The sequence below is a fragment of the Thamnophis elegans genome, chromosome 7, assembly GCF_009769535.1.
Source record: "Thamnophis elegans isolate rThaEle1 chromosome 7, rThaEle1.pri, whole genome shotgun sequence".
Classification (NCBI taxonomy): domain Eukaryota; kingdom Metazoa; phylum Chordata; class Lepidosauria; order Squamata; family Colubridae; genus Thamnophis; species Thamnophis elegans.
Genome location: NC_045547.1, coordinates 77331738 through 77458639, shown reverse-complemented (window position 1 = coordinate 77458639; position 126902 = coordinate 77331738). Strand labels below are relative to the sequence as shown.

General features: G+C 45.0%; 4 protein-coding genes across 5 annotated transcripts; 1 reads left to right on the top strand and 3 right to left on the bottom strand.

The window, feature by feature from the left end:
* Window positions 1–12181: 12181 nt before the first annotated feature.
* Window positions 12182–42129, bottom strand: LOC116511712 (NADH dehydrogenase [ubiquinone] 1 alpha subcomplex subunit 9, mitochondrial-like). Its single transcript, XM_032221881.1, is given in 14 exon segments — window positions 12182–12730; window positions 17713–17724; window positions 20336–20431; window positions 27151–27227; window positions 27709–27725; window positions 27728–27775; window positions 30495–30597; window positions 31562–31703; window positions 33616–33691; window positions 33694–33706; window positions 35092–35115; window positions 35117–35190; window positions 38987–39151; window positions 42016–42129. Coding segments are annotated over 14 exon segments (1077 nt in total). The 5' UTR covers window positions 42071–42129; the 3' UTR covers window positions 12182–12555.
* Window positions 42130–47319: 5190 nt separating this feature from the next.
* Window positions 47320–53780, top strand: AKAP3 (A-kinase anchoring protein 3). Its single transcript, XM_032221973.1, has 3 exons — window positions 47320–47427; window positions 50124–52226; window positions 53625–53780. The coding sequence occupies exons 1-3, from the start codon at window positions 47320–47322 to the stop codon at window positions 53778–53780; spliced, it is 2367 nt and encodes a 788-aa protein (XP_032077864.1).
* A 5703-nt stretch (window positions 53781–59483) lies between these two features.
* DYRK4 (dual specificity tyrosine phosphorylation regulated kinase 4) lies at window positions 59484–96456 on the bottom strand. The gene is made up of 19 exons (XM_032221880.1): window positions 96167–96456; window positions 90303–90405; window positions 88724–88808; window positions 87914–87976; window positions 86963–86967; window positions 85792–85914; window positions 85018–85092; window positions 83873–84022; window positions 81755–81878; window positions 80117–80280; window positions 77184–77320; window positions 75583–75723; window positions 74138–74276; window positions 71787–71874; window positions 69453–69625; window positions 66763–66823; window positions 64203–64332; window positions 61803–61984; window positions 59484–59824 (listed from the first exon to the last, which is right to left on the bottom strand). Exons 1-19 carry the CDS (start codon window positions 96454–96456, stop codon window positions 59565–59567), a joined length of 2493 nt encoding a protein of 830 aa, XP_032077771.1. The 3' UTR covers window positions 59484–59564.
* Window positions 96457–101420: 4964 nt separating this feature from the next.
* Window positions 101421–108679, bottom strand: RAD51AP1 (RAD51 associated protein 1). Of its 2 annotated transcripts, none has more exons than XM_032222079.1 (7): window positions 108628–108679; window positions 108455–108510; window positions 108284–108332; window positions 106908–107008; window positions 103498–103593; window positions 102046–102162; window positions 101421–101609 (listed from the first exon to the last, which is right to left on the bottom strand). In XM_032222079.1, exons 1-7 carry the CDS (start codon window positions 108636–108638, stop codon window positions 101482–101484), a joined length of 558 nt encoding a protein of 185 aa, XP_032077970.1. In that variant the 5' UTR covers window positions 108639–108679; the 3' UTR covers window positions 101421–101481. The 2 variants fall into 2 exon arrangements, with proteins under 2 accessions (XP_032077970.1, XP_032077971.1); XM_032222080.1 differs by having other exon boundaries at window positions 106998–107008.
* Between the last annotated feature and the right edge of the window lie 18223 nt (window positions 108680–126902).

Here is a 126902-nt window from a genome sequence, read left to right as displayed (position 1 = left end):
TATTCCATTTGATATATTCTATTCTATTCTATTCTAATCCATTCCATTCGATCTATTCTATTCTTATTCTTATTCTATTCTAGCCTTTGCCTTTTTATTGCATCTACCATTGCTCTTTGAGGTTCTCTTTAAGGTGCCGGGCTCTTACCTGGGAAGATGGTGACAGAATTATGTAGGAGAAATTGTGACAGGATAACTAGGCCTTTTGCAGATCAAAGCAATCGCATTTTCTGAGAACTGGAAGCCAGCTGGGACAAGTCCAAGGGAAAGGATACGATGTCTTCCGACTGAGGCTATCATCTGGGACATGTTTGAGCACTGGGGGAGCACTTGGAGAAGGTGGCCTTTGTGACTCACCTCTGCCGCAGGTGAGCTTCACACAGCCCCAACCTGGCCAGCATCAGGGGTTGGGTTACTGCCGGCATTACTGCCGGTTCGGCGCGCAAAAAAAACTTTGCCTGTCCGAAGGTTGCAAAAGGGGGGTCACATGTCCTCCCCCCACCCAGGATGCTGCAACCATCATAAATGTGAGTCAGTGGTCAAATGTAAATCACATGACATGCAGGATGCTGCCAATGATCCTGAGTGTGAGAATTGGTCACAAGTGACTTTTTTTCAGTTCTGTTGTCATTTCAAGTGCTCACTAAACAAAGTACAGGTCATTCTTGACTTACAACGGGTGGTTTAGTGAGCGTTCAAAGTCACAACGGCACGAATAAAGTGACTTAGGACCGGTTTTCAGTGACAGCCACTGCGGCGTACCTATGCTCATGTGTTCAGCATTCAGATGCTTGGCCACTGGTTCGTATGATAAACCATCGCTGTGTCTCAATGTCACGTCATCACTTCTGGGACCTCCTGTCAAGCGATGTCAATGGGGACGCCAGATTATTTAACCACATGGTTGGGGTTAGGGTTGGTTATACAATAGCAGAATTGGAAGGGACCTTGGAGGTTTTCTAGTCCAACTCCCTGCCTAGGCAGGAAACCCTATACAGAAGAATGGCTAGCCAACATCTTCTTAAGACTTCCAGTGTTGGGGGCATTCACAACCTCTGGAGGCAACTTCTGTTCCACTGATTAATTGTTCTAACTGTCAGGAATTTTTCTCCTCAGTTCTAAGTTGCTTCTCTCCTTGATTAGTTTCCACCCATTGCTTCTTATACAATACAATAGCAGAGTTGGAAGGGGACCTTGGAGGTCTTCTAGTCCAACCCTATACCGTTCCAGACAATGGCTATCTAACATCTTGTTAAGGACTTCCAGTGTTGGGGCATTCACAACTTCTGGAGGCAAGTTGTTCCACTGATTAATTGTTTCAACTGTCAGGAAATTTCTCCTCAGTTCTAAGTTGCTTCTCTCCTTGATTAGTTTCCACCCATTGCTTCTTGTTCTAGCCTCAGATGCCTTAGAGAATAGGCTGACTCCCTCTCTTTGTGGCAGCCTCTGAGATATTGGAAGACTGCTATCATGTCTCCCCTGGTCCTTCTTTTCATTAAACTAGACATACCCAATTCCTGCAACCATTCTAACTGCTCATTTATCAACTGCAATGATTCAATTAACAACTGTGGCAAGAATGGTCGTAAAATGGGGCGAATGTTTCATTTAACAACAGAGGTTTTGGACTCAGTTATGATCATAAGTTGAGGACTACCTGTAGTTAGAACAATTGATTCCGTAGAACGACTTGCCTCCAGTTGTGGGAGCTCCATCACTGAGTTTTTAAAGAAGACATTAGAGAACCATTTGTCTGAAATGGTATACCTCCTGCTTGAGCAGAGGGTTGGACTAGAAGACCTCCAACATCCCTTCTGACTCTTATTCCTCAATTATGCTTCGTCTGCAGTAACATGTCACGCAGCTCCATCCTCCATTGCTGCTCCTATTAGTAGTCTTGGTGTTAACAATACACCTTCTTAATCTGCTTGAAGTAATGCAAGAGTTAGGATCTTCTACATCAGGGGTCAGCAACCTGTGGCTCTGGAGCCGCATGTGGCTCTTTCATCCCTCTGCTGTGGCTCCGTCGCTGGTGGGCTCCACAATTGATAGGGCTTTCAGATAGAGGAAAAAAGGACGCTGCGCGAGAAGGAGACTCTATGGTGGAGGAACCGGACTTCCGGACCGGCTCCAGAATTGAACGGGGGGCTTCCGGTTAGGACCTTTGTGGCTCTTTTGAGTGTTTAAGGTTGCTGACCCCTGTTCTATATCAATGCACAGTATGTTCAAATCTTGCTTTGGTGTACCTTGGGCCAGAGGTCTTGCAGAGACCCAATAACTTTTCCCACTTCTGTGACATCCACATATGGGGGATGACATCCACATATGAGGACACAGAATCTGTGGGAAACTATCGAGAATCAGGAAGATGACGCCGACAAAATAGGAAGAAACTGTTTGTCCTTCGGACAAAAGGCGTTGAAATGTTTTCTTAATCTGGAACCCCGAGTTTACAAACAGAAACGCTCAAGCAGATCATCTCTTAAATCCACCGGAGTATAAGAAAAAGCAGAATGAGGTATAATACAATCAGATTTGCAGGTTTCTTTTATTAAGTTGGAGCCGATAGGGAAGGACTTTCATCTTTTGTCCTCGCTTCATAGACCTCTTTGCTTTTTAGCATCTGCGGTGCTTACTCATTTCCATGTCAGAGCCACAAGCTCCTCTGGGAATGTAAATCATAGGTTTTATTTGTTCTTTAATGTGGCACGACTCTGGCAGTTCCCCTGTGTTCCTGGTGACAGTTTGTCTTAGCTCTGAATCAAACATGCCAAATGTTCAAATAGTTGTTTTGACAAGATGTATTACTGTTGACTGAAAACAGGAACTTTCATGTTGACTTTGATTGGGAACCGCCCGGAATTTAGCATAAGATGGGCAGCTACATGCAAATGTTTAAACGAGTAAGACAATTTTATACCATTTAACTTTTCAATATCCTTCAGGCATTCTTTAGTTACGTCCATGTTTTTTTTTCTGCTAACCAATTCTTGATACAGGAGTGGCAAACATTCTCTTGACATATCTATCTATCTATCTATCTATCTATCTATCTATCTATCTATCTATCTACCTATCTATATCCATCCATCCATCCATCAATCCCCCTCTCTCTATCTCTGCCTACCTACCTACCTACCCCCTATCTATCTATCTATCTATCTATCTATCTATCTATCATCTATCTATCTATCTATCTTCTTTCTACCTACCTACCTACCTACCTACCTACCTATCATCTACCTACCTACCTACCCCCTATCTATCTATCTATCTATCTATCTATCTATCTATCTATCTACTTACCTACCTACCCTCTATCTATCTTATCTATCTATCTATCTATCTATCTATCTAGTCTATCTATCTATCTATCATCTATCTATCCTATCTATCTATCTACCTACCTACCTACCTACCTACCTACCACCTACCCTATCTATCTATCTATCTTCTACTCTATCTATCTATCTATCTATCTATCTATCTATCTATCTATCATCTATCTATCTATCTATCTATCTATCTATCTATCTATCTATCTATCATCACTATCTATCAAAGCCAAATAACACTCACTCATCACAAAATCTCTAGAACTGTAAGCCTACAAAGTTGAAATTTGGCACGTATGTCCCTCTTGGCTTCTAGGTGCTTGCTAAGAAAGGATTTTTTAAAATGAAGATCAGATCATTAGTATTTCTTATACAGTAATTACCTGCTCTGATGCTAGGAGTTCTACTCCCCCTCCCCACCTGAAAAGAACTCTGTTCCAACTGCCAGTTGCCTCACATTCCGTTACCTCAAGTTCAAACTGGCAGACGTTCCACTCCTTCACTCAGGAGCGGTCTGGGGATCCTTACAGTACTAACGTCGGTACCCGTCACCAAATGTCTACTCCTTCCACCTATGGAACTGCTTCTGGACTCAAGGCGGTGGCAGCGATATTCCCTTATGTGTTTTAATTACCCCACCACCACTGAGACAACCGATTGTGAATCAAATTTTCTCCTGCATAGCTCGATCACATAGTTTCAATCGTGAAGCATGGGTATCCAGCTAGTATGAATATTTAGAGTTAGGGTACGTCATTAGGAATGTAAAGAAAGGGCATAGCCATTAGCCCTGGCCAAATAATACTAATACTAACTAATAAGTCAACTGGATTATCATTTGGAGCACAATATGACAGCTATCATGATTGTAGATGGCCGAAGTGTGCAGTTTATTGATATCGCTGTTCCTGGAGATGCCAGAGTCGAAGAAAACGAACTAGAAAAATAATGAAATATCGTGTCCTGGCCATCGAAACTACACAGCTGTGGATGAAGCATGTAACATGATACCCATTGTCATCGGGGCACTTGGCACCAGTCAAGAATTTTACAAGATACATCCACAAATTGCAGCTTCCTGCAATAACACCAGTGGAACTGCAAAAAACTGCACTACCCGAACATCTTATATTTTAGGTTCCACCACAAAACCGCGGACGACAAAATCGCGGTCGACGAAAGTGCGCATTTGACGTCATCACAGCACGACGAAAACATCGCGCTGTGATCGAAAAATGTAAAAATAAAGCGAAAACCTTACCCGAACCCCCCCAAACCTAACCCTAAACTAACCCTTAACCTAACCCTAAAACCTAACCCTTAACCTAACGCTAACCTTTAACGTAACGCTAAACGTAACCCTAACGCTCTAACCCTAACCCTAACCCTTAACCTAACCCTAACCCTAACCCTTACCTTATGTGAATCGGCTTGCTTTAATTTATTTTATTTCAAATTTTTAATTTTTTTCGTCGCGCTGTGATGACGTCAAATGCGCGCATTTCGTCGTCGCGCTTTGTGACCGCGGTTTTGACTGGTCAGCAATATTTAAGAGTTCCTTGGTTGATACCTGGACGCTGGCAGCAAACCGTATCAACCATTAGCACCAGTCACTGGTATTGTAATGCATTTTTGATGCTCAGTTGGCTGAGTTTCATGTTTAATGAATAAAGTATAATAATAGTATAAGAAGGATCAAAGTGTACAGTTCATTGACACTGCTGTACCAGGAAATTCCAGCCAAAGAAAAAGAACTAGAAAAAATAATGAAATATCGAAACTGAACGGCTATGGATGAAGCATGTAACAGTGATACCCATTGTCATCGGGGCACTTGGCACCATGTCCAAGAATTTTACAAGATTCATCCACAAATTGCAGCTTCCTGCAATAACACCAGAACTGCAAAAACTGCACTACTCGGAACATCGTATATTTGAAGAAGGTCCGTGGTTGATACCTAGGACGCTGGCAGCAAACCGTATCAACCATTAGCACCAGTCAATAGTATTTGTAGTGCATTTTTGAATGTTCAATTGGCTGAGTTCCATGTTTAATGAATAAAGAATATAATAACAGAAATATATTTTATGAAGAATATGTATGTGCGAGAGATAGAAACAGTGCGTATAGAGATTCTCGGTCATCCAGGTTGTCCCCAAGGTGCTTTTTTCAGGAGGCAACTGGACTGTTCTTTCTCTGAAGAGGTTTCACTTCTCACCCAAGAAGCTTCTTCAGCTCTGACTGGATGGTGGGGAATGGAAGGATTTATATTCCTTGCAGACAGCTGGTCCTTTCCATCCTTTTAGTGGGCCGTTGAGGCCACTTGGAGATTTACCTGTGTCCTCAGGGTCATCTGAATGGTGCAAATGGTTCCTGTAGTCTGTATTTTTTTCCCTCTGGAAATCCATTCCTTCTCCCCCACCATTCCAGTTCAGTTCAGTTCAGTTCAGTTGTGTTTATTTATAGGCCGCCCTTTTCCCTGAGGGGACTCAGGGCGGCTAACAACTCATATAGGAGGGGAAGACGTACAATAACAAAAAAAACACAATGTATAATAAAAACAAGCAACATTCACTCAACATTCGGGTGGGGGCGGACTATGGTCTTTGCCCCCAGGCCTGGCGGGATAGCCAGATCTTGAGGGCTGTGCGGAAGGTCTGAAGGGTGGTGAGGGTACGAATCTCCAGGGGAGATCGTTCCGAGGGTCGGGGCTGCTACTGAAAAGGCCCTCCTCCGTGTAGTTGCCAGCCGGCACTGGCTGGCAGATGGCACTCGGAGGAGGCCTAATCTGTGAGATCTTATGGGTCGAGAGGAGGTGATTGGCAGGAGGCGGTCTCCCAAGTACGCAGATCCACTACCATGAAGGGCTTTGTAGGTAGTAAGAAGCACCTTGAAGCGCACACGAGAGCAACAGGTAGCCAGTGCAGCTCGCGGAGGATAGGTGTTATGTGGGTGAACCGAGGTGCCACCCACAATCACTCGCGTGGCCGCATTCTGGACTAGCGGAAGCCGCCGGATGCTCTTCAAGGGCAGCCCCATGTAGAGCATGTTGCAGTATTCCAGCCTAGAGGTCACGAGGGCGAGGGTGACTGTTGTGAGAGCCTCCCGATTCAGGTAGGGTCGCAACTGGCGCACCAGGCGAACCTGGGCAAATGCCCCCCTGGTCACGCCGACAGGTGGTAATCAAAGGTCAGCTGTGGATCCAGGAGGACTCCAAGTTGCGAACCCTGTCTGAGGGGTGTAAAATAAAAAGAGTCTTCATCCCAAATTGTATAGCTAAAAGTCTGTAGAGATTCTCAGTCTTCCAGGTCATGGTTGTCCTCAAAGATGCTTTTTTTCAGGAGGCAAGTGGGCTTTCTTGTTTTTTTTTTCCCTTTTCTTTTGAAGACTGTCAAGAGTTGAAGAAGCTTCTTGGAGAGAAGTGAAACATCTTCCAAAACACCCACAAGGAAAATCCAGTTGCCTCCTGAAAAAAGGACCTTTGGACGGAACAGAGATCAATCAATGGAATAGCTTGTCTCCCATCGTTGTGGGTGTGCCAATCACTGAAGGTTTTGAAGAAAAGGTTTAAGACCGAATAACCATGCGAGAGGGCCTGGATTTTGATCGTGTGAATGCGGCAACGGTGGTGAAGTGTAGAAAAATGTCACGAGTGCTCTTGTAACTTACAACAATCCTGAAACAAATAAGATGTGGGTTGAAGACAACCTATAAAGACAAATGAGGCAAGCATTTACGCGGGAGCGGCTTAAAAACACATACAGGTTAGTGACTCGCGCCCATTTTTTCAGGCGCGTGAAAAAGCATCCCCGTAATCCTGTGATTTACATCAGAGACTTTGACCCACGGACTCATATTTATGACGGTTGTAGGGTTCAGGAGTCGTTTTGGCAACTTTCTGACTGGCAAAGTCACATGGGAAGCCAGATCCACTTAACAACAAGTGTTATTAATTTGACCGCTGCGGCGAGTCGCTTAACACAGGTGGCCAAGAAAAGCCGTAAAGCAGGGCAAAACTCGCTGAACCGATGTCTCCCTTAACAACATACATGTTGGGGGGGGTCAATAGTGGCCATGAGTTGAGGACCACCTGGAACGTAATTTCAGAAGGCAGACCACTTTCTGATCATTGTTGCTGCTATTTTTCCCCAGGCTTCTGTCTTTGGGAAGTTTTTCGTTTTTTTTTCCATCACATCATTAAACTCACAGTGTGTTATCTGGGCAGAGTCTTTGTGTCATCATATTTAACAGTTGCATCATTTAAATCTATTTTTAATCTTGCCTTTACATTTACATTTCAATTTACCTTTTAATTCAGCTCCTCCCCTATAATTCTATGTTTCCACCCACCCCCAAATTATTCAACGTTCTATTTCTTTCGGTCTATATTCATTTTCTATCCAGTGATTAAAAACATCCCCATGTCTTATAATACTCTGATTCTTCCTTCTCTTTGATTGCCAACGTTAATCTGTTCATTTCTGCACAGTCTAATGTTTTTTTAACGACCTCGTCCCTCGGAGGGAAAATTTTTTCCCTTTTCCCAATTTTGTGCAACTACAATTCTAGCTGCAGTTATTACAGGAATAATTAAATATACATTTTCTTTACTATATTTCTCTGGTAAAATACCCGACAAAAACAGTTCCGGCTTTAAATCGATATGCTGCTGTATCATCCTTTCCAACCACATGCAAATTTTTGCCCAATATGTTTTTGCCTCTGCGCATGTTCACCACATATGATAATAGGATCCTGGCATCTGGTGACACTTCCAACACTTGGTTGATTTTATCTTTAAACATTTTTGCCAATCTTTCCGGTGACATATGCCACGTCGCAAATCCTCTTTATATGCTGTTGTCTTTGGGGAGTTTTGAGCGCCCACTCCCCATTCCCACGCAGAGCAGGATAAATTCAGATTTTAATAAGGCAGCCTGAAGTCGAATGAGATTTAGCAATCTTGGAAAGTGTAAGGTGATGGTAAGATAACAGTGGAGAGTAAGAAAGTTATTTCTCATCAAATGCCTGCCAACTAGGTGGAGTAAAGCAAATATACTTGTCAGTTGCAGGCTAACAAACTTTTGGATTAATCCATGCACAGAAGTTCAGAGTAGCTACGTCTCCTTGTCTGGATCCTTCTCTGGGCACTCCGAAGGCCGCCCCACCCATACCGGACATCCTGGCTGATGTAACCATTCAGCTGATGTTCTTCACCACAATCCCATCGTCCCCTCATCAGCTTTAGTAAGTGTCAAAGGTGTGGGAGGGGGGACACCACTCAAATGCTACCTCAGTTTTTGAGAGGAGCAGGTTAAAACAGTACAGGAGGTTCTCGAAGTACGACCGCAATCGAGCCCAACATTTCTGTGGTTAAGGGAGACATTTGTTAATCCCCCCCTCCCGTTTCACGACCTTTCTTGCGAAGTGAATCACTGCGGTCGCTGAGTTAGGGCCACGGTCGTTAAATGAACCTGGTTTTCCCAATGACTTGGCTTGCCACAAGGCACATCACCTGGCAGTATAATAAGAGTTGGAAGGGACCTTGGAGGTCTTCTAGTCCAACTGCCTGCTCAAGCAGGAGACCCTACAACCTTTCAGACATTCCCGTCTCTCTTTAAAAAACTTCCAGAGTTGGAGCTCCCACAACTTCTGAGGCAAGCCGTTTCCACTGATTTAATTGGTCTGTCAGGAAATTCCTCCTTAGTTCTAGGTTGCTTCTCTCCCTGATTAGAATAGACTAGACTAGAATAACAAGGTGGGAAGGGACCTTGGAGGTCTTCTAGTCCAACCCCCTGCCTAGACAGATACCCTACACCACTTCAGACAAATGGTTACCCAACATCTTCTTAAAGACTTCCAGTTTTGGAGCATTCACAACTTCTGAAGACAAATTGTTCCGCTGGTTAAATTATTCTGTCAGGAAATTTCTCCTCAGTTCTAAGTTGCTTCTCTCCTTGATTAGTTTCCACCAATTGCTTCTTGTCCTGCGTTCAGGTCCCTTGGAGAATAGCTTGATTCCTTCTTCTTTGTGGCAGCCCCTGAGATATGGGAATACTGCTATCATGTCATCCTGAGTCCTTCTTTTCATTAAACTAGACATACCCAGTTCCTGCAACCGTTCTTCATAAGTTTTAGCCTCTAGCCCCCTAATCCTCTTCGTTGCTCTTTCTAGAATCTCCACAACTTTTTTACATCGTGGTGAGCAAAACTGAATGCCGTATTCCAAGTGTGGCCTTACCAGGCCTTATAAGTGGTATTAACACTTCTCGGTGATTTTGATTCTATCCCTCTGTTATGCAGCCTAGAACTGCGTTGGCTTTTTTGGCAGCTGGCTTTCCTTCCATGAATTACTTTCCACCCATTGCTTCTTGTTCTGCCCTCAGGTGCTTTGGAGAATAGTTTGACTCCCTCTTCTTTGGGGCAGCCCCTGAGATTGGAAGATTACTATCATGTCACTCCTAGTTATTTTTCATTAAACTAGACCTACACAATCCAAGTGATTGGTTTCCCTCATTCTTGTCTCTTGCTGACAAAAAGCCACCAAGGGATTTTCAGAGTCACGACTGATGTGTCCCTTTGATCTTTTTGGAAAAGCATCCAGCCGGTGTGAGTGCCAGCTGGCAATCTGATCCAGTCTGGTGATGAATATTCTGAGCACAGACCGTTCTATCGGGAAATGCTGAGTCTTAGGAGAATCTTAAGATTCTCCAATCGCAGTATTCAAAGTGTTACGTTTAAGAGTTTAAAATACGTAATTTCCTCAAAGGGTTAACTGAAGGCTGTTGATCAGGTGGGAAGTGACACAATGATTAAAAAAACACCCAGTGTATGCACAATAATTCATAAGCTACGCAAGTCTGTTAAATTAAGAGAAAAGTTCAAAGGGAGGGAGGGAGATGAAAGGAAGGGGAGAGAAGAGGAAGAGAGGAGGAAGAGGAGTGGAGAGTAGGGGAGGAAGGCAGAGGAGTGGAGAGGAGGAAGAGAGAGGAGGGAGGGAAGAGGAGAGAAGGCAGAGAAGAGGAGTGGAGAGAAGAGAGGAGAGGGGAGAGAAGGAAGAGGAGAGGAAGACAAGAGAGGGGATAGAAGACAGAGGAGAGCAAAAGGAGGGGAGGGAAAGGGGAAGGGAGAGGAGTAGAAGAGAATAGAAAAGAGAAGGGAGAGGAGAGGGGAGTGGAAAGGAGAGGAGGGAAGGGAAGGGGAGAGAAGAGAAGGAAGAGAGAGAGGAGGGGAGAAGGAAGAGGAGAGAGAGGAAGAGAGGAGGAAGAGGAATGGAGAATAGGGGAGGAAGGCAGAGAAGAGGAGTGGAGAGGAGGAAGAGAGGGGAGGGAGGGAAGAGGAGAGAAGGCAGAGAAGAGGAAAGGAAGAAGAGGAGAGGAAGAGGAGAGGAGAGAGAAGGAAGAGGAGAGCAAAAGGAGGCGGGGAGGGGAAGGGAGAGGAATAGAAGAGAATAGAAAAGAGAAGGAAGAGGAGAGGGGAGTGGAAAGGAGAAGGAGGGAAGGGGAGAGAGAGAAAATTGGAACCAAATGTGGCTCTCTTCAATGGTCTGAGCAAACTTGAATCTTTTCTCTATAAACCCAGGCCGTGCTGGACTTTCACAAGTTATTTTTTATTTTTATGCTCTGCGTCAGTCTAACAGGCTTTGGCGGTTGCAATTCCCCATCCCTCGAGTCTACCTTGGTGCCTCGTAAAACTTAATTCTTAAGACCAAGCCTGGGAAGATAAGAGACAACGGAATGTTTCTGTAAAATAAATATTGATGTAATCAACTGATTTTAACCTCAAAAGGGGGGGAGGGAGAGTGTAAGGCAGGTCAAGGAGCAGAGCCCGGAGGAATAATGCAGATTATAGTGCATCATACATCTTGTTCTAAAATGTTCGACACCAGCAAACAAATGGGCCAAGCCAAGCAGGAATCAACGAGTCAAAAGGAGGCACCAGGAAATCAGCCCCAGGAAATCAGCCCCAGGAAAAAAACCAGAGGCAACACTACAAATCGTTCCAAAGTCGGGTGAATCTAGGACAAAACTAGGCCATGGGTTAGACCAGGGATCAGCAACCTGTGGCTCTGGAGCTGCATGTGGCTCTTTCATCCCTCTGCTGCGGCTCCCTGTTGGTAAAAGGAAAAAAGGGACGCCGTGCTCGGAGGAAATTCTATGGTGGGGGAACCAAACTTCCGGTCGGTAAAAGGAAGCTGTGATAGGAGGAGACTCTATGGTGGGGGAACTGGACTTCCCGGTCGGGTAAAAGGAAGCTGTGCTAGGAGGAAACTCTATGGTGGGGGAACTGAACATCCAGTCGGTAAAGGAAGCTGTGCTAGGAGGAGACTCTATGGTGGGGGAACCAAACTTCTGGTCGGTAAAAGGAAGTTATGCTAGGAGACTCTATAGTGGGGGAATTGAACATCCGGTCGGTATAAGGAAGCTATGCTAGGAGGAGACTCTATGGTAGGAGAACTGGACTTCTGGCCGGTAAAAGGAAGCTATGCTAGGAGGATACTCTATAGTGGGGGAACTGAACATCCAGTCAGTAAAAGGAAGCTATGCTAGGAGGAACTCTATAGTGGGGGAACTGAACATCCGGTCGGTAAAAGGAAGCTGTGCTAGGAGGAGACTCTATGGTGGAGGAACTGAACTTCCGGTTGGTAAAAGGAAGCTGTGCTAGGAGGAGACTCTATGGTGGGGGAACTGGCTTCCGTCGGCTCCAGAATTAAACGGCGGATTTCCGGTTAGGACCTTTGTGGCTCTTTGAGTGTTTAGGGTTGCTGACCAGAGGTGGGTTCCTACCGGTTCGGCCGAGTAGGTAGTAACTCGGCTGGCCCACACCCCTGAACTGATTTCTATTGCTGGCGTCATATTTTCTAAGGTCTTTAGAGTTACTTCCTCCCCCTCCAGATCTTTGTATTATCCCCGTGCTCTACTCGAGGGGAGACCTGGTGTTGGAGCTACTCAGCTTCTGAGCTCCTTCAGTTGGTAACGTAACCTCCTCCCTAGGCCCTATTTTGTTTGGCCAAGAACTCCTCCCCCCCTGGCACATATTAAATAACCACCATACATGAAAGTAACAAGTGTGATGGCCTCTCGTGATCACGAAACAAAGAGGATAGGAAAACAACCTGGATGTGGTTATCTAAGAGTTTAACCTGCTTTGTACAGAATTCTTCAAGCCGAGGAAGCCAAGGTCATTTCAGCCCGGAAGTCTTAAAGAGATCCCTGTGTTACATGTGAGTGACTGGAGTGGCCGGTTTTGCATTTTCAAGTTCTGTATCCACCCAGAAGGATTGGCGATGGCGTCGTAGAACTTCGATGGCCTTCATTTCTAGCGGAGTTGGGTTGATACCCAAGTCCTCCAAGCCAGGGAGATCAGGAAAACCTCTTGTCGGAGATGTGAAGCTTTGAAAAGATAAGAAAAGACATTGATCTTCCAACTACAGTTAGGCATTTTCACTCTGCAATCAATCAATCTGCCTACCTACCTACTTATCATCCACTCATCCATTGTCTGTCTGTCTGTCTGTCTGTCTGTCTGTCTGTCTGTCTGTCTGTCTGTCTGTCTATCTATCTATCTATCTATCTATCTATCTATCTATCTATCTATCTATCTATCTATGTATCATCTACCTACCTACCTACCTACCTACCTACCTACCTACCTACCTACCACCCATCCATTATCTATCTATTTATCTATCTACCTGTGACCCGACAAATGCGCGCACGACAATAGCACGCCGACAAAACCGCGGTGAGAAAACCGCGATGTCATAAACGCGCCCACAACAATGCGCTGACAAAAGCGCGCCCACAAAAGCGCGATTTAAGTTAAGGTAAGGGTTAGGGTTATGTTTATTACGTTATTTTTGTTGTTTTTTGATGGCGTGCTTTCATCGGCGCGCATTCGTCGGCGCAATTTCGACCTCGCGGTTTTCTTGCCGTGGTTTTGTTGGTGCTCATGTCGGTGAACCCTATCTACCTACCTACCTATCTTCCATCCATTATCTATCTATCTATCTATCTATCTATCTATCTATCTATCTATCTATCTATCTATCTATCTATCTATCTATCTATCTATCTATCTATCTATCTATCTATCTATCTATCTATCTATCTATCTATCTATCTATCTATCTATCTATCATCCATCTATCCATCCATCCATCCATCCATCTATCACCCATCTAGCTATCTTCCATCCATTATCCATCAATCCATCTATCATCCATACCTACCTACCTACCTACCTACCTACCTACCTACCTACCTACGAAAACCACTCACAGCGGATCACAAAATCTCCAGAAACGTAAAGCCCACAAACTTGAAATGTGGCACATATGTACCTCTTCGCTTCCAGATGCTCGCTTAGATAGGATTTTTCGAAATGATCATCAGAGCATTAGTATTCGTTATATTATTATTAACATACTCTGATGCTAAGGAATTCTACTCCCCCTCCCCATCTAAAAAGATTTCTGTTCAAACTGCCACTTTTGGGCGTGGCTAGCGTGTGACTCATCTGGCCTGCTGGCTGGGAGCTTGGAGAGGAGCCTGAGGTAGAGAAGGAGTTAAGATAGGAGAGGTCTCTCTGGGGCAAACTACGGCCCGCGGGCCAGATATGGCCCGCCATTGCAAAGTATCCAGCCTGTGGAGTGGTGTGATTCAGCCCCGCCCCCTCGCCTCCCCCTCCCCCTCATCGTCGGCCTTATCATCCAGTGAGCATCCACTCCAGCTGCACTTCTGGTTAGTTATTTCACTGGTTGAGCTGCACTTCTGATCACACCGTTGCTGCCAAAGGTAAGGCCGAAAGGTGCTGGGGAGGACCAGCTAACTGAGGAGTGATCTCGCCAGTGCCGGTGTGTGAGTAGCGGAGGGGCTACTGATCCAGGGCCGGTGTGTGAGTAGGGGAGGGGGCTGCTGCTGGATCGAAAAGTAGTGCTTAAAAAGTCTTTAAAAACAGCCTTCCAGGATGTTTTTCACAGCCATATATGACCCAGGGCCGGTGGGGTGAGTAGGGAGGGGCAAGTAGAGCAAGGACAAAGGCAAAATGGGCTGCTAAATTGGCCACACCCACCCAGTCACATGACCGCCTAGCCACGAGTACCCAGCCGGTCCGGCTCCCCCCAACAGTCTGAGGACCACGAATCGGCCCCGTTTAAAAAGTTGAGGAGCCCTGCTCTAAGTACGTGGTTTTATACCACCTTCCTCTTTCAAGTTTGATCTTGGGTAGTAGCCTTATGGGCTTTTGTGTGCTTCGCTTTTGTGCACCTGATTGTATTTCTTATCTAATGGTTTAATGCGTCAATCTTTCTTTCATTCCTGCCTCCTGAGGATAATCTCTACACGGAAGAGGAAAGTGAATGCTAATATGCTTTAGTGAGTCAATATGTGTTTAAGTAATGATTTATAATTAAGTCTTAGGAATTTGCCTTTAGCTAATCAATCTGTGTGTTGACTTTTGTAACTGCCCGGAATTTCCTGAATTCTTGTAACTGTTCTCAATGGGCTTTTCATATCCTTATAGCTATTCTAATGGTTTTCTTTTACTAATGGCCTGGGGCTAAAGATGCGCTGCCCCTATCTCGAATGGTAGGATTGTTGCGCTTTTTAACTATGTATTGTTCTGTGTTGTTGTTAAATTGTCTGTATCCCCCCCTTCCCTTTTTGAGTTGTGAGCCGCCCTGAGTCCCCTTAGGGAAAAGGGCGGCATACAAATGAAATAAAACTCTAAAACTCTAACTCTAATGTGCCCAGAGTTTCAATTTCTCCAGCTTGGGATATTTGTAGGGTAAATTTGTATTGTAGTTTATATTATTCCAGAGCCGTGAGGGCGAACCGATGGCATGCGTGGCAGAGCCATTCTGAGGGCACGCAAGGTTGCCTTGCCAGGTGATTTTGGGCCGTTTTCTCGCCCCTCCGGAAGCTTCCCTGAACGGACTTCCGGTTTGAGCGTTGGGCTGTTTTTTTCGCCCTCCAGAGGCTTCAGGAAAGGCTTCTGAAGCCTCCAGAGGGAGAAAACCGGACTCAACGGACAAACCGGAAGTCCGTTCCCGAACTTCCGGTTTGCGTATTGGGCCGTTTTTCAGCCTCCCCAGGCTCCTAGAAAGCCTCTGGAGCCTGGGGAGGGTGAAAAACAGACCTAGCGGGATCACCGGAAGTCGGAAAACAGGCCATTTTGTGCCTCCGGAAGGCCCCCTGGAGGGGGGTGGGGAAAGCCGTTTTCGCCCTCCCCAGGATCCAAGAAAGCCATGGGTGCGTGCACAGGGGCAGCAGGGTATGTATGTCACGCACGCATGCGCAGGGGGCAAGGCGCGGGGGGAGCATTAAATTATGCGAGTGCAAAGTACACACATGCGTGCTTTTGACACTTAAGGTGAAAAAGGTTCGCCATCACTGTTCTAGAAGTTTCTGGTCTGGCTCTTGTGGCAACACTGTTTCAGTGTAGTTAAGAGATTTCTGACCTGGCTTTTTGCAAAGCTGTCTCTGTTTTCCCTCCCCCACATCCAGCAAAGAGGGCTGGGAGAGAACGGCGGGGGAGGATCTAGCAGGGTGGGGGCCATCCCCCAAGCCTGGCCTTCCTCCTCCCTTGTTGGCGGGGCAAGAGAAGAAGGGGGACGGTGTGAGGGAACGCGCTCTCGTACCCAGCTGAGCGCCGAGCACAACAGCCCAATGGGAGGGGGCGATGGCCCAGCAGAAGCGCCCCCATTGGCGAGGTGGATGGCGGAGAGGCGTGGCCTGGTCTCGCAGCAGGCTGTTTCAGCCCCTCCAGACGCGAGCTGCTGCCTTTTAAAATGCGCCGCTTTCTGTTTCCTGTGCCTTCCCATCTCAGGGCTGGGCTGCTCCCCCCCCCTTCAGCTAGCTGGACCTCGAGGAATGTGGAGAGTTTCAGGCAAGCGCCGGAGGATCAGAAGATACACTCCAACGTTGCCCCAACACGCGTTCCTTTGTCCCAAAGTAGGATTGAAGGAGCGGGGGGAAGGGTTAGGAGAAGCCCGGAGGCTTTCCTTTGCCTGGGGCTGGGGGAAAGCGTGGCACGACAAAACCGCGCTCGTCAAAATTGCGGTGATAAAATCGCGGCGCTAAAGCCGCGACGTCATCACCGCCGCGACAACAGCGCGGCAACAGAAGGGCGCTTTAAAACGGCGCTGTGGCAGAAAGCCGATTTCAATTAAGGTAAGTGTTAGGATTAGGTTTAGGGGTTTGTTTTAGGGTTTGTTTTAGGGTTTGTTTTAGGGTTAGGTTTAGGGTTAGGTTTAGGGTTAGGTTTAGGGTACTGAGTGCTTGGGAATGCGCGGATTTGCCCTCTGCGATTATGTCATCGCGGTAGGGTCGCGTTTTTCCTTAGCGCTTAGAACGGCGCGAATTAGTCTTCGCGCTTATGTCTCCACGGATAAGGGCTTCGCGGATTTGTGGTGGAACCGGGGGAAAGACCCAATGCCCGCTTCATGGCCTGCCCGCTGCTCTCGCAGTGCCTCGTACAGCACAGCGAAAGTGTGCTTCACAACGGGGGGAGACTGGATCCCCTCCTCCTCCTGGAGCACATTTAACTGATGCACAAAGCGCTGTGCGCAGCAGTTAGATTTAGCACGCTCTTCCCAATGGGGGAGATGGTGTCCCCTCCTCCTCCTGGAGCCCATTGCAACACGGAACATCAGCCGCAGCTGGGCCAGAGTCTCGGGACGGAGAGCAAGTCACACATCCACTTGTGCGACTGAGGCGCGGGTAAGACTTAAGAAGCGCCAGAAGAAGCCTCCGCGAGATGAGAGGAAAAGTACAGGGGCGTTTGGAGAGAGTCTCCATTCCCGCCATCACCCTTGCCTCCTAGCTTCATTATCCAGGAACCTGAAATGACTCTTAATTTTAAATCATATTTTAAAATATGATAAAAAGCACCCAAAGAAGAAGAAAGAACATCTGGGAAAAAAAAACCCAACCCTGGCCCGTTTTTGGAAATGGTTCAAGAGGGAGCACACAACACACGAGGAGGGTGGGAGAGAGAAGGAGGGGAAAAAACTGGGGGAAGAAAGAGAGAGACCGCTGTTCCTATAGTATTTCAAAATGACGGTGATTTATTGCAAACCTAGGGAAGTGCCACATCCTGATGTGGGACATACCATAATAACCTTGTGTAAATGTTGCTAGAAAATAAACATTTCTTTTCTGGCCCTTAAAATAAACAAATCCGCCCAATTATCCTATTCTGTATTTTGATAAATCTTTTGCTGTATCATTATTGTGATATCTGTCTGTGCTAAGGGGAAAACGCCCTATGAAGAAAATGAAACTGGAAAAGTAGAAATGATTGTAGGTGCTGCACTCACCCGATCAACTTTGTCTCTTGTTATCGACGGCTCAAACGGATTCATCTCAAAAATCTCGCAATAAAGCTGCAATTAAGAGGAAGAACAACATCAAAATAAATTCAAGTTGTTTATTTGGATGCCTGGACTATTTAAATAAAAAAAATCTTTGGTTCTAACCACTGCGCCCCATGGGTTTATAACAATAGCAATAGGACTAAGACTTATATACCGCCTCACAGTGCTTTACAGTCCTCTCTAAGTGGTTTACAGAGTCATCCTATTGCCTTCAACAATCTGGGTCCTCATTTTATCCACCTCGGAAGGATGGAAAGCCGACTTTGAGCCGGTCAGGAACGGGGCAGAGTCTGCCTGCAATGCTGCGTTGTATAACCACTGAGCATCGGGGCTTCTAGACTCTTCTCTCTGTTTACTCGTCCAAGCCATCCCCACTGCAGCCACACCAGTCCACTCAAAAACATACGCCGCGTATCTTCCTTTTTGGAAAGTGGGGAAATCTGCCCTTCTCTACTCCGCTAGAAAGACTCTTTGGATCTACTGCGATCTTGCTCTCTTAGCCAAGCTGATTTCACAACAGAGGTCCAGATCAATGGGGGCACCAGGGACCGGTTCCGTGGACAGACATTTTCCATAGACCGCAAGGGGCATGGTTTCACGTGCTGCCTGTATCCCACAGATGGGGCTTTGCTTGTTGGCGTGGCCCTGTTTCTGGCATGCTGCGGTGTGGTGGTGTCCACAGACTGTGGGTTGGGGACCCCTAGTCTAGATATGTCTTGCATATTACTGTATTCCAACCTTAAATCTGTAGGTAAAATAATAATGCCACTATAAAGCCATCTAAGTTTGAGGTGTCAAACTCAAGGCTCATGGGCGGATTCGGCCTGCAGGGTGCTTAGATCTGACCCGGGGGGGGGGACGACGGCGGTCTGAAACAGTGAAGGACTGGTACACGGTGCCTCTGCCAGAGAAAACGGAGCTTGGGGGGGGTCAAGTGTGGCCTCCTGAGCTTCGGTTTCACTGGTAGAGGGTTGCAGGAGGCAGTCGCAGCCGAAAACGGAGCTTGAGAGCCCGTTTTCAGTGGCAGAGCGCTCGGGCCACCACAGGTGTCCCTGATTCGAGTGACATCGAGTTGGCCACGCCCACCCTGGCCACACAGCCCAAGGTCAAACAGAACCCTGATTTGGCCCTCAATGAATCGAGTTTGACACTCCTGATCGCAGTGATAAACTGCCGTCAAATATAATCGGAGAAGAAATGAGGGTTAAAGTATGCAACTGAAACTAGGGTTGGGAATAAGGAGGGGAATTAAAAATGATTGCCACAACGAAGACCAGCTATTGAAGCAATGATATAAAAACCGTGCTTGGTTTATTAGAGGAAACACCTATGCAATACACAGTCATATAAAACACACCCTCTTTGATGGCTTTATGTATCAGGACACAGTAAAAATCATCCAATCCTTTGAACGGGACCTCAGAGGAACAATAGCAGCAGATGAAATATAACTTCGTGTGTGATAAATATGACGCCTGTAATCTACGCACACACACACAGGCAACTCACAAAGGTTTTGAGACCTGGCAACTCACTCGTTCTTCCAATGTCAAGGGGGCACTGTACATGACATCTTGAGAGGAGCTAACTGTCAAGGTTCCAAGTGATACCCATAACACACAGAACTCTGAGGTAGGGAGATCCCTCGAAGAACAGTTTTATTGGACGTATCATATTGGCACAGACGGGTGAAAACCGACTCTGAGGGTTCCCACAGTTTTCACCTAATTAAATGTCAAAGAAAATTCCCCCCTTTCCCAAACAATCCATAGCATGGTCCAATCGAGATGCTGTCCAGTTGCTTGGAAACTTCACTCCTCCTCTCTTCCGTCACCCGTGGGAAGGCCCTTGGTTCCCAGGGAAAACTATTTAGCTTGGCTACAAAACTCCAACTATCTCTATTCCCCCCTCCCTTACCTAGCACCGTTGTGGCGACACTGAAGTCTCCAAGAGGCCTCAGTCCAGCCAGTTTCAGGGTGGAAGGAAGGAAGGAAGGAAGGAAGGAAGGAAGGAAGGAAGGAAGGAAGGAAGGAAGGTTGGTTCCCGTAGTTTTCTAATTAAACGTAAAAGCTTTCTCCCCCTCTACCGAAACAGTCGCATGGTCCCATCAGAGTGACTGTCCAGGTTGCTGTGTAACATCATTTCCGCTCTCCTCTTTCAGCAACATGTCTGCTTTGCTTTCTTTCGCTTCCTTTCTTTTTCTTTCTTCTTTCATCTCTTTCTTTTTCTTTCTTCCTTCCTCCTTCCTTCTTTCTTTCTTTCTTTCTTTTTTCTTCCTTCCTTCTTTATTCCCCCCCCATTTCTCACTCTCTCTCGCATACACACGAGTGATTCAACCAAGGTGGCGCAGTGGTTAAATGCAGCACTGCAGGCTACTGCTAGATCAGCAGGTCAGCGGTTCAAATCTCACCGGCTCAGGGTTGACTCAGCCTTCCATCCTTCCGAGGTGGGTAAAATGAGGACCCAGATTGTTGGGGGCAATATGCTGACTCTCTGTAAACCGCTTAGAGAGGCCTGAAAGGCCTATGAAGCGGTATATAAGTCTACTGCTATTGCTATTGCTCCTTAAGGTTCAGCCTATGATGGAACCCACCACCAACCAAGAAACCATCGGACTTACTGGTAGATGGGGCTAGGCAGAGGGTACAACAAGAAAGGCCTGTGCATGACCGAGTACAGGTACTTGACCATATCATACAGGATGTATCTGTGAGGGCTGCAAAAGAGAGAAAAAAAAAGAATTTATAATAGACATGAGAATCTTGCAATATTAACAATGGCTTCCGATCTTTTGAACAGGACAAGTAGTCCTCGAGTTACAAACGGTTTCGTTTAGTGACCCTTCAAAGTTGCAACGGCACTGAAAAAGTGACCGAGGACCGTTTTTCATTTGACAGCTGTTCCAGCTATCAAGGTCAGATGATCAAAATTCGGACGTTAGCAGCTGACTTATATTTACGACGGCTGCCACGCCACGGGATCACCGTTGGCGACTTTCTGCACGCAAAGTCAAGGGGGAAGCCAGATTCACTTAAGACCGTGTGCCTAACTTAACAGCTGCGGGGATTCACTCAGCAACGGTGGCACGGAAGGTCATAACACGGAGCAAAGGTCACTTACAGCGGTTTTCACTGAGCGACGTGATTTGGGGGCTCAATTGTGGTCATAAGTCGAGGGCCGCCTGTGTTTTGCATCTAAACTGGGATGTATGATTAGTGCATACAAAGCCAGCTACTTTGTCTCCCAGCTACAAAGTACCATCTTATGTCTGTGGAGGTTCTCACCCTCATCTAGGTGAGAACCCTAACCCTAACAGATGAAGCTCTTGGATGAGAACTTCTCACTCCCTCCTCCTCTTCCTCCTCATTTCTCCTTCTTCTCTTCCTCCTCTCCTCTTCCTCCTCCCCCTCCTCTTCTTCTTCTCACCCAAGGTCCTTATTGAGACCTCATTGTCCCCAAGGACCGTGCCCTCGTCAAGGCATCAACCAGCGCTATTGATTTGTAACGTTGTAAGTGCCATAGATGGAATAAATTTCCCTTCAACCAGGATGTCCTGACAACGCGGAAGCTGGAAATAATAGTAATAATAATAAAAAAAAGGAGGAGAAACCAGGTGGCTGTTATCTCCTATCCGTCAGCCGTACGGCAACTATTGCAAACCAATGTCTTATCAGTTGAACATCTTCTGCGATATGTCCAAGTCAGACCTGCGGAGGACCTATTAAGTCAATCAAGTCATCTCCCAACTAGGGAGGAGATCAGTTCCAGATAACCGAGCAGATCTTAGATTAATGTTCCGGTGATAGGTGCGTAGTGGGGGGGGGAGGGAGTCCTTACAGATCCTATCAATGAACTACACCCCCCACCATATTGGTTTGGGGATCCAGCAGGATATTTGTTTCATGTCGATCTTCTTAGATCCACTTCAGGGTCCTTGTTTTCTCTGGTGTCTGTTTTTGTCAAACCGGCAGACCGCTCCTAGATTGTTTGAGAAGCAAAGGCAATACGACCTCTCGTACTTTCCCACATTCAAATGTCTGCGGGAGGAGGAAGGAATCCCGGGGGAAAGAAAGAGGAATTGACATTTGTCAGGCTGGGATTTATTTTTATTTTTTTTGTAAAAAGTACAGTGGAAATCTTATGTCTGTGAGTTCTCACCTCATCTAGTGAGAACCCTAACCCCACGATGAAGCTTCTTGGATGAGACGATCTTCTTCTTCTTTTTTCTTCTTCTTCCTTCTTCTTCTTCCTCTCCTCCTCTTTTCTTCTTCTTCTGTTGGATAAACCAATTTGTCTTGAACGATCCTATCCTATCCGGCCTCCTCTTCCTTCTTCCTCCTCCTCTTCCTCGTTTCTCCACCTCCAGAAACTCTCCAAGCTGGACTTTTCAAAAACCACCTTTGAGACTACCAAACTTGTGCTATCTTATGATTTTTTCACTATTAACCTGTGAGAAATTCTACAAATCCTTCACAGCTGTTTGACCGGACATTGATACATCAATGTGCTAATGATGAGATGGAATGTTTATAACAAACAAATACTGATGGCCTGGCCACTGCTGCTGATCCAACCCTTAGCACAACCACCTACATGTCTGTGTGGTGTGTGTATGTGTGTGTGTGTGTGTGGTATATATATATATTTGTTATATAGATTTGGTGTATATATATATACACACAAATATAATATATTTGTGTGTATATAATATACACACAAATATATATAAATATATATAAATATATAATATATATATATATATATATATATATACCCACACACACACACACACACACACACACACACACACACACACAGGGCTTGCTATCGCCTGCTTCCTAGGGCTGAGGGAGAGGGGTTGGCACGAAGACACCCAGCAGGCTGTTTGCTCAAGGTGAGGGGTTGAATTCTCTTGTCTCCCAGCCTGGTACCTTATATTTGGCTGGCAATAAAGCCTTTCAGTTATGGATAAGGGAAGGTGATTTTTAATGGGAGTTGTGAGCCATCCCAGAATGATAGGGTATGAAAGTCCCACGTTTATGGAAAGGGAAAGCAAAATGGAGTGTTGAAATTTAACCTTTATTATGTTCTTTCCTGCGCCCGACTCGTAAAACTCAAACTGCCCCAAGGAGCTGCTGATTCTGTTCTACAGAGGAATCATTGAGTCCGTACATCTGCCCTCCATAACTGTCTGGTTTGGCTCTGCAACCCCAAAAGACAGACACGGACTTCGGAGGATAATCAGACTGCTGAAAAACAGTGGCTACCAATCTGCCTTCCATCGGGTACCTGTACACTGCATGAGTCAAAAAGAGGGCTGTGAAAATATCTACAGACCCTTTGAATCCTGGACATCAGTTGTTTCACTCCTACCCTCAATTGAGGCTGTAGGGCTGTGATGGCAAACTTATGGCACGCGTGCCACAGATGGCACACAGAGCTCTCTCTGTGGGCATGCAAACTGTTTCGCCCCAGCTCAGTTACACCGTGTATGTGTGCATGCCTCCTACCAGTCAGGGTTCCAACACAAACCGCGCTCTCGACTAACCGCGTCCGACTAAACCCGCGTCGCTGACGTCATCAACAATGGCGACATCGCGGAGACAGAAGCACCTGTAAACGCTAAAACACTAAAATTAACCCCTAAACCTAAACCTAACCCCCCCTAAACTAATCCTAAACCTAACCCTAAATCTAACCCTAATCCTAACCCTTAACCTAACCCTAAACCTAATCCTAACCCTTAAATCTAACCCTAAACCTAACCCTAACCCTTAACCTAACCCTAAGCTAACCCTAAAGCTAACCCTTACCGTTAAGTTGAATCGGCTTGCTTTCAAGCGCTATTTAAAGCTACCTTCTTTTCTCCGCCGCTGGCTGTTGTCACACCTGTTGATGACGTCAGCGACGCGGTTTTAATTGGGCGCGGTTTAGTCGAGCGCGGTTTTGACGGGTCACGATCAGTCAGATGCTTTTTTGGTATGCACGGGCATGCATAGGGGGAAGGGGAGGGGGATGTGTGTGCATGTGGGACGGGGAGTCACGTGGGCATGTGCAAGGGACAGCAGTGGAGGGGGGTGTACCCCCCCCCCAAAGGCCTTTGTTTTGTGTCCAGGAGGCTGCAGGGAGGCCCTGCTGGGCCCAAAATGGGGCGCAGGGGGTGGTTGCCGCGCGCAGTGCACAGGGGTCAAGCGTGCATTCCTGGGGGCAGGGAGCATTGGGGGGGGGAGTCAAGCGTGCATATGCAGGGGGGCAGGCGATGGGGGTGTTGCATGCGCATTGCATTGTGCACACAACAATAAAAGGTTAGCCATCACGGCTATAGGGCACACTGCACACCAGGACAACTAGAGACAAGGACAGTTTTCCCCCTAATGCCATCTCTCGGACTCATTCCCACAACACTGTCAATAATTTACCAAGATTGCATTACTATTCTTCTTCTTCTTCTCCTTCCTAGTACCGCTCTCTCCCCGTTTATGACTATATAACCAGGTTGCTTGTACCTTTATAATTTATAATGTTTTTATAGTTTCCTGGCACGATTTGACAAGCTTATTAGTAACCTTGGCAGATGCGCCGAAGACAAATTCCTTGCGTTGGCCAATAAAGGATTCTAATCTATTCTATGCACGACCACAAAGGACCTTTGATTTAGGATGAGGAAGCACGTGAAATAGTGAGTTCACAGAAAATTGTGACATGAGATTTCTGGGCCAGGGGAAAAACCGGGACTCTTTTAGTTCAAACCAAGCCAGGTTGAGGTTTCTGCTGAAGATGGAAGAGGTAAAAACCAGAAAACACAACTGTACATTTTTAGCAGCAAACTGCAGGGAAGTGGTTTGCCATTTATCTGTGTCTGGAGGCCTCTTTGTGTGTGTGTGTGTGTGTGTGTGTGTGTGTTGTGTGTGTGTTGTGGTCGCAGCTCCTTCTTCCTCGTGGGTTTCTACTACAAGGACTCATCTCCGCCTCCTGCCTTTTTATCCCCAGAGCTAGGCTGGGGCTTCTTTAGTCAAGCTCCCAAGGACCGGCCCGTAGATTTCCACTGCTCTCCTCTCCTCTGCACATCCATGTGTCAGGCGCTGTTCCCTTCTCTTCCTCATCAGCCATCTCCACACCTGGGGCTGTTGACTCTCCATCTGAGGCTGACGGACGGCCCAGGGTCCACCTCTGCCCCCCCCCCCTCTCTCTCTCTGACAGCTCCATTCTCTCTTTCCCCCTCGGAGCTCCCAGGTTGCCTTGATGCTGACCCTGACATCCTATGGCCTCCTCTTCCTCATTCAATTGCTGGAGGGGCCAGTGACCGACAGGCCACAACAGGGATCTTCAGCTCTCCTCCCCACCTGCTCTGTTGCTTGATGGTTGTCATGGGCTACTTCTACCCTCCCATCTTGATGGACAGGTAAGAAGGCCAGGTCGGTCTCTGGATGGGAGGACCAGGGGAGAGTCAGAGCAGGCGGTATATGACCGAAATGCACATGAGGGCTCCAATTTATTCTTTTATAATTTATTTTACACTTTTTTTTTCGTTTCCTTTATTTCATTTGCTGTACTAATTACTAAACCGAATACAGGCAGTCCTCCGCTTACGAGCACAATTAAGCCCAAAGGTTCTGATGCTAAGGGAGACAGTTAAGTGAGTTTGCCCCATTTTACAACTTGCCTTGCCACAGTTGCTAAGTGATCGGGATTTTGCAGTAACTTTCCCCTGGATTTGGGGGGGGGGGGGGGGTGGGAAATTGAGATTTACAGTACCCTCCCCTGCCACCAAGCACGCCCATCAAGCCATGCCACACCCACAGAACTGGTAGTAAAAAAAATTGAACCTCACCACTGACACATACGTACATAGATATATAAACAAAAGAAATAACACCTGCTATCCCAAAGATGTTTTTTTCAAACGGCAACTGGATTTTTTTCTTTTCTTTTTTTCTTTGAAAACATTTTCAAAGCTTCTTTGGTTCATGAAAAAGCAAACCAGCTTTTTGGAGGGCTCGGGATGCCTTCAGTCAAGATAAAGAAAACGGGAGAGCCAAGGCAATAGCCGAAGCTGACCTTTTAAGACTTGAATCCAACAAGTCAAAATTACCATATTTTTCAGAGTATAAGATGCAATTTCCTCCCCGAAAAAGTGGGTAGAAATGTCTGTGCGTCTTATACTCCGAATATTGCGGTGGGAGAGGGGATTGCTGTGGCACTGATCAACTGTTGTAGAATGGGCTGCGCAGTGGGGAAGGGGCCACCGTGGCGACAAACAGGCGGTGGCGAACAGGCGGTGGTGAAGGCAAGTGGACTATGGTGAACGGGCTGCACCAAACGGGTGGCGGCAAATGGCCATGCCGAATGAGCGAATGGGCCGCGGCAAATAAGCCAGATGAATACCGGATGGATGCTGGGAGGCAGAGGCAGATTTCCACCCATCCCATTGTTTCCACCCAAAAGCTAGGTGCGTCTTATAGTCTGGAGTGTATTATAATCTGAAAAATACGGTAACCCTTTATTTTATTTAAAATAACTTTTAAGGTCACAGGGATGATTAAGTGCAAGAGAGTTACCATTTTTCGGAGTATAAGACACACCTTTTTCCCTGAAAAAAGAGGCTGAAAGTCTGGGTACGTCATATACACTGAATACAGCATTTTTTGCCTCCTGAAACCCCCTATCACCAAAATGGCTGCATTGCCTTTAGGAGGCTTTCAGAGAGCTCCTGGGGGCTGGGGAGGGCAGAAATGAGCAAAAATGGGCCATTTTTTGCTCAATTTTGCCTCCCCACCCCCAGCAGCACTCTATAAGCTTCATAATGCCCCTTTTGACAAAAAACGGGCCCGTTTTCACAAAAAACCAGCCCGTTTTTGCTCGTTTCTGGCTCACCCCCCCCCCAGGAACAGTCTACAAGTCTCCCAAGGGCTATTCATGCCCTTTTTTGGGGGGGGAGGGAAAGGGCCGTTTCTGTGAAAAACAGGCCGGTTTTGGGAGGTTTGCAGAGTGCAAAAACTTTTCTTTTAAATTTTCTCTTCAAAACCTTGCTGCGTCTTATGCTCCGAAAAATACGGTAAGTAAATCATTCTCTCGACCTTAAAAATATCTTCTGGAACCCTTCAGTTGAGCCACTGAGTTTACCCACCCTTCATTTTAAACACAATTGGAATGTAGAAGAACTGGGCCTTCTTTTAAAGCTTTTTTTCCCAGTATGAAAGCTATGTAACCTTCCAAGCCAATTTACTGGACCTCTGAATCTTGTTAACCAAAATATAAACTGTGTCTATAGCAAACGGCTGACCCACAGAGGTACTAACTGGTGGACACATAAGGACACAAATTCTCTGTGTGATGTTTGATGAGTATTTTTTTTAAAAAAAGAAGCAAAAAACATTAAAGACAGAAAAGACATTATAGTTATTTAGATGAGAGAAGTAAAAATAGGATACATACCCAACCAAGGCATATGTTTTCCCTTTAGAATCAGGGTCCTTGATAGCATTAATTATTGCCTGGGCTACATCAACCACCTATCAGATAGTATTTAACAGAAAAAAATAAATATGAATATGGTTAATTACAATTTTTTGAAGTTAAGCAAATATACAGGCAGCTCCACTTACAACTACAATTCAACCCAGCATTTCTGCCGTTAAGTGCATTGCGCCCCATCGGTGACCTTTTTCGCCCCAGTTGTTAAGTGAATCACTGCCGCTGTTAAGCGAATCACACGGTTGTTAAGCGATTCAGACTTCCCCTACTGACGTTCCTTGTCGGAAGCCCAGCTGGGAAGGTCGCAAACGGGGATAAGGTGACCACGGGACAGGGCAACCGTCGATATATGCCAGTGGCCCAAGCGCCCGAATTTTGATCACATGACTCTGGGGATGCTGCAACGTGTGAAAAACGGTTGTGTCCATTTTTTTTTCAGCGCGGTTGTAATTTGGTCATAAGCAAACGGTTGTAATTCAAGGACTACCCAGACATGAAATATATTTAATCGGTACTTACGTAAACGGGCTGCTTCCGGTTTTCCTCCCAAAGCCAATCATAGGCACTCCGCGAAAACGTCGCATCTCTATATGAAGACAGGTAAATCTGTGACTTTTAAGATTTGGCAACGAAGCAATTCTTCAAAATCCATCTAAAGCAGGGGTTTCAAATTCAAACTCTTTTTTTTAAATCCAAGAAGAAGAATTTAATATACTATGCTGTTGTGGGCCAGTAGGAGCCGTTGGAGCTGCCGACAGACTCAGATAGCGAGGGACCCTATGAGTCTGCTATGGGAGATGTGGAGGACTCTGGGCAGGGTTTCAGACTCCGAGCAGGGACCAGAGAGGCTGGTTGACCACAGGAGGCGCCTGAGGCATGGAGCAGCGGGGAAAGACAAAGGGAGTGTGCCCATGACGTCAGGCCCTGGAGCAGTGGTGAAGAGTCAGGCCTGGAGCAATGGGGGAGTAAGGGGAGTTGGTTCCTTTTCCCCCTGGATGCCAGGCAAAGACAGGCAGATAAGCGCCGGCACTAATTACAGAGACATAGAAGATAATCAGGCCCAGGTGGTTGTGATTAGGCTCCTCCCAAGAGAGTATATAAGAAGAGACTTTGGGAGGAGACCTTTTGCAGGACACAACCGTTTTACTAAAGCTGGAGAAGCTCTTGTGGTATTTCTTATCTGTGGGAGTCTGGGTTGCTGCCAAAGTCTTGTCTGTGAGTTAATTACTGTGAATAAATTGGCTAAAAGTAATCTTGTGTCGGCGTGACTCACCGTACGGAGGGGGGGGGTCAGAACACTATGCTATGTTGCAGAGTCACTATGCTGCGATTCTGCAATTTTTCAATACTAACGTCAGAAATAAATGAATGGCAGCAGGGGTGAAATGCTCTGAAAGTCTGCTACCGCTTCGCTTCGTGCGCGCTAAGAACCTTCGTCCGCAGGCGCTAAGAAACCTTTTCTGAGTCTGAAAAGTTAAGTAGAATGGGGGGGGGGGGAGAGAAACAGCTGTGCTGCGCGATTTAGATTCACTAGAAAGCAGGATTTCCTGCTTTTTAGCGAATATAAATCGCACAGCTGATCGTTGGAACTTTTCGAAAACTTTTTAAAGCATTTTTTTACTTCTGGTAAAATGGTACCGTTTTTTACTAGTAGTAAAAAAAATATGTTAAAAAAATAAAGGTTCCCGCAATCAGCCGTGCAACAATCAGTTGTGCCACCTGATTTCAAGCGAACATAAATCACGTGACACAGGTGATTCGTAGCACAGCTGATTGTTGGAACTACCGGTTCGCCCAAACCGGTAGCATTTTTTTTTTACTACCAGTTTGGGCGAACCGTCCCAAACCGATAGCATTTCACCCGTGAATGGTGGGTTACAGCCAAGGTAAGAACAACCAAGAGGATTAGGGGACTGGAGACTAAAACATATGAAGAACGGTTGCAGGAACTGGGTATGTCTAGTTTGATGAAGAGAAGGACTAGGGGAGACAAATTATTCTCTGAGGCACCTGAGGGTAGAACAAGAAGCAATGGGTGGAAACTAATCAAGGGGAGAAGCAACTTAGAACCGAGGAGAAATTTCCTGACAGTCAGAACAATTAATCAGTGGAGCAGCTTGCCTTCAGAAGCTGTGAATGCCCCAACACTGGGAGTCTTTAAGAAGATGTTGGATAGCCATTTGTCTGAAATGGTATAGGGTTTCCTGCGTAGGCAGGGGGTTGGACTAGAAGACCTCCAAGGTCCCTTTCAACTCTGCTATTGTATTGTAAAGTAAAAATGATTGCAATTGGATATGCCTTACATGTAAGATCTGGAAGAAGTCTAACAGAACCCCAAAGGGCTTAATTGCATATTCATATAGTCCAGAGGTGGGTTCCTACCAGTTCGCACCTATTCGGTAGAACCAGTTCGTCAAATCTACTGAACCGGTTAGAAGAGGTTCCGCCTGTGGACCCGGAAAGCAGGCCACACCTACAGAAAAGGTTCCAAAATTTTTTGAAACCCACCACCGATATAGTCCAACATTCATGAAATTTGCACTACTCATAACAGGATTCCTAGCTATTATATAGATAGGAGACCCAAAAATTGTGGATAAAAAGGGCTAATGGTAATATTATACATCTAGTAACCATACATTTTTAATATAAATATTTTTAAATGCTCAAATAGGAAATGTTCCCCAACTGAGGCAAACTAACAATATTTCCTAGAATCACAAGAAAGGTTTTAAGACCAAGATCTGAAAGAGATAAACCTTTTAGCTATAAAGATAAACCTTTATCTTTATATAATCTTTACAGATGTAAATGAAAATCCTATTTAAAAGTAATTGTTTTCATACCAATAATGTAAACAAAGAATGGAAGGCAACTTCAGTACATCCTTCATGACAGCATGAAGATTTTGTCAAATACTTGTCTCTTTAGTAAATCTACTCACCGATAACCCTGTGTTGTCCGGGTATTTATTTATGGGGGGAAGGGGGGGGGGAGAATGGACCAAACGTAATTTGCAATGTTGGATTTTCCCCCTTACCAGAGGGAGCCCCCTTGTGGAGTACTGTGAAGTTGTTACCATGGCAACTCCACTGCGCTGTACAGAAAAAGCCATTTTAAGGCACAACAAGCTGCATCTTAACAGAACACCCCCCCCCCAAGGGGTGTTAGAGGTGTCTTACCCACACAGTATTTGTTTCCAGAGTACCAAGTTTGGTTGAAATTGCTCAAGGCATTCCAGAGTTATGCCTGAACACACACACACACATATACACACACATACACATTACAATAAATATATTTACCTGCGTATGAGTTTAAAAACCTATCTTCTCTCCCGTATATATCAGAAGGCTTCATAATGATGGCATCTGGAAATTCTTCCCTGACAACATTTTCTCCTACCGCCTGTGATCAAAGCCATTGAAAGATTGTCAAATTTCTCACCGACGCCAGAGAGATGGTAATTTCAACCGCCCGATCTTGCAGAGCTCGTCCCAATTGTACATTTGATCATTTCAATATCCTGGCCGAGAGACCAAGCTGAATACATGTCACCAATGAGGACAATCTTTAAGGGAAAACTGGCACCTGGTTCGGTTTAGCCAAAGTCTGGCAGCCATCAAAAATGAAAATGATTAAAATGAAAATGATAGATGGATTTTTTTTTCTCCCAGACACGGACTTGACTATAAGGATGTGGAAATATACCTGACCAAACCAAATTTGTTAAGTTGTAAACTCTGTTAATTACCATATTTTTCGGAGTATAAGACACACCGTTTTCAACCTTTGCAAAAATGGCCATGCATAGCCTTTAGGAGGCTTCCGGAGTGCTCCTGGGGTGGGGTGGGTAAAAATGAGTGAAAAATGGACAGCTTTTTGCTTGTTTTTGCCCCCCCTCAAGCCCCCAGGAGCAAACTATAAGCCTCCTAAAGGCTATGCATGCCATTTTTTAAATTTAAAAATGGGCCTGTTTTTGCAAAAAATGGGCAATTTTTTGCTTGTTTTTAGTAGCCCCCAGGAGCATTCTACAAGCCTCCTAAAAGTTATGCATGACCTTTTTTGACAAAAATGGGCCTGTTTTCCCCAAAAACGGGCCATTTTTTGGTGGTCTGCAGAGTGCAAAAACTTTTTTTTTTTAATTTGCCTCTTCAAAATCTTGGTGCGTCTTATACTCCGGTGTGTCTTACACTCCGAAAAATACGTTAATCCATAAAGACTTAATGATGACCAGTAGCTTTCAAAGAGGATCGGATAAATTCTCACGGAGGAGAGGATTAAGGTTCTCCCCATGACTCTTAAAATATAATTACAGAGCAGCAGGATGTAAAAATAACAACAACAACAACAACATCGCTGAACAACTTACTTTAGTCCTAAGGTATTTTGAAGGACTTTTACTGTCTGCGTTCAAATGAGAAAAGTGAATCAATTTTTCTACTCCGGCTTGTTTCGAGAGGCGAGCGATATCTCTAGGAATGGAAACGAAGACATCTTCATACTTGAAGTTTCTAAAACAGGACCGAAAAAAAGAATTAGCATCATTCGTGTCCACGGAAAGTGTTATTGCGCACAGGACTTAAAAGAATACTTATTTATGCTTCTTATGGGCATTCCTGGACCTAACAGTTCATTCAGTGACCGTTTGAAGTCACAACGGTGCTGAAAAAGGTGACTGACGGCCGTTTTTCACACTTACGACTGTTGCAGACTGCCCCTAGGGTCACGTGATCAAAATTCAAACGCTTGGCTCTGAACGGACTCAAGATTTATGACGGTTGGGGGTGTCCCGGGGTAGTGCGATCCCCTTTCGCGACCTTCTGACCAGCAAAGTCAATGGGGAAGCCCAATTCGCTTAACAACTGTGCTACTAACTTGACGATTGCAGTGATTCACTTAACAACTGTGGCAAGAAAGGTCGTAAAACGGGGCAAAATTCATTTAACAGCTGTCTGGCTTCACAACAGAAATTTGGGGGGTCAATGGTGGTCATAGGTCGAGGTGCATTAGATTTATTTCTCTCCTTTTGTCAGGCCTGCCTCCATCAATAACCAATAAAGAAAACTCCCAACTCTATTGTTGGTGGAATCAAGGTTATGAAAAGTAAAGCAGATCTGAGCCAGAAAGGCGCGAACAAGTACAGATCAAGTGATAACTCAGTCCCCTCCCTCCAATGACCCCACCCCTGTGTCCAATGTGCAACTCCCTTTGGTGTCATGTGGGGTGCATCTCCAAAAGGCATCATCAGGTTGGTATGCAGGACGGTTGGCCTTGACCAGGTCAAACACCCGACCACCAGCATGAGCAGAAGATGGTGAGATGAAACCTCCCTTTTCCATATCACCTCCTGTACCATTCATTCCCATCCCAAATACCAAGCCCCCACCTTCCCCACTTCTATGGCAGCCGATAGCAAGTAAGCGAAGCAGAGGCCGACACCTTTGCTTTGTCCAACTCGTGGCAGTGGACGTTATGTGCCTGCCTATTTTCCACACAACAACCCTGTAAGGTGAGTTGAACTGAGGGACGATACCACTAAGGCCTCTCTGGCACCATGATAGACAATCCACAATAATGGATGGAAACTGAACAAGGAGAGATTCAACCTGGAAATAAGAAGAAAATTCCTGACAGGGAGAACAATCCACCCATGGAAAAGAGGTTGATATGGAAGTTGTGGGGGCTTCATCACTGGAAGCTTTCAAGGAGACTGGACTGCCATCTGTCAGAAATGGTGTAGGGTCTCCTGCTTGGGGGGCGGGGAACACTAAAGAACCTACAAGGTGTTCTGACCGAGGCTTCCCAAGACATGATGCAAACTCCTTGTCCCGACAAAAAAACCTTCACAGACTGTGAATTCTGCTCATTCACCTCCAGCAAAGTCTTTCAGGGAGGATTTACAGTCACAGACCTTATCTGGCTTGGAGGGCTGCCAGGCCGATATCTGCAAAAACTTGGCAAGGAGTCTCGGAGAGTCACGAACCAATTAAACGAACTGATTGTCTCCTGCAAACTCCACTCCCCTTTCGCTCCTCTATTATTTCCTCTGGGAGGGCCATTCATCATCCAACTGTGGCCTCACTCCCAAGTTGACCCCTGTTCTTTAGCTGTTCCCTTCGTCAGGCAACTCTGCACATGCGCACACTGGGAACAGGCTCCAGCTGTTTGTCTGCCCTCACGACGTCTGACTCTGAAAGGCAGCTGATAACTGGGATACGGCTCTGGCCCCCTCTCTGCCTCCGACACAGAGCCCTCATCAGAGCCTTCCCCAGACTCCAGGACTGGCCCAGGTTCCTCCCCAACTTCCTCATGTCCGAATCTGCTGCCAGCTCTGCTGGCTACTGGCAAGCCACTACACAAGATCCATTCCAACTCTGTTATTCTGAACTACTTCTGAGCTATTTCAGCAGGGGGGAAACTTACCTGGTTTCCCAATCTCTTCCGACGAGGTTGATTACCACGTGGCTGTTTTCGAGAGCTCTTCGGGTAGAATCTTGTTGCGTGAATCCCATTCCTAGTAATCACAAAAAACCCCACAAACTAAGTTAAACGATGCCCGCAAACCTCTCACAAAGCATGTTCGGTAGTTCGTGGACCACACAACACTTTTGTCCAACGATGAGATCCATTACAGGTAGTCCTCAACTTACAACAGTTCATTTAGTGACTGTTTTAAAGTTACGTCGTCCCTGGAAAAAGTGACTTGGACTGTTTTTCATGCTTACGACTGTGTAGCATCCCCCGTGATCGTGTGATCTAAATATCTGGATGCTCGGCAACTGCTTCATATTTACGACGGTTGCAGTGTACCCAGGCTCCTGTGATTCCCCCTTTGGGACCTTCTGACAAGCAAAGTCAGTGGGGAAGGCGGACTCGCTTAGCAAACTTGTTGCTAACAAACTGCAGGGATTCACTTAAAAACCGTGGAACGAAAGGTCGCAAAAATGGGGCCAGCTCACTTAACAAACTCACGATTGTCCCGGGGAACTCTGAGCTAAATTGCGGTCGCAGGCGAGACTACCTGTATTACCGCTCTTCCTAGCACGAACAGTTGCGAGATTACGAATCACAGGATAACAACGGCGCAGCAAGATTGTTGATGGCGGCAGTACTGGAAGAAGGAAGAATTGCCTACTATTCAAGAATGGACGTTAAAGTAACAAAACTTAGCAGAGATGGCTAAAATATCAGCATATCTCAAGGACTGTTCAGATGAGAAATACAAGCTGGAATGGAGAAGATGGATTGATTATATCCAAAATAAATATGGGACTAAGAAACTTCAGTTAGCTTATGAATGAATGAACAAGGAATGTTACAACTTATCTAAGTTAGCTTTACAAAAGGGGAGTTAATAGCAATAGCAGTTAGACTATATACCGCTTCATAGGGCTTTCAGCCCTCTCTAAGCGGTTTACAGAGTCAGCTTATCACCCCCCACAATCTGGGTCCTCATTTTACCCACCTCGGAAGGATGGAAGGCTGAGTCAACCCTGAGCAGTGAGATTTGAACCGCTGAACTGCTGATCTAGCAGTCAGCTGAAGTGGCCTGCATTACTGCAGTACTGCACTCTACCCACTGCGCCACCTCGGCTCTCTAAAGTACAAGCGAAGGGATGATGCTAAAGTTAGTTATTTTAGTGTATGATTGCTAAATGTTTATGTTTATACCTGGTATTTGCTCTGGGAGGTCAAGGGGGGGAGGGGATGTGGGATTGGGGGGAGGGAGGGAAGGGGAAAGGTATATAATTGTAAAACTTATTACAACTTTTAATAAAAAAAAAGAATCACAGGAAAGGTGAAGTCCAAGTTAAAATACTTTTACTTGGGGTTGGGGGTTTTTTTTGTGGGGGGGTGGGGGGTTGGCCTTTGGAAGGATTGAGGCAAACTCACACGTACCATAAAAATGATCTGTCCCAAGTCAACCCATGGGCCGAAGGTACAGGAGATCGTACTCATCACAGCGATACGGGATGACAACCTGAGAACCGATACGGCCTAGAAGAAGAAACAAGTTTCTTTAGAATGTTGCAATTACCGGATATTAAACATTAGCGTTAAGCCATAACCACTTCTTACACGTCGGATTGCAAAAGTGGTGTTCATCGAGGCATTAAGACCCTCTGGGGTTCCAGAAGACCTGTGCCCCCTGGCCTAGAGCAGCAGCCCCCAATTTTTGGGTACCAGGGACGGTTCCGTGGACAGAGTTTTTTTTCTGTGGACCAGAGGAGGTGTGGTTTCACATTCATCCTGCAGATGTGGCTTTGCTTATTTGCACAACCCGGTTTCTGGCATGCTACAACCTGATGGCGGTCCACGGGCCAGGGGTTGGGGACCCTGGTCTAGATAGAGTTTGGTCTATAATGAAAGCAGTGGGCTAGAAAGTGGACGTCAGTGAGTTCTAGTCCCACTTTAACCATGAAAGCCAGCTGGGTGACTTTGAGCCACTCATACATTCTTGGGATGCTGCTGTGGGGAAAATAGGGGGAGGAAGGATTATCAGGTACGTTTGCTGCCTTGAGTTATTTGTAACTGGGATACAAATAAATAAATAAACCAAAACATTTCTATTTTCCCCGTGCTGGGGGAAAAATGCTCTAGTTTTCTAACCTACATTTATTTCGGGGGTTAGAGCAGAGATGGAGATCCTGCTGTTGAGGAAGAACTCACTAAGCTTACAGAGGGAGCCCAAACCTCTGATCTTGTAGATTTTGCCTGTCCTTAATCTTAAGGTGCCAATATAAGCCATACGAAATATTTAAATTGACACAAACCTTCCATGCTGTGAATGGAAGAGATTGAAACCACCTAACGGTGGGTTTGCGTTGAGAAAACATGTTGCTTTTAAGAATTAGGAAAAAAGTATCTCACCTTACATGTAGCCACAAATAATTACTTTTTTATCTCAATGTTTGTTAATCAAACATTAAAGGTAAAGGTTCCCCTCACACACTCTAGGGGGCGGTGCTCATCTCCGTTTCAAAGCCAAGAGCCAGCGCTGCCTGAAGACATCTCTGTGGTCATGTGGCCGGCATGACTCAACGCCAAAGGCGCACGGAACGCTGTTACCTTCCCACTAAAGGTGGTTCCTATGTTTCTACTTGCATTTTTACATGCTTTCGAATTGCTAGGTTGGCAGAAGCTCGGACAAGTAACGGGAGCTCACTCCGTTACGCGGTGCTAGGGATTCAAACCACTGAACTGCTGACCTTTCTGATCGACAAGCTCAGCGTCTTAACCACTGAGCCACCGCGTCCCTAATCAAACATTATACAGTAACTAAGTTAACAAAATCCATGTTGCATAGAAAAAAGGATTTAGAAAATCCAAAGACATAAAACGTTACCATATGTAAAATATTATCATATTGTAACCTATTGAAAGAAACTAAAAAATCAATCCAAATTGAGTGGAATTGCCATTCCTAACTTTGATGTTCCATTATTTTAATTCTTTGGTGCAACTTTTCCCACCCCCTAAGGTAGCAACAGAAGTGAATCCACATTTCAATTGTTGGATTACCTGGAGATTTGCAAAGTTTGATCAATTATTATTTTTAGCTGCTAAATCAAATACATGATAAACTTATTCTAAGCTTAAATTCATTCTTGTATGAAACAAACAAAACGTTAAAAAAATATAGTTATGTAGTTATTTGCCAAGGGATACAACGAAATTATATTAAAGTAACCAAAATATCTTTACAATCCCTAGGGCGTCACAACTTTTGAGCACCCCTAATGTTTGAAAATGGAAAGTTGAAAATTTTGACACACCCTAAATTGCAGTTAAGCTTACTTTAGGGAAGAATGCAGGTTTTTTTTGTTTAGTGATGGCACTTACCTCCCTCAAAATTTTATGCCATTTTTATGACAGTCTTGTGCCAGAAAGTTCTCAAAAACGTTTATGCCTTAAAACTATGAACTGAACTCCTGCCCCCCACTTCTGAGTAATAAAACTAACAATTATTCGGATTGGGAAAATACACATTTTAACGTTAGAAAACAATGCAAAAACCTTGCAACTTCTGTTTGATTGGAAATAAGAAAAAAAGGAGCATTTTTTTGGGGGGGGAGAACCACATTTTAAGGGGCAGAATGAGTGTGGTTCCTTTTACATAACTTGTGCAATGTGGATTTTATTTTTGAAGAGGGCAACTCTTGTTTATTGTCAATGGAGATTCAATGGGAAAAGCCACTTTGGGGACAACCATGACCTGGATGACTGAGAATCTCGATAGATTTTTAGCTATGTACTTTGAGAGGAACATCCTTCAATGGTGCGGGAGTACGAACGGGTTTTTCGGAAAAATTGCAGACTACAGGAACCATTTGCGCTTCAGTTTGAGATGCAAACCCAGACTCATCCTCAATAGCCTGTGCCTGGATTCAACAGTGAAGGGACACAGGGTAGAAAATGTCCTGCTGAAAACACAGCTCTGCCACACAGTCCTTTCAGCAATTCCAAGAAGGCTCCACACCCATTTACATTGCTCAGGGAACCCTAAGGACAGAGATAAACCTCCAAGTCAACAACTCTCTAAAAAGAACACAAAGGACCAACTGTCTGCAAAGTGTATAAACCTTTCATTCCCCACCATCCAGTCAGAGCTGAAGAAGCTTCTTGGATGAGAAGCAAAATGTCTTCAAAGAAAACCGAGAAAGTCCAGCTGCCTCTTGAAAAAAGCACCTTTGGGACAACTCTCATTCACCAAACTTGGGGAAAAAAAGAAAGGGACATTCCTTGCCTTTAATCAAATGTTTTTAACATGTGGCATCTTGAAAAACACTGGTTGGGTTATAACTTGTTTGGGGGATTCCTGCCCAGCATAACCAGCCTGAGAAAATAATTAGAGGATTTTTTTGCACTTATTTTTATTTTATTCCGATCAAAATTAAAATACAAAATACAGAACTCAAAAAAATAAATATATACCCAAGAACATATAAAGGAAAAAGAACACAAAGCAGTCGGAACATTAAAAATGGTATAAAACAATACTACCCATACACAATCATGGTTGGGGAAATTATTTTTCCATTCAAAATTTATTCAGAATCTGCAGTATTATCCATAATGTACTTTAGTGTAACAGCGGTATGTAGGTATCAAAGATATCTTTTCTGTAAGATCCATGAAAAAAGCAAGATAATTTAAAGAAATTTAAATTCAATGTGTATAGTAACATTTTTGTTAAATTTCTTTCTAATTCACGACAGCCACATTTGAAAATAGCTTCATTCTTTTTTAAATGTCCTGAATACTAAATTATAATTTGATATTGTTATCAAATCTTTTGCATTACAGTATATCGCAGGAGTATACCTCCTCACATTTTGTAAATATTTAAGTATATCTTTTCACGTGACAACACTGAAAAAATGATAAGTGGGTGTACTCACTTTTGTTGCCAGTAGTTTAGACATTAATGGCTGTATGTTGTGTTATTTGAGGGGGACAGCTCATTTACATTGTTATCCAAGCTGTGTACTCACTACTTCACATTATAAACACTGTAAGTGTCATTTCTTCAGTGTCGTCACATGAAAAGTTAAATACTTAGAAAATGTGAGGGGGTGTACTCAGTTCTGTGATATACTGTATATGATTATTTTATAAAAAATCCTTCCGATTGCTCATTTAAAAGAAATTTTCAGATAATGCTAGGATAAATTTGTAGCATTTACCTTTATAATTGAATGGTGTATGGATATTGGATATGTGCATCAAATGAGCAATACATTAATAAACAACATGCATTTAATAATTGAAGTCTGTCCTTCTTGTATATTACCTAGGTGATTAACAATATATCGGCCCATGAATCCTGTGGCCCCAAAGACTGTGGCAACAATACCACTGACCGAGGAACGTCCACTGCGCCCATGTGGCATCACCGTATAATGAACTGAGCGATCTTGTTGAAGAAGCGACAGCACACCGGGAGAAATGCCATAACCTAAAACACAAGGACATTGAACATAATGCGTATACTCATCTCCCAAGATTTTACCTAACTCGTTGCTGCAATACGGGTTAAGTCCCTGACCTGCAACCATAATTGCTAAGTGAGCTCAGCCCCGTTGTACGACCTTTCTTGCCAGGGTTATTAAGTGAATCTCTGCCATTGTGACGTTAGCGGCACTGTTGTGAAGTGAATCTGGTTTCAACCATTGACTCTGTTTGGTTGGCGGGTTGCAAAAGGTGATCACCCCGGGACACTGCAACTGTCACAAATGTGAGTCAGTTGTCAAGCGTTTGAATTCTGATCTGGTGAGCCATGGGGGATGCTGTAACTTGGGTGGTGCATGTGAAAAAAGGTCATAAGCTACTTTTTTCAGTGCTGTTCTAATTTTGAACAGTCCCTAAAATGAATTGTTGTAATTCAAGGACTGCCCTGAATACGTTCCCCTTTATCCTGACTATAACGACACATTTATTCTACGCAACCTCATCTCATTGCAAGCTTTAGCTTCCCTGGCATCAACTGAGCAAATTAGTTGAGCCCTTTTTTTGGTGATTCCTCCCTTGGTCTTTCTTTGGTCCTTCCTGATTTTCAGACCCTGAAGCAGCTTTTCTGCTACTTTTGCTTGCAATAACAGAAGAAGAAATACAGAAGGGACCTTGGAGATCATCTAGTCCAGCAGTCCCCAAACGTTTGGGTACCAGGAACTGGTTCCATGGAGATATGCTTTGTGTGCTGCCTGCATACCATGGATTGGGCTTCGCTTGTTTGCACGGCCCCAGTTTCTGGCATTTCATGGACTGGTGTCAGTCCACGGACTGGGATTGGGGTCCCCTGGTCTAGAGACAGTTTGGTCTATAATGAAGGCACTGGGCTAGAAAATGGGAGACGGTGAGTTCTAGTCCCACCTCAGCCATGCAAGCCAGCTGGGTGACCTTGAGCCATTCATATACTCTTTGGGTGTTTGTTTTGGGAAAAACAGGAAGAGGAAGGAGTATTAGGTATTGCCGCCTTGAGTTATTTGTAACTGGGATACAAACAAATAAATAAACCAAAACATTTCTTTTTCTACTACGCTGGGGAAAAATGCCCCCGTTTCCTATTTCATGGGTTAGAACAATAGAATAGAATAGCAGAGTTGGAAGGGCCTTGGAGGTCTTCTAGTCCAACCCCTTGTTCAGGCAGGAAACCCTGCACCACTTCAGACAAATGGTTATCCAACATCTTCTTAAAAACTTTCAGTGTTGGGGCATTCACAACTTCTGGAGGCAAGCTGTTCCACTGATTAATTGTTCTAACTGTCAGGAAATTTCTCTTTAGTTCTAAGTTGCTTCTCTCCTTGATTAGTTTCCACCATTGCTTCTTGTCCTGCCCTCAGGTGCCTTGGAGAATAGCTTGACTCCCTCTTCTTTGTGGCAGCCCCTCAAATATTGGAAGACTGCTATCATGCCTCCCCTGGTCCTTCTTTTCATTGAACTAGACCTACCCAGTTCCTGCAACCGTTCTTCATATGTTTTAGCCTCCAGTCCCCTAATCATCTTTGTTGCTCTTCTCTGCACTCTTTCTAGGGGCTCAACAGAGATGGAGATGGTCCATGAACTGGGAGGGGGCTGGAATTGGGGACCCCCAATCTACTCCAACATTCTGCTCAGGCAGGAAATTGCATTTGTCTTTGCACCTACTCTGGGTTACAGGCAGTCCTTGACTTACAATTGTTCCTTTAGTGACCATTCAAAATTTCTTCCCCAAACCACCAAAACTTTAAGCTCAGACTGTCGACCTCACCGCATTCCTAAGAGGTCTGTAAGGTGCATGCATAAGCGCACCAACGTACTTATCATCCCTGTCCTATTGTTACTTTTTATTCATATCCATTTCATGTATCTAAAAGCATGTTTATACTCATATAGGTTAGCTAATGCATGCTTGACGAAATAAATAAAATAAATAAAACAAAAAAGTTACGACGGCACTGAAAAAAGTGACTTATGGCTGTTTCTCGCATTTACAACCTTATGACCAGCATCCCCATTGATCGAAATTCAGCTTGTCTGGCAACAGGTTCACATTCACACAAATAATCTATGACCTCTGTAGAGTCCCGGGTTATGCGATTTTCCCCTTTTGCAACCTTCTCACAAACAAAAGTCAATGGAGGGGAGAGCAGGATTCACTTAACAACCGGGTGACTTTACTCATTCACTGCAGGGATTCACTTAACGACCGGGCGACTTTACCCATCCACTGTAGGGTTTCACTTAACGACCGGGTGACTTTACCTATCCACTGTAGGGTTTCACTTAACGACCGGGTGACTTTACCCATCCACTGTAGGGTTTCACTTAACAACCGGGTGACTTTACTCATCCACTGCAGGGATTCACTTAACGACCGGGTGACTTTACCCATCCACTGCAGGGTTTCACTTAACGACCGGGTGACTGCACTCATCCACTGCAGGGATTCACTTAACAACCGCGACAGGCAAGTTGACGAAACGGGGGCAAAACTCACTGAAGCGATGTTTCGCTTAACAGCCGAAAATTTTGGGCTCTGTCGTGGTCGTAAGTCGAGGACCACCTCTACTCGGCCCCGAGAGAGGCTTTTTTGCACGACAAGAGAAGGAAATGGGGCGGCCTCAGAGCGGGGAAGCCACGGAGAGCCTGACCGGCTGTCGCGAGGCCACTCCGGGAAAGAAAAGCGTCGGAAAAAATAAAGCCACCCTTCGGGCGTCCTCCCGGTGACCTTCCCAGCCGGCGTCGCCGGGCCTGCGGCGAAGCCCCGCCGCTTCCATGCCCGGGCTGAGCCCCAGGAGGAGCAACCGGCCGCCCCTCAGTCACCCTCCGGCCCCGACTTACGCCTCCCAGGGGCGGAAAGCGCCGCGCGAGGAAGGACGCGGACGAAAGCCGCCATCTTGCCCGGCTTTGGTGCAGAGTCCCGCCCCCCGCGCTACGGCGGCCTCCGAAGGCCAAACCGCGGCCTGCGACGTCCGTTTGCGGAGCGAGCTCTCGCGGCGAAAGGCGGTGGGCGGGGCCTAAGTCGCGGGAGCGGAGGCGAAGCTAGACGGGCGACCCAGCTGTGACTTAGAGCTGTTCGGTTGCTAAGCGGATGGCAGCGGTTGTTAAGGGAGCCCTGTGGTCGTGAAGCGAATCTAGTTTCTCCCATTGATTTTATTTGAGTGAAATCGACTTTGTGACAAATACAAATAATACAAATATAAAAAATACAAATAAAAATAAATATAATGCAAATACAAATATAAATAATACAAGTACAAATAAAATCATACAAATACAAATAATACAAAAACAAGTAATACAAATTAAAAGATACAAATACAAATGGTGATCACAGGAGCCAGAACAGAGCAACTGTCACAGGTCCATGCCAGTTGCAAAGCCTTAAAATTTTGATCATGTGACCATGAGAAATGCTGCAAGGGTTCTAAGTGTGAAAACTGATCATAAGTCACATGTTTTCAGCTTTTTTGTAACTTCAAGTGGTCACTAAACAAATCGTCGTGAAGTAGAGGACTACCCGTATTAAGAAAGATGCAAATTCTGCTGGAAAGGGTGTGTTATATAATAGGTGAATTTGTCACTTGTGCAATGTTATTTAGGATCACCGTTATTTCATTTTCACATCTAATTTATGTTTTATGGTTTGGTTTGTTGTTATTTGATACATCACGTACACTGAATGAATGAATAATTTGTTTTCTGCACCATGTAAACAAAGATTTGACCTCCCCCTTAATAAATGGTTTTTGATTGGCCTGAATTATTTTGTGATTCGCATTTTTGTGTTGGCAAAAAAGCCCCTTTGGAAAGGTATTTTCTCTCCCAGATTTACCGACTAGGTCCTTAGCTCCAGGCAAACTTTGGTGTTTGAAAATTGATAATACCCATTTTATTGTTCTTAAATAAATTCCATTAGAATCTCGTATACGACAAAAGAGCATTTATTCTTTTTGACAGATTAAAACAAAAAGGGTCCATTTGATGAGATAAATTGGAAGGCATGGCTTTGACTGAATTCTGCCCCAAATTTCTAAAAAAATATTTAAAGTGGAATTGGAGGAATTTCAGATGAGATTACACAAAAACTCCCAACAAGTGCAACAGGAAGCTTAAAGAGATTATACTGAAAGATGTAAAGATTTTGCAATACTTAAGACATAGACAAATGGTTAATGAAGATGATGGAATTTGCTGGGAAGGCCAAACTGACTTCTTTGATTAATAACAATATTTATGTTTAATACTTAACTGACTTCTTTGATTAATGACAATATCTATGTTTAATGCTATCTGGAAACTCCTTAAGAACTTTTTGTGGAAACAAGATGTATTTATGATTTATGGTCAATGTTTGGAAAGGATACATTATAGAAAGAGCAGTGACATAAGTTTAGAGAAAGAGGTACATTTATAACTGTAATTATAAAATGCATAATTGCTATGAAGAAGTCACTCCTAAGAGTTGACAATTGAAAATACTATCTAGTTTACATTTAGGACACATAATAACACAATAGCTTGTACAACCAAAAAAAACCTTTGTTGTATGAAAAGCACTGTTACAAAAGCATTATTTAAGGAGGCTGGAAAATATTTTCAGAAAATCATTGAAATCTTCCACCAATGTAGCAGCAGAAAGTCATCCACAAATCAATAAAATAGTCATCAGTCCTGGGAGCTTCCTGTGTTTCTATAGATTTAATAATACGGTATCAGTAGTATCTGGAGACAGCAGAATAGAAGAAAAAGAATTGGAAAAAGTCACAAAAGACCTGAAAATAGAGGTAGAATAACTGTGGCAAAGGAATAAGAATAAGTATCTTGGATGCAATGCAATCCCAAAATATCTGGAACATCGTTTGAATGCCATTGGCATGACAAAATCCTCATCGGTCAATTGCAAAGGGCAGCTTTTACTTGGAACAGCTTACATCCTGCAACAATACCTTTGACACCAAGAAACTTCGACCTCTGCCTACCTCAGGTCTTTGGAAAGGACTTGATAGGTGGATAGGTGGACTTGATAGGTGCCAAATCCAGTCTAAACACTTAGACAATCTGAACCCTGACAGAATTTCCATCTGTCAAATTAGAAAAAGCCACACTACTTGGATCTACATATATACCACGTTGATACGTAACAACATCCTAGGTTCTAAGGAAAAACTTGATGTGAATGTGAGTGCGACACCAGCTAAAGAAAAAGAAAATAAGAAAAGCTGTGATTTCAGTTTCCATATATAATAATAAATAGAATTAAAATTTCAATTTTGCAGGGATCAATATCTAGATCTCCATCTAAGGTAAAGGTTCCCCTCGCACATATGTCCTAGTCATTCCTGACTCTAGGGGGCGGTGTTCATCTCCGTTACAAAGCCAAAGAGCCAGAGCTGTCTGAAGACGTTCTCCGTGGCCATGTGGCCGGCATGACAAAACACTGAAGGCGCACGGAATGCTGCATAGGTGGTCCCTATTTTTCTAATCACATTTTTATGTGCTTTCAAACTGCTAGGTTGGGAGAAGCTTTTTTTATGTGCTTTCAAACTGCTAGGTTGGGAGAAGCTGGGACAAGTAACACACACAATATATATATTGTGCGTGTGGGTGTGTACGTGTGTGTGTGTGTGTGTGTGTATGTATGTATGCGTGCGTGTGTGCGTGCGTGCATGCAAACACACACACACACATACACATACGTACACACCGGAGATGGGTATGGGTATATATGTATGTGTGTATGTGTATGTATGTATGTATGTATGTATGTATGTATACATATATATATATATATGTGTGTGTGTGTGTATACACACATACATACACATATACACACACACATACATATATACATACCTACCCATCCATCCATCCATCCATCCATTCATCCACCTCTCTCTCTCTCTCTAATCTACCTACCTACCTACCTACCTACCTATCAACCTATCTATCTATCCATCCATCCATCCATCCACCTCTCTCTCTCTCTAATCTACCTACCTACCTACCTACCTACCTACCTATCAACCTATCCATCCATCCATCCATCCATCCATTCATGTATCTCATATATATATCATAAAGTTCTACCAAATGCTATTGCCCACCATCTGGAAAATAATTGATGAAGGAGCCATGGGCATCCTGGATCTATTGCACAGTTCAGTCTTTTGGGTCCTTAACTTGTACCCAAAAAAGAAAGAAAGAAAATTAATTAATTAATTAATTAATTAATTAATTGAGAAATAGGAGGAATTGGCAGTCAGGTCAGTTTTACAGGAAGAAATATCCAGCATTGCTGTGGATTTCATCTTTGGACAAAGAAGTTGACCCTAATTTAATCCCCGTAAAACCCAACTCGTAAATGCACCGGGGGGGGGGGGGGACTAGTCTTCAGCATTTCCCCTCATTTCACCCGTTTCCTCCCAAGCCTTGGCTAGCTGCTGAGCCTCCTTCTGGTGGTGTTGATGATTGCCATGGAAACAGCAGAGTCACTTGGGCATTGTGACTCCAAGGTCCATTCTGACAAGGAGAGGATGAGAGAGGAGGCCACAGTGTGGGGAGCCTTTGAGGGACATCCTGGAAGCTTGGCCTAAAAGCCGGCTTTTGGGGAACTCTTTGTGAGTGGCCACACTGATGTTCTAGAGGTAGGCCAGGTTTCCTCCATTCTGTGGTCAACGCAGGCCAAGACGTGTAAGCTCCATATATCAAACTGTCTCTACCTTCAGGGGTGGGCCAGCAAAGGAAGTCTACATCTTGTAAACCTGTAGGATCTGACTGGGTTTTATTTTTAATTGTTCTGTTGTTTGGGGATTGTCTTGGTTTTAACATGTCCTTGTTTTTGGTACGCAGGGAGGGGAGGACAGTAAACCTTCCTTAACCAGCCTCCTCAACAGCAGGAAGTGATGGAAATTGTAGCAGGTGGGAACAGTGGTGAAATTCAATTTCTTTTTTACCTATCGGTTCTGTGGGCGTGGCTTGATGGGTGTGGTGTAGCTTGGTGGGCGTGGCTTGGTGGGTGTGGCAGGGGAAGGATACTGCAAAATCTCATTCCCTCCCCATTCCAGGGGAAAGATACTTCAAAATCCCCATCCCCTCCCCACTCCAAGGGAAGGATACTGCAAAATGCCCATTGCAAAATCTGCATTCCCTCCCCATTCAGCCCAGGTTTGAGAGCCCGAGCGCCATGTGACAGATTGAGCCCCATTACCTGCCTCAGCTCCTGCCAGCCTAGCAGTTCAAAAGCATGCAAATGCGAGTAGATAATTAGGTACCACTTCAATGGGAAGGTAACAGCGTTCCATGACATCATGCTGGCCACATGACCACGGAAATATCTTCCAACAGCGCTGGCTCAATGGCCTTGAAACAGAGATGAGTCGGCAACAGCTAGGGGAGTAAAATCCACAGGGATACTTTTACCTTTACCTCCATGTCACAAACCAGTAGTAGGCCTTGTTTTAGTTGTGATGCTTCAGACACAAATAAACAAACAGCAGAACCTGTGGGGGCCTCCTTGGATAATTCCTGGAGAACACGCAAGAGGTTATGTCCCAAAGGTGCTTCTCAAGAGGCAACTGGACTTTCTTGGTTTTCTTTGAGGAGGTTTCGCTTCTCATCACAAGAAGCTTCCTCAGTTCCTGAAGAAGTCAGAAGTTAAAACCGGAGAAGCTTCTTGGATGAGAAGCAAAACCTCCTCAAAGAAAAACAAGAAAGTCCATTTATCTCTTGAGAAAGGGCCTTTGGGACAAAAACCCTGAATATTTCCTGGTTTCACAGTGGAGGAAACCCCAAAGGCAGCTCAGCTAACTCACATTTGGTGGCAGCAGAAAAGGAAACACATAGGAAACATCTATATGATGTGAGCTTACCCAAAGGTTGACTTTCTTTGCTAATGCTGTACCACCTTCTGTGGTCTTGCAGAAACAGAAGACACTGGGAGTCCCACTCGTGGCCGTAAAAAACTGGTAAGTGGCGGAGCTGTTTTTATTTTTTCCCCTCCAATTCTTCGAGTTTTTTCTTCAATATTTATTTTTGTGTTTGAAAAAAAAAAAATCCAGCGGGGGAAAAGAAGGTTTCTGGCTCGACACCATCAAGGTAAAACGTCCAATCTCCACCTTTAGCTGTAATTTCTTCTCCTCTCAGATGTCAGAGAACATTGACTGGTTACAGAGTCAGAGTGGATTGTGTAAAGTCGAGCGTTACACACCCGGTGAGGAGAAAGAGGAGGAGAAGGAGCAACAGAACTGGACGGTAAGGAGACATCTGTTGTGGTGGCACAACAGATATGGAGGTCCAGGAAGCCATCCGAGCTCCTTCCGCTGGCTACAAATAAATTCTTCAGTCAGTAGGATCTAGAGCAGGGGTGTCAAACTCTTTTTTTATTGAGGGCCACAGCAGGGTAGTGTTTGCCCTCAGGGGCCCAGGGTGGGCATGGCCACCTCGACGTCACTCGTGTCGGGAGCGCCTGTGGTGACCCGAGCGCTTGGCCAGCAAAAACAGGTTCCCGAGGTCCGTTTTCAGCTGCGACAGCTTCCTGCAAGCGAAAACGGAGTGGTGCCCATGGCCCTTGCGAGCCCCATTTTCGGCTGCGATAGCCTCCTGCAATTCTCTTCCAGTGAAAATGTAGTGCAGGAGGGCCTCACACAGCCCTCCAGAGCTCCATTTTCACCGGCAAAGGCACCGCGGGTCGGTCCTTCGCTGTTTCCAGGGCGGCCAGTTCTAAGCACCCCGTGGCCCGGAATCCGGCCTCCGCGCCTTGAGTTTGACACCCCTGGTCTAAAGTGAAAGATGATGTATCTGGGGCTTGGTTTTTAATCTCAACTAGGTTGGCCACAGTTTTCATCATTGGGATTTGACAAGATTATCTTGGCATGTTGCACAGAATAGCAGCTTTTCTGTTTATAAATATTTTCCTGCCTCACCGCCAGCTCTTGTTTTTAGGTGAAGGCCAAAAACCTCTTCTGTGGTCCTTGGGGTGGGATGAGAAGACTGGCTTGAGGAATATCACCTTGGTGATGATCAGATATTTCTAGGACATTTTTTGATCGTGCTGAGCTATAGCTGGAGAGGTTTCTCAAATGTGTTTTGGGTTATTTCTCTATAGTAGGATATTACATAGCCAGTCTTTTCTGTCTTTGTCTTCCTCCTCCTCCTCCTCCTCCTCCTCCTCCTCCTCCTCCTCCTCCACATCTTCTTCCTCCTCCTCCTCCTCTTCTCCTCCTCCTCCTCCTCCTCCTCCTTCCTCTCTTTCTTTCTTTCTTTCTTCCTTCCTTTCTTTCTTTCTTTCCTCTTTCTCCTCCTCCTCCACATCCTCTCTTTCTCCTTCTGTTCTTCCTCTCCTCCTCCCCCTCCTCTCCTTCTCCTCCTCGCTGCCTCCTCCTCTTCTTTTTCCTCCTCCTCCTCTTCCTTCTACTTCTTCTTTTCCTTCTTCCTCCTTCTTCCCCCTTCCCTCTCCTCCTCCATATCAGCTTGAGCAATGAAGTCGCAGCTCTCACCACAAAATCTATATCAAGTCAACTTGGGAGCAGAATAATTTACTTTGTCCTTAATTGGGTATTAGAGAGTCAGCTAAGGGATGATTAGCAGTGCTTACATGTTCCTAATCTTCACCTTTTTGTTCCATTTTATTATTCCATTCTGTTGGGTAAGAAAAACATTTTAGGCATACTGTAAATAATTGATTTAATTCCCTGTTGTTCACCTCAGATTCCCCTGAGTTTTCGATTTTGGGTTAGCAGGATCTGAAATTTCAAGTCTTGATATCTGATTCATCCTGGGTTTAATGTCTCCTTCTCCTTTAAGTCTAAGTTCTATCAATCAATCCTTCCTTCCTTCCTTCCTTCCTTCCTTCCTTCCTTCCTTCCTTCCTTCCTTCCTTCCTTCCTTCCTTCCTTCCTTGGATGGACTTCAAAGATTTCAGCAATGGGTTCTCTGCCCAGTTGCTGGATAGGTGTGGCCATGGTGGGTGTGGCCTAGTTGGCCTCCTGCACTGCGGCGATGGAGGGGGGGTGTTTTTGCCTTTCCCAGGCTCCAGAGGCTTTCCTTGAGTCTCTAGGAGGGCGAAAACTGCTTCCATCGGGCTTCCGGAACTTCCAGGAGGCCCGTTTTCCCACCTCCCTGAGCCTCCGCACAGGCCGTACATTTACCTCACATCCAAATCAGGCATGGAGACTCCTGGGAGGCGTGGAGTGGGAGGTGCGGTGTGGGGTAGGTGGGGCCAGCCAGGGGTGGGATTTGGAGGTTCTCCGAACTGGTCATAACATTAGCTATAGGTTCTCCTGAACCCAAGCGAGCCTGTAGCAGCTCACCCCTGCTTCCTTCCTTCCCTACTTTCCAAGTTTGTGCTAGCTTTCTTGGCCCAAACCATTGTTGATTGGCGGTATTCAAGATGCCATTCCTTGCCCACTGTCCAAAGTCAAGGAACAATTGTGTTCCCTAGAGTACCTCTGTTTGTACAGTATATTCAATTCTGTATCGACTTAGGGCAGCAGTTTAAGATAGCTGCTAATTTTCCTGGACAAAGCGACATCTTCCCACCTATCAAACACTGGGTGCCGCTCAGTGGTGGGTTCTGAATCGCGTTCCAACCGTACCGGTTGGAATGGGCCCAGGGTCACCCATGTGGATGCGTGCAGCGCGTGCATGCATCGTACCTGCCTGGGACGCCTCCGCAAGCCTCCGCGACGCTCCAGCTGCTCGGCGGAGCATCACGCAGGCGCCATATGCGCCATGCGCATGCACGGAAGTGCCAAAGGCTTAAAGGACAGGTAAGGAGCTTGGGTGGGTGGGCCCTCCGGAGCACCATACCGGAAGGGTACCCAGTGCTCCGGGCAGGCTCCGGTACGCCTGTACCGGGGCGTACCGCCTGCAACCCACCACTGGTGCTGGATGACATGATGGGGAGGGATTTGTTATGAAAAAAAAAAGTCCTTTATGCCATTTCTTAGACTGACTCTGCTAAGCTTTTCCAGCAAACTTCCTCTGATCCCCTCAAGGTCCTGAGCAGACTCCGGCAAGATCTGGAGAAGCCTGATGTTGGTGTCCCGGATGCGTTGAACGCCAGTAACAATGCCAGAAGGGCCAGGACAAGGGACCCGTCCGAGGGACGTCAAACCCTGCCCAAGCGTAATGTCCGTTCTCCGGCACCCTACAATACTTGCGATGAAGAATTCAGTCTGAATGTCAGTTCCAACAAGGGGTCTCCCAACTTCCACTTAAGCATGAAGGCCGGTTGTCAGAAGGAACCCAAGGATGAAGAAAGCGAAGGCTCCTCTTCGCCAAACCCCAATCCCGACCCGGATGAAGTCTCTTTTTATTGCAACAGGCTTTCCAACCTTGCCATCGCCATGGCGCGCAAGGAGATGAACGACCGCTCGGAAAGCAACCCCACCTGCATACACAACACGCTGTTTGCCGCTGCTGGGGACCACGGCCACCGCTCCATTGGGGTGGGGACTGAGGATACCAAGCACAGCCCTACCAAGATGTGCGAGTGCCGCTACGAGGAAAGCCCCACCACCAAGAAGAAAACCACCATTTATTACAAAGAGGAAAACACGGAAGTGCCCAATAAAAGCGAGCCTCAAAGGGACGAGGGCAAAGGCTTCCACCATCGGAAACGCTTTGGGCCTGACGAATACAACAACTCGCTGAGCAAAGGGATCCTGGTTTATGCCAACAATGTGGTTTCGGACATGATGGTCTCCGTGATGAAGACGATGAAAGTCAAAGTCAACGATTCCAATATAGCATGCGCCGTGTTGAAGAAGGTTCTGCTGAAACACTCCAAGGAGGTGGTGTCCGACCTGATTGACTCCTGCATGAAGAACTTACATGATGTCACCGGGACCCTCATGACCGATTCTGACTTTGTTTCCGCCGTGAAGCGAAGCCTCTTCACGCAAGGCAGCCAAAAGGCCTCGGAGATCGTCCAAGCCATGCTGAATCGCCTGCACAACGCTCTGATCGTGCAAAAGCAGGTCAGCGAGAAAGCCAAATCTCAGAGCATGGCCTTTGCTACCATCAAAACCGGCCGGGGCACCGACACCAAGACTCAGAACATGAGGTTCTCGGCGGCGAAATCAGAAACCATGAAAGATAAGGAAATGACCTGTGCGGAAACGGTCGGCAATCACATCATCAAAGAAGGTCTCAACATGTGGCATCAGAAGCAACATCAGGACCCTACAGGGACAACAACCACAATGCCCCCCAAGCCTATGCCAACCCAAGAAATTCCAGACCTTGCTAATCTTACCACTGATTCTTGGGCAAGAGACCTGATTGTGACGGCGTTGTTGCTGATACAATATCATCTGGTGCAGCAGGAGAACGCCATGAAGGATGGAGTGGAAGGGGGCCGATCCAGCAAGGCAGGTGGCGGCCTGGGCTTTTTGGCCCAAGATAAAGGCCTCGGCTCTTTAAAACTGTCCGACACTTTGAAGCAATGTGAGGATGAGCAGCTTGGGATGAACGCGGAGAACGATATGTCAAGCGTGGTCGTAATGCTGATCCAGAAGCTCATCAATGAGACCGTCAACAAATTAGGAGGAAATCCAGGGGCACTGATGCCTGATGAAGCAATCCAGAATGCTTTCAAGGCTCCTGAAGGCCTAAGTTCTTTGGGACATTGCGATATGGACCATTCTTATGAAGATGCTATAGCCGGACTGACCAAAATGATTCTGGACCAGTGCGATGCCAAGAAGGAAGGCGGGAGCGGCCCCTTCGTTGACAAACTGGTCGATACCGTCACTAAGCTGTGTCTGATGATTGCCAAATACAGCAATCCTGAGTCGGGACTTGGAGAACTCGGAGATGGAGAGGAAATGAGTGGAGGTTTCTATTCAAAATGCTCGGGAAATCCGGAAAGCAGAGCAGAGTCCGGAGAAGACACGCCTACCGGACGTAAGGTAGTTGTGGCTAACCAGAGCGCTCCGGAAAGCATTCACAACAAGCAACTCCAAGCCATTCTCCAATGGGTGGCAGCCTCTCAGTTGAACGTCCCAATGTTGTACTTCATGGATGATGACGAAGAAACCCTGAACAAGGTACAGTTGGACGCGCCGGGAGGGTGTGGGGAATAGCGTGTGAGGAGAAGTTAAAACTAGGATGGCGTTGGGTTTCTGGTCAGGTTTGAAGGAGCAGAAACACTTTTTCTGTTCCTGTTTATAATCATAGACAAGTAGTCCATGAAAGCATGCAAATACGTCAACTGTCCAGTTGGCGAATCTAGAAAAAGGACCTCCTGGGACATTATTTTTCCAAGAGGCATCTCATCATCATCTTTTAATGATCCCATAATCCCTTGCGGGGTGGAGTCTGGGCAACTGAATGGCGAGCTAGCAGAGTGTTTTAATGGCCAGATGCCCTTCCTGTTGCCAATGCGGAGTTTGGTTCAGCAGACATAGAGAGAGAAATATCTGCCTTAACCTTGCGATCGAACTAACAGCCTCCTGATTGTGAGGCAAGAGCTTCCACTTCTAGGCCACCGCACCACTCCATTACTGAGAGTATAAAACTTTATTGAATAAACCACATTGGCATAGAAAAAGCGGAACCAGCTCTGCGTTTCCCGCACAAAAGCAAGCATAGTTAATCCTCCCGCTTTCCCTACCGTCCACCCACGATTCAAAATGTCCACTAATCTCTTTTGTTCATTTTGTTATGGGAAACAACCCGCCATGCCAGGACATCTGCTCGGTGTGTCCTTAAGATGCCAGCAATGTCTCACAGAAGCCGACGGATGTTTGAATACCATTCTCCCACCCCTACATTCCATCCACCCCCCCCTCCTTATTATTGACAAGATGCGAGCAGAAGACAAATGTAGATGAAAGTGCAAATCATTCTTGACAGGAAGTACCGTGTTTCTACCAAAATAAGACCCGGTCTTATTTTCTTTTGGGCACAAAAATAAGCGCTAAGGCTTATCTTCAGTGGGTGTCTTATTTATTTTTAGACGCCTCACGCGCCCCACACCAGTTTACCTCAGGGCCACCACAGCCAGGCCATCCGCACCCCGACAAATAAGTTCTAGGGCTTATATTCAGTGGGTGTCTTATTTATTTTTAGATGCCTCACACGCCCCACACCAGTTTACCTCAGGGCCACCACAGCCAGGCCATCCACACCCCGACAAATAAGTTCTAGGGCTTATATTCAGTGGGTGTCTTATTTATTTTTAGACGCCTCACGCACCCCACACCAGTTTACCTCAGGGCCACCACAGCCAGGCCATCCACACCCCGACAATTGCCTCACCTCATGGCAACAGCTCCAGCAGCCCCATCCAGCAAGACCCCGCATAGCCACCGGCTCACTTCTCCTTCCGGCACTGGCGCGGCAGTGCCTCACTTAACCCCAGAAATGTTGGGCTCAGTTGTGATTGTGAGTCAAAGACTGTACCTGTTCAACCATTTCTCTCTTCCTCTAATCCTCTCCTGCAGCTCCAGCAACTCTCCACGGTGGCTGTGGAGAGAAACTACAGCGTGGGAGACGTCATGCAATCTGTGCTGAAGTATGAGAAGGAAAGGCAGCTAGGAGAAGCCCTGGGCAATTTTGTGCGGTTGCCAGTCCTGGATTGGCTGCTTCAGAACCTGTAAGCCCAGCATCTCTCCGGTCTCGGCCTCTCCTTGCCCTGTTAGTTTTCCTCGATACAGCACTCATTGGTCAAAGATGATATGAGTTTTACTGATTTCCCCCAACCCCTGCTGAGCAGTGAAATGAATAAAGGAAGGAAATACTTAGTGTCAGTGCAAAGTATTATTTTTATTGTTGCTATTGCGTTTCGTCGCACAATCACCCAGTGGCTTAGAATGGATTTGGGTATTTTTGTCCTTCTTAGGGACCTGAGATAAGGCAGAGGTAGAGGTTTGATGGTCGCAGGATGTAAGCTGTTCCGAGTAAAGCTGCCTTTCGCAATTGACCGATTGGGGATTTTGTCAATGCCGATGGCATTCCAGTGGCACCCCAGCCATTTTAGCCTTGCAGCCATGCCACCTATTACAGATAATTCTCGGCTTGTGACCACCAGCGCTCCATGGCTTAGGCCCAGGGTACCTGCGAGACCACCTACTGCCACCGGTAGCCTCCCACCATCCAGTGCGATCCCACAGAGTTGGCCTCCTCAGGGTGCCATCGGCCAGACAGTGTCGGCTAGTGACCCCCAGGGGGAGAGCCTTCTCTGTGGGAGTGCCTTCCCTCTGGAATGAGCTGCCCCCGGAGCTTCGTATAATCCCCGACCTCTGGTCCTTCCGACGCGCCCTAAAAAGTTGGATTTTCCAGCAAGTCTTAATTGCTCTTATGATATCCAGGAAGGAGAGTGGGACCAGACTTATACACAGGCAACAAAAACAAATATACAGGCATAGAATAGGTGGTATGTGATTCAACTGTGAGAGGGATCTAGGTATTCTAGTACATCACCCCTTATGTACCGTATTTACTCTAAAATAAGACCAGATATTAATTTTTAGCTCCAAAAGATGCATTAGGGCTTATTTTCCAGTTAGGTCTCATTTTCAGGGAATTATGGTAAATGCATCTGTCTGGCTGACAATCTTAATCGGGGCTTAATTTGGGGGTAGGGCTTATTTTATGAGCACCCCGAAAAATCATGCTGCCGCTTAAGTTTCTGGTAGGTCTTTCTTTCAGGGAAACACGGGATGAGCCAGCAGTGGGATAACTTCAAGATCATGTAAACTGATAGTAGCAATAACTTTTCTCAGCGGTTTGTAAACCTCCTATGGCCCCCCAACAATCTGGGTCTTCATTTTACTGACTTCGGAAGGATGGAAGGCTGAGTCAATCTTGAGCTTGGTGAGAATCGAACGGCTGAACTTCTGGCAGCTGGTAGTCAGCAGAAGTAGTCCCGCAGTACTGCATTCTAACCACTGTGGCAGCACGGCTGTTTAGTACCACTTTATGCTGCACTGGAATACCATGTCCAATTTTAGTTACCACGATACAAAAAAGTTGAGACTCGGAAAGAGTGCAGAAAAGAGCAACAAAGTTTTCTGAACAGCGCCGTCTGCGCTGTAAATATGTAAAGAGCTTTATCTCTTTTTGTACTTGTATTTTGTAAATCTTGCCTTTTTTTTATAACTTTCAATTAGGAAAAAAAAAAGAATCAGGTCACCCCCTGAAGAGGAAAATATGTAAACACAACAATGGATAGAGTGGATGGAGGGAGGAGTAGAAGGAAAGATAGGAAGGTGTGGAGAAAGGAGAGGAATAGGAGAGAGGGAAAAGCAGAGGAAGAATTGGAGGGAATGTAAGAGTAGGAGAGGGGAGGAAAGGGAAAAAGAGGGGAAGGGTAGAGGAGAGGAAGGGGAAGGAGAGAAGGGAAAGGAGAGGAGGAAGGAAGGAAGGAGAGAAGAAAGGGGGAGGGAAGGAGGGAAGGAAGGAGGGAGGGAAGCAAGGAGGGAAGGAAGGAGGGAAGGAAGGAGAGAAGGAGAGAGGAAAGGAGGGAAGGAAGGAGGGAAGGAAGGAGGGAAGGAAGGAGGGAAGGAGAGAAGGAGAGAAGAAAGGAAGGAGGGAAGGGGGAAGGAGGGAGGGAAGGAAGGAGGGAAGGAAGGAGAGAAGGAGAGAAGAAAGGAGGGAGGGAAGGGGGAAGGAGGGAGGGAAGGAAGGAGGGAAGGAGAGAAGGAGAGAAGAAAGGAGGGAGGGAAGGGGGAAGGAGGGAGGGAAGGAAGGAGGGAAGGAAGGAGAGAAGGAGAGAAGAAAGGAGGGAAGGAAGGAGGGAAGGAAGGAGAGAAGGAGAGAAGAAAGGAGGGAAGAAAGGAGGGAAGGAGAGAAGAAAGGAGGGAGGGATGGGGGAAGGAGGGAGGGAAGGAAGGAGGGAAGGAAGGAGAGAAGGAGAGAAGAAAGGAGGGAGGGAAGGGGGAAGGGAAGGAAGGAGGGAAGGAAGGAAGAAGAAGTAGGATTGTTGTAAGATAAGATGGATTCAAGTATATTGTCAACTGTAGGGGAGAAAAATTGTTACAAGTACATATTATTAATAACAGTTATGAGATCATATATTTGTGAATGTATATATGAGAAATAAAAAATTTTAAAAAAAGTTTTCTGGCCGAAGCTTCTCCAAAAAGCACGAAGGAGATTCCTGGTCCCGACAAAACCCCTTTTATTAAACGAATGTGAATTCCTCTCATTCACATTCAGCCAAGGCCTGGTAAACAGTCCTTCAAAGGTGAAGTTATGACCACAGACCTTCTCTAGCTTGGAAATCTGCCATGTCAATATTGTCCCAACGTAATGCTGTGGAAGGAAAGATTTGGCCCAGAGTCTCGGTGATTCATGGACAGATCTTCACACTCCTGAAACGAACTAAACAAATTGCTTCCTGCAAAAGCCCCCTCCCCTCTCGCTCCTCTTGAGAGGGGCTATTCTTTGTCCACCTGTGGCTTTACTCCCAAGTCGACCCTGATTTCTGAGCTGTTCTTTTCTCCTGGCAGCTCTGCGCATGGGCACACTGGGAACAGGCTCCAGCTGTTCCTCTGCCTCACTGCTGTCCAGCTCCGAAGGCAGCTGAGAACTGCCAGGCGGCCTTGGTCCCATCTCTGCCTCCGACGCAGAGCCCTTGTCCGAGCCTTCCCCAACCTACAAGACTGGCCCATCTTCCTCCCCAACCTCTTCACTGTCCGACTCTGCTGCCAGCTGCACTGGCGGGCCACAACACAAAGATGATCAGGGTTTGGAGGCTAATCATACGATGAATGAGGGAACCAGGCATGTATAGTCTAATGAAGAGAACGATTAGGGTGACATGATAGCAGTCTTCCAATATTTGGAGGAGTTGCTACAGAGAAGCCTATTCTCCAAAGCATCTGAAGGCAGGAGAAAAAGCAACAGATGGAAACTTACCAAGAAGAGATCCAACCCAGAACTAAGGATGAATTTCCTAACTGCCAGAACAATCAATCGACGGAATGACTTGCCTTCAGAAGTTGTGGGTTGTGCTGCATTACTCGAAGTTTTCAAGAAGAGACTGGACCGCCACTTGTCCGAAATGGTATAGGATCTACTGTCTAAGCAGGGGTTGGACTAGAGAACCTCCGAGGTCCCTTCCAACTCTGTTATTCTATGTTTTTGACCGCTACTCTCCTGCCCAGCATTCCAACCACTGGAGCCCCTGTGCTCCTTTTCCTGTTTCTTCTGAACGCTCATAAAAATCAATTAGCCTCTTTGAGAAGTCTTTTTCGGGTGTCACCACAAATCTAATATCTGCAAATTCCATCCACGTATTTTTTTTTCTCAAGCCCTAACTCTTAACCCTATCGCTATTGCATTTGTTGCTGTTGTCAGTTGCAAAGTCGTGTCTGACCCATCGCGACCCCATGGAGAATGTTCCTCCAGGCCTTCCTGTCCTCTACCATCCTCTGGAGTCCATTTATGCTCACTCTGACTGCCTTGGTGACTCCATCCAGCCACCTCCTTCTCTGTCGTCCCCTTCTTCTTTTGCCCTCCATCGTTCCCAGCATGAGGCTCTTCTCCAGGGAGTCCTTCCTTCTCCTTAGATGGCCAAAGCTCTTGAGTTTCCTCTTCAGGATCTGAGCTTCTAAAGAGCAGCCAGGGTTGATCTCCTCTAGGACTGACCGGTTGGATCATCTGACTGTCCAAGGGACTCACAGGAGTCTTCTCCAGCACCACAGTTCAAAGGCCTCCATTCTTTGGCACTCAGCCTTTCTTATGGTCCAACTTTCACAGCCATCCATTGCAGCTGGGAAACTGTAGCCATGACTATATACACTTTTTTTAAATGAAAATTTTGAAAAAAACAAAACACTTTTACAGATATTTACTTCCCTCCCCCCCCAACCCTCCCCCCCAGCCTCCCCCCCCCCCGACTTCTCAGAACCAATACAGGGTATAAATCTTTAACAAAAACATTCTAAAATAAACTTTTTTAAAAAGTTAATATCATCTTTCATTTGAGCTTTAACTCCTCCTTGCTAGGCTTGCTCTAAACAACTTATATCATTCCTTGTTTCTTCAGTCATAAGCTATCTGGAATTTCTTAGTCCCATATTTATTTTGAGTATAGTCAATCCATCTTCTCCACTCCAGTTTATATCTCTCATTTGAAGGGTCCTTGAGATACGCAGATATTTCAGCCATTTAGACTCTACACACTTTTGTTGGCAGGGTGATGTCTCTGCTTTTTAGGATGCTGTCTAGATTTGCCATAGCTTTCATCCCCAGGAGCAAACGTCTTTTAATTTCTTGGCTGCAGTCCCATCTGCGGTGAACTTGGAGCCCAGGAAAATAAAATCTGTCACTACCTCCATTTCTTCCCCATCTGTTTGACAGGAATTGAGAGGGCCGGATGCCATGATCTTAGTTATCTTACTGTTGAGTTTCAAGCCAACTTTTGCACTCTCCCCGTTCACCCACATCAAGAGGCTCTTTAGTTCCTCTTCTCTTTCTGCCATTATAGTGGTGTCATCTGCCTATCTGAGGTTGTTGATATTTCTCCCAGCAATCTTAATTCCAACTTTGGATTCATCTAGCCCCGCCTTTCTCATGATATGCTTTTGGGACATCCTTATTACAGAAATACCGAGTTGGAAGGGACCTTGTAGGTCATCTAGTCCAACCCTCTTCTCAAACCCCCTATACCATTTCTGACAAGTTGGCTCTCCAGCCCTGAACCTTCTTTTCGTTCATCTTTTCTTAGCTATGTCCTAAGCATCATCTCCTTTTAACAACCCCGTAATCCCTTGCAGAGTGGTTTTAATGGCTGGATTCCCTTCCTGTCGCCAAAACGGAGTTTTGTTCTGCAGATATATTCTTATTGTGCCCATAGGCCACCACACCATTCCTTTAGATACGTCCTAATCCTTAGGCTTTATATGGGATTCCTTTGCAAAAAAATACCAGCCTGGCACATTATTTTGCTTGAAATGTTGTTTTTGTTTTCTAGTTAAACCATCTTACAGATGATATTTACCTTGAATTTGTAGCGTTATTTCTTCTTCGTGTTTATGAAACCTTAAATCTATTCACCTACAGATCTATTCATGCCGTTTTAGTTCCCTGATAAATGTTCAGCTCGCTTTAATGAATAAACCACGATTTATTGCTTGAATAAACAAATTACTATATTTCATAGCATGATTCTTTCTTTCTTTCCTTCCTTTTTTTTTTTTGGAGCCTGACCAGTTTCTTACGAGTCCATGATTCGACATCCGGCACATGTGAATTCAGTTTATTGGAAACCGGGAGACTGGGAGGTGTAGTCCTATCTACGGCCCAACCTCCTCCAATAAAAACGCACAGACCACGGTTAGAGAGAGAGAGAGAAGAGAGAGATGCGTTAAATTTCCGTTCTTCAACACGTTAGAGCAAAATATTTATCGAGACACTGCGCGGAAAGAAAGGCCCAATCACTGCTTGTACTTAATGGGTGGTAAGATGCTCGCATTTTTCCGCAAGGTTTTCCCCGGCCTGTGTTCTTTTTTGGCCACTTTCTCCATTGGAGATTCTCCTTCCTTCGCGGGAGTGTCTTGTTTAGCTGAGTTCCGGTTTTCCTCTTTATTTATTTCTTCCGACAACGCAACGGGAGAAAGCTTTGGATGCGAAGCAGGTAACTTTTCAGGCGGGTCGGATTTTACTTCTGTGCTGGACTGCTGCCGAGCGACGTCATCTGCGAAGCGGGGAAGAACCCAAAATATTATTGCTGTGCTTGAAGACTAAAACCAGAGAGGAGCGAATGGACTTGTGCATTAGCCGCTATCCAAGCATTCAGATAATCCTCGACTTAAAGGCTACAATTGAGCGGACAACTTCCACTGTTAAGCAAGGTAGTTGTTAAGTGAGCAGGGCCTGATTTTATGATTCCCTCTCCTCTCCCCCACGGTTGTTAAGTATTGTATTGTATTGTATTTGGTTTATTTGTATGCCGCCCTTCTCCAGGAGGGACTCAGGGTGGCGAACAACTCAAAGGGGAAAGGGAACATAAACAACAGTACACATAATTAAAATACACGAAAATCACACAGCCATACAAGTCGAGAGGGGAGGGGAACTCATCAACCCCAGGCCTGCCGGCACAGCCAGGTTTTGACGGCTTTCCGGAAGGCCTGGAGAGAGGTGAGGGTCCAGATCTCCGCAGGGAGTTCATTCCAAAGGGCCGGAGCTGCTACAGAGAAGGCCCTCCCCTGGGTAGTAGCCAGATGGCATTGGCTGGTGGACGGAACCCAGAGGAGGCCGACCCTGTGAGATCTGACGGGTCTTTGGGAGGTAATTGGCAGCAGGCGGTCTCTCAAGTACCCAGGTCCAATACCATGAAGGGCTTTATAAGTTACGACTAGCACTTTGAAGCGTATCCGGAGACAATCATCCTGGTTGTTAAGTGAATGCAGGGTCTGTAAACCAATGGGGATGCTGCAGTGTGTAAAATGGTCACTAAATGAATGGTCATAAGTCGAGGACTACCTGTAATATTGTGTTGTTGTTGTTGTTTTATTGGCACCAGCCTGCCCAATCACAAGACGATGAAAGATGATGGTTTGGTTGTTTTTAAATCTAACGAAGGCTACCTGCTATGCTTCCTGTCACCCTGCTTGACAGAGATAAGCCATAGAATCCCAAAACTGTGGAGCTGGAGGGAACCAAAGGGATCATCTAGTCCAGCCCTCTGCAATGTGCAAAAAATAAAAATAATCAATTAAATCACACCCCAAAGGCTGCTTCTTAAAAACTAAAAAAAAACAGAAAAACCCACCGATTGTGCCGCTGCTCTACGCATTGTCAGGAAAAGAAATTCTTTATACGGGTAGTCCTCAACTTACGACCACAATAGAGCCCCAAAGTTCTGTTGTTAAGCGAGGCATTTTTAAGGGAGTTTCGCCTCATTCGTTTACATGAATGACTGCAGTGGATGAGTTGGTAGTCTGGTCGTTAAGTAAATCTGGCTCCCCCCCCCCCGTTGATTTTGTTTGTGAGAAAGTCGCAAAAAGGACATTCCCGTGACCCACACAACTGCAACCGTCATAACTATGAGCCAGTTGCCAAGATTTCGGAGTTTGGATCACATCATCACGGGGATCCCGCAAAAGTCGTAAGTGTGAAAAATGGTCATCAGTCACGGTTTTTAGCTATGGTGTAAATTCGGTCACTAAATAAACTGTGATAAGCCGAGGGCTACCTGTATTGCAATTCTAACGAATGCCACGTCGCAGCTCCTAAGCGAGTCACGCCAAATTTTATGACTTTGGCCGCAGTCGTTCAGCGAATCACATGGTCATAAAGCGAATCCAACTTCCCCTATTGATTTAGCTTGTCAGAAGTCCACTGGGAAGTGAAGATTATTAGAATAGAATAACAGAGGTGGAAGGGACCTTGGAGGTCTTCTAGTCCAACCCCAGGAAACCCTACACCACCCCAGACAAAGGATTATGGGACCCCGGAATGCTGTAGCAGTTGTGAAAGACATGTGTCGTTGCCAAGTGCCTAAATATTGAGCCAATGGAGACAGTTGTGTGAGGACCGGTTCTCAGTCCACCCCCTTTTTAGCACTATCCTAACTTTGTACGGTTGCCAAATGAATGGTTGTAAGTCGAGGAGTACCTGTAGGGCTTTGATTATTATTCTTATTTTTAAAGGAATTAAAATTAAGCAACCTTCTTTTTCTATCTGTGCATTTTTATGAGCGTTTTCCTTTTTCTTCTCCAGGGTGTAAAATGTCATCTCGCTCGGCTTCGTAGCTGTCTTGGGCTTCTGCTTAAGTCGGGGGGGCCACGGTTCCTCCATCCAAGGGTGGTGAATGGCCTCTTCCGGAATCATGCGCAAAGAAGGTTTCCACCTTGATATGAAAAGAGGATAATAATAATTTTAAAAAAAGATTACGGCTATACCAGGGGTGGGCAATCTGCAGCTCCGGAGCCGCATGTGGCTCTTTCAGCCCATTTCAGGATGCTGCAACCCCTCATAAATATATGTTTGTTGCTAAGCACCCAGGTTGTGATCGCATTACCGTGGGGATGCTGTTATAAGTGTAAGGAACGGTCTTGTCACTTTTCCTAGCGATGTACCGTGTTTTTCGCACTATAAGATGCACCGGTGTATAAGACACACCAAGATTTCGAAGAGGTAAGTAAGAAAAAAAAGTTACTGTCCTCCCCGGTCCCCAGGAGCACTCTGCAGGCTTCAGCAGGACTGAGGGAAGACAAAAAGCCCTCATTTTTGCGAAAAACAGACCTTTTTTCGCAATAACTGAGGCGTTTTTGCCTCCCCCCAGCTCTGCTGAAGCCTGCAGAGTGGTGCTGGGGGCTGGGGGAAGGGAAAAACGCCTCAGTTTTTATGAAAAACGGCCTGTTTTTGCAAAAATAGGATGCAGGGGCGGGGCTTCGGGAGGCCAAAAATGGCTGTATTCGATGTATAAGATGCGCCAACATTTCCACGCTCTTTTAGAGGTGGGGGGAAGGTGCATTTTATACTCTGAAAAATACGGTAATCTGGAATGCTCACTAAATGAATAGTTGTACTAAAAAGAAGAGGTAGAGCTTAAAAAGCTAAAAAATAAAAGACTCACAGCGGGCTTTACTCTACTAGTTGTTGTCAACTCTAGGGGGGGGGGCATTGAGCCAGCACTGACCGAAGATATTCCCTCAGTCATATGACCAGCATGACATCACGGAACGCTGTTACCTTCCACCAAAGTGGTACCTATTTATCTACTCGCATTTCCATGCTTTCAAACTGCTACCTTGGCAGGAGCTGGAACAAGGATGGGAGCTCATCCTGTCCTGCGTGTTCGGGTCTCAAACTTATAAAAAAAAACTTTTGCCATTTGTGTGTTTCAGCCAGTTCGCTTTCATCTCCTCATTTTACAACTCTTTTGTGAGCTTGATTCACAATGAAGTTACAGCGGCGGCTTACGCATGGCTAATCTTAACAGCAGAGCCCCTGCATAACATTTGGAAATATCTAAGGATACACTTTGCTTTAAGCAAGGTCCTAGCCAGACCTCCTGGCTTATTTTGTTATAATTGTGGTCACTGCAAACATCCATGATCATGTGAGAACATGGCATAGTCCAAGAAAATTCTTCAAAATCCACAAGCAGGAAAGATTTATTAACAAAGAACGAAAGACTATTTAATACACTTTCCAATCACTCATCAATTGCAATGTGAAAATCAGTCTCTTAGAATCTTCCTAAAAAATTTTTTTCAGAGATAATTGACCACATGGGGAATTAAGCTATCCAAAAATAACTTCTCTACAATTCTCTGTTTCTCCACAGTTCCCGTACTTTTCGGAGTATAAGACAGACTTCCCCTCCACCCCTAAAAGTGATTGAAAATTGTGATGAGTCTTATACACTGAATGTTGCCAAAACCCTGCCCACCGGCCATCCCCCACTAGGGGTGGGTTCCGGCTGCTGCTACTGCTGGTTGACTCAGGGATGCACTGTGCGTGCATGCATGCTTGTTGTGCGCTACAAGCGCATGCACAGTACTAAAAAATGCTTCTGCGCATGCGCAGAAGCCAAAAACAAGATGGCGCCACCATAGGCGCCACCAAGAGAACCAGTTCAGGGGTGTGGCAGGCCAAGTTACTGCCTATTCAGCCGAACCGGTCCAAACTGATCTGAACTGGTAGGAATCCACTCCTGCCCCCCACCCTTTGTCCGTTTTCAGCCACCACGCGTCACATTTTCTGCTGCCGCACGCCCCGTTTTTGGCCTCCGGGCATTTCATTTTCAGCCAGTTCCAGCAGTGGAGATCGGTGGTGGCGAATGGGCGGCACCAAACAGGCCGCGGCAAATAGTAGGCAGTGAATGGACCACACTGAAGGGCCGCAAATGGGTGGTGTAAAACGGGGCTGCAGTGAATGGGCCATATGAATACCGGATGGATCCTGGGAGGCAAAGGCAGATTTTAGTTCTTGTTTTTTCTCCCCCCCAAAAGGTCGGTGTGTCTTATACTCCGAAAAATACAGTATTTCTTTTTTAAAAGCATAGGAAAATAAAAGCAGGATTTAGCAAAGTAATCGTTTCTTTTTTTTTAAAGTCTCACACGAGGCACTTCTTGAGAAAATCCAGAAAGGAGCCATGTTGCATTTTCAAGACAATGCTTAGATCTTTGGAATTTGGGTTCCTTATTTTCCCTCGAGTGTTTGTGATGCTTTTCGGAGCCCCGTTGGAATCTAGAAAAAGAGGAAAACCGATATTACAACGGTGGGTACGTTTCCACGTTCGGCTGAGATTGTGAAACTGAGGGACGTTCGCACAAACTGTCAGTCAACAAAGAAGAAAATTTCACCGATTCCGACAGAGCAAATGTCGCAGTCTTGAATATTATTTGTTTGTCTGCAATTGCTAGAAGTTTCATTTTAATGGCCAGGCAGCCAAGTAGGAATTCTTAATTGCAAAATTAATTTGCTGTAGGCATTGGGGTGGGTACCAATTTTTACACAGCGCATGCTACATTCAAAAGGGGCTTCAGATCCCCCCCCCCCCCTATTAACACAATATCTCTCATGGCAGCATCCACCCAAATTTTTCTGCCTTGGGTCCAAATCAGGGACTTTTGGCTGGTGCCAGCTCAAACAGCATTGTTCAGTGCCTCTGTCGTACTTCACTTTGTTGACAGTGATACGTGAACAAGATAGCACATTTGTGTAAAATAGCACCAGCACTTAAGACTTATATACCGCTTCACAGTGCTTTACAGGCGGTTTACAGAGTCAGCTAATTGCCCCCAACTATTTGAGTCTTCATTTTACCTCACAAAGGCTGAGGCAACAGTCAGCACAATCCGGCTCGAACGCCTGGCAGTGGGCAGAGTTAGCCTGCAATACTGCATTCTAACCACTGTTCAACCATGGCTCTGATAATTTATATAATTTATATATCTTATATTATATTTATAGCACCAACCCTTAAGACTTATATACTGCTTCACAATGCTAAGCGATTTACAGAGTCAGCCTATTGTCCTCAATAATCTGGGGCCTCATTTGACCGACCTCCGAAGGACGGAAGGCTGATTCAACCTTGAGCCGGTCAGGATCGAACTCATGGCTGTAGGTAGAGTTAGCCTGCAATAGGTTAGGTCTTCTCCGGATTCCATCCGCCAGCCAATGTCGGCTGGCGACCCCCCGGGGGAGAGCCTTCTCTGTTGCAGCTCCGGCCCTCTGGAACGAGCTCCCTGTCGAGATCCGGACCCTTACGACCCTCCCGGCTTTCCGCAATGCCACCAAGTCCTGGCTGCTCCAGCAGGCCGGGGGGCCTGTGAAACATCCAGCCCCGCGGAAATTGTGAATGTTGTGGTTTTGTTTTTAAAGTGTTGTCTTTGTCTAGTCTTCCCCCTTCCCTTGTTTATTGTGAGCCTCCCGGAGTCCTTCGGGAGTGGGCGGCATACAAGACAAATAAATACAATACAATACAATACTGCATTCTAACCACTGTGCAACCATGGCTCTTATAATTTATATATTTTATATATCATATATTTATAGCACCAGCCCTTAAGACTTATATACGGCTTCACACTGCTAAGCGATTTACAGAGTCAGCGTATTGTCACCAACAATCTGGGGTCTCGAATTGTTGCAGAAAATGACAGGCTTTAGACTTCTCAGGATACATGAGGAGTTTACTTGGCAGCCAGGTTCAGAAAGCTAGCCCATGGCTAGCTTGCAAGTTCTGAACAACCTTCATTATCGAAGCACGCGTTCTTATACATTCTCAAAAGCATCGCAACACAGAAATACTTAGCTCATTTTGGGGGGGAGAGCCTTATAAGTAGATGGGGTCTTACTTCTCCTTTTGTCTTGGGCCATAGGTACTGACTACGTGTCTTTATGTGAACTTTAACTGACCTGTCGGTCGGTTGGACTTTTGACATAGGGACATTTACTGGAACATTTTGTAGTTGAAGGCTGATGACATTTTCCTGTCCCTTTAAGCAAGCTTCTAACTGTTCCTTTTGCCACGTCTATTCTACTTTAATTTGACCAACCTCAGAAGGACGGAAGGTTGAGTCAACCTTGAACTGGTCATGATCGAACTCGTGGCTGTGGGCAGAGCTAGTCTGCAATATTGTATTCCAACCACTGCATCACCACCGTGGCCCGACAAAACCGCGCTCGTCAAAATAGCGGCGACAAAAGCCACGACGTCATCACCGCGACGTCATCACCACGGCAACAACAGCGCGGCGACAGAAGGGCTCTTTAAAACAGCATGGCGGCAGAAATCCGATTTAAATTAAGGTAAGGGTTAGGATTAGGTTTAGGGGTTTGGTTTAGGGTTAGGGTTAGGGTTAGGTTTAGGTTTAGGTTTAGGGTTAGGGTTAGGGTTAGGGTGCTGAGTGCTTCAGAAGGCGCGGATTTGCCCTCCGCGGTTATGTCGTCGCGGATAAGGGCTTCGCGGTTTTGTCAGTGAACCATCACCATGGCTTTTTCCGTGATGAAGTGGTGGTGAAGGGAGGTATTTCATCCTCCTATGAAATATTAGGCGCATAAATGCTTAAATCAGAACCACATTCTGCATAAATCAGTCATCACCATACAGACTTTTCCATCATAATTACAGCCGCTCAAGTGAATTGCTCAGTAATGATCAATGCTTACCAAAGAATGTTCTTTTTCTTGATGCAGTTTGAATGAAGTCAGATGGTGGAAGTCCTAAGAGCTTTAAAATGAAAGAAAAAACAGAAAGAGAGAGAGAGAGAGATGGAGAGAGAGAGACAGAGAGAGGGGGGAAGATGGAGAGAGAGAGAGGGAGAGAGTGAGAGAGAGAAGGGGAGAGGGGAAAAAAAAGAAAGTTTACAGTTTCTCTGTAAACCAATCAATAGTTAATTTAGTTGAAGTCCAAAGCTGAGCAGTGGATTGAGTGACGGTTTCACAACTTGGCTCAGAGTGAGTCTCCGGATTTAAGGCTGCTCTCTTAAACTCTGTGCTAGATTATGACAAGGGATATATTGCCCTACTATAAATCCAGGCGAAACTACGTGGTCGAGGAGAACAGCACCGGAAGATGTACAAGAAAACCGGTCAGGCGCAAGTAACCGGCAACAGGAGTTTAATTCAAAGCCCTTCGGATTTATTCCATGCTACCTTCCTACAAGCATCTGGTTCTATTAACGGGCAAAGCTAAATTGGCACTGGGTAAAAGTCAATGGAATTCATGGGCGGTTGGACTTCGGTCCCTTGTGGGAATGCAACGATTCCAAACTGCTGGCGCATTTGACCCCCCACCTACAGGTTCAGCCTGCCCATCTCCTACACACCAGAGGTGGTATTCTGCCACTTTGGACCGGTTTGCCCCAACCAGTAGTGGAAAACACCGGTAGCCCCGTCCACCAGCTCAGGCCCTGTGCCATCCCACTTAGGCACTTTTTGCAGCCAAAGCACATGCGCGGACAAAGCACGCGCCTGCTCACATTTGCGAACCGGTAGGGAAGGTAGGTGAATACCACCCGCGCTACACACATATGGTGTTACTGCCTTTGCGGCTCCAGTTCTCTCAGGGCCTTTGGGCAAAGGTTCCTGAGCCCCCAGTTCAGAGCAGGAAATTGTTCGGAAGCTTCCAGCCCTGGCTGTGGAAAGAGCTAATGGCTTCTCCCTGCCATTCTTCGAAAGACGATGGAGGCTTGATGGAGATACATCATCCCAAACGAGGATAGGAAAGCCAAAAAATGCTACCTTAGTCTTACCTTCGACCTCATTCTATAGCACTGACGGCTAACCTCTTTGTCCTCACGTGCCGAAATCGCGCCCGGGCTGTCACTTGCCCACACCCACAATGCAATGCACCCCATGCCCTGCGCATGACTGCATGACCACCCCCACTCCCCAGCACCCCACGCATGCGTGCGACACCCCCCATGATTCACTGCGTATGTGCATGACCCCCGCGCGCCCCATTTTGGGCCCAGCAGGCCTCCCTGAAGCTTTCTGGGACCAAAAATGGGGGGCGGGGGGCGTACCGCATCCCTCCGCATGTGTGTGCAACCCCCCCCATGCATGGTCATGCGACCCCCCCCACACTACCTCACCTATGCGTGCACATCTCCTACATCCACAGAAGAGACCCCAAAAATCAGCTGGCTGGCAGGGGGCATGCACGCATGCGCAGTGGAGCTGACCTGGGCAACGGCTCACGGGTCTGCAGAGAGGGCTAAACATGCCACGCGTGCCATAGTTCGCCGTCGTGGTTCTATAGCAATTCAAACTCCATCCACATCAGGGTCTCCTAAAAGTTATGTTTGGCTTCCCCGTTACGGGAGAGGTATCTTAACTATGGTAAGCTCAGGAATGTATACAAGAGAAGATTTCAGACAGAAATCTCAATGTAGGAGGATACAGAGACATTAACCAAATGTTTAGATATGATGAGCTCTGACATCACAACCAAAAGGGAATTAAAGACAAAAGCTCAACCAACTATTTGAGGGCTTTGTACTAAATCTTTCAGGTTTAGAATTACAGGTGGTCCTCGACTTACGACCAGAATTGACCTCAAAATTTATGCTGCTAAGTGGGTCATTTGTTAAGGGAGTTTTGCCCCATTTTACGACCTTTCTTGCCACAGTTGTTAAGTGAATCCCTGCAGTAGTTAAGTTACAGCCCTGTCTAAGAGGTTTATAGATCCGGTATCTTGCCCCCAACAATGCGGGTCCTCATTTTACTGACCTTGGAAGGATAGAAGGCTGAATGAACCTTGAGCCGGTCAGAGTCGAACTGCTGGCAGTGGGCAGAGTCAGCCTGTCTAAGCACGACTTACATCGCAATAGCACTTAGTCTTATATATTGCTTCATAGTGCTTTATAGTCCTCTAAGTCAGGGGTCGGCAAACTTAAATATTCCAAGAACCATTTGGACCCGTTTCCCACAGAAAAGAAAACATCGGGAGCCACAAAGGTCCTAACCAGAAGCCCCCTGTTTAATTCTGGAGCTGACCGGAAGTTCTGTTCCCCCACCATAGAGTCTCCTCCTAGTGTGCCGTACTTTTTCCTCCACCTGTCATAACCGAAAGCCTTATCAATTGTGGAGACAACTGGGAAACCATCCCCTTGCCATAGAGTCTTCTCCTGGCGCACTGTGCTTCTCTTCCCTCCCCCCCCGGAAGCTCTTCTCAAAGTTGTAGCGCCAACCAGTGATGGAGCCGCAGCAGAGGGAGGAAAGAGCCACATGCGGCTCCAGAGCCGCAGTTTGCTGACCCCTGCTTTAAGTGATTTACAGAGTCGGCACACTGCCCCCCCCCCAACAATCTTGGTCCTCATTTTACCAACCTCGTTAAGTGATGTAACAGAAGGTACCTCCATAATGCAGGCAAGCTGCTCCACTTCATTTTCCCCCGGGAAAAGGGGGTACCCCGTGTAGAGTTCGACCATGATGCAACCCAAGCTCCACATATCGATTGAGGTTGTATACGGATGGCCCAGGATAACTTCTGGAGAACGATAAAACCGGCTTTGCACATAAGTGTACACTAAAGCAAACAAGAAAGGGAGAATGGACATCGGAGGAAAAAATGGTGAGAGAGGGTAGCTCAGCCACCACCACAAATGATTCCCCCCCCTCCCCAGCATTTTCTCCGCCTCCAGAAAGATTTTACGCAGTAAGTCCCTATTTGTGCCAATAGATCGAATGTCCTGCTTGTTATTTTGAAGCAGCGGCTTCCATGGCTGATTCCTGCAACACGAACCTGCACTCCCATCCTGCATCTGAGTCCATACCTCTGTCCTGACCACTTCCCAATCCTCCTTATTTACTTTGGAGGATGCTTGTCAGTTTTGATCCAGCTCCCCGAACATGACGAGCCGCCTATATTTAAATCAATAATTCCTTTATTGATTTGGCAGCCCCGGCAAAAAGTTTCTCACTCACCGCAGACTAACAAGGCTGGCCGGCCGGCAGATGAATAGTTGTCTGCCATATCTATTCATCTCCGCCCCCTGACTTTTATCCCCAGGGCTAAGGTGGGGCTTTGTTAGCAGCGGTGGCTCTTCCATCTCAAGGACCAGCCCATAGATTTCCACTGTTCTCCTCTCCTCTGCCACATCTATTCATCTCCGCCCCCTGACTTTTATCCCCAGAGCTAGAGTGGGGCTTCGCAAACAGTGGTGTCTCTTCCGTCCCAAGGACCAGCCCACAGATCTCCACTGCTCTCCTCTCCTCTGTCTTCTGTGCATCCGCCCGTCAGGCACTGGACAAAACTGTTCCTCCTCTTCCTCATCAGCCACCTCCAGACCTGGGGGCTGTTGACTCTCTCTCTGAGGGCTGACGGACGGCTCACGCTCTGCCTCTCTCTCTCTCTCACACACACACTGCCAATTCCATTCCCTCTTCCCCATAAGAGCTCTCAGGTTGCCTTGATGGTGACCCTGAATCCCACGCCTCCTCCTCCTCCTCCTCCTCCTCCTCCTCCTCCTCCTCCTCCTCCTCCTCCGATTCAGTTGCTGGAAGGGCCAGCAGCTTACAGGCCATAAAATCGCCAAACATTTCCAACCTTGTTAGAAATAGCCGATCCATCCTATGAACCCCAAGATCTAGGCCAGGAGATCCCCAACTCCCCGGGTCGTGACCTATCTCTGGGCCTCGAGCTGTTCAGAAGTGGCAGATGTGGACATGCACACATCCCCACTTGCGCAAAAAAGCGGGCAAGCGCATGCGCACATGTTCCGTTTGCATGAGGAACAGGCCCGCGTGCCCGCCGCCCACACAAATGAAGCTGCACGAGCTTACTCGCCACTCACATGGAACCACCCCCTCTCCCGTCTCGGCTAGTCCGCAAAGCTGAAAATGTTGGGGAACTCTGATCTAAGCCCCATCCTATGAACATATCTGTCAGAGAAGAGAAGGCAGAGCTGGGGCAGAGTTAAGCATGTCATCAAGTTAGAATTTCTACGTTGCCACAAAAGGTCGAAATCCAACACCTCATTGACCCTTATCTGGCAACAGTTTAGTGCTGAACTTTAGTTAACTAGATTCTTGTGTAGAGGCTTGAGCGATACATCTTCTGAATTGCGACTGACTAAATTAATGCCAGGTGCAAAGGATCGGGAACATGCATCAAGTTGCAGTTCAGAGGATTGATTGCTCAAGCCGATAAAACGAGAGCCTGGTCAACTGAAGTTCAATACTAAATTGGCTCTAGGTAAGAGTTAAGGGAATTCAGAAGGGATCGGGCATGGAACGTTTGCGGCAACGTAATGACTCTAAGCTGATGGCACCCTTAACTCTGCCTCTCAGCTCAGCCTGCTCTTCTCCTGCATCATCTTTCTGGGTGAAAGAACCTGAAGAGAACTTTCAAATATCCCACCAGTATCCAAGTGAATTTCAGAATCCCTGTCCTGCAGGAAACAACCTGAGAAGGACAACGTCCTCCTCGGGGTAGTATTCACTTACCATCGTGGTCATAAGTCCAGAACTACCTGTATTCATGAGAAAAATAGCTGCTCGGGGGCAGACTCCCTTATATGAGCTCCGAGACAATGATCCAGAGAAGGAAATGTTACAGGATTACCCTGTCAACATTTTAAGTGAGACAACATCGCCTTTACATCTATAGAATAATTTTTTAAGAAATCAATTCAAGGTATTAAAATCAAGAAAGAAAGAAAAAATTGTATCTACTTGACTCCGCAAACCTCTTTGATGTTCGTAGCAGCTCGATCCAAAATCAATAACTTTGAATGAAATTTGTCCAGCTGAAGATTGGCTCATTAATATGTTTTCCTAAATAATTTTTTTAAATATATATATAAAAAAAAGAATAAGACCAAGGGAGAAAATATTAGTACATTTCATCTATCAGGTTAACAAACTGTTGACATCTTCATTTTCCCCCCCTATTCAGCTCACCAAATAATAACTGGAGAGAGGATCTCAGGGGTGGGTTTCTCGCCCCGTTCCAACCGGTTCCTCATGCACGCGCCCGGTGCACGCATGCGTACTAGCGTCTGCGCGACACTCCAGCTGCTCCTGGACGATCGCGCAGGCGCTGTATGCGTCCTGCGCATGCGTGGAAGCGCAGAACTCGTCAAAACCGGGTAAGGACCGTGGGCGGGCGGGCGCGCCCTTCGCCGTTCCCGGAAGTTACTTACTTCCGGGTTCGGCGACCAACCGGTTTGCAGGGACCACCGCGAACTGGTTGAAACCCACCCCTGGAGGATCTGTATGACAGTTTGTGACATGGGGCTTCCTATCTCATAGTCTTATCTCTGGGTACTGTATTCCCCCAGCCCCTTCTTGGTTGATACTAATCTTGGTATTAATTTACTCTCATCTGGATGTTGATTGCTAGTTGGGAAGTGGTATGATCTTTTTGTTCCCTTTTGTGCTTGTTGATTGTCTCTTTTGCACAGTAGGTACTGCTGTTTATGTCTATGTGTCTGTTGATGGCCAATTTGTCAGAGTGCCAGGCTTCCGGGAATTCTCTAGTGTTTTCAATAAAAACATATACTGTATTTTCCAGCGTATACGGAGATCGGGCGTATAAGACGACCCCCTACTTTCAGGCGCCCGCAAGGCAGCTGAAGGTCTCCACGCGCTGCCGGGCTTTTGTAGTTTGAGCTCAGCGCCGCCATCCTCCAGACCGCCAGCCAGACCTTACTAAGCCATCCCAGTGCTCATCCGCCCACGTGCCGAGGCGAGGCGCGCCGAGGTTATCGATTGAAAGGCTGGCATCTGCACTGGTGGCGGTGTGGCTTTTTGCTTGGTGGTGTTGATTTTTCTTTTGTTTTGGTTTTGGGGTGTATAAGATGACCCCCGATTTTTGAAATTTGGGGGTGTGTGTGGTTAAAAAGTCATCTTATTCACCAGAAAATACGGTAATAAATATTAAATCCCTAAGCAGTTGTGGGTATGTACTCTATCCTTCTAGAGTCAAAGATTGATAGGCTACCAATAGAAAACTCCAGGATAACCATCCCCAAACCCTGGCTTGTGGACTGGCACCAATCCGTGGCATGCTAGAAACCGGGCCACGCAAACCAGTAAAGCCCCATCTGCGGGATGCAGGCGGCATGTGAAACCAGTCCACGGAAAAACCCCTAATGCCCAAAAGGACATAGGACAACATAAAGGATATTTTAAAAAAGAAAAAAAATTATGAATTGTGCAGTGTATGAGCCTCGGTGGCACAGTGGTTAGGGTGCAGTACTGCAGGCTGCTTCCGCTGACCGCCGGCTGCCTGCAATTTAGCAGTTCGAATCTCACCAGGCTCAAAGTTGGCTCAGCCTTCTGTCCTTCGGAGGTGGGTAAAATGAGGACCCAGATTGTTGGGGGGTGGGGGCAATAGGCCGACTCTGTAAACCGCTTAGAGAAGGCTGCAAAGCACCATGAAGCGGTATATAAGTCTAAGTGCTATTGCGATGTAAGTCATTATCATTATCAAACTAGGTGATAATAATGTGTTTTGTAAACTTTAGGTAAAGGTAAAGGTTCCCCTCACATATATGTGCTAGTCGTTCCCTGCTCTAGGGGGCGGTGCTCATCTCAGTTTCAAAGCCAAAGAGACAGTGCTGTCCAAAAGCGTCTCCATGGTCATGTGGCCGGTATGATTAAATGCCGAAGGCGCACGGAATGCTGTTACCTTCCCAGCAATGGTGGTCTCTATTTTTTTACTTGCATTTTTACATGCTTTCGAACTGCTAGGTAGGCAGAAGCTGGGACAAGTAAAGGGAGCTCACACGCCGTTATGCGGCGCTAGGGATTCGAACCACCGAATTGCCGACTTTTCTGATCGACAAGCTCGGCATCTTAGCCCCTGAGCCACTGCACAACAAAAATAACACATACAAGGCACTGGCACTAGAAAAATAAATAATTTATCTTGCGCTTTAAGTTCATTATTCATATCCAAAGCATTGACAATGCCTAATGAAATTAGAATTCCTATCTGTTCTGAAAAGCGCTTCCTTAACACCAAAACGTTTTAAATTCCCAAACATCATACAATGATTGAAAACTTCACCGGTACTGACAAGATGGTACTTACAGGCTTCAGATCACAGTGGATAATTTTTTCCGTGTATAAGAGTTGCAAACATCTTAAGATGCAGTGGGTGAAACGGCGAATCAATCCCAAAGTAAAACCTTGGAAATTATTTTTCTTGATTAATTCATATAAATTTAAACTGTGGGGTGAGAAATGGCATTTTTACCAACATGGAGAGACCGCTACACAGAAACAGCCAAGATTCAATTATTTGAAATTTTAAAGCTGTGATTCAGTTCAAAGTCTCTGAGACCAGTCAGGATATCGCAGGAAGTCCCTCCCTGCCCCAGAATAAAATATTCTTTATTCTTAACATTACAAAAGGGGCAGAATAGAATATTTCCCCTGAAGACAAAGAGGAGAGACATCTTAAAGGCAGAAAGCATCCTCAATCTTCCCGCTATAGGAAAACAGCCTCAAGTAGAAAGCATGAAGTCTTTAGGAATGGAGATTTCGTATCCATTCAGAAAGACTGGGCCACTCTATTTCATAAGCAAAGAGCAACCAGAAACTCCAGATAAGTACCCAACAGGCAAGGAGCCAAAGCTGACAAGATTAGCTCAGATAACATTTGCATTTCCCCTTTGGCCTATAGAATCAGGATTATGGTCAGGGGTGGGATTCAGACAATTTGGACTGGTTTGGGTGAACCAGATGTTAATTTTAATCTGGTTCACTGAACCGGTAGTTGCAAGGATGGGCTCACCCCACCAGAGGTGGGTTCCTACCAGTTTGCACCTATTCGGTAGAACCGGTTCATCAAATCTACCGAACCGGTTAGAAGAGGTTCCACCAGTGGACGCGGAAAGCAGGCCACACTTACAGAAGAGGTTCCAAATTTTTTTGAAACCCACCACTGGTCCTTGAATATGATTATTCTACACTATCATGCTCATATTTATAAAACTCAGTGCCTCTGTGAAAGGTAAGGATGACTACTGCATTTGTGGTGCAATCAGAACATTGCGTGTGTTGAAGTTGTTTTAACGCAAACCTTTTAAAAAACAAGTTTACCTCATATTCTTATGCAGGCAAGTGCTGTGTGTGAGGTAATTTAAGGTGGTTCTGACAAGTGTCGTCGGCATCTTCATATCCGGTCACATGGGCGGCAAGCCACTCCCATCTGGTCACATGGGCGGCAAGCCACTCCCACAAATGAGGCCACACCCACAGAGTAGGTTCGAACAATTTTTGAAACCCACCACTGCACCCCACCCACCCCGTCTCTCCCCTCCCAGGAGTCTCCACATGGCTCATTTTGGATGTCAGGTAAGTCCAGGGGCCACATGGAGGCTGAAACCGAAGCTGTCTCATGTGTCGCTGCCGATGCAGTCCGACCTAGCTGTTAAGATTAAGGACGGCTAAGATTGCGAAAATAAGATCCAGCAAATTCACATTTAACCACTGCATAAAGGGTTAACTGGAGGTGCAGAGCAGTGCCTTACCCTAATAATTCAAAGGAGATGCAGAAATGATTACGGAAGCAAAAATACTCTTTCATGTGGACGACGTTATATGTATTATCTTGGTCCTTTTGCCGTAGCGAATTTAAGATGCCAACTTCAACCAAAGCCTGACTGTGGAATCTGGATAGAAAGGGGAAAATGACACCAAATGTCATTTCGATCTCGTAATCTAGTTTAACGTACAGGTTGCCCTTGACTTACGACCATTCATTTAGTGATGTTTGAAATTACAACAGCACTGGAAAAAAAAGGACTTACAGCTGATCAGTAGTGGATTCCGGATCCCATTGCGACCGGAATGCTGCAATGGAGCCGGGCGTCCTCATCGGGCATGCATGCTGCGTATGGATCTGCACGCCACCGCCCGGCGACACTCAGCTGCTCAGCGGAGTTTGAGCAGGTGCCACACAGTGTGGACCCATGCGCAATTGACCCATTTGCATCAAAAAGTGGTGAGGAGTGTAGATGGGCGGGTGGGCCAAATGAGCCACCGTTCCGGTACGGTGGCCGCTGCTCCCAGCTACCAACAGTATGCCCGTACCGGGCCATACCGCCCGGAACCCATCACTACAGCTGATTCTCCTACTTACAACTGTCACACCATCCCCATAGACATGTGCTGAAAATTTGGGCATTGGACAACTGGCCTGTATTACGATCCTGGGTTCAAGTGATCACCATTTGTGACCTTCTCCAGTGATCTTCTAACAAGGAAATTCAAGTGGGAAAGCTGGAATTAGCAACTGCACAATTCAATCGATCGGTCAAAACAGAGCTGGAAGGGACCTTGGAGGTCTTCCAGTCCAACCCTATACCTAATCGGTGTTAAACTGGGGGCCTGCGGGCCATATGCGCCATATGCAGGACACGCCCCCCCACCAGCTTTGTGAAAGGGGAAAAGTTGTGAAATGTCATGTGATGGCAACATGACCCTGTGAGTCTGACACCCATGCCCTATACCATTTCAGACAGGTGACGATCCAATCTCTTCTTAAAAACCTCCAGATGAAGCACCCACAACTTCTGGTGGCAAGTTGTTCCACTGGTTAATTGTCTTCATGGTTAGGAAGTTTCTTGGTTTATTTGCTGCCAATTTTTTTTTAATCTTCTGGTTATAAATTAAAGCTCACACCAAAAATAATCAATCGTAATTAAACGAAAACAAATTAGGAATCAATCCTCTATTCAACTAGTTTCCGGTACTTGATTTTTGTTAATAAATAAAAAGTGCATTAGAGTTCAGACTGGAAGAGACGTGGAAGCAAGGTCAGCCAATGGGGCCTTATTCAGACAGCAAGGAGCTTGGGTGTGGCTTAGCTCTGTAGCTCTGAGTCTAAACTAGTCTGCTGCTCTGAACTGAAACTGTTCTCTCCTCTGTTTGTGTTTTGCTTGTATTTACTACCGCATTGGAAAAAGCTCTCTTTGGCTGTTGTATATTTTCTTCATGTGTTATATTATATATAAAGAGAAGTTAATGAATCCTGCTGAGTCAGTTACCCGTGTGTGCTTTCTGGATGTGATTGCTGCAACAAATTTTGACAAACTGTAAACCAAAACGAAAAGAATTCAGATGTTCCTACCTCTTTTTGTTCCTTATTATTTTCACTGCTACTTTTTCACCGGTCTTGTGGTCCAAACACTTCACAACATGGCCAAAGGATCCTTTGCCAATTATAGCCAGGATTTCGTATCTATATGCAATATGATCGCTTAGTACCTACACAGAGTGACAACAGCGTACAAAGTAAACATAGCATGTGCTTCCACGACGTCTCATGCTACATTCACAAAACATGCAAAAAAGCAAAAATACATTGTCATTCTAGGTCTCAGACAGGGGTCAAATCCTCTGAAGCTTGCCACTGGTTTGCTTCGCGCACATGCGCACCGCAGGCGCTTAAGAAGCCTTTTCTGAGTCTGCAAAGGTAAGTAGAACAGCAGGAGGGGGGAACAGCTGTGCTGCATGATTTAGATTTGCTAGAAAGCAGGATTTCCTGCTTTTTAGCGAATACTAATCGCACAGCACAGCTGATTGTTGCACAGCTGATCGTTGGAATTTTTAAAAACTTTAAAAACCATTTTTACTACCTATTCACCCGAACTGATAGTAAGAAAAGTGCTTTAAAAAGTTTTCTAAAAAGGTTCCGACGATCGTGCGTCACAGTTGTTTGTCACAGCTGATCATTGGAACCTTTTTTTAACCTTTTAAAGCATTTTTACTACCTATTCGCCCGAACCAGTAGTAAAAATATGCTTTTAAAAAGTTTTAAAAGGTTCCAATGATCACGCAGAACAGCTGATTGTCACAGCTGATTGTCAGAACATTTAAAAAAAATTACTACTGGTTCGGGCGAATAGGTAGTAAAAATGCTTTAAAAAGTTTTTTTAAAAGGTTCCGACGATTGCGCGTCACAGCTGATTGTTGCAGCTGATTGTCACAACTGAACGTCAGAACCTTTTTTTACCTTTTAAAGCATTTTTTACTACCTATTCGCCCAAACCAGTAGTAAAAATATGGTTTTAAAAAGTTTTAAAAGGTTCTGATGATCACACAGAACAGTTGATTGTCACAGCTGATTATTGGAATATTTTAAAAAAAATTAAAGCATTTTTTACTACTAGTTTGGGCGAATAGGTAGTAAAAATGCTTTAAAAAGTTTTTTAAAAAGGTTCCGATGATCAGCTGTGACGATCAGCTATGCCACGTGATCGTCAGAACTTTTTTTAAAAACCTTTTTTAAAGCTTTTTTTGGTACCTATTCGCCTGATACAGTAGAAAAAAAATGCTTTAATGTTCCACAGCTGTGCTGCGTGATCATCGGAACCTTTAAAAACCTTTTTAAAGCATTTCCCCCCTAGTCCCAGTGATGGAGCATCCTCAACTTCTAGAGGCAAGCCATTCTGTTGGTTAATTGTTCTCACTGTTAGGAAGTTTCTCCTTAGTTCTAGGTTAGAGCTGCCTTTAATGATCGTCCACCTGTTAGTTCTTATCCTGTCCATAGATGCTTTGGAGAATACGTTGACAGCCCCTCAAATAGAATGATACCTTGCTGTTCTGAAACTCATTGAAGTTGGACCCAACCCATTTTGATGCAAACATGCATTGCTTGTTCGGTATTCAACGCACAAGCTAGATTGTCGGTGTCGGCTGCCTCACTCACTACATTATTCCAGTTGGACAAATTTGTTTGATACTCATCTTTTTTGAAGCTCATCATGCTTTCCGGAGTCAACCAATGTTTTTTTTTTTGTGAAAAGTTTTTTTTTATTTTTCCTTTCAAATTCATACTTAGATATACATTCTTATAATTGCTATTTAACATTTGTCAATTCCTATCATTTTTCCACCTGTATATTTACATTTTGATATTTTCTTATTTCCCCTCCCCCTATTTTAATCATGTGTCATCTGAGATATTTATTTCATGTTTTGTTCCTTTTTCTTTCTATTTATATCTTTTTTCAAGCCACTCATAAAATCGCCCCCAGGTCCTGTAGTACACTGATTCCTCTTTGTCCTTCATTCTCAATGTCAACCTATTCATTTCTGCACAGTCTAATATCTTTTTTATTACCTCCCATTCCGATGGGATTTTGTCTGCTTTCCAATTTTGTGCAAATACAATTCTAGCTGCTGTTAATTATTTGTACAATCAAATATGAATCTTCTTTACTATATTTCTCCGGTAAAATACCCAATAAAAATACCTCTGGCTTAAACTCTGTGGGTTGATGTATCATTTTCTTTAACCATGTTTGTATTTTAACCCAATAGGGTTTTGGTGTCCCTGCAATACAATAAAATACAATAGCAGAGTTGGAAGGGACCTTGGAGGTCTTCTAATCCAACCCTCTGCCTAGGCAGGAAACCCTACACCACTTCATACAAATGGCTATCCAACATTTTCTTAAAGACTTCCAGTGTTGGGGCATTCACAACTTCTGGAGGCAACTTCTGTTCCACTGATTAATTGTTCTCACTGTCAGGAAATGTCTCCTCAGTTCTAAGTTGCTTCTCTCCTTGATTAGTTTCCACCCATTGCTTCTTGTTCTACACTCAGGTGCCCTGGAGAATAGTTTGACTCCCTCTTCTTTGTGGCAACCCCTGAGATATTGGAAGACTGCTATCCTGTCTCCCCTAGTCCTTCTTTTCATTAAACTAGACCTACCCAGTTCCTGCAACCGTTCTTCATATGTTTTAGCCTCCGGTCCCCTAATCATCTTTGTTGCTCTTCTCTGCACTCTTTCTAGAGTCTCCACATCTGCACAGCCACCACATATCATGATATGTTCCTGGCAATTGGTGACATTTCCAACAGAGGTACCACTGTATTGGAAGACAGCTATCATGTCACCCCAAATTCTTTTCTTGGTTAGACTCAGTATGCTGCCTCCCTCCCTCCCTTACTTTCACACACGTAGCTGTGGTTTAGTGAGTTTTGGCCTTTGGCCCTGTGGGTGTTTTGCCATGATCTGGATGCCAAGTTCTACCACCACGTCAGCCTCTTCTTACCTTTTTGTAGGAACCATGGTCATCATCATAGGTGCTGCTGTTCTCTCCATCAATGTAGCCCTCAATCTTCTTTGCGCCCAGGCCAAGAAACCACAGCTCTTTATAGTCCTTGATTTCTCGTTGTTCATACAGGGTTAGTTGGTTTTTAAAATGTTTCAAGGCTTCTGTTTTGGGAAGGAAGCCAAAGGGGTGTTAAAAGAACCTGAAGACATCATAGTGTCAGGCCTGCAGTTATATCCCTTTTAGGATCTTTGGCCTGCCACACTCTCTCTTATTCCATTAGGCTGTTTCATTAGTGTAGTAATTGGGAGGGGGGAATAGAAAGGAGTAGAATTGTGGAATGTGTTGTTGTCATTCTTTTCTAGAAGCCCAAGGTCATCTTTTGTCTCCGCACCTCTGCACCTCACCGGAACCAGCTGGGTGGAGATGCCAGCGTGGAAGAAGAAGATTGGACCATGTGAGGGATTTGTGGGTGTGGGGACAAGATCATGAACTTTAAACTGGGTGGGAATACTAGGTAACTTCCAGAATTGGGATTCCACAGATGTGCTAAGATGTCTGACTTATTAAATTGGAACTTTAAGGATCGTTTTGCCTTGGACTCTGATTTAATTTAGAGCTGAGGTGGCGCAGTGGTTAAATGCAGCACTGCAGGCTACTTCAGCTGACTGCAGTTCTGCAGTTCGGCTGTTCAAATCTCACCTGCTCAGGGTTGACTCAGCCTTCCATCCTTCTGAGGTGGGTAAAATGAGGACCCGGATTGTTGTTGGGGGCAATATGCTGACTCTGTAAACCGCTTAGAGAGGGCTGAAAGCCATATGAAGCAGTATATAAGTCTAACTGCTATTGCTATTGCTATTGCTATTAATTCTGCATGATACTTGGAACGCTGACACATAGTTTATCTAAATCGATATATTAACATGTAAATTGTTGTTTCCCATCCTCTGCCCTCAAACCTATCACCACAGTTTCTGAAATGGTGTAGGGTTTCCTCCTTGAGCAGGGGGTTGGACTACCATGTTTTCCCCAAAATAAGACCTCCCCGGATAATAAGCCCAATCGGGCTTTTGAGTGCATGTGTTGAAATAAGCCCTTTCCCCAAAATAAGACCTCCCTGAAAATATTGCAACATAGAAGCAGCCGTGAGGTGACCACGCTCGCCACCTCTTGCACCTCAAAAAAAAATAAGACCTCCCGGAAAATAAGGCCAAGTACTTATTTCAGGGGCCAAAAGAAATTAAGACCCTGTCTTATTTTTGGGAAACATGGTAGAAGACTTCTAATATCCTGTTCAACTCTGTTGAAACTCCTGTCCATCCTCACAATAATCCCAGCCTTCAAAATCCTAAATACCCTGCTTATCAAAAGTTCTGTTTTGCAGCTTAGTTTTCTAAACATTAAGGTCTGTATTTTTACGCCCTAAAGAAACTTGAAAGCTGGTTCTGTAGGACTGAAGGCAACCTTCAACTTTTAGGAAAGGAGATACGATCCCCCTCTTCAGCCAGTTGCTTTTAAATGATATTTTCTTGGTTTTCCATGACATTATAAACATCCCGTTTGGAGGGAAAGGTCTGTGCAGAAATTGGATGGTTTATCTGCTGTTTTTTCCTTCAGCATTTATCCTAGGACTTGTACCTGCTGAAGTTAGTGGGAACTTGAGGTTGTGAGTCTTCTCGATGTCTCCAGATTTACTGCTCAGCCCTCTGGGGATGATTTCAGAGACGGTGGTAGGAAACGGCTGGACTTGAGATCGGTTATCCTGCAAAGTTGCAAGAGCTTTGTTTCTTTTCTCTCTTAAAGCCACTTCATTATTTCTGTGATTTATACATTACTCCGCCGAGCTCAAAAAACAACTTTCAGGGGAAAATATCGCCAGGATAAAAATCAAAGCATCAAAATCAGAGGTGGTATTCTACCGGTCGCCTTACATGGTTGTGGAAATTGTGGGTGGCCCAACCCACCTTCCCCATTTAGGCATCCCATTTAGGCCCTTTTTAAGCGAAAAGCGCATGCGTGGAAGACTTAGCGCATGAGCGGAAGTGGCCCGCGCGAGCGAAGCGCACGCAATCACATTTGCAAACTGGTAGGGAAGATAAGTAAATGCCACCCCTGATCAAAATCAATAAAAGGGTGCATTTGCTGGGCCTTCTCTGATTTTTTGAAAAATTAAAGTTGGAGAAGAATCAGGAATGTTAAAAAATGCACTTTTGTCGTTTTAAAGTTTACGCCCTGTTTCTCCGTCACTCTCCCATCTACACTGCCTTTAGGTCGTCTAAATGACCCAGAAGGGACCAGACGTCCATGGTTGTGTGGAGCCCCTCAATGCAACCCCCTTTCTCCTCTGTAATAAAGTCAACCAAGTATCAGGTTCATTATCTCTTCTCTATAAAAATGGCTGTGTGTATGTGTGTGTATGTTCCAGCATAACTCTGAAATGCCTTGAGCAGTTTTAACCAAACTTGGTACACAGATGACTTACTCTCTGGAAACAAATACTGCAGGGGTAAGACACCCCTAACACCCCCCTCGGAATATGTGTTCTGTTAAGATACAGCTGTTGTGCCTTAAAATGGCTTCTATTGTACTGCCGTAAAATGGATTCTACTGTACAGTGCAGAGGAGTTGCCATGGTAATAGCTTCACAGTACTCCACAAGGGGGCTCCCTCTGGTAAGGGGGAAAATCCAACATTGGAAATTACGTTTGATCCTATAAATAAATACTTGGGCAACGTGTCCAGCCACTGCATTCTTTGGAAGCCTTCTAACTCTTCCAAGCATAATTGCTTTCTCCAGTGAATTCCGCCCCCACCCACATGATATGGCCAAAATATTGTCCTGTTAGACATTGTGCCTTTGGACCAGGGGTGTGAAACTGGCAGGCCACACCCACCCCAGCTCTGTGAAGGGGAAAAATGTCGTGAAATGTCACATCATAGTGACATGATGTCATGAGTTTGACACCCATGCTTTAGAGCAGGGATGTCAAACTCAATTTCATTGAGGGCTGTATCAGGGCTGTGGTTGACCTCATGGAGCCATCTGGGCATTGACTGACAGGGTAGGCGTGGCCAGCTTGACGTCACTCCCCAAACTGCTGGCATGTTTCTTCTTTGCATTGGGGAGACCAGGTCAAAGTCACGCTGGCCTCACCTTTCTTCTTCATGCTGGGTAGATCCGGACAGTCCCGCAGGCCAGATCAGAACACATCCCGCGCTGGATCTGGCCCATGAGCCTTGAGTTTGACACCCCTGAGCCGAGGTGGCACAGTGGTTAAATGCAGCACTGCAGGCTACTTCAGCTGACTGCAGTTCAGCAGTTTGGCTGTTCAAATCCCACCAGGCTCAAGGTTGACTCAGCCTTCCATCCTTCCGAGGTGGGTAAAATGAGGACCCAGATTGTTGTTGGGGGCAATATGCTGACTCTGTAAACCGCTTAGAGAGGGCTGAAAGCCCTATGAAGCGGTATATAAGCCTAACTATTGCTGCTTTAGACAATGCCAATTTCCTCTCATTTTGTCATCTGTCTGGAGTCCCTTTGCGCCTACAAGAGATCTAAGTCCAGCCCACCATGAATTCCATCGACTCTTATCTGCCGCCTATTTGCATTGACTGTTAGTAGTTCAGATTCTTGTAGAGAGCATTAACATACAATAAACCTATGCTCATTTCGACTGCCAAGACGCCTGTTTTCCTGAGCTTGATATTTTTATTCCCTTACTTTTAGGGCCTTGGTTCATCATGGAGGAAACTTACCGAATGCAGAGTTGTCACAGACTGAAAGGTTTTGGTGGCTATTTGTGGGAAAAGTGCATCTTGCTGTAGAGGCTTTAAAGCAGTCGTCACCAAACTTGATTTGGATGGACAGTCCAAGTGAGGGAGGGCATTGATATTGCTGTTTAATTTCTGAGGAGGAAATGCAGAGTTAATCCCAGAGTAGTGCGGTGGCCTAGAGGTGGCGCTCTAGCCTCACAATCAGGTGGTTTTGAGTTCGATCCTAGGTAGAGACAGATGTTTCTCTCACTGAGAATATATCTGCTACAAAACAGGGAGGGCATCTGTCCAGTAAATACTCAGCTTCATTCACCTGCCCCGACTCCACCCCGCAAGGGATGATGGGGTCATTAAAAGGAAAAAAAAATACAGCATTAATCCCAGCAGCCGGCTTTCATAATATATTATATACACATTTTTGTAGAAGGTTGCATGGCTGGCTGAGGGATTCTGGGAATTGAAGTCCACCAGTCTTCAAGGGGCCAAGTTTCAAGACCCCTGCTTGAAACAATCAATGAACAAGAGCCGAGGTGGCGCAGTGGTTAGAGTGCAGCACTGCAGGCTACTTCAGCTGACTGCTCGCTGCAGTTCGGCAGTTCAAATCTCACCGGGTCAAGGTCGACTCAGCCTTCTGTCCTTCCAAAGTGGGTAAAATGAGGACCCAGATTGTTGGGGGCAAGAGGCTGATTCTGTAAACTGCTTAAAGATGGCTGTAAAAGGACTGTAAAGCGGTATATAAGTCTAACTGTTATTCCTCTTTTTTTCCTTCCTTCCTTCCTTCCTTCCTTCCTTCCTCCCTGTCTTCCTTCCTTCCTTCCTTCTTCCCTTTCTCATTTTCCTTCCTAGTGGCACAGTGGTTATAATGCAGGATTGCAAGCTGACTCTGCCCACTGCCAGGAGTTCAATTCTCACCAGCTCGAGGTTGACTCAGCCTTCCATCCCTCCAAGGTGAGTGAAACGAGCACCCAGATTGTTGGGGGCAAGAGGCTGACTCTGTAAACTGCTTAGAGAGGGCTGTAAAAGCACTGTGAAGCGATATAAAAGTCTAACTGCTATTGCTAATGAAGATGATCTCAATAGGAAGCAGTCACAGGAGTCTTTTGTTGCCAACATTCCTGTGCAAATACCTGTCGGAAAATTCTGTTGACTTCACGTCGGCTGCTCTCTTGAGGTGGCAATTTAGGACGAGAGAGTGCTGCTATCTGGGGAAAAAATGGAGAACAACGGCAAAATTGGCATGGAAAATTATACCCTTGGGACTTCAATGCCTAGTACAGTTATGCTCATGAGGTGTACCTAAATTAGTAATGGGATATTTTTGTGTTTAATTGGTTTTTTAAATTATTATTCCTAATAAGTCCTATTCAAAGTTTCTTGTGGAAGAGCCTCGGCGTAGGTCTGAACGGAGGGGTCGAAATTCATATCCCAACAGGAGGTGGGATGTTCGTTGTTTGAAAACATCACATGGAATGTCAAATGAGCAAAAAAATGGGCCAATTTTGCTCAATTTTGCCCCCCCCCCGCCCCCAGGAGCACTTCACAAGCCTCCTAAAGGCTATTCATGCCCTTTTTTTAAAAAAAAAATATGGGCCCGTTTTCGCAAAAACTGGGCCGTCTTTGGGAGGTCTGTAGAGTGAAAAAACTTTTGTTTTTAATTTGCCTCTTCAAAATCTTGGTGCATCTTATATTCCAGTGCATCTTATACTCCGAAAAATACGGTACCTGTATGTAAGAACTACCTGCATCTCAACAAAAATCATTTTTTTATAAGCAGAAGAGAGGATCTTGTATTGACAATGGGGCAGAATTCTCTAAAGGAAAACCATCCCATGAAAACCACCGGTTTCATGAATATTTCTCACTTAAAAGATTTAGGAGGTTGGTTTCGTCTGAATTCTCACCTTAGAAGCTGACAGCCTTATGTTTCCTTTCTTGAATTTGTGAGTTAGGGATGTATTTTCTGTGGAAATCAAAGTTGGCACCTCCCTCTGTTTTTGGACTAGAGTTTTAGGCTCCGGTAGAGACTGCAATGATAAACCAGATATTTTTCAACCTTTCAACCTTGTTTTGACGAACTTTCAGCTTTTGGCTGAAGTAGGCCACTTCAATTGAATGACGGTCATTACTTCTAGCGTTATGTGTTTTGCTTAATACATTCTAAACCTACAATGGCGAATCTATGTCATGAGTGCCAGATGTGGCATGCAGAGCTGTTCTGGTCCCCCTCTGTCAGGTAATGAACGCAGACACAGGCTTAGCTGTTTGCCACACTTTATTCACAGCAATTATAATCCTGTTGGCTAAAAGCCCAGGCACGACTCACTGGCAAGACGTTGGCAGCAACCCAGACTCCAACAGACACGGGAACACAAGGCAGACCAGACAAGGAGCTCTCCAGATTACTACAAATGGTTGTGTCCTGCAAAAGGACTCCTCCCAAAGTCTCTTCTTATATACTCTCTTGGGAGGGACCAAGCCATAACCACCTGGGCTTGATTATCTCTTATGAGTCTGTCTCTGTAACTGCTGCCTCCGTTTCTCCGCCCTACGTTGCCTGGCGTTAGGGACAAACTCCCTTTGATCTTCCCCACTGCTCCATGCCTCAAGTGCCTCCTGGTGGCCAACCAACCTCTCTGGTCCCTGCTCTGAGTCTGAACCCTGCCCAGGATCCTCCACATCTTCCGTAGCAGACTCATAGGGTTCCTCACTATCAGAGTCCATCGGCAGCTCCAATGACTCCTGTTGGGCCACAACACAGAGCCCTCCCTGTGGTCACATGTGCTGTCCCCAGCTGGTCCTCGCCGTCCCCAGAGCGCTGGAAAATGGCACGAAAAATGCCCAAAAAACAGGCCATTTCAGGTTATTTTGGGGACTGTTTTGGGGCCATTTTTCAGACTATTTTTGACCTCCAAAATGCTCCCAAAACAGCCGGAAACGGTCTGAAACACCATCTGAAAGTGGCCCAAAAACAGGCATGCGTGCACCAGCCCGCTCGTCTTTGAGTTTCCAGCAATCCGGCTCGTGCACATGCACACACATGCACCAGTGGTGGGTTTCAAAATTTTTTAGAACCTCGTCTGTAGGTGTGGCCTGCTTTGTGGGAGTGGCTTGCCAGCCATGTGACTGGGTGGGGGTGGCCAACTTGTAAAATGTGGTGAAACTCACTTAACAACGCTCTTGCTTGGCAATCAAAATGTTGACTCAGAAACTCTGGCATTTGAAGCATGCAAATCTTAAAGCTGTCAAGTTACAAGACCCTTGCACCCATAACCCTTTAGGAAAAAAAAACCAGGGGTGTTCAAACTTGACAGCTTTAAGACTTGTGGACTTCAACTCCCAGAATTCCTCCTCCAGTCATGTTGGCTCAGGAACTCTGGCATTGAAGTGTGCAAGTCTTAAAGCCGCCAAGTTACAAGGCCCTTGCACCCCTAACCCTTTAGGGAAAAAAACCCCAGGGGTGTTCAAACTTGACAGCTTTAAGACTTGTGGACTTCAACTCCCAGAATTCCTCCTCTCGCTCTTCATCTTGATGATGTTTGGACGGGCGGGGGGAGGGAGATGGAACCGGTTCTAAACGGCACAGTATATTTGTGGAACCTCTTCTATAGAAGAGGTTAGAACTGGCAGGAACCCACCCCTGACATGCACACACATTCTGGTTTAGGCAATCGGTGCCGAAAAGATTTGCCATTACTGTTCAAAACAATTCTTATTAATATTACATTAAAACTACGAAGATTCTCAGTCCCCCAGGTCATGGCTGTCCCGGCAGAGAGGGCTCTGCCATAGGTTTGCCATCATGGGTATATGTTCTCCTGCTTGAGTACTGGGTTAGACTAGTAGACCTCCATGGTCCCCTCCAACCCCATTATTCTATGTTCTATGTCGTTTGCATTATTTTGTCCTCATGAAAATTTGTAGGGCTTGTCATGGAATAGCTTAAAAAGCACGGAGGTTTGGGGAAGTCTGTAACTGATCAATTTAAATCGCTTACCAAACCTATTTGGGTGTAACTTGTCTCACATGATGTTGCCTCTAACTTGGTTTTGCTTGCTGTATAACACGCATCTCCTTTAGGAGTCTTCCCTGTTTTTAAAAAGAAAGGGAAAGAAAGAGAAAGAGAATAGCTAGTTGCTTCATTAAACACATTATGCTTAGGGCTGAGGCCACCCATTCCCAATAATCACTGGTGGGACCCGAAGCCTTCAATGATTCGAAATATTTAGGGACGGTGTTGTGGCCCAGCAGGAGCCGTTGGAGCTGCCACCAGACTCCGACAGCGAGGGGCCCTATGAGTCGGCTTTGGAGGATGTGGAGGACCCTGGACAAGGTTCCGACTCCAAGCAGGGCGCAGAGAGGCTGGTTGGCCACCAGGAAGCACCTGAGCCTTGGACCAGTGGGGAGGAGACAAGGGAGTGTGATCCGGATGTCAACAGTGGGGAGGAGCCAAAGGAGTTGTTCCTAGATGCCCGGCACCGGAGAGCTAACAGGCGTAAGGAACAATTACGCAATTACAGGGGGTAATTGCACTCAGCTGGTGGTAATTAGGCTCCTCTCCAGACTATAAAAGGACTGCTTGTGCACACGCCCCTTTTGCAGAAGTCAACGCAGGAACTAATGTTGGAGAACATTATTGTGAGCCTGGCAGGCTGGATTGCTGCCACGGCTTATCTGTGCTGGATTGCTGCCAAGGATCTGTCTGTCTGTTAATTAAATGCCGTAACTTATCTTTAGCTCGGAGTGTGTGTTGTTGTGGGATGAGGGGGGTCAGAACAGACGGTTACAAATGAAACGGCGTAATCTTGATGCGTTTGTGATTCAAAATCGCCTCACCGCAGGGCTCAATGTGTCCTGATCCGATTCGACTTTTCCCTCCATCTTGCTTGGAATTGTGAATGGTGGCACTCACCTCCCTTTCCTAGGAAAATAGAAAGTACAAAGCTTCAAAATAACCGACTGAAAACATTTTCAAAAGCTGGTTCAAAGTTATCATTGGGGGAGCTTGGGTTCTGTCACCTCCTTGCCTTCTTCAAGGTATCTTTCCACTACAAACCTTCCATGGGACACCATTGGATCGTCTGCCATTTTTCCTACCTGTCACAAGAACGTGCCGCCATTTTGTTCTCTGTCCTTGGAAGTTTGACCCAAGAATCCCTTGCTCAAATCTGGCAAAGAAACACACAGACCTGCCAAACACTCTGGCCATGTTCTGCCCTGAATTAAGAAGACCATGTTTCTATGTTGGCTAGTCTGTACGTTACGACAGCACTGGGAAAAAATAGCTCACAATTCAGTGGTGAGTTCCTCTCCCCATCACTACTGGTATGGTGCTCATGGGGCTGCATGTCCTTTCGTGCACATGCGCGGAGCATGCGTGTGCACTCCACCCCCCCTACGACACCCAGCTGCTTGTGGGAGCTCGCGTAGGCACCGCACGCTATGCCCGCGTGCGCAATTGGCCGGTTGCTTTAAAAACTGGTATAGAACGTGGGCGGGCAGGTGGGCCAAACGAGCCACCGTACCGGTACACTGTCAGCTGTTCCCGGTGACTACCAGTATGGCTGTACTGGGCCGTACTGGCTGAAACCCACCACTGTCACAACTGCAGTGATTATCTGGGAATAGATAAGGTCTGTCATCATGAATATTCCTTTGGAAGATTGTTTGCCAGGCCTTGCTGTATTTGAATGAAAGGAATTCATATTTGTTTAATAAAAAGGAGTTTTGTCGAGACCAGGAATTTGTTCTGTGCTTTTTGGGGAAGCCTAGATCAGAACATCCCTATATATATATATATACATACTGTATTTTTTGGAGTATAAAACGAACCTTCCCCCCACTAAAAAAAGGTGAAAATCTGGGTGCATCTTATACACTGAATAGAGCGTTTTTGGCCTACCGAAACCCTGCCCCCTTTGCAAAAATGGACATGCAGAGGGTTTGGGAGGCTTGCAAAGTGCTCCTGGGGGCTGGGGAGGACAAAATTGAGCAAAAAAGGAGCCATTTTTTGCTCATTTTTGCCCCCTACCCCCCAGGAGCACTTTACCAGCCTCCCAAAGCTCTGAATACTCCCTCCCTTTTTTGCAAAAAAATGAGGTGTGCAGAGGGTTTGGGAGGCCTGCAGAGTGCAAAAACTTTTTTTTTTAAAAATGTACCTCTTCCAAATCATGGTGCGTCTTATACTCTTATACTCTGGTGCATCTTATGGTCCAAAAAATACGGTAGATAGCAAGGCTGGCCCATCTGTATTCTAGCTTCTTTGTTTCTCCACATTGCAGGTTCTTTCCTGGACCAGAACTCCAGCTTTGCTGGCTGAAAAATTCTGGGAGTTGAAGTCCACAATTCTTAAAGTTCTCAGGGTTGGAGACTCCCGTTCTAGAGACATAGCTACTTAAAAACTACCTTTGCTCACCTTTGGGATGAGAAGGTTGGGTTTTTCACCAGGTTTCAGTATAACTGGGAGAGCACTTGATCGTCCTTTCCTAATTTTTTCAGACTTGGCACTAATCTTCTTTCTGGAGAAAAACCACAGTAGAGATATAATTATGTTACAAACATTGAAGAAAATCTTATTTTTCAAAATATAGGGTTAGGATATGTTCTGACCCCCTCCTCCATCCAGTAACGAAAGCCAAGACAAGCTTAACTAGAATGTACTTTTAATAGCAAGAAGCCAAAATCTTGGTGGCTGAAAGCCAAGCAAACAAACAGATTTGGCAGCAAGTCAGACAAACCTTGGCAGCAATTCAGACAAATCTTGGCAGCAATCCAGCCTGCCAAGTTAGTTACGTTCTCTTTAGTCAATGCGTTGACTTCTGCAAGAGGGGCGTGTCACAAGCAGTCTTTTTTATAGTCTGGAGAGGAGCCTAATGACCACCAACTGAGCACAATTACCTCCTGTAATTGCATAATTGTTCCTGATACTGAGTAGCTCTTCGATGCCGTGCATCTAGGAACAACTCACTGCTGGCTTCTGGATCACTCTCCCTTGTCTCCTCCCCACTGGTCCAAGGCTCAGGCACCACCTGATGGTCAACCAGTCTCTCTACGCCCTGCTCGGAGTTGGAACCCTGTCCAGGGTCCTCCACATCCTCCAGGGCCGACTCATAGGGCCCCTCGCTGTCGGAGTCTGGTGGCAGCTCCAACGGCTCCTGCTGGGCCACAACAGGATATTATTTCCTCTAGCTATAGCAGATGAGATGTTATGTCATGTTTTTAAAAAATCTTATTTTTCAAAATACAGGGTTAGGATATGATTTCCTCCAGCTGTAGCAGATGAGATGTTATGTCATGTTTAAAAAAATCTTATTTTTCAAAATGCACTGTTAGGATATCATTTCCTCTAGCTGTAGCAGATGAGATGTTATGTCATGTTTAAAAAAATCTTATTTTTCAAAATGCAGGGTTAGGATATTATTTCCTCTAGCTGTAGCAGATGAGATGTTATGTCATGTTTAAAAAAATCTTATTTTTCAAAATGCAGGGTTAGGATATGATTTCCTCCAGCTGTAGCAGATGAGATGTCTTGTCATGTTAAAAAAATATATTTTTTTTCAAACGCATCAAGGAGCATTATTAAAGCATCATTTATGACCAAATAAAATAGAATAAGGGCTTGGAGAACGGTGAGATGTGCTCGCTACGCAAACACATTAAAAATAATTTGAAGAATCTCTTTTTAAAAAAAGGCACTTACATGCTGAGCCTCCGGCTGGCTTTTGAAAATGGTGCATTTTATTTCCTACAATACAGGGTGCTTTGTTACAGTGAAATGAAACGAAATGATGGAGGTGAGGTCAGGTGAGATGAGACAATTGGCGATCACAATACAGGTAAGGACACAGTTCATGTCCTAAATGCCAAAAACAACATAGGTACCTGTTCTGACCCCCCTCGTCCTACACCAAAGCACGCCGAGACAAAGATACTGCAAGGATTTATTAACACACAGACAGGACCTTGGAAGCAATCCAGCACAGACTAAACTTGGCAGCAATCCAGCCTGCCAAGCTAGCCACGAAAATTCTCCAACGTTAGTGAATGCGTTGACTCCTGCAAAGGGGTGTGTGCACAAGCATTCCTTTTATAGTCTTGAGAGGAGCCTAATTACCACCAGCTGAGTGCAATTATCTCCTGTAACTGCGCAACTCCTTACGCCTATTAGCTCTCCATTGCCGGGCATCCAGGAACAACTCCCTTGTCTCCTCCCCACTGCTCCAATGCATGACATCACGATCACACTCCCTTGTCTCCTCCCCACTGGTCCAAGGCTCAGGCGCCTCCTGGTGGCCAACCAGCTTCTCTGCACCCTGCTCGGAGTCGGAACCCTGTCCAGGGTCCTCCACATCCTCCAGAGCTGACTCATAGGGCCCCTCACTGTCAGAGTCTGGTGGCAGCTCCAACGGTGCCTGCTGGGCCACAATAGGTACCGTCTTTCAAAACAGCAATCCTTCATTTCCCAGAGGTCAGCCTGGTAAAGTTATTCTTTTTCACCTCCCCTTGCATTACATTTATTATATTCCCTTTTCACTCCTGGTCACTGATGGAAAATACAACTTGCCGACTAGTGGTGAGTTCTGGATCCCATTGCGACTGGTATGCTGCAACGGGGCCCGGCGTCCCCCACATGCATGCGCGCATGCACGCACATGTGTGCCACAAATGCATGCATCATTACCTCTGTGACGTCTCCACAGCGCCTCCGCGATGCCTCCATGACATTCCAGCTGCTTGGCGGAGCCTCGCGCTCTGTGTGCTTGCGTGAAAGCGCCAAAGAGCTCAAATAAAGGTAAGGAGGTCGGGCGGGCAGGTGGGGCCTGCAGAGCACCGTGCCACAACGGTACCCGGTGCTCCTGGCAGGCACCGGTACCCTCATACCGGGGTGTACCGCCTGCAACCCACCACTGTTGCCTACCATAAACATGTTGAGAAACATTTTAAAGCAGGGGTCACCAAACTTTCAGACCTCAGGGACCACTAAATTCATAATTTTAAATCTCACGGACCAGAGGTGGGTTCCTACCGGTTAGGACCAGTTCGGCTGAGTAGGTAGTAACTCGCCTGGCCATTCCCCCAAACCAGTTCATCTTGTTTTTTGCTTCTGCGCATGCACAGAAGCATTTTTTTTACTACTACGCATGCGCGCACACAAGCATAAGAAGGCAAATTCTGACCGCACCTTGAATGCCCTAAAATCTTATTTAGTCTGACCAGATTAGCCTGAGAAGATTCTCGTGTTGCAAGCTTGAGCAATCAAACAGCTACTGTATTTTCTGGAGTATAAGACGCTTCAAAGTATAAGACGCACCTAGATTTTGGGGAGGAAAACAAGGGGGGAAAAATCTGCCTCTGCCTCCCAGCAATTTGCCTCCTTGCAACGAACAGCACAGACAATATACACTGTTTGTAGTGTTACATTTCAGACTATACGTGTACAGAGGCTGTTAAAATTGACGTGCTTTCTGGAAGTATACATTATTCTTTGCTATTTAAAATAATAGCACTTTTTAAAATAATAGCATGGGGCCTCTTCAAGCATTTATTTTAAAAAGCTTCTTCCTTTTGTTGTCTGGAATAGTAATAAAGCAGTCTTTAAAAAATAAGACTAATAATAATTTGAACATTCTATAGGCATTTATAGTTGTTGACTTGCCTCCTTGCAGCAAACAGCCTGATTAGCACAAGAAAAAAAAATCTGTCTCCCAGCAATTTGCCAGGTGGAGCAAACAGCAAGTTTCGCTTTCAATTTCATCAGCTGTTACAGGCTGCAGGGATTCCTATAGCTTATTGAAGCCTCCACAAGCCCCCGTTTGCTGCAAAGAGATAAATTGCTGGGAGGCAGAGGCCAAAGGGTGGGGGGCCAGTGGGTGGGTAGGGCTACTTTCAGTGTATAAGACGCACCCAATTTTTTACCCTCTTTTAGGGGGGGAAGGTGCGTCTTATACTCCGAAAAATACGGTAATTGATCTCTTAACGGGTAGATCTGGTGGTTCACGCCCGACGATAACCAGTGTGCAGTGATTCCAAACACTTGCCCCTGTACAACACAAAGGGATGACCGTTGAGGATAAAAAAATTTCAGCAACATTGCCGCGCTATCCCTAACCAGGGGGGATCAAATTCTCCTTAAAATTCTTGAAGGACTATGACATCCAGGCAACTCCAAGATTCTGCTACCAAGATCAAGAATTCCAGAATGCGCCTGGAGTTCTGAAGATGCTGGACTTTCCAGCAGGACGAGGGGTAGAGGGGCTTCACCACTGGATAATTAAAAAAAGTTTCCTGGCCCGACACCTGTGGATGGCTGCGAGCCGCCCTTCAGTTCTGCATAATTCAAAAGGCGGGATATAAATTAAATAAATAAACGACCCAGCTCTTGCCACAGACTTTTTTTTTTCTTGGCCGGAGCTCACTCAGATCTGCCAGCTGCATTCCAACACATTGCAGCACTGATGGCGTTACCTCATTGGGGTAAGGAAACGCCTGCAAGAAAACAAGCACGTGCAGAGAACAGCAAGGAGGACTCAACGTGGGTCGGGCTAAAACAGAGCAGAGAAAGGATTCCGCCGAATTAGTTGGAAGTTTGATTTCTCTCAAGGCCGCCCGATTGCGTTTCCTTTTAGAACACGGAATAATAGGGTTGGAAGCAGAGGTGGGTTGCTACTACCAGTTCGGGCATGCTCCTGCGCTCTCCCGACGCTTCGGTGCATGCGCGGAAATGTCTGGATGGGTGGCCGGAGCCTCCCGTCAGCGCTACTACTGGTTCTCCTGATCTCCGCCGAACCAGCAGCAACCTGGTTGGGAGGTAACTTGGAGGTCTTCTAGTCCAACCCCCGACTCAGGCAAGAGACCCTAGACCATGGGTGTCAAACTTGATCGTGTCCCGCGACTCATTGTGATGTATCGCGACATATTTTGCCTTCGCGGAGCTGGGGAAGGCATGGCGCACGCATGACACCTCCGGCCCAGAGGCTGCCGGTTTGACAGGCCTGCCCTACATCATTGCAGACCAATGGCTCTCCAGTCTTTTCTCAAAAAGTGATGGCGCACTCATAAAATCTGCTTTAAGCATTTATATTTACCATTTCTGCACCCCCAACAAACAACCGGCTCACAAACAATTTGCATGCTACTATTTCTCCGCCTTATCAAAATGTCATTACCAAGGCAGACATCACTATCAACATGTGCCTTGGTTTTCTGAGAAGCGTTATTATTATTTTTTTCACTCGCTTCTGTTCCATTTCATCCTGTCCATTTCTCTAAACTATGTTTGAATGCTTACTCCGGCCTTGTAAGGAATTTGAATTCCGCTCCTGTCTTGTAAAGAAATCAACTGTTTGGCTCCTAAACCTCGGCGGCTGTGGGATGCACCTCATAAAAAATAAAAAATGAAAGCAAACATCCAATGGTAAGGTCTTAGCAATAGCACTTAGACTTAGATGCCACTTTACAGTGCTTTTACAGCCCTCTCTAAGCAGTTTACAAATCAGCCTCTTGCCCCCAACAATCTGAGTCCTCATTTTACCCACTTCAGGAGGATGGAAGGCTGAGTCAATCTTGAGCCTGGGTGAGATTCGACCTGCCAAATTGCAATCAGCCGGCAGTCAGCAGAAGAAGCCTGCAGTACTGCACTCTAACCACTGCGCCACTGTGGCTCAATAGCGATAGCATTTAGACATATATACCGCTTCACAGTGCTTTACAGCCCTCTCTGGGTAGATTATAGAGTCAGCATATTCCTCCCAACAACCTGGGTCCTCCTTTTATTGACCTTGGAAAGATAGAAGGCTAAGTCAACCTCAAGCTAGTCAGGATCGAACTCCTGACTGTGGGCAGAGTGTGCCTGCAATACTGCATTCTAACCACTGTGCTGTCGCTGTTTAGATAGTAATAGCACTTAGACTTACATACCGCTTTACAGGGCTCTACAGCCCTGTCAAAAGGGTTTGCAAAGTCAGCATCTTGCCCCAAAACAATCTGGGTCCTCATTGTACCCACCTCGGAAGGATGGGGAGGATGAGTCCACCTTGAGCCTGGTGAGATTTGAACGGCCAAATTGCAGGCAGCCGGCAGAATTAGCCTGCAGTACTGCACTCTCCCCGAGGCTTAATTGCCCTTGAAGCGGGCTTGAAGCGGGCTACAACCCACAACCTGGCCACCCCCCGTGATCTTAATGTCCAGGTAAAGTGGAGGGGGGAGGTCCCTTCAGTTATTCGTGTACTTTGGTTGAAATCTACAGAGGTGGAAGGTTTCCCCACCACCACCTGCCCCCACCTGGGCAGCACCGGCTGAGAAGTGATGAACTGTGGCACCAACGAATTCCTCATATTCTCTGAGCATTCTTCCATGGACCTCAGGACCGAGAGGAAAGTTTTCCATGAAATTTCCAAGGGGTCACCAATTTCCACAGCGGGAGGAGCCCCCGAAGGGTTAGGACAAGCCACGGCACTCGGCTCCCGATAGTCCCCCGTCTCCAGCTTGTGCTCCACCGCGGCCGATCTTTGGATATTTTGCTCGGGGAGTGGCAATTTCTTTTTGGCGGGCTTTCCCATGGGCTCGGGCATTCACCGAGACATCTGGCTCCGCAGAAGCAGGCGTAAGTCAGCTACCGCCGACGCCAATCAAAACGGTGGCCTCCCATTGCAGCCTTTCCCTGTTGTGAGCTCCCCACTCCCCTAATATTTGCTGCATTCTGAGATAACAATGGGAGACAATGGGAGGTGGCCAATGGAGTTTTGTAGACGGCAGGGTCTGTGATGTAACCCTCCAGGGTAGGAATGCCCGCGGCGGATGATACAGCTGCTTTAAAAGGCTGCGTTATCCTACAGCCCCCAAGGGCGCTGCCTACTCCTTTTCCATCTGCTATCTGGAAGAGCGACCTTTATCTAAATTTCAAGATTTTCCAAGTTCCTTGGGAAGGCCACGCTTGGAACACCGCATCCAGTTTTGGCCGTCGCGAGGTAAGGGGGATGTTCAGACACTAGAAAGAGTGCAGAGAAGAGCAACGAAGGGGATTAGGGGAAGATTGGAGGCTAAAACATAGGAAGAACGGCTGCAGGAACTGGGTATGTTTTAATTCAGATACGGCAAACCTTTTTGGCACCAAGTGCCAAAGCTAGAACACATGTGCCTGCACATGCGCTGGAGTGCCATTTGTGGGGCATTTTTTTGTTTTTCTGCCAGACCACCCAAAAAAGGCGTGTTTTTTGGGCGTGTTTGGCTGTTTTCAGGCTGTTTTCTGGCGCTCTGGCAGTCAGCGCACATATGCAGACCAGAAACCAGAAGAGCAGCTGGGAACGGCGCATGTACGCAAGGGAGGGCTGTGCATGCCACCTCTGGCACCTGTGCCATGGGTTCATCATCATGGTTCTAGTTTAATGAAAAGAAGGACTAGGGGAGACATGGTAGCAGTCTTCCAATATCTCAGGGATTGCCACAAAGAAGAGGGAGTCAAGCTATTCTCCAAGGCACCTGAGGGCAGAACAAGAAGCACAACTGGAGGCAAGTCGTTCCACGGATCAATTGTTCTAGCTACAGGTAGTCCTCAACTTATGATCATAACTGAGTCCAAAACTTCTGTTGTTAAATGAAACATTTGTTAAGTGAGCTTTGCCACATTTTATGACCATTCTTGCCACAGTTGTTAACTGAATCATTGCAGTTGATAAATGAGCAATTAGAACGGTTGCAGGAACTGGGTATGTCTAGTTTAATGAAAAGAAGGACTAGGGGAGACATGATAGCATGTCATGCCCTTGTGACCTCTAGGCTGGAATACTGCAACGTGCTCTACATGGGGCTGCCCTTGAAGAGCATCCGGCGACTTCAGCTAGTACAGAATGCGGCCGCGCGAGTGATTGTAGGTGCACCTCGGTTCGCCCACATAACACCTATCCTCCGCGAGCTGCGCTGGCTACCTGTTGATCTCCGGGTGCGCTTCAAGGTGCTACTTACCACCCATAAAGCCCTTCATGGTAGTGGATCTGGGTACTTGAGAGACCGCCTTCTGCCAATCACCTCCTCGCGACCAATTAGATCACATAGATTAGGCCTCCTCCGAATTCCATCTGCCAGTCAGTGTCGACTGGCAACTACACGGAGGAGAGCCTTCTCGGTAGTAGCTCCGACCCTTTGGAACGATCTCCCCGTGGAGATCCATACCCTCACCACCCTCCAGACCTTCCGCACAGCCCTCAAGATCTGGCTATGCCGTCAGGCCTGGGGTTAAAGATTATAATCCGTCCCCTCCCGAATGATGAATGAATGTTGCTTTTATTTTTAATTACGTACTGTTTTTATATGTCATTGTGTGTACTCCCTTCCCTATACGTTGTAAGCCGCCCTGAGTCCCCTCAGGGAAAAGGGCGGCCTATAAATAAATTTATCTACATCTACATCTACATAGCAGCCTTCCAATATCTCAGGGGTTGCCACAAAGAAGAGGGAGTCAAGCTATTCTCCAAAGCACCTGAGGGCAGAACAAGAAGCAATGGGTGGAAACTAATCAAGGAGAGAAGCAACCTAGAACTGAGGAGAAATTTCCTGACAGTGAGAACAATTCATCAGTGGAACAGAAGTTGCCTCCAGAAGTTGAACCCCATCAAGTCCTTCCCAAGGACCCAAATAGACAGGTGTGGATCTTGCATGCTCTTAAGGGTACCATCTCAAGATGTTAAGCTGTTCTGAGCAAAGCTGCCTTTTGCAATTGATCGCTGGCGAGTTTTTGTCAATGCCGCAGGGTGTTTAAGTGATGCTCTCCAGATGTTTTGGGAGCTGCCCGTTCACAATTGTTGCTAACTTTTTGTCAAATTTGTTTGCCATCCACTTCACGATTCCGAGAGGCCTACAAGCACAGGCTGAATTTGATTTTTTCCCCCACTTTGTCTCAGGAGATCGATCCCGGGACATTGCCCCAGGCCGGGTCAGAGCCTCGGAAGAGGGAAAAACAAAGGCAAGGACGAACCTCACTCCAGAAATGTTGCGTTTGAGAATAAAAACCGGCAGGGTTTTCCATGAAAAATGGCTGGAATTCCCTCAGCAGGGACTTTTACTTCAGAAGTCAGGTCATCCCTAAGAAGTTGTTTTATTCTGGAGTTTGTCTTGAAGCATGAACTCCCCCCCCCTCACTATTTGTTATTTTTTATTAGGTTACTAGTCCTCTTTGATACAGGAGGTTGAGGAGCATAAGCCTGGGAGGTGGACCGGGTAGAGAATGAAGGTGAGCCAAAACCTCTAAAGTGCTTCCATGGATGGGGTGGGGGTGGGGGGCTCTGCTCCTGGTCCAGCATCTTCAACAGGTGAACATCACATACGGCACAGACCATACGCACTGCACACACGCTGTCTCTCAAGAGGCCTTACTACCTCTAACCTTTTCCTGCCCATGCAGACGATTTGCCAAAGATTTTTCTCTTTTAAGTATGTTCCAAACTGAAATTCAATTTGTAAACCCCCGATTACACTATAACAGAGCACTGCCGCCATCTTGTGGTCTGTTGGGAACACTGTGTATTTTTTTGCAAATTGGGTTTTATAGTAGATATATTTATCTATCATTATCTATTACCTATCTCTGTCGTTTATCTATCATCTATCAGTCATCCATCATCTCTGTGATTATCACCTATCTGTCATCTATCCATCCATCCCTCTCTGCCCATTATCTATCCATCCATCCATCCATCTTCACCATCTCTCTGCCCACTATCTATCTGTCATCTATGCCATCTATCTATCATCTATCTCTGTCCACTATCTATATATCTATCAGTCATCTATCTATCCATCCATCCATCTCTGCCATCTATCCATCCACCTTTTCCATCTATCTCTGCCCACCATATATGTCATCTGTCCATCCATCTCTGCCCACTATCCATCCATCCACCCATCTTTATCATCTATCTATCTATCTATCTATCTATCTATCTATCTATCTATCTATCTATCTATCTATCTATCTATCCCCACTATCTATATATCTATCAGTCATCCATCCATCCATCCATCCATCTCTGCCATCTATCTATCTATCTATCTATCTATCTATCTATCTATCTATCTATCTATCTATCTATCTATCTATCTATCTATCTATCCCCACTATCTATATATCTATCAGTCATCCATCCATCCATCCATCCATCTCTGCCATCTATCTATCTATCTATCTATCTATCTATCTATCTATCTATCTATCTATCTATCTATCTATCTATCTATCTATCTATCTATCTATCTATCTATCTATCTCTGCCCACTATCTATATATCTATCAGTCATCTATCCATCCATCCATCTCTGCCATCTATCTATCCACCCACCCATCCATCTATCTCTGCCCACTACGTATATATCTGTCATCTGTCATCTATATCATGTCATCCATTTTTGTCATCTCTGTGTTTCTGTATGGAGGTTAAACTTCTTGTTTGAGACAGATAAAAGTTCTGACTTTCGAATTTGATGATCGAATCAGTTATCATAGAAACATTGCGTTTTTTCATTGTTGCTATTCTACGTGTATACTGTATTTTATTTTATGTTTGTTTAAACAGAAAGAGGTTATTTTGTTGAAGAATTTTTGTGATTGATTAGAAAATATTCAAATATATATTTTTGGTTTGGGTTTGAAGAGGCCGCTTGACTCTCTTGATTGTCTAAACTTAAGTCAGAAGTCCATTTGAAAAAATCTCCCCCCCCCCCGTCACTTAACCTTTCTCCATTTTTGAGTTCCCCCTCCCAATTTTTTAATTTTTCTATTACTTTGTGTTTGTTCTCTCTCTTTGTAACTTATAATAGTTGACTGTAAACATAGAAATCACCTAGCAAAAACGGCTTGTTTTTTTTCTAAAAAACAATTTATTTCATTGTCTAAAGTCACAATGATAAATATGTTTGATCGCGACATTCGGTATCTCATTCAAAGAGGGAGTAATGCTTGCAAAGGACTAGAAGCTGAATGCGCATTTGATTGGTCAGGAAAACGAACAGCTGTAAACTGATAGCAACGACTGTTTTTTTGCTATTGGAAGTAAGGAGGGAGTAACACGCTACCTCCTGGCACGCTGTCTTTATAGTGGTTTTAAAACACATTCTCTACAGCCATGTTTCTCAACTGTGGCAACTTTAAGATGTGTGGACTTCAACTCCCAGAATTCCCCAGTTAGGCTGGGGAATTCTGGGAGTTGAAGTCCACACATCTTAAGAATTGCTAAGAGTTGAGAAACACAGCTCTAGATGGCCAACTGATGCTCCAAATCACTGTTGCTGGCTATGCAATCCTCAAAAGCTAGAATTGACCAAGCTGGGACAAAACTTTGGGTTGTGTTGGCCAACGCTTTGAGTGAAAGAAGATGGAACCATGGCATTAGATATTTTAAGGGACAATAAATAAACCCGTGGCATTCTCGCTGGATATTTCAAGGGACAACCGTCCCATTTTACAGGACTCGTTTTTAAAAGGCAAAGTTTTTTTTCCCAAAAAGGGATGCCTTTATGGCTCGCGCCTCATTCTGTATTTTAAAAAAACGGGTTTCTCCTTTGTTCCACCTCAATCCGCAGCCTTCTCATGCCAGCCTTAAGCCCTTTTAGGTACCGGCACAAGATGGGTGCAGAGGTTTCACTTTGGCACGTCTGGAGAGGCCAAGGCGGAGACCATGAACTGGTGATGTAACCGGAGCTCTTCCCACCGGACTGGTTTTGCTTCCAGATGCACCTGAAACAAATGCAAAAAAAAAAAAAAAACAAAAAAAAAAAACACCAAAGGTACCATATTTTTCGGAGTATAAGACGCACCTTTTTCCCCTCAAAAAAGAGGCTGAAAATCTGGGTGCATCTTATACACTGAATACAGCATTTTTTGCCTCCTGAAACCCCACCCCCTTTGCAAAACTGGCTGTGCAGAGCTTTTAAAAGGCCTTGCAGAGTGCTCCTGCGGGGCTGGAGAGGGCAGAAATGAGCAAAAAATGGGCTGATTTTTGCTCAATTTTGCCGCCCCCACCCCAGCAGCACTCTATAAGCCTCCTAAAGGCTGTTCATGATCTTTCTTTCTTTCTTGCTTGCTTTCTTTCTTTCTTTCTTTCTTTCTTTTTTTGGCTTGCTTTCTGAACCGAAGACAGAGACTGGGTCATCCTGAACCAGTGTGAACATACCTGGGGGCGTCCAGCTGGGTTTCTTCAGCACCGAAGGGCTTGAGGTCTTCAAAGGCTTCCCAACGGATTCCGAAGAACCTAATTCAATCTCCAAAGGTGGCTGAGAGTTCTCCTGATCTAAGGGTGAGGTTGAAAGATGAAAAAGCAACAAACGGATGGATGGTTACCAAATAACTCCCCCTCCTCTTTAAGACAGGGGTGTCAAACTCAAGGCCCAGGGGCCGGATCTGGCCCGCAGGGTGCTTAGATCTGGCCCGCGGGGCCGCACTGGAAACAGCAAAGGACCATCCTGCTGTGCTTCTGCCAGCAAAAGTGGAGCTTGGGATGGCCACACCTTTTTCCTGGCAAGGGTTGCGGGGTTCCACCACAAATCCGCGCTCGACTAAACCGCGTCCGACTAAACCGCGTAGCTGACGTCATCAACAGGGCGACAACAGCGCGGAGAGAGAAGCACGCTGTAAACCCTAAACCTAAAATTAACCCCTAAACCTAACCCCCCTTAAACCTAATCCTAAACCTAACTCTTAACGTAACCCTAACCCTAACCCTTAACCTAACCCTAACCCTTAACCCTTAACCTAACCCTAACCCTTACCTTAAGTTGAATCGGCTTGCTTTCAAAGCGCTATTTAAAGCGCCCTTCTTTCTCCGCGCTGGCTGTTGTCGCCCTGTTGATGACGTCAGCGACGTGGTTTAATCGGGCGCGGCTTAGTCGAGTGCGGTTTTGATGGGTCACGGGGTTGCGGGAGACCATCGCAGTTGGAAACAGAGTTCGGGAGCCTGTTTTCACTGGCAGAGCATGGGGGCCACCACATGTGCCCCTGACATGAGTGACCACTGGCCATGCCCACCGTAGCCACACCCACCCCAGCCCTCCGAGTTCAAGTACAATCCTGATGCGGTCCTCAATGAAATCGAGTTAGACACCCCTGCTTCGAGACACGCAGATTAACTGCATGCAACATTTGCCTAGAAATGAAGAAGCTTCTTGGATGAGAAAGCCAAACATTTTAAAAGAAAACAACAACAAAAGCCCAGTTGCGTTTTGGGAAGAAAAAAAGAACCTTGCGATTTGCCCAGGGTACACTTCTGTTTGTTATATTGACCGAGAAGAGATGATTTTTAACACAAAGCTTCATAGCAACACACTAAATATTTTAATATCATCACACCTGTTTCATTCTGTTTGCAGGGAGATCTTTTTCTAGAATATAATTCTCCTCATTGTTTTAGCTCAAAATTGTTCAGAGGAAGATATTGTGTCTTTATGAAACTAGTGAGTTTAAAAATGCAGTGAAATAAAATGGTCACATGCATAATTACAATCAGCTTCTAGGTATTCTCAGGTAAATGCAATTTAAGAGAAAAAAAGGGGGAAAACCCCAGGAGGCAAACTTAAGGACATGGTTATCAGGGAAAGAATGCCGCATGCCACCCTCAAGTCAATCTTACTGGCAGATACGTTTCCATCGTTGTCCGTCTCTGGTGTGCATAATACAGCTTCCTGTTTGAAATCCTCTACAGCTGCCTTAGGTTCAGCATGGTCATCTGGAATTGAAATCAAACAGTGAAGATGATGCTTTAGAAGAAAAGAGTTTCAGAGTCCACATCCAAAGACTTGAACATTGGGCACTATCTAACAAAATGAAATTCAATGGTGAAAAGAGTAAGGTTCTACATTTAGGCAAGAAAAACGAAATGCACAGGTACAGTATAGGTGGTACCTGGCTCAACAGTAGTAACTATGAGAGGGATTTTGGAGTCCTAGTGGACAACCATTTAAATAGGAGCCAGCAGTGTGCAGCAGCTGCCAAAAAAGCCAACACTGTTCTAGGTTGCATAAACAGAGGGATAGAATCAAGATCATGTGAAGTGTTAATACCACTTTATAATGCCTTGGTAAGGCCACACTTGGAATCCTGCATCCAGTTTTGGTCGCCACGATGTAAAAAAGATGTGGAGACTCTAGAAAGAGTGCAGAAAAAAGCAAGAAAGATGATTAGGGGGCTGGAGGCTAAAACATATGAAGAACGGTTGTAGGAACTGGGTATGTCTAGTTTAATGAAAAGGACTAGGGAGACATGATAGCAGTTTTCCAATATCTCAGGGGCTGCCACAAAGAAGAGGGAGTCAAACTATTCTCCAAGGCACCTGAGGGAAGGACAAGAAACTAATCAAGGAGAGAAGCAACTTAGAACTGAGGAGAAATTTCCTGACAGTTAGAACAATTAATGCGTGGAACAGAAGTTGCCTCCATAAGTTGTGAATGCCCCAACACTGGAAGTCTTTAAGAAGATGTTGGATAACCATTTGTCTGAAACGGTATAGGGTTTCCTGCCTAGGCAGGGGGTTGGACTAGAAGACCTCCAAGGTCCCTTCCAACTTCTATTCTAAAAGAAGACGACTCAGAGATATAGTAGGGTATAGATGACTCATAGTGATAGTCATAGGTTACTTTTGGGCTTTTCTCACACCCGTTCTGAACAGGGCACCTACACCCCATAGAACAGCAAGTGCTCAAAGTGTCTAACTCACCTTCCATTCACTGATGGAAGAGCCAAGGTGGCGCAGTGGTTAAATGCAGAACTGCAGGCTACTGCTAGATCAGCAGGTCAGCGGTTCAAATCTCACCGGCTCAGGGTTGACTCAGCCTTCCATCCTTCCGAGGTGGGTAAAATGAGGACCCAGATTGTTGGGGGCAATATGCTGACTCTCTGTAAACCGCTTAGAGAGGCCTGAAAGGCCTATGAAGCGGTATATAAGTCTACTGCTATTGCTATTGATGAATCACTACCACTCTGACACTAAGCCAAACTGGACATCTTTTCGCTAAACAACACTGGGAATTTAGACGAAGGAAATAAATCATCGTACTTATGGGCCAGAGATTAGAGTTCAGGGCCACTCGACATGAAATTGACTCATATAAGTATTACTGTCCATGCGGAAAGAAGATAGTGGAGAATGCTGGTGGTCTTATGCATTTGTAAATGAGAGGTATTTGCGCGTACATATATATTCCTTTTCATAATATATCTACAGCCGCTTGCAAGCCATGACTTCTCACTCAGGCTTATAATCATCGGGAACATTAATTTTCTTCCCGGGGTCGAATAGAAATACAGTAGGAATAGAATAGAATAGAATAAGAAATAGAATAGGAATAGAAATAGAATAGGAATGGAATTAAATTGAATAGAAATAGAATAGGAATGGAATAGAAATAGAATAGGAATGGAATTAAATTGAATAGAAATAGAATAGGAATGGAATAGAATAAGAAATAGAATAGGAATAGAATAGAAATGGAATAGAATAGAAATAGAATAGGAATGGAATTAAATTGAATAGAAATAGAATAGGAATGGAATAGAAATAGAATAGGAATGGAATTAAATTGAATAGAAATAGAATAGGAATGGAATAGAATAAGAAATAGAATAGGAATAGAATAGAAATGGAATAGAATAGAAATAGAATAGGAATGGAATAGAATAGAAAGAATAGGAATGGAATAGAAATAGAATAGGAATGGAATAAAATTGAATAGAAATAGAGTAGGAATGGAATGGAATAGAAATAGAATAGGAATGGAATTAAAGTGAATAGAAATAGAATAGGAATGGAATAGAATAAAAAATAGAATAGGAATAGAATAGAAATGGAATAGAATAGGAATAGAATAGGAATGGAATAGAATAAGAAATAGAATAGGAATAGAATAGGAATGGAATGAAATTGAATAGAAATAGAATAGGAATGGAATAGAATAAGAAATAGAATAGGAATAGAATAGAAATAGAATAGGAATAGAATAGAAACAGAATAGGAATGGAATAGAATAGAAATAGAATAGGAATGGAATAGAATAAGAAATAGAATAGAATAGGAATAGAATAGAAATAGAATAGGAATGGAATAGAAATAGAATAGGAATGGAATAAAATTGAATAGAAATAGAATAGGAATGGAATAGAAATAGAATAGGAATGGAATAGAAATAGAATAGGAATGGAATAAGAAATAGAATAGAAATAGAATAGGAATGGAATAAAAATAGAATAGGAATGGAATTAAATTGAATAGAAATAGAATAGGAATGGAATAGAATGGGATAGGGATGGATAGAATAGAATAGAATTCTTTATTGGCCAAGTCTGATTGGACACATAAGGAACTTGTTTTTGGTGCATAAGCTCTCAGTGTACATAAAAGGAAAAAAAGGAAAAAGAGAGGGGAAAAATACATTCATCAAGAATCATAAGATAAACACTTAATCATAGTCATAGGTTACTTACTATAAGCAATCAAATCATACTAGGAAACAAACAGAACAATATAAATCATAAAACTACAAGCAATATGGTTATAGTCATAAATTGGAGGAGATTGGTAATAGGAAGGATGAGAAGAATAGTAATACAGTCTTAGTAAATAGTTTGACAGTGTTGTGTGATCACCTTTTTGCGACCTTCTGAGGAACAAAGTCAAGGTTGAAGCCAGATTCACTTAACAACTGTGTAACTAACTTAACTGCAGTGATTCACTTAACAACTGTAGCAAGAAAGGTCATACAATGGGGCAAAAATCAATCATCTCACTAAATAACAAAAAGTTTAGGTTCCATTGTGGTCACAAATTGAGGATTACCTGTGGAGATTGAGCTCCTGGCACCTTCACTTCAAGGGATGCTGCTAAAGACAGGCCCTGACTGGCATGGAGTAGCAAACCTGAAGCGTGCTACATTCTGTAGAACTTGAGTATTGTATCAGCTCAAAGTAAGGCAAGAAATAAACAATTTCAAGAAATAACATATCGCTACTCCAAAAAGATGTAAATAAAAACGAGAGTGTAAGAATCACCTTTCTTCTGAATTTTATCTTTGTTTCCCAAATATTCATTCAACGACAGGGCTAAAGTAACTTCCAAATCTCTCTGGAAAAGTTTCTCACCAAGGGGAACTCTGAAACAAAAACCAAGGCATATTTTTTCCCCTCCAGTTGGGCTAAGGACACTCCAATGTTCCAGCCATTGCCCAGCCCAAAATTCTACAGACATCGGAAACAATTGATGTCATTAAAGTTCAGGCAGATTAACAGAATAACCTTTGCTAAACCGGCTGGCCCAATAAAGGAAACAGCAACCCTTCGGTATCCTAAGCCTTTGTTAACCGAATGGGCAGACTTGTAGAATAGCTGGTAATAAAGAGATAACTAAATAGAGTTTTGCAGTAGTTTTTCACACTTTTGAAGGAGAGACAACAACACAATTTCTTATGATTTAGAAGCCACATTTCGACTGATGGATCCTAAGGTTGCAATTCCTTTTCAACAGCTTCTTGCTGTTCATGGAAAGTTTGCAAACAACTTCATCAAACATCATTATAATAATGTAGTTTGGAGATATGAACACACACGTGTGTGTGTGTGCGCATACATCATATATATATATATATATATATATATATATATATATATATATATATATATATTAGTGTCATTATTATTGACACTATTATTAGTGTCATTATTAGTGTTATTTATCAGCACAAATAAAAACACATATACATACACACACACACAAAATATACATACTTATTCATATGCAATACACACGTGTACATATATATTTATACATATACACATATTCATGTGTAAATACGTAAATATTCACACATATATTCATATGCAATACACACGTGTACATGTATATTCATACATATACACATATTCATGTATATGCACATATATTTACACATATATTCATATGCAATACACACTTGTACATGTATATTCATACATACATATATGTATATACATGTACAAGTGTGTATTGCATATATACAATATACACACATATGCATACATACACGCACACACCCCACAAATATCTATGTATATTCATACATATACAAATATATATTCACAGACAATATATGCATATATGTATATACATAGATTCATAAAAATACACTCACATATACATGCATTGTGTATGAATGTGTTTGAATGAATGTACGTACATGAATGTATGTACATATACATACATACACATACATACATTCAAACACATATTCATATACAATGCACACACACACACATAAATATGCAAAAATCTACCTCTTCTCTCTATACCTCTACCTATTTACATGAATACACATAGACACGCAGACAAAATGCCTCTTAATGCCCTGATTACACACACAGCCTTCTTCCCATTCTCTCTCTCTCTCTCTTACCTCTTCCCGGCGGGGCGAGCCTTCTTGGGCGGCGCGGCGAAGTCCTCATCTGCGGGCGGGGAGAGAGGTGTGCGTGTGGGGGGCGTGTGGGGGGCTGGTCAGGCCGTCACCGAGACCCCCGACCCGCCCGCTCCCTCCCTCCCCCCCCTGCTTGCTCGCTCCCCGACTCACCCTCATCGCTCTCCTGGAACGGGTCCGCCCTCCCGCTGCGGCTGCTCCGGCCGCTCCTGCCGGGGAAGCGCAGCGGTCACAGGGGAGGCCTCGGCCTCCCGTTTCCCCTCATTCCCGATTCTCCCCCCCCCCCCATCCCTTCCTTTCCCCCTCCCGGTTTCCCCGGAGCCCACCTTCGCGCCATAGCCGCCGCCGCCGGAAACGGAAGTGCGGGGGCGGACCTCCGCGGGGACTTCCGGTTACGGAAAGCAGCCGGGGGACGCCACCAAGCGCGGTTTCTGGTTACGTCACTCTCCTCGGCCCCGCCCCCTTTTTCCTCCCGCCTGGTTTTCTCTGCTTTCAGAGTCTCCATTGACGTCCGAATTCTAATTATTTAATAATTATTTAATAATTATTTAATAATTATTTAATAATTATTTAATAATTATTTAATAATTATTTAATAATTATTTAATAATTATTTAATAATTATTTAATAATTATTTAATAATTATTTAATAATTATTTAATAATTATTTAATAATTATTTAATAATTATTTAATAATTATTTAATAATTATTTGATAATTATTTATTATGTGATAATTATTTAATAATTATGTGATAATTATTCTAATTATTGTTAATTTTGGGGCTTTTTCTTCTTGATTCGGATTGGGAAACGCCTTTTTGGGGAGGGGGGGTGTTCCCACTCTTTCACTCCGAGGTCTATTGTGAACCTTTTTTTTTTTTAAGGGATATCTCAGTTCATTAGTCTGTAGAGCTTCTCAGCCCTCCAGGTGATGGTGGTCCCAAAGATGTTGCATCATCTTAGAGAAGTTCTATATATGTCCATATGTTCCGAGATAATTTATGGACCACAATTTGCAGAGAGTTGGGACTTGCCCTCTTCTCTAAAAGAAGTCAGTGCCCACCAAGCCTCCTAGAGAATGAAATATTTTGGAGGATATTAAAAAGGCAGGATAGAATATTTCCCCTAAAGGAGAAATGGGGGAAAATCTCAAATGGGGAGGCAGAAACTAGCACCAGTCTCCCTGCCCCAAGCAGAAACTTGAGGTGGCCAGCTTTAAGAAAGGCAGATTTGGTAATCCATTGAGAAAGGCTGGGTTAGACCAAAACTCCAGATAAGCAACACAATTAGGCAAACAAGATTAGCTCAGACAAGCACGTAGGATTTGCATTTCCCCTTTTGCCTATAGATCCAGCCATAACCCTTACATGGCCCCATAGAAATTTTTTAAAAAGGTCTAAAAACCCCCACCCTACTCGCAACTCCATTTTGTCAGCTGTCCCAGAACTGCACGCTGTGTGCGTGTTGGTTCTGCTCATCAATAAACGGACCTTTCTTAAGCAGCCTCCATTTTATTCCTGGTTTGGAACTAGACCTGGATTTTTTCTTCCTACAGGACCCAGAAAAGGAAGGCAGAGCAAGCTGCAGGTAGTAATTAGTAAGCAAGACCACACTTGGAATATTGCATCCAGTTTTGGTTACCAGATTGTAAAAAAAAAAAAGATGTTGAGACTCTGGAAAGAAGACAGAGAAGAGCAACAAAGAATGATTAAGAGCTTGGAATCCAAAACATATGTTGCAGGAATTGGGTATGTCTAGTTTAATGAAAAGAAGGACCAGGTGAGACTTGATAGTAGTGTTCCAATTTCTAAGGGGTTGCCACAAAGAAAAGGGGGGTCAACTTATTCTCCAAAGCACCTGAAGGCAGGGCAAAAACAATGGATGGAATCCAGTGGTGGATTTCAAAAATTGTTGGAACCTACTCTGTGGGTGTGGCCTCCTTTGTGGGAGTGGCTTGCCACCCATGTGACAGGATATGAAATTATGAATTAGTACTTAGGCTAGTCCAAGTAGCTATTCAGAAGTTAGTGCTTAGAAGCAATCGTAAAGCAAGGTATGGAATTAAAACCAGAAATATTTTGTTGGCTATTTGAAAGGGAGTATAATATATATTTAATTTTACACATGTTAGCAGCTGCTGGAATTGTGTTTGCACAACAGTGGAAAAACAGGTATGTAAATGAATAAATATTACAATGTGCAGGAATAAATAAATTGACAATTAAAATCAAAAAAGCTTTCAATACTTTTTCATGTGGGATTAGTTTTAGCAATTGCCAACTAACGGAAACAGAAATTAGAAATCCAAAAGTATGAAAGAAAACATCAATTACGTAAGGAAAGGTCCCTAAAATGTATAAGGAAATATTAGTAGATCATTATTAATGCGTAGATAACTGCGGAACATTACACACCCACCAGTGGTAGGTTTCAAACATTTTTGGAAGCTCTTCTGTAGGTGTGGCCTGCTTTCCGGGTCCACTGGTGGAACCTCTTCTAACCGGTTCGGTAGATTTGACAAACTGGTTCTACCGAATAGGTGCGAACTAGTAGGAACCCACCTCTGATGGAATCTAATCAAAGAGAGAAGCAACCTAGAACTAAGAAATTTCCTAACTGACGGAACAATGAATCAATGAAATGACTTGCCTTCAGAAGTTATGGGTGCTCCATCACTGGAGACTTTTAAGAAGAGACCTAGACAGCCACTTGTCTGAAATGGTATAGGATCTCCTGCTTGAGCAGGGGGTTGGATTAGAAGGCCTCTAAAGGTCCCTTCCAGCTTTGTTTATACTGTTCTGTTGTATCCTAATCAGCAATGGGAGTTCTCCATTTCTGCTTCCCTCAACTCTATGAGAACCTCCCTTTTCTCTGGACTACAATAGCAGAGTTGGAAGGGACCTTGGAGGTCTTCTAGTCCAACCCCCTGCCTAGGTAGGAAACCCTATACCGTTCCAGACAAATGGCTATCCAACATCTTCTCAAAGACTTCCAGTGTTGTAGTATTTCACAACTTCTGGAGGCAACTTCTGTTCCACTGATTCATTGTTCTAACTGTCAGGAAATTTCTACTCAATTCTAAGTTGCTTCTCTCCTTGATTAGTTTCCACCCATTGCTTCTTGTCTTCTGCCCTCAGGTGCCCTGGAGAATAGCTTGGCTCCTTCTTCTTTGTAGCAACCCCTGAGATATTGGAAGACTGCTATCATGTCTCCCCTAGTCTTTCTTTTCATTAAACTAGACATACCCAGTTCCTTCATATGTTTTAGCCTACAGGTGCTTTGGAGAATAGACCAAAATGGACAATCTCCCTCCTTGTGAATTGAGTTAGTGGACACCTTAGTGCTCCTTTACCCAAATGGTTGGGCAAAAAAAAAAAGTCTTCGGGGTTTTTCTGAGCACTGATCCTCCAGTCTTGATGGACAGCAAAGAAACAAGGGCCAGAGGAAGGTGGTATGCATAGCTACCTCTCGTGAGGCAGTAGTGGGAGACCTCTTAGATCCGTGACCCGTCAAAACCGCGGTCCACAAAAGTGCGCTCGACGAAAGCGCGCATTTGACGTCATCACAGCGCGATGAAAAAAATTAAAAATTGAAATAAAAATAAAATTAAAGCAAGCCGATTCACATAAAGGTAAGGGTTAGGGTTAGGGTTAGGGTTAGGGTTAGGTTAAGGGTTAGGGTTAGGTTTAGAGCGTTAGGGTTACGTTTAGCGTTAGGTTAAGGGTTAGCGTTAGGTTTAGCGTTAGGTTAAGGGTTAGGTTTAGGGTTAGATTTAGGGTTAGGTTAAGGGGTTAGGTTTAGGGTTAGGTTTAGGGTTAGGTTTGGGGGGTTAGGGTAAGGTTTTTGCTTTATTTTTACATTTATCGATCACAACGCAATGTTTTTGTCGCGCTGTGATGATGTCACGTACGCGCTTTCGTCGAGCGCGCTTTTGTCTACCGCGGTTTTGTGGTGGAACCCTTAGATCAGAGGTCTTCAAACTTGGCAACTTCAAGACATGTGGACTTCAACTCCCAAAATTCTGCCTTAGACCCCTGTCTTAGATGGTCCACCCAAGGAGGGCAGAAGATCTACCAGAGTTGCAGAGAACTCAAAGGGCTTGTGGCTGGTCTTTCTGATGTGCCCACTAGTGACCCCCTTTCTCTTGCCCGTGTGGGCTTCAGCCTGAGCAAGGTTCCCGCACTCTGGCCTCCAGCCTTCCCATGGAAGAGGCTACTGAGGTTGTGTAGGTCGCCAACTAGTGGTCCATGGATCACTGGTGGTCCATGAGAAAATTTTGGTGGTCTGCAGAAAAATTATTTGCATTTTTTTTATATTGCACTATATCGGGGATCCCCAAATTGGGCCGGATACGTGCAATGAATGCTTGTGTTGCTGCAGAGAGTCTCCCCCCTTTGGGGTCTTTGTGTGTGGCAGAGGGGGGCAGAAATTCTGATTTGGGGTCTGCTTCAGCCTCCTGGTGCAGGGCTGGTGGGGAAGAACCGGAGGGCCTGGTTCCAGGGGGACTGCATCATGGCCTGGAACTGGCTGACCATCTCAGCCGGCTGAGCCTCCAGGCGCCAGCACCTGGCCTTGCACTCCCGCAGGTCTTCCCTCTGCTTGGAAAGCCTATGCTCGTAGTCCTCAGTGAGGTGCTTCTGCTGAGCCTCCTCCTCAGTCAGATCTCATTTGAACTGAGCCAGCTGTTTTGCCAACTCTTTCTCATGGTGGCTGCTTAGTTCCAACAACTGCTTCTCTGTTGGGGCCCTAAGGAACCTGGGTGGGCAGGCGAGGAGTGGCTGGGAGGGGAGGGGCATGTAGAGACTGGTAAGGCGCCCCTCGACGTGAGTGACATCCAGTTGGCCACGCCCACCCAGTCACATGATTACCTAGTCATGTTCACCCGGCCAGTCATTAGGCAGATCATATTAGTAGCCCGCGGGATTTAAAATTAGGAATTTAGTGGTCCCTGAGGTCCGAAAGGTTGGTGACCCCTGGTGTAGGAAGTATTGTGTCTTTTAGGGCATGGATTGGCAAACATAAACACTCCAAGAGCCATTTGGACCCGTTTCCCACAGAAAAGAAAACACCGGGAGCCACAAAGGTCCTAACCGGAAGTCCCATGTTCAATTCTGGAGCTGACTGGAAGTTCAGTTCCCCCACCATAGAGTCTCCTCCTAGCGCGGCGTCCTTTTTCCTCTACCTGTCATAACTGAAAGCCCTATCAATTGTGGAGACAACTAGAAAACCCTCCCCTTGCCATAGAGTCTTCTCCTGGGGCACTGTGCTTCTCTTCCCCTCCTCCCCCGGAAGCTCCTCTCAAAATTTTGGCCCCGACCAGTGACGGAGCCGCAGCAGAGGGAGGAAAGAGCCACATGCGGCTCCAGAGCCGCAATTTGCTGACCCCTGCTTTAGGGATTCAGCCTCACGGCCACCAGTGTCCACTTCAGAGGCCGTTTTGAGCCGAGGGTGTGTAGCACTCTCTGACTTTTCCCTCTGCTTCACAGCCAGGGCCATGACGTTAGAAGTGGCTGGAATGTGGTTTAAGCCCATTAAATTGTTCTTAGATATCATTCCCTTCTTTCCTCTGTACAAGTTGATGGGCAAGAAACAGGAGTTGCTCCCAACATTCTTATGTAAATCAAGACAAATCCATTTCCTGTTATGAAACCTACGTAAATATTTTAAAATGTAAATGTTCCAAGAGATTATTTCCCCCCCCCCTCCTCCTCGGTTTATCTCTGGAGGTTTACGTCCTCGTCTGCTGTCATTTGTCAAGAGTGTTATTTTTACTGATGACGTAGCTGAGAATATCCCGCAAACTCGGTCAATCTCCAGGTGCTGCATCCTCTTACGTCCAGAAAGTCCTTTTATTTATGGCACCGGCGGTTGATATCCCCCGTTGCGAAATGTCTTGTTCTTCACCCATCAGGATTTCGAGGGAGAAAGTCAGTGTGTTTCCTTTTGGCCATTCGCAGATCGAAACGCCCACTTAGCGTGTGAGCCAGAGGAGACGTAGGCAGGTAAATTATAATGGAGATCCCACATTCCTTCCGCTGAGTCTGGAGGAGAAAAATATATATATACTACGTCTGTATTGGGCTGTCCAGCTTTCTTCAGTCTGATTCATAGGCTGCCCAAACCTCAGGGTAAAAGTAAATACACATGGAGGATTTGCATCACGAGAAAACGTCTTTTAAATGTTTCCAGCTTACAAGATGTTTTGTGGTTTGATCCTTCCTCCCGATTCACTGCTACTAGTTCGTTTAATCCACAGAAGGGAGAGATTTTAGAACAGAATAGAATAACAGAGTTGGAAGGGACCTTGGAGGTCTTCTAGTCCAACCCCGGGCCTAGGCAGGAAACCCTACACCATTTCAGACAAATGGTTATCCAACATCTTCTTAAATTAACTTCCAGTGTTGGAGCATTCTGGAGGCAAGTTGTTCCAACTGATTAATTGTTCTAACTGTCAGGAAATTTCTCCTTATTTCTAAGTTGCTTCTCTCTTTGATTAGTTTCCACCCATTGCTTCTTGTTTTACTCTCAGGTGCTTTTGAGAATAGCTTGACTCCCTCTTCTTTGTGGCAGCCCCTCAAATATTGGAAGACTGCTATCATGTCTCCCCTAGTCCTTCTTTTCATTAAACTAGACATACCCAGTTTCTGCAACCGTTCTTCATATATTTTAGCCTCCAGTCCCCTAATCCTCTTTGTTGCTCTTCTCTGCATTCTTTCTAAAGTCTCAACATCTTTTTTTACATCGTGGCAACCAAAACTGAATGCAGTATTCCAAGTGTGGCCTTACCAAGGCATTATAAAGTGGTATTAACATTTCACGTGATCTTGATTCTATCCCTCTGTTTATGCAGCCTAGAACTGTGTTGGCTTTTTTGGCAGCTGCTGTGCACAGCTGGCTCATATTCAAATGGTTGTCCACTAGGACTCCAAGATCCCTCTCACAGTTACTACTATTGAGCAAGGTACCACATATATTGTACCTGTGGATTTTGTTTTTTCTGGCCTAAATGTAGAACCTTATTTTTTTTCAATATCGAATTTCATTTTGTTAGATAGCGCCCAATGTTCAAGTCTGTCAAGATCCTTCTGTATCTTAAGCCTGTCTTCTCGAGAGTTGGCTATTCCTGCCAGCTTGGTGTCATCTACAAATTTGATGAGTTCCCCATTTATCCCCTCATCCAAGTCATTGATGAAGAATTTGAAGAGTACTGGGCCTAAAACAAAGCCTTGGGGTACTCCACCGCATACTTTCCCGCCATGTAGATGCAGTTCGACTGAGGACTTCACGTTGAGTGCGTTTGGTCAGCCATTTTAATGGTGGCTAAACTTGTTTGTCTTGCTGGGGTCAAACAATAAATTGTCTTTGTTAATCGTGCATGGAAGAGACAGAACAGAACAGAATAAGAGAGTTGGAAGGGACCTTGTAGGTCATCTAGTCCATCTTTATATATGGAATATAAAGAGAGGAAGTGGGTCAACCCATTTTCCAAAGCACCTGAAGGCCAGACAAGGAATAATGGATGGAAACTGATCAAGGAGAGATTCATCCTGGAAATAAGGAGAAATTTCCCGACTGTTAGAAGAATGAATCAGTGGAACGACTTGCCTCCAGAAGTTGTGGAAGCTCCATCCCTGGAGGTTTTAAAGAAGAAATTGGATCAGCCGTTTGTCTCATATGGGATAAAGAACATAGAATAACATAGTTGGAAAGGATCTTGCAGGTCATCTAGTCCAACCCCCCCACCCAACCAAGGGACCGTGCACCATTTGTGACAGATGGCAGTCCAATCTTTTCTTAAAAGCCTCCAGTGATGAAGCTCCCACACCTTCTGAAGGCAATCTGTTCCATTAGTTGATTGTTCCCACTGTCAAAAAAAATTCTCCTTATTTCTAGGTTGAATCTCTCCTGGATCGGTTTCCATCCATTATTCCTTGTTTGGCCTTAGGTGTTTAGGAAAATAGCTTGGTCCCCTCCTGTCATTATATTCCATATATCCCAAATCTGTATGTAATGTATGGCTGTGAAAGTTGGGCCATAAGGAAGGCTGAACGCCAAAGAATGGAGGCCTTTGAACTCTGGTGCTGGAGAAGACGCCTGCGAGTCCCTTGGACTGCAAGGCCATCCAACCGGTCAGTCCTAGAGGAGATCCACCCTGACTGCTCTTTAGAAGGCCAGATCCTGAAGAGGAAACTCCAGTACTTTGGCCACCTCACGAGAAGGAAGGACTCCCTGGAGAAGAGCCTCGTGCTGGGAAAGATGGAGAGCAAAAGAAGAAGGGGACAACAGAAAATGTGGTGGCTGGATGGAGTTACCCAAGCAGTAGGAACAAAGCTACCCTGGACTCAATGTGTAGTCACAAAAGGGCAATTTCCTTGGATCTAATTGTTCGCAAGAGAAGGCTGATGGCCTGGGGACATTCCTGTATTATAGCCTGAAATTAATAGAGTAGTTAGCTCAAACTCTGCACCTGTGGTGGTTCAATTGACATTGCAATTAGGAAATAGGTGCCTTGTGGTATATGCTGCTTGTTCTAAAATATCTCAGACAGATATCCACCAATGTGTTGTGCTATCCCACGGACATTATCCATGTTTGGAGTTTTCCTCCCCCCACCAAAAGAAACCAATTAGTATTCCATTAGCATTTAAAGTAACCATAATGTGGGAGATCCACAGTACAGGCAGACCGAGGATTTCACAACATCTGCATTGGGGGCTGATATTCGGCGATGACTTCATCTGGTTCATGTTGTTGGTTAGCAGAACCAGGAAGCTTGCTGTGCGTGGGTTGTGTGACAGAGACAAACTCCCCAAATACAGTCACCGCAGGATGTGAGATTTAACAACACTTGGGCCAGGGAGCAATCGCACCAGAGTACATGCGGTTGACTCTGTCTGTAATTATGCCTAGAATATACCAGCTATAGAAAGCGCCCACCTTCACATCTTCACTTACTAACACATGGACTTCCTAGATCCTCTGTTTACGTCCACGCTAAAAAGAAAGCGTACAGAGAGTGTATGTTTTGGTAGCACATCTGTCGAAAGGGGAACATCAGGAAATATTTGCCATCCTTCACTCGGCAAATATATCAACTTGCCGTCCATTGGTGTGTAAAACAGTTCCGGTTATCTGTTTTATATATTTTTTTAAAAAGGCGTTAGCAGCTTTCATGAACAGTCACCGTTTCCAAGGTGGTCAGATTTGGGCTTTAGCTGATATGTGTTTGTTTTAACTTCCATTTTTGATTCAACGTGTGGATCCTTCAGAATAGTGGTAGGCTCCGACCGGCCTTCCTACCGGTTCGCTGAGCATCAGAGGTAGTGGTGTGATTCAAATAATTTAACAACCGGTTCTCTGTCCTAATGACTAGCTGGGTAGGCGGGGCTCGATGGTCATGTGACTGGGTGGGCGTGGCCAACTCAACATCACTCACGTCGATGGGCGCTTCGTCTTAGCTGTTACAATGTAATAAGGGTTAACCGGAGAGGCAGTTTCTGTAAGCGAGACAATAAAAATTAGTCTAGAAACAACCCCAGAATGTTTCCTTCCTGCCTTCCTTACAGGATTAGCCTTGCAAAGTGGGAAAAAACAAAATAAGATTTCTTCCAACAACCAGTTCTCCAAACTGCTTAGAAAGTTAACATCCGATTCTCCCAAATAGGTGCGAACTGGCTGAATCCCACCACTGATCAGAGGTGAGTTCCTACCAGTTCGGACCAATTCGGCCGAGTAGGTAGTCACTCGGCCTGCCGTGCCCCTGAACCGTTTCTCTCGGCGGCGCCCTAAGGGCGGCCATCTTGTTTTTTGCTTCTGCATTTTTTTTAGTACTACGCATCCGTGCGTAGTGTGAAGCAAGCATGCGCACACAACGCGTCCCTGAGCAAACCGTCAGCAGCAGCAGCAGCCGGAACCCACCCCTGCTGAGTGTACGCGCGCTGTGCCCGCGTGCACGCTTGAAAGAAACTTGCGCGGAGAGCAAGGAAAAAAGCAGAGGAGGGGGAATTCAGTTGGCCGCCCCTGGTCAGCTTGGCTTCACAAGCTGAAATAAAGGTAGGTATAACCCAGAGGTGGGCAGGAAAGCCCACTTTCAAAGCAACAGAGAACCAGTACATGCCCTGCTTGACGGCAGAACTACCGGTTCGGGAGGATTAGTGCGAACCGGTAGAAACCCACTACTGCTTCAGAATAAGGATAAGACTCAGGGGACAAACCTGGAATTATGAAGCAGTTTCTGAGCAGATGATTAAGAAAGATTATGTTTCTTTTTTTTTTTAATGTTTTATTTTTTTAATGAAAAAGTCAAATCCATGCGTGAACAGTGTGGCACCTGGGCACCATACATTCCAAACCAAATAAAACTAATCAGATTAAGCATAATTACTACATTCAATCAATTTACAGTATTTTTCGGATTATAAGACGCACCTGGCTTCTTTGGCCCATTTTCAAGGCATTTAGTGGCCCATTTTTGAGGCTTTTTGAGCCCCTTTTCTTTTGAAAAAAAACAGGCAAAAAAAGCCTCGAAAACAGGCTGAAAAAAGCCTAGAAAATGGGCCGAAAAAAGGCCTGAAAAAGGGCAAAAATAGCCTGAAAACGGGGCATGCAGAGGCCAAAAAGTGGCCGCAGGGTGAGCAGGGCTTCAGGAATATATAGATGCAAAGACATTTTCACCCCCTTTTGGGAGACAAAAAAGTGTCTTATAGTCCAAAAAATACGGGATGTATTTCTAATAACCTAATAATATTGGGTTGCAATTTATTATCATTCAATTATTCAAAATTTTCTCATTATTACACTTTCATTTTATAACAATGTATACATTAATATCCCCCTTATTTCTGTCACTTATTCTAGCTTTTAATCATGTCACCCTTTATTGATAAACATTTTCTTTCTTTCCTGCCTAACTTCAAATCATGTCACCTGCCTTTAAAAGAGAGAGAGAGAAGAAGAAGAAAAAAAGAATAGAGACAGAAAGAGAGAGAGAGGGAAAACCATCTCATAACCACAACCAAAAAGAGAAATCGTCTATCATCTCTTGCCCGTTTCATACGCCAATCACTATGCTTTAAAAGAAAGAGAGGAAAAAGGAAAAGCGAATCAGAACAACAATAAACAATAAAATCATCTATCCATCATCTCTTGCCCGCTTCAATACTTTAATTGCTATGCTTTTAAAAAAAGATTTTTATTAACAAATATGTAAAATACACGCACACAAAAATTAGACATACACCACATTTATACAATACAGTACGAACAGGAACTTCCTGTTTTTTTATAATAGCAATCATCAATCGATACCGCTCACCTTATATTATTTCCCCTTCTATCGTATTTCATTTGGATTTCACAATTCTTAACCCTCTTATCTTACTCATAACTATTATTTTTTGAGTTTTGTTATATTCTTTCATTGATTTTTGTTTCTTTCCTCCATCCACCTATACCATTTATCCCATATCTGGTAGAATTCTGATTCTTCCTTTCTCTGGATTTCTTTAGTTAGTTTGTCCATTTCGGCACAGTCCATAATCTTTCTTATTATTTCATCTTCCTTTGGGATTAATTTGTTTTTCCATTTCTGGGCAAAGGCAATCCTTGCCGCTGTAAGTATATGTAATATTAAATACTGGATTTCTTTTTTTGTATTTCATCGATATAATTCCTAATAAAAAAACTTCAGGTTTCCATTCTATGCTTTTTCTTTTTACTTGCCTCCCAAACTCCTCTCTTAAAAAGAGAAATTAGTTTCTGATCACGAAGCTCGAAGCAAGGATTTGCGTTTAGTGGGTTTAAGCATTGTGCTTATCGTCCTCTTGTAATGACCCCCATAATCCCTTACGGGGTGGAATATGAACACCTGAATGGAGCTGAGTGTTTACTGGCCGGATGCCCTTCCTGTTGCCAATGCGGGGTTTTCCCCCCAGCAGATATATTCTCATTGTGCCCAGAGAGAGAGAAATAGCTGCCACTTCCTAGGATCAAACTGCTGACTGTGAGGCGAGAGCGCCACCTCTAGGCCACCACACCACTCTAAATTATATTTTGCGAGTATATCTTCGGAAATCTTGTCTTATCTGTTAATCTGTTAAGAGGCAAACTTTAACAGGTTAACAGGGTTGGAAGGGACCTTGTAGGTCATACAAGCAGGAGACCTGCTACGCCATTTCTGACAGATGGCAGTCCAGTCCCTTCTTGAAAGCCTCCAGGGATGAAGCACCCACAACTTCTGAAGGCAACTTCTGTTCCACGGGTGGATTGTTCTCACTGTCAGGAAATTTCTCTTTCATTCTAGGTTGAATCTCTCCTTGGTCAGTTTCCATCCATTCTTCCTTGTCTGGCCTTCAAAGGTACCTTGGAAAACAGCTTGACCCCCTTCCTCTCTGTGGCAGCCCCTCAAATATTGGAAGACTGCTATCCTGTCTCCCCTGGTCCTTCTCTTCACTAGACTAGCCATGCCCAGTTCCTGTAACTGTTCTTCATATGTTTTTGTTGGGAGTATACTCCTAGTGTTGGGTAGGCAATATAGATTCCTATATAATAACAAATGGTCGATGTTGCTTTAACTTGGTGAATGTACTTATCAGCTGTAATTAACTTTGCAATAAGAGGGAGACAGGAAAGCTCACTCTCTCTCTCTCTCTGCTTGTCCTATGCTTGATGACTACTTGCTCGCTTGAACGGCGACTGTAAGCAAATGTTTTTACTTTGAATTGTGTTTGGACACACATCTACTATCACTGCTTGGGAAGCTATTATTAGTAGTAAAAGCTACTTGTTTTTACTGGCAGTGTCTGAGACTCTATTCGTGTGTTTTTCTTCAACTAGCAACGTTCCTTCTCTCTAGCTGTACATTCCGCTGCGCTACATTCTGCCTCCCAACTGAGATACCCCTTACAGTTTTAATCTCCAGTCCCCTCATCATCCTGGTTGCTCTTCTCTGGACTCCGTCTAGAGTCTCAACGCTGCTTAAAATGAGAGACCAAGAGAGAGAGAGAGAGAGAGAGAGAGAGAGAGAGAGACAGAGAGACAGAGAGAGACAGAGAGAGACAGAGAGAGACAGAGACAGAGACCCAGAGAGAGAAACACACAGACAGAGACAGAGAGCGAGAAAGACTGAGAAAGAAAGAAAGGGAGACAGACAGAGACAGAGGCAGAGAAAGAGAAACACACACACACACATACACACACACACACACAGAGAGAGAAAGACAGAGACCTAGAGAGAGAAACACACAGACAGAGACAGAGAGCGAGAAAGACTGAGAGAGAAAGAAAGGGAGACAGACAGAGACAGAGAAACACAGAGAGAGAGAGAGAGAGAAAGAGAGAGAGAGAGAAAGACAGAGACCCAGAGAGAGAAACACACAGACAGAAGAGACAGAGAGCGAGAAAGACTGAGAGAGAAAGAAAGGGAGACAGACAGAGACAGATACAGAGAAACACACACACAAACACACACACACACACACACAGAGAGAGAGAGAGAGAGAGAGAGAGAGAGAGAGAGAGAGAGAGAGAAAGACAGAGACCCAGAGAGAGAAACACACAGACAGAGAGAGACAGAGAGCGAGAAAGACTGAGAGAGAAAGAAAGGGAGACAGACAGAGACAGAGACAGAGAAAGAGAAACACACACACAGAGAGAGAGAAAGAGAGAGAGAGAGAAAGAAAGACAGAGACCCAGAGAGAGAAACACACAGACAGAGAGAGACAGAGAGCGAGAAAGACTGAGAGAGAAAGAAAGGGAGACAGACAGAGACAGATACAGAGAAACACATACACAAACACATACATACACACACAGAGAGAGAGACAGACACCCACACACAGACACCCACACAGAGAAGAAAATCTGAACTGAAGGTATTTTCCCAAAAGAGAGTTGAACTTGCTTGGGGTTTTTTCCCTTGAGAATGTTCCACTTCTCATCCAATGAAAACGGAAGAAGCTTCTTGGATGAGAAGCAAAACATTTTCAATGTGGTGGTGGTGGGGACTCCAGAAAGTCCACTTACCTTTAGGAAAAAGCACTTTTGAGACCACCGTGAGCCTGGGAGACTGAGGATCTCCCTAGATAGAGGATCTGAAGGACTGATGGGCTACAGGGAGGAGGCCCTTGGATAGATCACGGTGAAGTTGATCACCTGGCCACCATCTTCCCTTGGAGAGGTTTCTTGACGTTGAAAGGAGCCCCACTGAAAGAAAAGAAACTAATTTCCACAAAGCGGGGTGGGGGGGGGAGAGTGGAAATCATAGGAATGATCTAAATAAGTTCTCTATTTGTATCTGTGCATCAGATTGGCATATAGATATCTCTGAGTTCCCCTTTTGCCCCATTTTTTTCCCACCATGGATCCTGTCACTCGTCTGGATTAAATGATTGTGCACATTTCCAGAAATTCAGTAATGTAATATTGACAATCCATGAGTCAGTTGGGTGACTTTGGGCCAGGAGATGGTGAGTTCTAGTTCTGCCTTAGGCCAGAAAGACGAGTGGGTGACTTTGGGCCAATCACCAGGAGATGGTGAGTTCTAGTTCTGCCTTAGGCCAGAAAGGCGACTGTGTGACTTTGGGCCAATCACCAGGAGATGGTGAGTTCTAGTTCTTCCTTAGGCCAGAAAGACAAGTGGGTGACTTTGGGCCAATCACTAGGAGATGGTGAGTTCTAGTTCTCCCTTAGGCCAGAAAGGCGACTGTGTGACTTTGGGCCAATCACCAGAAGATGGTGAGTTCTAGTTCTCCCTTAGGCCAGAAAGATGACTGGGTGACTTTGGCCCAATCACTAGGAGATGGTGAGTTCTAGTTCTCCCTTAGGACAGAAAGACAACTGGGTGACTTTGGGCCAATCACCAGGAGATGGTGAGTTCTAGTTCTCCCTTAGGCCAGAAAGACGACTGGGTGACTTTAGCCCAATCACCAGGAGATAGTGAGTTCTAGTTCTCCCTTAGGCCAGAAAGACAACTGGGTGACTTTGGGCCAATCACCAGGAGATGGTGAGTTCTAGTTCTTCCTTAGGCCAGAAAGACGAGTGACCTTGGGCCCAATCACCAGGAGATGGTGAGTTCTAGTTCTCCCTTAGGCCAGAAAGATGACTGGGTGACTTGGGCCCAATCACCAGGAAATGGTGAGTTCTAGTTCTTCCTTAGGCCTGAAAGACGAATGGGTGATTTGGGCCCAATCACCAGGAGATGGTGAGTTCTAGTTCTGCCTTAGGCCAGAAAGACGAGTGGGTGACCTGGGCCCAATGACCAGGAGATGGTGAGTTCTAGTTCTTCCTTAGGCCTGAAAGACAACTGGGTGACTTTGAGCCAATCACCAGGAGATGGTGAGTTCTAGTTCTGCCTTAGGCCAGAAAGATGACTGGGTGACCTTGGGCCCAATCACCAGGAGATGGTGAGTTCTAGTTCTCCCTTAGGCCAGAAAGACGACTGGGTGACTTTGGGCCAATGACCAGGAGATGGTGAGTTCTAGTTCTCCTTTAGGCCAGAAAGACGACTGGGTGACTTTGGGCCAATCACCAGGAGACTGTGAGTTCTAGTCCCACTTTAGGCAGGACAGCCAGTCTCAATAAAGCCCACCTCACTGGATTGTTATTGTGGAGAAAACAGGACGAAGATTATTAGTTATGTTCACCGCTCTGAGTTATTTATAAATCTAATAAGAACGGGAAAGAATTAACTGACTAAATACATTTGCAAGTCGACTGTTCAGCCAAGATCTGCTGTCGTTCTCAAACATTGTTTGCCACGCACATCCAATTCTTCACCTTCAGCAGATGTGAATAGGGAATTCCCTGGTCCAGCAGGAGTTATCCTAAAAGTTAAGCGAAGGGTGACTTTTCCTTTTGCTCCCTAACTCAAACACCTGAGGATGTCAGTGTGTCAGGCCATTCAGGGGCTGAAAAAGGCTACCTGGACAGTTTTAAAAGTTTCCCCAAAAAGACAACAACAACTCAACAACAACGATGGGAGGAGGGAGGAAATGGAGGAACAAGAATGGGATTTGAATAAAGGAATATAACAAAACTCAAAAAATAATAGTTATGAGTAAAATAAGAGGGTTAAGAATGCTGAAATCCAAATGAAATACAATAGAAGGGGAAATAATATAAGGTGAGCGGTATCGATTGGAAATTGCTATTATAAAGAACAGGAAGTTCCTGCTCGTATTGTATTGTATAAATGGGGTGTACATCTAATTTTTGTGTGTGTGTATTTTACATGTTTGTTAATAAAAAAATAAAAAATTAAATAAAAAAAAAGAATGGGATTTGAGTGATGGATAACTGAGAAACGGGGAGACACCTGCGTTTCTCCAGGTTGACTCATCCTTCTGTCCTTCCGAAGTCAGTAAAACGAGGAGCCAGATTGTTGGGGGCAACTCTCTAAACCTCTTAGAGAGGACTGTAAATCACTGTGAAGTGGTATATAAATCTAAGTGCTATTGCTATCCCTCCCTCTCTCCCTCCCTCCCTTCTTCCCTTTCTCATTGTCCCTCTTGGTGGCCCAGAGGTTAGAATTAGAATGCAGAATTGATAACAAAAAAATTAGTTAGCAATAGCAATAGCAATAGCAGTTAGACTTATATACCGCTTCATAGGGCTTTCAGACCTCTCTAAGCGGTTTACAGAGTCAGCATATCGCCCCCACAGTCTGGGTCCTCATTTCACCCACCTCGGAAAGATGGAAGGGTGAGTCAACCTTGAGCCGGTGAGATTTGAACCACTGAACTGCAGATAACAGTCAGCTGAAGTGGCCTGCAGTACTGCACCCTAACCACTGCGCCACCTCGGTGATTAATAAGTAGGAATTTTGTAACTCTTAGATTGTTTTAGATTGTTATCAAATGTTTATTCGCTAACAATTAATTAGCTATAATAACAATAATGAAATGATAATGGATACAGCTTAATGATATATACATGTATTGGCAATCTAGTAAAAGAAATTTGGATATAAATTGCAAATTGTAACTTGGGAAAAAGACCTATACATTTTATTAACAAATGTGTATTTAGATCTTGTTATAAAGGTTTTTGGGGGGGGGGCTGACAAGAGGAGATGGGACATAAATAGTAAATGATTTTTAGCCAATTATAATAACAAGGAAATGTCAATGTACATTGTTTAACAATATATACATGCTATGGTATTGGCAAAAGTAACTTGGATATAAACTCTAAACAGTGAGTTGTGGGGAAAAAGGGGGGGGGGAAGTTTAGAAACTTTATTAATTGACTTTTACTTAAAATATGTTATAAAGGTGTAATGTTATTGGAGGATTTTTTGAAATAGCTAATGAATGCCATTATGCGGTTGTGTCTTTAAGTATGAATGATTTGAGGTAAAAGCATGTTCAAATAATTGTAGTCAAATGAGAATTGTGGTACATTGATAGTAAGATATACAATTTTTTTTTATTTAAAGTGTATAATCTAATATGAACTATAAGTAATGACTGTGGAAGAAATGCACGAAGGTTATCTGTAACCAATCGACACGCTTTCTACAAGATGTAATGAAGGGTGATTCTTTTTTTGTGTTTTCGTCCAATTAAAATAAAAAAAAATAAAAAAAGAATACAGTATTGCAGGCTAACTTCGCCCACTGCCAACAGTTTGATCCTGACCTGAGCCTGAGCCTGGCTCAAGGTTGACTCAGCCTTCCATCCTTCTGAGGTCGGTAAAACGAGGACCCAGATTGTTGGGGGGCAGGAGGCTGACTTTGTAAACCGCTTAGAGAAGGATGTGAAGCCTGTGAAGTGGTATATAACTCTAAGTAGACTAGAATAGCAGAGTTGGAAGGGACCTCGGAGGTCTTCTAGTCCAACTCCCTGCTTAGGCAGGAAACCCTACACCACTTCAGACAAATGGTTATCCAAGCTCTTCTTTAAAACTTCCACTGTTGGAGCATTCACAACTTCTAGAGGCAAGTTGTTCCACTGGTTAATTGTTCTCACTGTCAGGAAACTACTCTTCAGTTCTAAGTTGCTTCTCTCTTTGATTAGTTTCCACCCATTGCTTCTTGTCCTGCCCTCAGGTGCTTTGGACAATAGCTTGACTCCCTCTTCTTTGTGGCAACCCCTGAGATATTGGAAGACTGCTATCATGTCTCCCCTAGTCTTTACCTTCATAAGACTCGACATGCCCAGTTCCTGCAACCGTTCTTCATATGTTTTAGTCTCCAGTCCCCTAATCCTCTTCGTTGCTCTTCTCTGCACTCTTTCTAGAGTCTCCGCATCTGTGCTATTGTTATCCTGCTTTCCTTTTCAGATAACCAGGCAAAGTTTTTTTTTTGAAAAAAAGTTTTTTATTTTTCTTATGCATACATCCATTTCACAAATATACAATTCTCATATATATTATTCGTGTTATACATTATCCTTTAACATTTATAATTCCATTCCTCCCCCAAAGATATAATAATATATTCGAGATTGCTTTCCATCTTATACTACAACCCTACTTCTTCCCTCTCTCTTTCTCCTACCCTCCCTTCTTCTCTTTCTTCTTTTCTCCTCTCTTTTCTTCTTCCCCTTCCTCTCCCCTGCTCCCTTCCCTCTTTCTTCCCTTCCTACCCTCTCTCCTACT

What these genes read in the sequence shown, in the direction of transcription:
- AKAP3 (XM_032221973.1), top strand. Translation starts at nt 47,320, where the DNA reads ATGTCAGAGAACATTGACTGGTTACAGAGTCAGAGTGGATTGTGTAAA. An exon ending in AGGAGCAACAGAACTGGACG is followed by an intron (nt 47,428 to 50,123) that starts GTAAGGAGACAT and finishes GCCATTTCTTAG; the next exon opens with ACTGACTCTGCTAAGCTTTT. An exon ending in ACGAAGAAACCCTGAACAAG is followed by an intron (nt 52,227 to 53,624) that starts GTACAGTTGGAC and finishes CCTCTCCTGCAG; the next exon opens with CTCCAGCAACTCTCCACGGT.
- RAD51AP1 (XM_032222079.1), bottom strand. An exon ending in AGATAAAATTCAGAAGAAAG is followed by an intron (nt 103,594 to 106,907) that starts GTGATTCTTACA and finishes TTTCAATTCCAG; the next exon opens with ATGACCATGCTGAACCTAAG. An exon ending in CGATGGAAACGTATCTGCCA is followed by an intron (nt 102,163 to 103,497) that starts GTAAGATTGACT and finishes CCTCACCCTTAG; the next exon opens with ATCAGGAGAACTCTCAGCCA.
- DYRK4 (XM_032221880.1), bottom strand. Translation starts at nt 96,456, where the DNA reads ATGCCCGAGCCCATGGGAAAGCCCGCCAAAAAGAAATTGCCACTCCCC. An exon ending in CTGTGACAACTCTGCATTCG is followed by an intron (nt 81,879 to 83,872) that starts GTAAGTTTCCTC and finishes GCAACTTTGCAG; the next exon opens with GATAACCGATCTCAAGTCCA. An exon ending in ACCATGGTTCCTACAAAAAG is followed by an intron (nt 77,321 to 80,116) that starts GTAAGAAGAGGC and finishes CACTCTGTGTAG; the next exon opens with GTACTAAGCGATCATATTGC.